This window comes from Ruditapes philippinarum, unplaced genomic scaffold (assembly GCF_026571515.1).
Source record: "Ruditapes philippinarum isolate M1 unplaced genomic scaffold, ASM2657151v2 ctg378_1_1_1_1, whole genome shotgun sequence".
Classification (NCBI taxonomy): Eukaryota; Metazoa; Mollusca; class Bivalvia; order Venerida; family Veneridae; genus Ruditapes; species Ruditapes philippinarum.
The window spans coordinates 169,812-313,990 of NW_026862585.1; the positions used below are offsets into that span (position 1 = coordinate 169,812).

Genomic DNA, 144,179 nt, shown 5'->3' on the forward strand with positions numbered 1-144,179 from the left:
AAAATAAAAGTATTTCTTTCTTTTAAATCGCTAGTTTTAAGCTGTTTTGAGAACTACTTGTTGTTAGGTTTTTCGTGAAACTTCTGTGTCAGAGATTGAATGTCCGCTTTGTATTTACTTATTTTCGATCAGAAAATACAATAAAACAATATTAGAAATCTTCAACCATTCGGGAATTATTTTGCTTGAAAATTAATACGTCTGTCTTTGACCATCTTAACGCAGTGATTTCCCCTGAATTTTTCGGCGTTAGTGTACATATAAAGGGAAGTAACCGCTTCAAAAAAGTTGACTACTTTCGGCATTTGCAATTAACAGCATTAGACTCTGAAATTTCGCTACCATTATTTGTTTGGTCAGACGACCCAAACAAATAAAAATTGTTATTCTGAAACATGCCTATGCTAAATTCATATCATTATTTGTGTACACAAACTTACAAATCTTTTCTTTTCTCATGTCGCCAAACGAAAGCATTTTTTTATCATATTTTAAGATGTGCGTGAAGTTAGCCGGACAGCCGGAGCAGCCAGAACTAATTTTCGTCTACTCCGGCTGTTCTGGCTACTCCGGGTATAGGTGTGTCCGTCGGGAATACACGGGTATTTTGCCGACGGTGAGCCGACAATCGTTCTAGACAGCTCATATCTGGCGAATTCCGGCTGGCCCCTGTGGGGAACAGACTCAATTACGCAGAACCACACATGGTGGGATGGTTAGGGGGTCTGACCGGGTGTCCGCAGGTATAGGTGTGTCCGTCGGGAATACTCTGGTATTTTGCCGACGGTGAGCCGAAAATCGTTCTAGACAGCTCATATCTGGCCGATTCCGGCTGGCCCCTGTGGGGACCAGACTCAATTACGCAGAACTGCACATGGTGGGATGGTTAGGGGGTCTGACCGGGTGTCCGCAGGTATAGGTGTGTCCGTTGGAAATACTCTGGTATTTTGCCGACGGTGAGCCGAAAATCGTTGTAGACAGCTCATATCTGTCCAATTCAGGCTGGCCCCTGTGGGGACCATACTCAATTGCGCAGAACCGCACATGGTGGGATGGTTAGGGGGTCTGACCGGGTGTCCGCGGGTATAGGTGTGTCTGTCGGGAATACTCTGGTATTTTGCCGACGGTGAGCCGAAAATCGTTCTAGACAGCTCATATCTGGCCAATTCCGGCTGGCTCCTGTGGGGACCAGACTCAATTACGCAGAACTGCATATGGTGGGATGGTTAGGGGGTCTGACCGGGTGTCTGCAGGTATAGGTGTTCGTCGGAAATACTCTGGTATTTTGCCGACCACGAGCCGAAAATCGTTCTAGACAGCTCATATCTGGCCAATTCCGGCTGGCCCCTGGTGGGACCAGACTCAATTACGCAGAACTGCACATGGTGGGATGGTTAGGGAGTCTGATCAGGTGTCCGCGGGTATAGGTGTGTCCGTCGGGAATACTCTGGTATTTTGCAAACGGTGAGCCGAAAATCGTTCTAGACAGCTCATATCTGGCCAATTCCGGCTGGCCCCTGTGGGGTCCAGACTTAATTACGCAGAACCGCACATGGTGGGATGGTTAGGGGGTCTGACCGGGTGTCTGCAGGTATAGATGTGTCCGTCGGAAATACTCTGGTATTTTGCCGACGGTGAGCCGAAAATCGTTGTAGACAGCTCATATCTGGCCAATTCCGGCTGGCCCCTGGTGGGACCAGACTCAATTACGCAGAACTGCACATGGTGGGATGGTTAGGGAGTCTGACCAGGTGTCCGCGGGTATAGGTGTGTCCGTCGGGAATACTCTGGTATTTTGCCGACGGTGAGCCAAAAAATCGTTCTAGACAGCTCATATCTGGCCAATTCCGGCTGGCCCCTGGTGGGACCAGACTCAATTACGCAGAACCGCACATGGTAGGATGGTTAGGTGGTCTGACCGGGTGACCGCGGGTATAGGTGTGTCCGTCGGGAATACTCTGGTATTTTGCCGACGGTGAGCCGAAAATCGTTCTAGAATGAGATTAAATTGCAGCCCCTTGAGCAGTTATACAAAACAATAACATTTCATATCGTTTCAGAATCTGTAAAGTAATTATTCATTCAGCGGATGAATCACGTGACGCTTACATATTTCGTTGCCTGCAAGGGCAACAATTTCATTTCATTATTTGCAAGGGGCAAACAATCCTATTTCATTATCAGTTCTGCAAGCTGCGACCTAGCTAAATTCTTATCTGTTAAGGGCAATACACCTACTCAATTGTCTGCAAGCGGCAACAATCCTATTTAATTATCTGCAAAAGACGACACGCCTATTTCGTTATCTGGAATGTTTGACGATAGATTTAGTACGTTATCTCCAAGGGATGACACTCCTATTTCGTTATCATCTAGCGGCATATGAAGCAATATTGATAATATGTAGCATAACAATAATAACATAATAATGTCAGAATTTCAGTTAGATAACAGAATCCTGTAAGATAATATTCAAAATATAGTTTCATTAGTATTTTATTCTTTAATGAGGCCTTTTCTTAATTGTCAGCATACAGTGATATGGGCATTGTTTTCGTTTATCTGAAAATGTCATGTTAATGTCAAATGTTTAGTGATAAGCCACGAAAAAACAACAACATTTGCCAATATATTGTTGGTTGGGCGAGGAAAATGAACCGTATGAACTTAATGTAAATGAACTGAATGGAACTATAATAATAATAATAATAATAATAATAATAATGATGATAATAATAATAATAATAATAATAAAATTATGATGATGATGATGATAAAAATAACAATGATAATAATAATAAGAAGAATAACGGTAACGATAAAACTAATGGTGATAATAACCCTAAATATTAACTACTAAAGTGGATTGGTCTACAATGAGCATATTTTTCATAAGTATTTCAAATATTGATAAAACAATTAAACAGTATTATTTGAATATTCATATTGTTCTTGAAAAAAGAAAGCTGACCGAGTGATTATGTATCCACATTTATATGATAAAATCTAATGTTATTTTTATCGGCTATTATAAATATGAATTCTCGAATTATGTTCGCAAACATAGACATATAATTCTTTCATTGCTGTTACGTATGACACTAAATACTATCTATATAATAATATATGGTCAATTATGGTTAATTCACTTTGAAGTGATATTATATCTATCTAAGTTTATATAGCGATTGAAAAGTTTTAAGTCAAATTCATTTTTCATTTTACCATAATTCATCGCAATTTTTACAATATATTCGCATGTCGAATGAAACTCACATGATCAAAGGAAATTTCTGTAAATATCCATTGAAATTTACCTAATTTCAATTTCAAATATCAACTGTTAGTCAACCCCAATTACAACTGTTAATCTTTTGAAATATATAATCAATTCAGCTCATCATGACAATGAAATTTTGTGAGCAGAATTTTTATTTTTAAAACATTTAAACTAAAGCTAAGCTTCTGTGGGTATAAAGGGTATGAATCCTATGTTCGAACTGACAACCACTAAGATATATTAATTTAACTCACTACAGTGTTGGAGCAATACCTCTAGACGCTATCACGTATAAAAAATATCGCTTTTATGCCGATCCGTACATTTTTCTTTCATGATAGTTTATAAATTTGTGCGGACGGAGAGATGAATTAGACGTATTAAAATGCTTTTAGGCGTTAGTAAAGGCAAAATATTTTAGCATCTGGTCATTCAAACGCCTTGTCTGGTATAAACCGGAATACGGTATTTAGTGTGGGACACCAACACGCTTTTTTAATCTCACTCATGAGATATCTATATATATTGACATATACTATTATCAAGTCATCATAGTAGATATAATGGTTGTACAAAAGACTAGAACAGGAAATGTTTCAGAGACCATTGCTAAGATATTGGACGTTAATAGACAATATCGCTTATGAGCCAGTTTGGAACAAAACATTATCGCTAATTGCACATCAATTTGATATTATCTTCGATATATGGCATAAATTACTTGCTGTAAACATGTGACAGATAATAATTATTTTGCCTGTAAAGTCTCACTATTTCATAATATTGTTACGATTGTTACAGTAAAATGTTTTGGAATGTGTTTAAATATATATTTTGTTTTGTAATTTTGATATTTGCAGTGTATTCACAAGGTATTTATTTATAAATAATATTTGCTTTAAAACAATTGTGTTCGTTTTTAAAGATATACGTTAATTGCAATTTATATATAAAATACAATTAAAATGTTTATACATCAACTTGCTCGCATTGTCCGTAAAACACAGTGATCTTTTTTTATTTTATTCATGACATTTGTAATATCGGTTTAAATAAAAAAATAAATCATTAGATGAAAGATTATGTCAAATTACTTAATATGAAACATTTAACATGTTAAATTGGCAATTCTTTCAGACTGTAACATGGGTGGGTTCACATACAAGGATTCAAAGTACATACTGTCACGTGAACCAAGGACCTTGTACTCGTCAAAGGTAAAATAAAACATGAACGCATGAAATCTAAATAATTTTCAAAAAGATAATGTATTTTAATGCTCTGCTGCGTTTGTACATTTGTCTGTACATAATATTTTCGTTTCAGCCAAATCACGGCTTGTAAAGAACAAGAGCTTCCTCTTTCGGAGGTAAACTATAAATTGCGCTATCTCTCCCTTTGAGTTAGTGCATGTCGCTGAATTTAAGTATCAACAAAGACATTATGTTGTCTTGTTATAAAAATTTTGTAAACTCGAATATCGAAAATCAATGAAAACTATACCATGTACATTTGATTGAAGTTTCAAGCGATGTTAATGTAATGATTTTTTTATCTGTATCCTCAGCGGCGTTTCCCGTTTAGCGAATTTAGCGTTGAAATGGACTGTTTCATCACGATAGAGTTGTAATTAGCTATCCAGAATATTATCGATTACGTTTTAAGTAAATGTTTTGTCTAGAATGTAATTTAAATCTAAATCGAAAAACAAAAAAAAGAATAAAGTAGATTTTGATGAAGGTCTGCTCTACCGCAAATTACCTACACGAAGCCTTCTACGTACCGTCTGCGTGGAAACACGGACCCCGCAGCATTAGCAAGGTCATTTTGAAGAGAAGTTGCTGTCAAAAACAAGACATGCTTAACCGACAAAAAACCAATCCTGCGCTGGTATTGTGACCCTTTGCGGACCTTCATCTTGCCTCCTTACGTGTGTACCATGTAGCCGGACTCCCTCCCAGGCTCTGGTTATGACGGTATGGTGTACACTAAACGCCGCACCAATCTGGCAGAAGGTGTCTCCCTGCTGTACTATCCCTACAGCCCTCCATAACTCTGCTTCTATCAAATGCCGCCTAATGTAAGCATCCGCCATATCGAAGTGACAAATGCAAGAAATATAAGCTGAATGACAATAAGCCAGTTATGTCACTGTATAACAAAGACATATGATTGTATACCCCATCAAAAACATAAACATATTGGAGTTCATGCTTTCCATGCTACCTAGGCGAGTTGTAACGAATTAGTCAACACGGATTCATGTCAGGGGCAAGCCTCGTTACCGTCCAATGGGCGGGTCACCTCAGTACGGATATTCCGATCCGAACCGCAAAATATGACAGATATTATTATTATACTTGTATAAATATAAAAATTAACTCATGGTGCTTAGCAACGTAGCAAAAGGTAAGCAGTATATACGTGTGCATTTAATATGACAGTTATGTTTTTATAATAAATTACCAGGGGATGTGAGTGAGCGGGCATCTTTGCATTCAGCTTTTATACATGGCGCCCGTTCAATAAAGGTACATGCTCGCGTAATTTTATCCGTTAATGTATGCGTTATTTTCCTTAAATTTTCACGTGCGTGCTCAGTTTGTGTGCAAGAATGTTTGATATACATGTATACAATGAGAACGGATGTACAATGTCACATTATTTTAAGTTCCAAACTTCCAAAACAAGTGCAAAGATTTGAGATTTGTTGTTAATTTCTTAAACTATTTGTATCATGATCGTATTTGGTGCACTTTTAATCAATTCTCTGATTACACGTAATTTTTATAACAGATACATTGCGAAACCATTGGAACACGTCTGGTGACAATCGGAACTGTATCGGAATACCATATTCTCCAAGGAAACAGTGAGTTTACACAAACATGCATACATTTTTTTTAAATAATTATTTTTCTTTCCGTAAGCAATTATATACACACATAAACGGGTAGAGTTTCCTTATTACATGCCTTACATGTCACAAATGTGTTCTGTTGTTATATTTCTACCCTTTCCATATCAAGAAATATTCCCTTGTTTCTTTTTGCATAGTTATAAAGCATTTGACTTCTATGGAGATGTGATTTACAAACTTCGTAGGATCATGGGTCATTGTAATTTTTCTGCCGTCTTCACTAAAATTATCAAACGGTTTATTAAAAGAGGTTATGACCCAATTATTATAAGGCATACCGCATGCTTGGTGTTCAACCCTTTTACAGTTTGACGCTACGCTTTCCTCTTTTAATTACATCTGACGGACCAAGTGGGAGACTCTATGATGGACAGTTTAAGATCTAGTTGGTCCTTTGGGACTGAATTGTCTAAATGTTCGTCTTCTGCCTTGCTTCGTCGGGCCATTGTAGGTAATTTTCTTGTTGCTCTGCCTTCCTTTAAGGCATCGAGTACTTTGGTAATGGTCATTAGGGTGTAACTTTTTTTACATATTTACATAATTTTGTATGTGTTTTATTTATTTCGTCTTATGTAACCATGACCATTGTTAGAATTTCACTTGGCGGGGATTAATTTTATACACATTTTCGTGTCATTCAGGAACATATTGGGGCTAAGAGTGAGGTTTGGCGCGCCTAAAACCGGTTTAAACTCGCCAGTGGTTTAACTACCACTGACCGTTCCAAGGCGGTACCCCTTTGTGTTCCTTCACGTGTTTTTCTTGTCTGTATTGTTACTTGTTTTTGGATGTTTACATGTTTTTGTGATGTCTGTCTTGTTGGATTGTCGTTGACGGTAGGTTTTTTTCTCTCCCCCCCCTCTTCCATTTTTAACCCCCCCCCACCTTTTCACCCGTACAGCCCTTTTCCCTTTAATTCTCTTATGGGCCCGTTTTTGTTTATATTATTTCACATTGCGTGTCCCGCTCCTTTCGCCCTTGTGTCCGCTCCGGGTTTTTGTTTGGTGCCTTCTGGGTGTCCTGCTTGGATGTGTCCGGGGGCAGCGTCCTGTGAACGTTGCCTTTGCCTTGTTGATCTTTATTCTTGATATTTTACACGAAAGATGATATTCTGCCACTCTCGTAGACTAGTACTCACTGTCGCCCATTGGGCTTAAAGGGATACAACTTAAATATAAATAAAACAGTCAACTCGAGCGAAACATCATCAGACAAGAGTGGCATATTTGTCAAACTTTCTCTACATAAATTATGTTCTTTTACAGACGTTTGTGAGAAGAAGTTTTGGATAGGATCACCGAATATTTTCAATCCGAAAACCCGATCAGTAATGTCGTCAAGTGCAATTGATCCTGATATCCTGGATAACAAGCCCCTGTGTATCATCTTGAACAAAGGATTGACAGTCACTAATTGCAGTGATAAATATCAATCTATCTGTGAAAAAAGTGTGTATCCTAAATAAAATATAATCTTCGTGTTTTGCAAGTCCACCATTTTATTCTACAAACAGTAAATTACATATGCAGACATTAATATTTGCTGGTTTTTGCCGAAGCAGTGAATTAGATCAATTCAGATTTGTGGCTAGTATTAAAATGTTTTCGAAATAAGTTTACTCATTTATAATTTCAGAGCTACATTGTTTATTGAATGTTAAAAGTTTTTTATTACCTAGTAATGAATAACTTTAAATATATGATGTAACTCCGTATAATGAAACTTTTGCAGATGAAACCCGAAAATCTCTTTGGGTCGAGGAACTGCTCAACTTTTCACTACCTATAGGTAACACATGAACATTTTCGTGTCTCTTTAATTATATTTGTTTGGTTTTACGAAGAATGTCACCCATTTTTGGTCATTTCTCGGGGGCCATTCCACCGCCTGGCTTTTCTGGGGAGCTCAGTTACCGACAAATTATCCTAAATGTTTTCTGAATCAGTGATGAGAGACAACTTACCATTAGACTCAATGCTCGAGATCATTAGTCATGGCAAAATTACGCCTCGGTCGAGGATCGAACCAGCATTCTATGGATTTCAAATCCGATGTTATTCCTTATGAGCTAAGCGGCCTCTTAAAGTAAACTTAAAGAAGATTTAAGAAAATCAAAAAAAATATTTTGTATAAATAAAGGCAGATAAACTGGCAAATAATATGTTTTGGATGAGGCTTTTTTATCAATAATTTGAATTAATGTTGTCAGAATAAAATAGAAATATAAGTAGAAAGATTTGAGATGACACTCTTACAATACACGAAAAGTGGTAAAAGTAGTCAATATATTACCACTTTATGTATCATGTTTTCATCAAATTTCAATACAGAGAAAAGCATACTGAAACAAATTGCATTTACGTCCCAATAAGAAATGATTAGGAAAAAGACTGCATATAAAAGTATTTAGGGTCTTTAGACAATGCAACATCTAGTTTTGTTATCATCGTGTTGAAAAAGGATTACTTCGGTGAATTTTGGATACATATAGACCTAGGATCTGTGCTAAAGACGACAATTTAAGGTTTATCAAGGTAGTAATATCTAGCCAACCTGTACATACTGTTCACTCCTCAGTTTTGAAATACTGCCATTGAATTTTGCACAAGAGCAAAGAGATATTTTAATACCTTTCTTATACTTGTTACAGGTTATGATTTAAACAATGCCATTGCATGTGTTGTCAAAATAGTGGATGATTTTCTAACTTTACTTTCAGATGAAGTGTCGAGGAATTGCGAATACCTACAAAAGAACAAGCAAAAGGAGTATGTGAAATCAAATGTGTCAGTTGAAGACCTATACGATAAGGTCAGGCTTCTCTTACTCAACAAGCTGATTTGCCATTATGACTACTTCATTTGTTGCTGTTAAAATAGAAGAAGAAAAAACAATAAAAAACTATTTTGAAAAGTTATATAATTATGTACATACAATGTCCTCTGTTACTCTGTAAAAATACAGTTTAAAACATTGAACTTCTTTACATTAACTTTTTGATTCTGAATAAATCTGATTTTTAGATCATTTAAGAGATTCATAACAAAGTCATTTCTGATGGATTAAGAAATTATTCCATGTATAATTGAAGATATGACGATTTCAGATAATATACATAAATATAAGGTAAAGTTAGTAGAAAATAAACTAGCTTTATTCATACATTTTTCAGGTGTTTAACTCGTCAGATTATGACCCAGTGAATGTTTTAAAACAACTTAAGAACGCAACATATGCATGTAAAGAAACCAATGAAACATTTCAAGCCGTAAGACTAATAAAGGTCGTGAAAATGATGACAAAACTTGCAGAATTGGATTTAAACAACTCAAAGGCATTGGCAGAAGACAGGCTAAAGGTAAATATGTACCAGCTCTGAAGATATTTTGTACTTATATATTACTTTGAAAACAAAATGATTAAATTGAAATAAATAAAATTTGATATTGAGCTTGTCATATCAAAATATGGCTTGTTATCTCTCATTTATTTGTTGCTATAACAAAAAGACTTAAGATATTTCAAGAAATATAGATTTAACTGCCTACCTAGATACGACTTGTATAAGATACCATAATTATTAATAATTTAATGCAATTACAAGAAATTGAAACCAATTCTTCTTTATTATATCTGCCTTAATTATATATTACTTTGCATTTGTATGTCGGTCGGTTGGTCGGTCCATAGACCAAATGGTTTCCGATCAATAACTGAAGAACGCTTAAGCCTAGAAACTTAAAACTTGGCATGATGATTATCCATGACCAGTATATGATCTCTATTGATTTTGGTGTCAAGGGTTCAAAGGTAAAGGTCACATTGACCTTTCCGGTTAAAATGGTTTTTTATTAATAACTAAAGAATGTTTTAGCCTAGAAACTTCAAACTGGGTATGATAGTTGTTAATGACCAGCAAATGACCTCTATTTATTTTGGAGTCAAGAGGTCAAAGGTTTAGGTCACATTTACCTTGAAGGTACAAACGGGTTCCGATCGATAACTTTATAACCCAGAAGTTGTTGGCCCTCAAACTTCATAGTTGAATTCGACTTCCCAAGTAGATGACCCCTGTTGATTTTGGGGTCAAGTGGTCCAAAGTACTCGTAAAGGTCATATTGACCTTGTAGGTAAAAACTGTTTCCGATCAATTACTTGACAAGACATGTGCCTTTGGGCCTCAAACTTTGTAGGTGCATTGTTCTTAGGAAGTAGTGACCACTTTTGATTTTGGGATCAAGGGGTCACAGGTCAAGGTCACATTGATCTTGTATGTCAAAACGGTTTCCTAACAATAACTGGACAACTCATGGACCTTTGACCTTCAAACTTCACAGAAGCATTGCCTTCGGTCAGAAGATGCCCTCAATGGATTTTGGGGTCAAGGGGTCAGAGGTCAAGATCATATTGACCTTATAGTAGAAAACCGTTTTTGATCAATATTTCAACAACTCATGGGTCATTTACCTTCAATCTTCACAGTTGCATTGATCTTGGCCAATAGATAACCGATATTGATTTAAGGGTCAAAGGTCAAAGTCACATTGACCTTGCCTTGGCCAGTAAATAACCGCTATTGACTTAAGGGTCAAAGGTCAAAGTCACATTGACCTTACACGTAATGACGGTAAATATATGCATATATTATTTGGTAAGATTCGTGATAACTTAATCATAAAATTGCTATACACAACCTTAAAAGTCACAATTACCTAGTGACTAGTCATGACCATTAGATAACCCCTATTGATTTTTTATTCATTAGGTTAAAAGTCAGTTACAATTACTTACCACATGACTAATTGGCTGCTGATAGGGGGCATACATGTTTTATAAACATATCTTGTTTGTATGGATAAAATGGTCAAAAGATCTTCTTTTATGAATTGATAATTAACCAATAGTTCAGTAATGTTAAAATAAGTAACAACTTTAGAAGAAAAGACTCGACGTTTTAGTAAAAAGACTAAACCGTTTATAAATCTTGTTTACGGGAGCCATGCCAAATTTTGCAAGAAACATGACTTTAATTATATTTAAAATCAAAACTTTATTTTGTATCTTTATTATTCATAATTCAACTGTAAAAGAAAACGCATAATGGTTAATAATATTTGACCTTCATGTTTCATTGTTTTATATTGGTTTTTGTATAATTGCATTGCAGCCATATCTGGATATCATGAGTAATCTCGTCGGGGATCATACAATTTACAGTTGGATTGTTACGATAAACCAGGTATCAATGCTTATTTTACGTTTTAAAAGTTTATAAATTTAAGGTCAATATGTTGTTCAACTTAAATCTGTCATATTCGAAACTACTAGCTTGACCAACACGTCAATGCCTCAAGAAGAGAAAAAAGGATATCTTCCTATTTGAAAAATAGTATATGTGAAATCAAATGTGTCAGTTGAAGACCATAATGATAAGCTAAGATAAGTAGAAGATAATATAATACAATTCTAAAAAAGTATATGTACATAAAATGCCCTAGGTTGCTCTGTAAAAAGAAAGTTTAACAAATATTGAGTTTTTTAAAAATTTCATTACATGAACTTTTTAATTCTGAATAAATCATCTGGTTTTTCGATCATTTAATTGATTCACTACAAAGTAATTTCTTAGGGATTAACAAAATATTCCATGTAACATTAAATATACAACGATTTCAAATAATATACATATATTAAACTGAGGCGAAAGAAAAAAATCGAAACTTATTCACACATTTTTTTTCAGGATTTTAATGCGCCAGATAATGCGAACATTTACATTTTTAGTCCGCTTGAGAACGCAATATATGCTTACAAAGAAAATAATGAAACGATACAATATGACATATTAATAAAGATCTTGGACATTTTTGCGACACAGGCAGGTGTGGATTTAAATGCCCAAAATTCCTTGACAAAAGAAAGTCTAAAGGTAAACTTGTGTAACTTCTTTAAAGATTAAACTGTAAATCGTGACATTTAAATATTTAAATATTATTTATAAAATATTAAACAAAACAGGTAAGACCCAAGGCAACTTATATAATTCTTTTTTTATTCGTTAAAACATAGAACAAGTAATATTCTTGATGTCAGTATACAAAGTAAACCAATTATGAATGGCAAATGCAAATGGTTATTTATTTATCTAAATAGTCATTCATAAGAAAAGAAAAAGACAATCTGTGTAAAAATTGGTATTTCTTCGGTTCATGTTTCAATTGACTGATTTCTAAATATAGATATAAGTGTAGTCTTGTTATATCATCTATACTTAGTCTTCTTTTTAGATAAAATGTTGAAAGGTGTAAACATATGAGATATGCCCGATTCATTGTTTTATATTGGTTCTTGTATAATTTTATTGCAGCCATTTCTGGAGATCAGGAGTAATCTCCTAGGGAATCATACAAAAGAAAGTTGGGTTATGATAGTATACCAGGTATCAATGATTTTACGATTTAAAAGAATATAAATTTCAGGTCAATTAAGAAATATTTTGTTCACCTTAAAACTATCACTACTGAAAATACTAGCTTGACCAACATGCCAATGCCTCAAGAAGAGAAATAAGCATATTTTCCTATTGGAAAATAGAGTAAGAATCCATTTTGCATAAACTCCCTTATCATTTATGTATTTTTTGTATATATTTCCTGCTTGACTTATTATAAAGTTATATCACTTTTAGGAATAAAAACTAAGTTATTACATTTTAAAGAATGAACAAGTTTAGTTTTTATCGATATCTACCATTTTGTTGATTATTTTGGTGATGAATAAACTTTTCACATTAACGGTTTTGATACTTTTTGCATTTTTCAGACAGGCAATAGCGGATATGAATTTAGCTATGACTTTAAAAGTATCACGAATGCAGAAGATGAATCTGGCAAGAAAGCTTGTATGTATGTATGTATGTATGTATGTATGTGTGTATGTGTGTGTGTGTGCGTGTGAACTCCTAGTATGATATCTTCTATATAAACGAAAAACATGATAAATTTTATGAATATTCTTTTGTTAAAGAAAAATATAGAAGCTGTTAATAATACTAATTAATAATACGAAAATTATACGAATATTTCTTTCACCTATACTTGATAGCTTATAGTAGGAATAGATTCTAAAGTTTTATGCCATCAAGTCAATGTCACTTCTTTTCTAATATTTCATGTTTTAGTTTTTTTTCTCGAACAACTGGATTTGAAAAACGAAGACAAAGAAATTAATTTCATTTTAGACCATTGGTGTACGCGATGTGTATATTTTTTAAACCACATTGGATACATTTTTTATGTGCACATATAGGCACATTTTTGCAAGCGATGGCAGTATAAGGTATTTGTAAGTGGTGAATATCCAACCAATCCGTAAACACCGTTAACTTATCTGTAATAGAATATTGACAAAAAAAATTGATTTGTTTGTTTCTTTATAGTTTTTTAGTTATTCAGTAGAGTAATTCAATTGAATAATGACATTTTAAATGTTGCAATAAAGTATCATTATATTTTGTCTTTAACATTTCTTTTAATTAAAGTTGCGAAGGATTGTGAGTATCGACCAAGGGATGAACAAATGGAACGTATGAAAACAAATGTGTCAATTGATGATTTGTATTACCAGGTTTGTCCTGATTAACAAAGCAAAATCGTAACCTAAATTTTTCATGTATTATAACTTACGTGCTTTTTGTGTGTGGAGTCGGTAAAATAAGACAACTGAATATCAATAAACATTATGCAGCAAACCGTTTTGTATCCTGTAAAGAGTTTTGTATTACGCTTTGTGAATATTGTAAATCGAAACATGTATATATATTTTAAGAAATAGAACATGTTTAAACTTAGTATAATGATCATATATATTTTCCGATTTGTTAAGTAAAAAACATAACATAATATAACATAACATGACATGACATGACATAGTTCTATTTTAAATGTATTTTCTACTTAGAAAAAATATATATACATACCTAACTTAGTATTATATTTGAAAAACATGAGACAATTTTTTCACATAGATCAATTTCGTATATGTAAAGTCAATGTTTAATATAGTTGGCATTAATTTGATGTTAAGCAGGAACCAAAGTCGTAGAAATTTGTCAATTTAGATCCTCACAAAATGTATGTAAAAATATATTGTTTCATTCATTTTTTTGAGGATCTAAATTGACAAATTTCTATGTCTTTGTTATATATATATTTCAGGTCATTAACTCGTCAGATTATGATAAAGTGTACGTTTTAAATCATCTGAAGAACGCAACAACTGCTTTTAATGAAAATAATGAAACGATACCATCTGACACAATAATAATGACCATGAAAATGATTACAAAACTTGCAGAAGGTGTGGATGTAAATGACCAAAGGTCCTTGACAAAAGAAAGTCTGAAGGTAAACGTGTGTCACTTCTTTAAAGATTAAACTGTGAATCGTGACATCTTAATATTTAAATACTATTTATAAAAGATTAAACAAAACAAACAGGGAAGACCCAAGGCAACGTATATTATACTTATTTCATTCGTTAAAAACATAGAACAATTGATATTACAATGTAAACCAATTAAGAATGGCAAATATTTTCTTTCCATTTTATTTTTATACTTATATCTTTTTTTATCTTTCACTTATTTATCCACATATCATCATTTAGATATGACTAGTTAATTTCTCAGTATATACTATTTACCTCTATGTTATAACAAAAATACTAAATATATTTCCTTAGAGAAATATCCGCTTTAATTATTTATTTTTTATGATATACTACACGAAAGATCTTTTGATGTGATGATAATTTTACGTTTTAAGTATTTCGGTAATTGAAAATGTAAAAACAACTTTTATCACGTTTTAAATAATATGTAATGTTAACCGTTAACACTGATGTATTATTAGTTGTATATGTGTTGTATATGAATATGTATGTGCTGTTCTAAACTTATTATTCGTCTTCATCCTATAAGCTAGAACCCAGCATATATCTGTACAAGAACTTTAATTTGATGTATTGAAACTTGACACTGACCTCGAAACGCAATCATGGTTTACTATCCTAAGTTAAACAGTTAAGACAATTTCTCTTCGACTTTCATACACATTAACAAATTTTGAACAAAATCATTTGTGTTTTCTTATATGTACTAGTCTTTTTAATTAATTATTTATTTACATATACATATGTATGTCTTTCAAAAGATAAAAAGAAAATGGTAATCTGTGTAAAAATCGGTATTTCTTCGATTCCTGTTTCCATTGACTGTTTCTAGCTGTTGATAAAAGTTTAATACTAGATATAGTACTTATTATATCATTTATACTATAGTATTCTTATTAGATAAAATGTTGAGAGGTTTAAACATATGATACATGTCCGATTCACTGTTTTATATTTGTTTTTGTATATTTTATTGCAGCCATATCTGGAGGTCGTGAGTAATATCCTAGGGGATAATACAAAAGAAGGTTGGATTGTTATAATAAACCAGGTATCTATGCTTGTTATAAGGTTCAATCATATAGATAAAAGCTCGATTGTGAAATCGAATAAGCTTATATAAATCGTTTTCAAAATCGCTAACACTAACAAGACTTAAATTATATGCTGTCGTACTAAACAACATATGTTTTCTTTGTAAGAATTCAATAGCAAATCTCAAAGTTAAGAATAATTTTGATCAATTGACCACGAAATCCGTACCATCTATGCAAATTTGTCATATTGTCCTATAAAACCATGATAAGATACTCAACAAAATGAACAGATTAAAAACAACAACATTTATCCGAATCTGTCCTTTTATTTATGTTATTTCTTAACACTTTATTTTCAGACAGGCAGTGGGGCAAATGAATTACTCGATGGCGTTGCAAAATTCATGACAAACTTAAATGAAACAGACGTAGTTGAATCACTAAATAACACATGTATGTATGGTATACTATTTCACAATTATTTCATTAAGATAACTTATCCTTCTATATCTTTTTTGTTTGTCAAATGTAAAATATTGTATACTTCGATTAAAAGGGTGAAGAATAAATCATATTCATCTATACGGATGAAAAATAGCTAAGGTTAACAATGATTTTATTCTTAAGTTAAATAGTCTATACTTTAAATAATCATGTTTTGGTTAGATTGTCGTCGCATTAACACTGTAAACGTTATATGCAGTCTTTCCAGCTTAACTGGCGGAGGAACTTCAGTGCACTTTCGAGCAATTTCTTCAGACACAAACGGGCACCTGAGTAGAACCACTTACGTTGTATAAGCCAGCTAGGTAGCTTCCTCACATAAAGAAATCCAAATTCCCTTTAGGGATTCGCACCTACGGTTGTAAGGGACAAATGGTTTGAAGCTACTCTGCTCAAATAATTCACATTTAGTTGTGAAACACTCATCTTCTATTAATACCGATTAATGTTATTGGTGCAACAAATAAATCAGGGGAAGTGCAGAAACTTATGTTTTGATACGCTTATTTCTCTTATTCTGTTTCAAACAGATGCATTATTTAGTCAAAATAAAATGAGGTATATATCGCAAACATACGTATTCAATAACATGGAAATACTGGTTAAGTGCTTAGTAACTTTTGTAAACTTTTAAATTAAAAGGAAACTTTTTGAAATATTTTTATCGCTTTAGAAGATATGACGTGCATGAGAGGTGCTGTGCTTTCTTTTATCTCATAAAAAGTTAACGTAAGACACTATCTATTGTCATTGTTTAAGTTACTTTAAAAGGCATTCATTTTCCAGAAAGGTTTTACTCATAGCAGCAGCTGTTATACTTTTCTTTGTAACATCTTTTTTTACAGATGTCGCGAAAGCATCAATACGTGATTGCGATAATGGTATTCATTTCCCGAACCATACTGACATGGAATTGCCAGATTGGCTAGCAAAGCCCAAGAACAAGTTATCTCTAAACTGTGACAAAGGTATATATACCTTTTTTACAGTTAAATGAAAAGATAAGTGTTGTCTCGTCATTATGGCTTGTACATCTCGAATTCGCTATTCCTTTCATTATCCGTTTATATCAATATTGACAAATAGGGCATGCTATTTATCAACCACCTAAATAATAACCCATTTTTAAGCCGTTCGGCGTAATAGCGTAGTGGTTAAGCGTTTGTTATAGATGTGTACAGACTCTGGTTCGAATCCTGAAAAAATGCATTTTTCTTTTCTTGTTTGTTTTTAGATATTTTCAAAGAACTAGATTTTAGTTCATCGTGATTTTCATTCATTATAAAACGTATTCGGAAATCCAAAAAGCATGGTAAATTGCAGATTTGCATCCGACCTTTAGAAACTCCGTAACCACTACGCTACTGGGATTTACGTATCCAAATGTAATAAATGAACAATTGCACAATCTATCATATCACAATGACACGATCGATTATTGCAAACCTTGTCGTGTTCATCATTTAAAAAGCTACACGCGCAGCAATACAATGGCAGGAAAGACAATCACGAGAGCACGTGCCGTTGTATAATATGTATGATAAGCGTCACTATTGGCGCCATGCAATGACGGTCTGCAACATATCTGTCATCGCACTAGCACGTGATAATAATGACACAGCCGTATACTTTATACGAAAACACAGATAAGGAAATCCAGATCTTTCGAATCATATGCATCATTTAATTCTACACTTATCAAATCACTCGCTATGCTGACTCGGGCTCTAAATGCGTTCTGTAGCCTCTGAAGCTGTTTATGCACGAGAAAAATGTGTACCAACTAACTAATGACCTCTGGACGGCAATTTACTACTTTCATTTTGGAATAAAGAGGCAAAATGTTCTCTAAATGAGTTGAAAATAAAACTTACCTCGACCACGTACAATATCATTTATGCACCTATATAAATGGCTGTTTGGCTATATTACAAATATATTCGAGTCATCTAACATGTTACCTTAATTATTCATGTATTATAACTTTCGTGCTTTTTGTGTATGGAATCTGTAAAATAAAACAACTGAATATCAATAAACATTATGCAGCAAACCGTTTTGCATCTTGTAAATTGTTTTGTATTACGCTTTGTGAATATTGTAAATCGAAACATGTATATATATTCTGAGAAATGAAACATGTTTACACTTAATATTATGATCATACATTTTCCGATTTGTTAAGTAAAAATACATAACATAACATAACATAACATAGTTCTATTTTATATGTATTTTCTTCTTAGAAAAAAAAGATATACATACGTAACTTAGTATTATATTATAACCAGTCAAGAACTTTTATAATGAATTTTGAATACGACAAACTTCCCTTTTCTTAGAAAACATAAAAGTACTTCATAAATTTACAGCAGTATATAAAGTTTATATAAGCATCACAGTTATCCAATGAAAAACGACGTTACAATTGTGCAATATTACAAATATGTATACACTTCGTTTTATTTAATACGATAATATAGTTAACTATTAGCATCATATAACCCTCTATACTTCACGGATTAAGATCGTATGTTTATTTACAGATTCAAATGCATACGTCGGAATCATATTGAACAACGTCGAATCCAGCTTTCCTTCAACATACGGACCAGAAATGTTAGTTTTTTCTACATACAATTTATCCCACATGTTTTTTTAATTTAATTGGAAAATTAATGTTTTATATAATTATTGTTTTATTCGGCGAACACAAATGTTTACTGTAATTTAAAATGAGCTAAATACATCCCTACCAGACCGATTCCTACATAATTCAAACTGATTGTTACTTTGCAATTGGTTAATAGCATTTTGTTCCCTGATATTTATTACAAATAATAATTGTTGAAAATAGAAATACTTATTAATGGTCAGAGTTACATGAATTTACTCAGTCATATTTATTGTTTTGAAATGAATATATTACTCTATAAATTAGAAGTAAAAGGTATTGTCAAGGTGTCATCTATATATTTAATTTCTTGCATACAGGAACTTGCAACAAGAGTTAAATTCCGGCGTGATTTCATTCTCATTGATACCGAAGCCAGAGGGCAAACTAAAACATCCAATAGAAATAACGTTTCAAACATTAAAGGTTCGTCAAATACATTACGTGTTGCTTTTTTAGTTGTTCGATTTCTGTTCGACTTGTCCCTAACCCACCGTTAACGTATTACTGATATAAAACCAGATTTTCAATTGAAATTTTCAGAAAGAACTTGATAATCCGAAGTGTGTATATTGGAAAAACATTGAAGGGTAAGGCATTTCACAACCAGATAAAACTTATTCTCTATCTTCATCCTTAAATCTCAAAAACAACTTATTTTGTTATATAGAGATTATAAAATTTTGTCATCCGTACAAATCATTTATTATGATCTCAATAAAAACGTCTTAAATATTCTACAATCATTGTCATGCTTTCGTTTTCTTCAGATTTCTATTTTAAGCATGACCATGTTGTTAATAATTGAATTAACAAGTTATCATTTATTAAACACGATAAGAGTCGAACTTATTCCAACGCATGATACATTTGGTTGACATTCTTACTATTTAATATATAGATCGCAGGGATATTGGTCTTCAGAAGGTTGTTGGCTTCACCAATACATAAGGCAAGATGGTGTTATTGTTTGTAAGTGTACTCATCTGACTAGCTTTTCTGTGATGATGAGCCTTTCACCTGACCTGGTATGTTTTCAATTAATTATGAACAATATTGTACCGAAGCTAAAATTAATACATTACTGAAAGATTTGCTTTGTAATTCTGTCGGACAACCGTATATTATTATTGCCTTCTTTGATAGAGTCTCTAACCCTATCAAAATGTTGTGTTTTTGGTCAGTTTCTATAATGATTTGTGTAATGCAAAAAAAACCTAATACATTAATGTCATTAAATCTTTGAATATGTTTGTACAAAATATGGAATATACGTATTTTAGGTTATTCTGGCTTCTCAAACTAGTTATTAAGCTTCACTTAATGTGGTCATATTTTGCCAAACCTAAATGTGAATTAAGAACTATGGAGGTATATCTGTTTCGATGTTCACATAATGCGAACGTCTATTGTAAGAACTGTATAATTTAGGCTTCAGGTCACTACAAGGTGTTGAGTACAATCACCAAGATTGGGCTGACTATCTCAATGGTGTTTATAGCCCTCAATGTGTTTGTCTACATTTTGTTTTGGAGGTGAGCATCAATCTAATAATGTAAATAAAAGTGTTTATATGAGTAAACACGGTAAAAATCTATTATCTATCTTAATAATATTTCATTAATCTAACTGAACTCTGCGTATAGAAAGTTCTTCATAAAACAGTTTCAACAATAATATAATAAAGAAACATATATAGAGCACTCGATGTAAAAGCGGTAATGCACATTTCAAGTATATGTTTTGTATATTTGCATCTGATATGAAATTACTTTGATGTTTTTCCATACCGTATGGGAGCTTAAACACTTTAGAGCATTATTTGCAGCCATACTTTAAATAGGAAGAACCAAATCGTCAATCACTGACAACATCATTTTAGTATATTTTTAAATTAAAAAAAAAGAATATTTAGCAAAGTTACTATGATTTTAGCAATCATGATGAAATATTATTTGTATAAGTTTGCATACTAAAAAACAATAAAATAATATCACTATGTTTTTGAATATTCTTTCAATGAAAACATAAAGTTATTTTGATTTTGTCTTGTTCATACACGTATTTTTTGTTTTGTTTTATTTTAGATACGTAAAGTCAGCGCAATCGATCATGAAAGTGAACCTTTCATGTGTATTATTTTTGGCAAATCTGATATTTTTGATAGGAATAGACAAAACCACCAATGAGGTATTAGTTTACACCTCTGTTTTAGATATATCTATTTTTGTGTATTTTAACAATAAGCCCAAAAAAACCGTTCTGATAACTTATAGAATTGTTTTCGTTAATGTCTTTGAAATATGATAAAAGTGTTGTTTCTGAGAACATAAGTCAACTGTTCGTAGAGAACTTTATGTACAATGACGTCGTTTTATCTTTTACTGCTGATCACAATATAAAATAAATTACCCCAAGAAAGGTTTGTCTGCTTTGACGTAGTTTTCTGAAAACTAAAAAATTTAAAAATAACTAAATTGAGGTATGGGAAATCATCGTAACTAAACAAATTGGTGTACCGTGGTTTGTTTACATACCCTTTATTAAAACGCCGAGATATGCTTCTATATTGTTTATATTTGTAATATCATTACTATAATTGAAATCTATTTCTTTATTATCATATAATAAACATAAATAAACAAACTTATGCAATTGTTTTGTGTAATAGAGGCAGTAAAAAAGCTTTTGGATAAAAGCTTCGTATAACATATAAAATATATCAGCATGGTTTAAAATTCAACACATGTAACACACAGAATAAATAAATTTAACTTGAAACGATGCATTGTTTTTAAAGGTTGTTTGTACAACTGTAGCAGTGCTCCTTCATCTTCTCTACCTAATGGTGTTTTTTGTTATGCTAATCCTTGGCATCGACATGCTCAACAGTGTTTTGAACCCCACTCATCTTGGACACAAAACTGGACGCAACCTGTTGGTTTCTTATGGTAACATATAAAACGTAATATATACATGTACATAAAAAGGAACTAAATTGAGGTCCAAAAAAACCTTAAAAGAACATAACAAATCATTCTAGCATAAATCAACTGGGACATTTTTAAAAATTGCGAAAATATGCAAAGAATGAACTTGAAATTGACTTTTTTTGGGAAAAAAGGTTTAAATGATTGTCATGTTTAGTCTTAAGTCTTTTTTTTATTATAAGATATATGTTTTAGGAATTTTAAACACAAGTTAAATTTTAACGTCAAATGGTACATTTTTAGCAAAAAGATATTTCCTTTACTGTCATGACAAAACTCATCGGTGTCCCTGATAATAATAAAGCTACGGTAGGTATATAAACAGTTACTCTGCTCATGATTTTTTCCTTCACATTGTAAATGAAGGTAAAGGGCTAAAACAAACGATTAATGAATGAAGCGAACATTCAGTTTATATTTTTATGTTAGTGTATGGAACTTTCTTAACGTAACACTATCTCGATATAAGTTTGAATTGGTTTGGGATGTTAAAATCATTTAGATATTTTGATAAATAGCCTAAAAGTTAAAAGTGAAATAGATGCAAAAGAAAACTACTTTGTAAGTTCTGGAAATAAAAGGTAACTGAAGATCAACTGTTAAGAAATGGACGAGCACAACCAAATCGATCCTGCAACATTTTAATTTTTAGCTCGACTATTCGATAAGAATAAGTAGAACTATTGTAGTCACCCGAGCGTCGGCGTCGGTGTCGGCGTAACCAATAATGTTAAAGTTTTTGTTATACCTCAGATATTTTAAAAGTCCATTGACATAAAAAAATTATGGTTTCAAAACTTTGCATACTTATTCACCATCTTGACCCCAACCTGTAGACAGGAGGAGGTAACTGTATCAAGCATTTAAACACAATTATACCCCTTTTTCAACTTAGAAGTTACGTTAAAAATTTTGTAATACCTCAAATATTTTAAAAGTCCATTGACATATGACTTTGAAACTTTGTACACTTGTTCACCATCATGACCCCAACCTGTAGACAGGAGGAGGTAACTGTATCAAGCATTTTGACAGAATTATGCCCCCTTTTTGACTTAGAAGTTACGTTAAAAATTTTGTAATACCTCAAATATTTTAAAAGTCCATTGACATATGACTTTGAAACTTTGTACACTTGTTCACCATCATGACTTCAACCTGTAGACAGGAAGGGGTAACTGTATCAAGCATTTTGACAGAATTATGCCCTTTTTTCAACTTAGAATTTACATTTAGGTTTGCATACCACCTCAGATCTTTTCATATTCTATTGAAACAAATTGAGAGTATAATAGGACTCTCTCAAAGGCCTGTAACTGTAACATGGATTTAACGAACAATTTAATCATTTTGTTATTAGCTTCGAACATTTTACATTATCAAGGCTCTTTTACTATCAAGCACTTAGAATAGTCGAGCGTTGCTGTCCTACCGACAGCTCTTGATATAAATGTTACCGTTTTAACTACTTGATTAAGATTTTTAGACAAGAAACAATTAAATGTGCAGCTTCTATTTAATTCTTCATTAATTTATCAAGCATTTTATAATATCATTTAAGGGATAGCAATGACAGTTGTTGCAGTATCTGTGGGATCCACTCAGCTTAAAGGATACGGCACTGACAAATAGTATGCATATTTCTTTCTTGCGTATCAGACAGTATTATCTTCTGCTTGAAAAACATGCCTTACACTCCTCATTTTTTGTTTATTTTTTTCAATACTGGCTTAAACAGATTTGAATTCAAAGGTAGTATTTATATTCTTTATTCTATTTTTCAAAAGTTAATTGATACATTAATTGAAATATTTGGTAAATATTTATGCTTTTCAGTGGAAAAGTTTTATCAAGTTTTGTGTATGTTGATAAGATAATTATTTTCACTTCAGTTGTTGGCTGTCGACAGAGACTGGGCTAATTTGGGCATTTCTTATACCTGTCATTGTCGTTATAACCGTATGTTTCAATTAAAGTATATTGTTATATTTTTTAAGAATATTTTGAGGCTATCAATAAATTTGAATTCAAAATTAAATGAGTTAACATGAATATTGCTGATTTACTTTGATATATTATATACAAGTTAAAGTTCAACAAAATTGAATACAGTATGAAAAATATCAATTCTTAAAGTGACATTATATAGAGGATATTGTTTGTTTGTGTGTAAAATGGATTTTTTTTCATCTTGGCAACGCCACTCGTGAGAATACTGTTTTTCAAGCTCACGAGATGAAATAAAATTACATCTTAAACAACAATCAAAACAAATTGTCTTTTTATGTTATGCTCAAAAACAATTTAAAATGAAATTTCTTGAATATTAACTTTAATATTCAAATCTGTTACTCCACCGGTAGCCTCAATTTTAGTCCAATTTTGGTCGAATGTCTCATAAATACAGACAGTCTTGAGCTGAATATTAAGTTCGACAATCAACGTTATATGGCGATGATATTAAAAAAATATGAATGATCGCTTGTTTAATGATATTTTCAAAGAATTTACAAACAATTCTAGTAGAAAGAAAAGTCACACCACCCGACCTTATTTCCGTTACTTACGGTGAATTTATATTAGTCAAGGCTTTCTGTTACGCAAGCGACTGCCATTTTTAAACGTTGTGCATTTCACGGGAGGAAAATAATTGTGTTTGATTCATAGGGATGACTGTCATTGCTTTTCAAGTTTTCATATTGCATTACACAGGTATTGCCCGTATGATACTTAAATATGCCCAAATGTCATCAAAAGCAGTTTTGCATGTGGAAGGACCGGAAGTATATGTTTCAATCTCTAAAAATGAAACAAAAATTTAGAGACAATATTTGGTTATTTGCAATTTAAATGAATTGAACTAAGGTTTTTTTTACTTTTTATTACTTTTGGAATTCAAGTTGTTTATCAATTTCACCTTTGCTGTTCTCTAAACAGTCCTGACAATGACAGAATTGTCAAGAAAAAATAAAATTGAGGTACCACATGGGGAAAATCTTAAAAAGGTAGTCTCGTCATTAAAATGTGTGAAATTATATATTGATAATTTTTACTATGAGATTATCAAACATAATTTTCACAGATAACTCAGTAATCCACTGAAAAGCATAAAATAAAAGCTTGTAATAATGAATACTGCAGTATATTTACAGATTAATTTCATAATAGTTGTGGTGGTATTAAATATAATGTTCAACACAATACAGATGGCGAGGAAGACAAGTGCTACTCGAGTTAAGTAAGTTCAGTGGTAACAAAGGCAAAGTTCAAGCCGGCAATAACAGTATTGGATTATCCGAAAAAAAAATCATTTGATTTTTTATCTCAAAAGAAAGAATCAATTCAATGTACATTGATATTCTAACATTTTTTCCCCAGTTTGATTGTTTCGAATATATTTATTCTTTGTCTCCACCCCAAAATCCAATACATGGACAATAATGTCGTGCTCATAACATTGTTTGCATATACTTATTTCATAATTTGCTATGACCAATGATTCCTGACACGTTAAAGGTACACCTATGCATGAAATGACATAAATAGATAAACAGATAATTGTAACATAAGTTATGCATGTATTATAGGTTTAACACTGAAAGTGTAGATAAGATAAAAATGGTACATTTCAAAGTTATTTTCTTTTTGTGTAACTATTTAATAATGACCCTTTTATATAATTTTCACAGTGTAATGTTGAAATTTACAAAAATAAATATTAACATTCTTTCGGAAAGAAAAGAAGAGGTCTTGTCTGATAATGTTTGATTAATTAAATATTTATTCCTAATGATAAACCATATACAAAACATATCAATTCTGATGCTAAAATCCGTAAATGCAAACCCTCAGATTAAAGGGGATACATGCAAGACGTACTAAACTTAACCTACGTTTATGAATCTATACAATGGTTTGTCAAACATCGTATTTAGAATCCATTCTAGAACACGTACGGTAGGTATAAAATGTCTCATTTGACCGGCCTATTATTATTAAAGAGGGTCATTATATTTTCAGGGCTGGAGTAAGAGGTTTCATAGTTTTGTTACCTGTTATGGGACTCACGTGGATATTTGGAATCGTCGCATTTGACTCGAACATGGTTGTCTTTCACTACCTGTTCTCAATACTGAATAGTTTACAAGTTAGTTTTATATGCGTTTTACATTGTGATAACCGTCGTGTGTAAATACTTTGGCCGTTTCAAAATTTTCACATTTTTCATTTTCAATTGTTAAATTCTGCGTACGTCGTTAAGATTGAAAATGTTATAGAAAAACTACAACAATTAGTGAATTTTGATGGTAATATATAAGTATAAAACTGTTGTGATTTTTAATGACAATGCCTCTAGTTTATTCTTATATACAATTGTTAAATTGAACAGTAACAGAAGAAATAGAAAATATTAAACCGACTCCTTTGCCAATAAAAGTGGCAATAAAATAGTACATAACATATTTATTTGTTTTAGTTATATAATGTTTTATTTCTATGATTAAAAATGAACTAACCTTAACTGTTTTTGTCCTTTGTTTATTGATAGAATAAAACAATCTTTCATTTTCCAAAATAAACCCTAGATATAATGTGTTTTTTTTCCAAATAAAATAATACCTTTAAAGTAATATTTTATATCCGGCATGTTATTTTAAGTTGTATATCGTTTCATGTTCTAGGAGTATGAATAATTCTTTAAAAACTTTTTTCAGGGCTTCTTCATATTTATCCTTCACTGTGTGATGAATGAAAAGGTAAACTAACTATTAATGTATTTCCTAATTAAATTATAAAAACGCAATTAAAAACTTACATTTATTTTCACCATTACAAAGTGCCTAATACAACATCCAAACTATATCATTATAAAGAAATGAATATCCTATTTAAAATTTGCCACAGCTCAAGTAAATCAATAAATGTATGTATTATTTCAATTCCAACTTTTATTTCAGATTCGCCAAGCTGTTAAGAAGTTGAGTCCTCAGTGTATTCGACCCACAGTATCTGAAACCAAAACAACTGGAGCTTCTAATGGTCAAAACTGACGTTCAAAAAATGAAAAGTACTCATCAATTTCGATAAGATTACTCGGATAAAATTCAATAATGAAGCAGTCGGCGACTTTCTTGTTCAAAATTCAAATAACTTTTTTTTTTGCTGCAGACATATAGCTGTATGCACATAATTGAAACTATAGTCGTTGTAAAATGTATTGATAAATCAATGTTGTTTGTGAGGTATATGAATGTTTGTTTCATTTAGATTGGAAGAGGTAAAAACATTCCGTTTGAAAGTTGGCAAAAAATTAAATTACAAAATAGTACAGTGAATCAAATCTATGCGAAATGGACGAATGGAAGTGATTAACTATGAAATGAATTAATTTTGCATTGAATACTAGTAGTTCCTCTTTTTTGCTTACAATTGTAATTTGTGTTTACAATTAATGTTGTAAAAGAACTAAATATTTCAGAATATTTTCAAATATAAGACTTTAAAAGAAATTATCAAAATTGTTCCAAAGTCTTTATCTTTAAAATTTTAAACATATAAGCTGACTATACAAGACTAATATAAAAGCTAAATTGATAAATGGTTCGTATAAGTGCGATATTGATAAAAGTCCCTTGAAAGCTACATTGATTTAAGTGCTTATAAATGCTATATTAATAAAATTCAATATAAAGGCTATATTGATTAAAGTCCTTACAAAGGCAATATTAAAAAAGTCTATGTAAAGGCTATATTAATGAAGTTCAATATAAAGAGACCTTACAAAGACAATATTAAAAAAGTCTATATAAAGGCTATATTGATAGGATCACTATGAAGACTATATTGGAAAAAGCCCCTGTAAAGGCTATATTGATAAAAGTCCATATAAAGGCTATATAGATAAGATTAATATAAAAGCTATATTGCAAAAAATCCCATATATCGGCTTTCTTGGTGCAAGTTCTTACAAAGGCTATATTGATGTTGTGTTTATTTTAATTATGTCTAAAGTTTTTATTATATAATTGTCACTAATGTTTTAACTATTTGTTTTATAAAATAATCTATCCAGTATTGGTAGTATTGTCTTGGAAATGATTGTGTTGTAACTATGTTAATAATTTGCACATGACTATGAATTTCCATAAGTTGTGAGGAACGCAGCAGTCATGGGCCAGTCTATAAAAGGTGACGTAACTATATTTGACCGTCTATAATGATAAAGAAACCGTATCTTTTTAAATTGAATTTGTCACATAAACAAACAGCAAACAAGTAATTATGACGGCTTTTCATGTAACAGATACGGGTACGAAAAACATATAGAAAACGTCTGCGTTTGCCGTCCACGTATTAAGGGCTTATGGGGATTAAACTTTAAATGAAAGTTTACCAGATATAGAATTTTATTATTGTCATATAATAAAACAAAGTGTTTCTGTGAATATCAAATCATATTCTTCAGGCAACCTTACTGTTTCCGACTTGACAATGCAGAAACATTTCGGTATAAACTGGAAAAATTATTTTAGTGATATAAACCGATGCCGAAATCATACAAACCAGGTCATTATAGTTTGATATGCGCTTTGTCATCATACAATAACTGTATAAAGACATGTTACAACTTGAAGTTATATCGTTACAGCTGTAAGTTCGTTGGAAAAGATAAAAGTTGTCTCTCTTTTAACTGTGCCTCAGGCGTTCATGTTCATGCATAACCCACCTTGAAATATATTTATCAATCAAAATATGTTAAAATTTTGTTGGGTGTTTTATTCATACAAAAACAAAATTTGTAGTGATCATTTGTTTGTAATGTTTATTGACTGTACTAAATGATGTGTAGCTAGTATATAAGGCATTTTCTTTTCTCCTTTCGCTCAGACATTGAAAATCATCATGTATGATTGTACATTTTTTTGTTTAATATATTGGTTAATCATTTTCGGAAAATAAAATTGCCATTTTTCAATTTTACACAACTATCTTACTTGTATATCTTCCATACATAATAATGAACGTATACAGGATAGTTAAGAATCAAAATTTATAATACAGTATGTAGAAACTTCTGTTACAACAGTGATAGGAATATATTTTATTATAGCCATAGTAAATGACCTGGCCATTTTGAATTTTGTGGTCTCGGAACGCGAAGAAATTATTCAATATTTTGTACATGTTAATAATACCATAGTTTTACGTTGTAATGACACAAAATGAATTTCATGCCAAGATGTGATCATGATCTTGTAAATGTTACTTTCTTGTGACAAATGTTATTTAGCAAATATTATAGAGAGCTAGGTTAAACTTTTATGGCTCACAAAATGATACGATAGAAGATGTACGATGTAAATAAAGTATTTATTTTCATCGGAAACTCATATTAAATATTTCGCTTCAGTTTCTTGTGATAACATTTCAATAGCTGTTTTGGAATGTAAAATGCAACCTTCAAATCCTTATTGGCCTGTTCTAGAGCCCATAAATAATTTATCAATGTGTTCAAACCATTTAAGATATACTGCCAAATACATGGTTCCGATATCTCTACGTTTGCGAGCATATTGGCATTTTATTGTTAAACGTTGTTTGTCTCGTTTTGATATCATATTGTCGCTTGCACTTAGAGAGTGAATTATAATGTTCACATTTATGCTTAAATTTACAAAATTTACCAACAGCTTGCCGAAATAAGGTGGCCGAAATGTGTTGATTGACATTTTTTGCTATCAAGGGGTTAAGCAACAGACCGATTGTGAATAATCGTAAATTTCGTTCACTTTACAAGTAAATGCGAATTTTAAAACCACATCAGAAATATCAGAAAATGTTTAAATAAATGACAGTCAATTTAGCATAGAGATAGAGCAACAGTCTTTAATTGGTATACATGACTTTTTATCATCTGATTGCAAACGTGCCCTGTATTTCAGTACATAATAAGCTCCACCATTTTGCATCAGACTTTGTCCTGGGAAAGTTCATAATATTCTTTGAAATATTACGTTATCAGAACGTTTATGAATATGTTAAGATGACTTAAGATTAGTGCAAAGCAGCAAGTACTTTGCATATAATTTGTTTTGGAATACTAGTAGTACATGAACATTTTCGAGCGTAATCTAGTGATAATGATATATATGTAATGTCATGTGAAGCGGATATATTACAACAAGAGTATTTAAAGGCTGTAAGTACAATACATCTCTGAATAAATGGTAAACGTTATTTTAGAAACTGACAAGACGCTTGAAGTATCTTTTTAAATTTTCTGTATATTTATATATAATGGGATCCTACATATTACTAAACAAAATAATTATGATGATTTTTCGCTGTAACCTTTATTTAAAATGATAAAAAAGAATGGAATTTTACCTAAATAATTGTGGGTTCTTAATACATGTAAACATTCCTTTATCAAACATAAAATTAAACATTTGACTGTAGAAATGCGTCTTTAAAGTAGGGCATTATAAGAGGAAAAAACTCGTGTAAACTACTCAATTTACCAGACATAATGTTTCAAATTTTTTTGAAATCGTGATTTTAGATTAATCTTTAAATAATTAGTAAGGAAACATCGATTATTGAATGGCAAGTTTAAGAAAATGGAAAACCCCACTACCAGTATGACACTAGAAATAGACAAGGCAGCCATGCCTGTTACGAAAAGGCCAATATAGGGGTGTTATTGAAATTAACCCTATTAACTCAAATAACATACTGATTCTTCATGATCCTTAAACGTATGAAATATTTTGATATTCAAATGGAATTCTGTTCTTTGTCATCACGTAGCATGTTGCAAAAGCCATAAAATCTATTTTTATTTACATTTCACCATGAGTGTAAGGCATTTCCTTATCTGTTTTTTTAATTTGCATTTCTTTGTAAAAGACATCAACGAGATACTGTTTGAACTAAATTTAAAATTACTTTTGTCATTAAAAAATGTTACAATTGTCTCGTCGAGATAACGTTGAGAAGAATTAAAAGTAAAACCTATCTAAAATAACCCATTAAGGGCCTCAATATTCGAGCATGCACAGAACAGCTTATTCCCCCGCATGACCAGGTCATGTAATAACTAGGAAACAAAAGGGTTTGTTAGTAAAGAAAGAACTGAATCAACAATATTTATCTAAGAGTGGTTTGTTGTTATTTACTTTGAATAGAAAGTGTATGTGCAATTCAGACCGGATGTTTTTAAATCGAAGCAAAATATAAAGCCTTATTATACAGGAATATATTTTGTCCGGTAAACTGATTGTCCGGTAAATACGAAGGATCCCAGTATCATAAGTAACATAATTTTCATGTAATGGCAATACAGATATAAACAAATTAATGTTGATACTGCACATCAAAGACACCGCCAAATGATGTGAACAGTCACAGGTAATGTACAACATCAGCCTTGAGAATCGCTCTCTATTACCGTTGAATATCCGAAGCACTAATCAATTTTTTCTCCACGGTCTTGGTATGTGCTCGTTGTTTAATAATTACATGAATTAAGTTGCATATTTCTGTGAAAAATTCGAACCTTATGAATAAATTCACAAAGTAAAGCCATGTCTGAAATTTTGAAATGTTTGTCTGTTGCAACAAAGATTGAAAGGTCTGGTCGAAGCAAAATAAATTGGAGAACAAGTAGAATTGAAATGAGTGGTATTAGTAATATAATATCAAGACAAAGACAGGGGTAAAGAAAAAAATATCTCCGTTGCGCCGAGAATATGTTCATTGAAATATTGGTGCAAATTGCATAATGTTTGAATGATTTTGAGGAAGAACTGTTCTGTAATTCTACCAATAGCAAAAATATATCTGAAATATAAAATAATAGTTATGAATTAATCGTTAAATATAATCATTTGTAGTAACGTATTGTTCACTTATTTAAAAAAAGGATAAAAGTACTTGTCAGTGATTAAACGCAATATTGCATACTTGCCTGGAATTCAAGTATAGAACCATTAAATGTAATAAAATTCAGGCAATTGGTAACTCACGGCTCAGAATCCTTCAAAATAACCTATTTCAAATATTAGTTATACATTTTAAAATAAACGTACTTTTTCAATCAGTTAATCTGTTTTGTAACACAAATATTAATTATTTTCATGAATAAGCACACAATCTGCTGTTTTACAAAAAGGAATTCCTTTGCGTACATAGCGCCAAAAAATTTCCGTTGAATATTTAAGTCATACCACTTGTTCCCTGTTCAAATTTGGCTCTTTTTTTTCTAAACGGTTGGTAGAGAATCGCCTCTCTGATTATAGGTCTAGTTAAGGCTTTGTAACTTGCAATTTAATGATTCGTCCTAATTTTGTAAGGAAAAAATATTGATTATATTTGGCCTGGTTTCCTTCCCTCCGTCACAGAAGACTAAATGTTAGTATACAGAGCTTCATATAACCATTGGCGATAATATAGGTGGGGTTGTACTTCAACAGAGGCGGAGCTAATGAAGTGGGTGATACTGATAAAGCCCATTTCATTAGGCATTCGCTTAATTAGCAAGAATCAATATTGACATGATAAATTCATGTTCAAATGAATTAAATGTATTTTATGTTCAACCGCGTCTGAAGTATTTTATCTTCGATTGCGCTCTATGTCTCAGAAAAAATTATATTTTCTATGAACAAGTGAGGTTTAGGGATTCACGTGAAATTGAAGCATTTAAGGCTAAACATTATTGATACATTGATGTGCTAGCGAGGTTGAGCTTCTGATTTATGTACAGGTAAGTTTCAGTTGTTTTTTTATGTTCAAGCGAGATTCAGGATATTTATGTTCAGGTGAGTTTCGGGTATTCAGTGTGCAATTGAGTTTCAGGTATTTATGTTAAAGCGTATTTCTACTCAGGTGCCCGTTCGCACCTGAAATAATGCACGGAAGGGCACCTGAGGTCTTCCTCCACCAGTAAAGCTGGAACGTCGCGATATGACCTATACTGTTTCGATGTGACGTAGAAGCCAATCAAACAAACAAACAAAGCGTCTTTCACTTTTAAAGTAGCAAGTTTCAGGTAAGTATATAAATAAGCGAGTTTCAGGTTTGATATTATCATGAAACATTAACATTAATTGTTTATTTGCTTATTATTAAATTGCAATTTTGATAATAACATTTTTTAAGAGTCGTCCTCATGAAATCACTTTCTTAAAAATATAAATGTCTGTCATTTAAAAGCGTCAAACAATAACCATGTCAAATTTAATGACAAAATATATCACGTTATAAGGAACACATCTTGTTTGGTAATATCATTGGCAATACCATTTGCAAATATCAAAGCGACATTTATAAAACATTCATTAGTGAGTGGCATGTAAGCATACAAGTGAGAGTCTATGTGATCTGGTTATAACTGGTGATATTAATTTATGAATAAAATATTTGCAAATGTCATACAAGACCAATTCATAAATAATGTACAGTAGTTTTTTTTCTTTTGTAAGAACTTTGTTATTACTATTGTAATAGCTGTTTGGTGACATGATAGTATTTCATTAAATAAATATTTTTCCTGACACTTTTGTTTCAATATACAGCCAAATGCAAATTGCAAATGTCAATGCTACAACAATATTGGCTTTTAAATGAGGACTGCTATTTACTTGTTTCCTTTGATCTGGATGACTGCCTGGCATTCTTATCTAGAATCTATGATGCTTGGAAAAATAAAATATTGTATTTGGCGACCTTTTACAAACACTTACTATCCTTACATTGATAAAGATTCAGATGGACCCATCTGCTTTTGAAAGTGAAAATGAAACTGATGATTGTAGAAATGAAATTTTTTTTTCAGAAAATTAAACTGTACGACAATGGCATGTAACTAAATTAATTATATAATACATCTAAATTAAACAAAAATCTACGTATACTTTGGCTTTTGCTATATATTCTATTATCATATATATGTTATGGAGTGATTAATAAATATCGTACAAAACATTTAAAAATCGTATTCCGAATATTTAAATAGAAGTTCACACATTCAAACTATTTAAAAACATGTACGACATTATTAAGTTTTTATTTCAAATGACAAGAATCAGACACGGATGTCTTGTCTTGTCAAATAAAGTTATCATATTGTAAATAATAAACATAAAATTGCACAGAACCATATTATTTCGTTATAAATGGATCCGATGTTTACGAATACAGTAAAGTTATGCATGTAAGAACTTGAGATGAATTGGTCTTTAAATAAAATGAATATTATGTATTGCATTAAGCGAGTTTTTTGGAAGCTTTTAATTTATTCCTAGGATGCATTTAATGCTAGTCCATATTAAATGACAACTCAAACGAATTAAAATATGGTAAGGGTAAAATCTGCGACCCTGTAAAGCTACCCATTGACTTTTTGTTGAAGTCATTATAATTATATTATGTAAAATAACAAGAATAAATATCAACAAGGCAAAGGCAAAGAATATTGAATCATCAATATTAAATGTGACAAAAGCATTTAAGTATTGGTACTATCATATCAAAATAGCTGACGTTACATGATAAATATCTCTCAATAGGAGTAAAATTGTTAATGTTTGACTATGCTTATCACATGACGCCTACACAGACAAATTCCCTGACGTACAAACGCTTAAGAAGTAATGAATAAATGTTAACCGAGAGGTGATTGATCTGTTTACATAATTTGAACCGACGTTATATAACTTTGACAATTTTAATAGATCACTTTTTATGTACAATTGTTTAATTACTTTTAACAAGAAAACTTAATATTGTTGTAGAGGTGGCGGATTAATACTTTTTCAGGTAACTAGATTTTTCATACGTAGTACATGGTTTAACTGTTTTTCTTTCCATAAGTATTTTGCTTTAACCCTTTCCCTCATGAGCATATTGTACAATATGGTCGTTTTCTTTGAAAAACCTCTTGTTACAAGTTCAAACTGCTATGAAACTATGGAAAATGCTTAACTACTTATCAAACTTGGCGTAAATGTTAACTGGTCAATGCCTTTGTAACGACATGCTCAGTCTGAAATTTCCTGTTACCATTGCAACAAGGGCACATCTCAAAATTGCCAAAAATCACTATTTTGCCTTCATTTTTCCATCAAAATTGATTTCAAAGTGCTGCAACTTCTCAATAGATTGAGAGAGAGTCAAAGGCTTTTCAGCGTGAGTTACAAGTTACCTTATAATCGACCTGGGGTCATTTTAAGCCTCTCACAAGTCCAAATTTTTCTTTGCGATGAGGGGGACTGCCGCCCCCTCAAACCCCCCAAATAGAAGGGGGCATATTCCCTTTCTCGCAACCCCCTGATGTACGTTTTGAATGGGGGACGTCGCCAAAAAAGTGCTCACTTTTTCATCAACATTTCTCAAACGAAAACATGTGTTTGGGGCCAGAACAGGACACATTTTTTCACTATTTGATGTCACATGTGTTGTAAGACCCAAACTGTAAGTTTGTACTAGTTTACATAGATAATATCTTAGTAATTTCAAAAGACATTGGGGCCAGAACAGGACACATGTTTTCACTATTTGATGTCACATGTGTTGAAAGGACCAAACTGGAAGTTTGTACTAGTTTAGATAATATCTTAGTAATTTCAAAAGTCATTGAAACTCACCTTTTATATTTCATTGATGTATCAAAATACTCAAGATAAGCACATTTGAATCTCAAACCATCTAAATAAACTTTTGGCAACTTTTTAGGTCACATTTTATCTGAAAAAGGAATTCAGATGGATCCGTCAAATGTAGAAAAAGTAAAGAAACAAAAATCCTACTCCAACATGTAAGAAACAATTACGTGGTTTCGTTGGCCAATTGAATTATTATAGACATTCTGTTAAAGATTTTGGCAAAATATGCTTACCTATAAATACATAACCCATCAAAGAAGTTAATGAAAAATTTCGTTAAATAGATTGGACTCCAAAGTGTCCAAGGGCTTTAGAAACGCTTAAAAGTGCATTAATAGTAAACCCAATTATAAGATTTCCAGATAAGAATAGAGAATTTATACTATCCACAGATTCCAGTGGTTCAGCAATTTCCTACATACTAGGGGAGATGTTGGCAAAAAAGAATATCTTGTTAGTTATTGGGGTAGAGAATAACATGCAGATGAAAAATTGGACATGTCCTCTTGAGATACTTTTTAAATTTGTCTTCTGACGTATTATCTGTGATATGCAGGCTTTATAACCTCTGATCCCCTTTCAAAATTCCATTTTATTTAGTTCCGTCCATTGTTTTCTCGTTTAGGGCACACGCATTTTTTTCTTGGGGACCATATGCCGCTTTTCATGGAATGGCACTTTGAAGTGTCATATTGAAGGTTCCACGATAACCGCCGTATGAACACATCTGCGGATGTTTCAAAATAATACAAATACAAATACAAATACAAGACATTTATATAGCGCAAAAATGTATTAAATATTCGATTGCGCTGTACATTGTTAAGACTATATACACATATGCTTGATCAAGACACTCCCAAACCCAGTATCGATGGCACAGCCAATCTACAACTCTAGTTGAAAAACAGTCCAAACAAGTATGTTTTAAGTTTAGCCTTAAACTGATTTTCATTGGTAATGTCCTTCAGATAGTCTGGCAATGAATTCCACCATTTAGGTCCCACAATGGCCAAGGATCTATCAGCAAGTTTTGAATTTGTTGATGGTATATCAAACCGAATGTGGCTAGATGATGAGGATCTCAGTCTTTTCCTGTACTGACTCTGGCATTTAGTGAACAATTTACGAAGATACAATGGAGCGGTGCCATTTGCAACACGAAACACAGTCACAATAACTTTGTACATGATTCTTGCTCGAATTGGAATTGAAATTCAAAATTGTTCCAGTTCATTTTGTTGAATTCTGCTTAAGCCGGTGCTAAAGGGCAAATAACAAATTAAATTGCAAACAACCGTCCATGAACAGGCTCAATCAAACCGAGTCAGCATTATTTTCAATTGTGTTGTGTTGGACTTTCTTAAGGGATTCTTGCTTTCTCTATTTTTAGCAATTTAAGAAGGGATAAAAACAAATAAAATTATATGATCATAACTTTTCGCATGCCCTCAAAAAAACTTTACACAGATAACCATGCCTTAAAAGTAAATTTAGTAGATGGATAATAGAATTACAGGAATTTGATTATGAAATCATTCATAAGCCAGGCCACAAAAATGCTAATGCAGATGCCATATCCAGAATAGATTATGACCAAATCAAAGAAAGCATACACTGTACTAATGAACAAAAATATAAGCACATTAAACATGTGAAGTCTTCTAAAGATATTGAAGTAGTTTATGACACATTTACTATTCAAAATGATCTATGCAAGAGAGACATGTCACAAATCGGCCACCAAAGAATTTTCTTATCTTGAAAAAGGCTAGATATTTTTATTTGTACAAAAACAATGTATTAGTACAGTTTTCACTATACATGTATAAATAATGGAACTATCAATAAATTTCTCGTCACATTTTAGTAAAACATGATTATAATAATATATTATTATTGTAATTTTTGTCAAGAGAAATCTGTGTTGTTGTTTTCAATCCGTGTTTGGTAAGATTTAATTTACCTGTTGTTTTAAAACTATCTAACCTTATCTGTCACGGTTTAGAGGTGTTCGTTTTTAAGCACATAACATGTGTAAGCGGTCAAACAGTTCAGTCGGTAGAGCCGCGGTACAGTATTCTGAAAGTCCCTGTCAGGCTGCAAATTTTTCTTAACCTGTGTCTGACATAAAGCCCAGAGAACAATCAACATTGCTCTGTAATCCTGAGAAATTTGAGGACAAAGTTGATTTATCAATTGATCCCTTAGATTTACAACTAAAAATAAATTCGGAACAAAAAATTCCTTCCGATTTCTTTTATGTAAAGTCATATATTGGTTTCCTCTCCGGTGTTTTGCAGCATGTCATATTAATGAATGAGAACGGGAACAAATTTCACGCAGCTGGGAAGGCAGTATAAAAGACAAAGGCAGTATATTTAGTAATCTATTACTGTCATTTGTATTTTTCACAGGAAATAACTTATTACTTTGTAGTACTCAATGGATTATAATATACTAAAATTTTTCTGTACATGAATTCGAAAGCCATAAATAGATGACCTTAACATTGTGTAGTTTACTGTATAGAAGAAATAGTAGGTTTGCGAATCAAAAGGTTATTCGTGTTGCGCTGTGGTAATTAGTAACGAACTGGGGAATTTTGCAGGAAAAATGCAACAATGAATTGCACTCAATAAAAATTTAAGTAAGCGAGTTATACGAATTGTTATATCATAGCACATTGAACAAGTATTAGCATTTCCAAAATGTTTGGAATCGCCGTTCAGTCATGAATATAGAAATGGTATTCCTGTCTTGCCTAATACTTTATTGTATGTGGTCAACACATAAAGCCAACAAAAATACTTGATTTACTCTACCATTCCGGTCTTGTAAAAATACTTTGACGCGCTTTTGGTTAGAATGTAGGAGATATTGCCCATTAGAAAAAAATCACAATAACTTGACTCGTAGTACAATAAGTTAGCCTTCATGCGCTGCTTAATGAGTAAGTGCATTCTTGCGTAATTAAAAACAGTTACTTGCTACACACTAAAATTAATGTTTTAGAACATGCCATAAATGGAATTTACGTTATATACTCCGCCGACTGCTTATTGAAGTTCTTTTCTGAAACAGACTATAACTCACATACTATATGCGATAATGATGCAATTACAACACCTCGCCCGGAAGAAAGCATTTATAAAGTTTTTTCTTACAGTGCAAGTTTTGGAAAGTAAACAAAATATACTCTTTTTAAGACTACATCCTTTAATCAGAAATGACATGTAGCAAAAACTATGGCAATTTGTTGTGTTTATCCTGCAAGAGACTAAAGACTGGTACTGAGTTCATACATTAATAGTGATATTTTTCTGTTGAACGAATAAGTAACCCGACAAATCATGGCGGTTGGGCGAGTCAAGCATCCCTCATTGAAGTTTTTGACGTCCATTTTATTATCATGTGATAATATGAACACAGTTTAAGCAGTAGCAAAATAGTAACAAGGCAAAACACCATTTCTTTATCATATTTTGCATTTACTGGGAGTTGTTAAATCAGCAACGGTGTTATTTTAGCCTGTATATGTGCAGGTATTTTTTGCAAGGGGGACGAAATGTATTGATTTTGGTCTCGGAAAATAATAGATTTTGGGTTTCAGTGGTATAAACTTTTTTGACTGTCTCACTATTGCAGATGGGATCATTTCATTGTAAATTTGCATTCTTATGTCATATAATTATGTGCTCTTAAAATGTCCTTTCTTTTTCCAGGTTGTGTAGTTTGGGATCAGAATTATCAGACGTATTGCTTGTAGCACATTGATGGCAGGAACTTGAAGTATACAGTGGAGTGCTACCTCACTCATGAGATATCTGCAAATCTTGACACTCACGTTTTTATCAAAAACTAGTATCAAGTCATTATAGTAGATATAATGGTTGTACAAAAGGCTAGAACAGGAAATTGCTCAAAGAGACCTTTGCTTAGTTATTGTAGTTTGTAGACAATTTCGCTAATGTGCAGGTTTCAAACAAAATGTAATCACTAATTGCACATTGATATCATCTTTATAATATATCATATGAATTAGTTGCTGTAATAGATGTGGCATATAAGAATTATTTTGCCTAAAAACACACACACGCAATTTTAATATATTGTGACAATTGTTCGAGGAAAATGTTTCGGAATTTGTTTAAATATATTCTTTGTTTTGTAATTTTGATATATGCAGTGTATCTACATGGTATTTATTTATAAATTATTCGTTTTCAAAGATATACGTTAACTGCAATTTATATATAAAATACAATAAACAAATTGCGGGTTAGATCAATTTTCTCGCATGTCTTTAAAACAAACTAATATTTATTCTTTATATTCATGACATTTTTGTAATATCGGTACAAATTGATAGCTAAGTAAATTCAATTATAAATTTCTTATTTTACTAAAACAATAACATGTAATTATCTCTCGTAGTATTTTATTCAACTAATATTTTATTACAGATTGCAAAGACGGATGGAAATCCTTTGCAGACTCCTGCTATCACTTGTCCCTTGACAAGAGAGATTGGTCTTCCTCAAAGGTAAAATATATTTATCAAATACTACTAGTACGTAATTTCTTGCTACAATATATATCAAACATTTTTGCAACATTTGTTTAGTATTAATTTCTGATAGTTTTTTTTTATAATTTTGTTAATTAACTGTACTGTAATTGATTCGACGTAAATTGTGAACAATTAAAATATATATAGCTTTGTCATTTCTACATAAAATCCGGCACACACGGATAATAGTTGGCTAAATATGAACATTGTTCACGTTTTATCAGTGTAACTATAAATCTGTATTATATAGATGTACTGCGAATCTGAAGGGTCTGTTTTAGTTCAAGCTGACACTACAGAGGAAATAGATTTCCTAATGACAATGTTATCGGGTAAATATGATTATTTCAAATTTCTTCTAACGCTCCTATTTCACTTAAATATTTAAATTTGTGTTGGTAAAGACTCAACAGTTATTTAATCAGCTCAAGCCGTAGGTAGAACCATTGTTTCAAGCTAAATGTAAACATCACAGATTTGCAAGATATTCAATAATTGATCAAAATAAACATAACAATGATTTTATCGAATTTATTAACATTTGAATAACAAACGAATGAAATGAAAGGTTTTTATTTAAAGTCAGTGTACGTTCGTACGTGTGTATGTAATTCTCTTATATAAAAACTAAACTGATTGTTATATAAGTATTTAAAGTAGCATGATATAACAATCAAAACAGATCAATTAATGTTGGGGTCGTTCGATAACGCCAACATTTGGATTGGTACATGGAACAATACGACAATTGGCAACTTCACGTGGGTTGACGGTTCAACAGTGAAAGAAAGGAGACATGCCAGTGAAAACATAGACGGATGCCCTTCGTTGATAAACGGCAATGAGAAAGACCAATGGTTGGCAGAAACAGCTGAGTGTAGTCGACAATTCTTTCACATTTGTGAGACAAGTAAGCTACTTTTTAAAAAAATCAGTTAATTTTCAAATTGTATTTTTTTATGGTAACATGAATATCATGGAGGTTCTTTAATATGAAAATACCTTGTACCATGTCAAAACACTCTCGGTTTATGCGGACATTTTCCGTTATGATTGATTTAGGACTGGAGTCTTTGCTCAACTGTGATTAAGAAATAATGTGGGAATGGTAATATCTGGTTTGCTATCCATGGCAAGAAATAATTGACCTTAAGTAAGATCGACGATATATCAGGCCAACGAACACACAGAGAAAGACAAAGAATGGCAATACTCAATATTGTACCTAGTTACATAAACGCTAAGTTTGTGCTAGAACATACCAGTTCTGTAGTATAAATAATTAAATATACTAAAAACTTGATGTTTATTATTAACCAATAAGATAACAGAAGGTCCATGGGAAGGACGAAGGCCAGTTTTTTAAGAACGTAACAGGGCTTACGTTAGTAAGTTTCTGTCTACATGATAAATAAGTACTATAAAATTAATAGTAATTACATACACGCATATATCAAACAGTATTCATGAAAATAAAGAATGATTTATATGTAATAATTATATATCTATCATGTCCTAAGTCGGATATACAATTTGGTATACAATGAGCGCGCTATCGTATCTATACTCAAAATCAGAACAGAACAGAACAAAATTTTAACAACATCAAATTAAATACATACAATGTAATGCATGTTATATTCGGTGTACCTGAGACCTTTTCCAATCTACATGTGTCATATTACACTTAATTTAGCAGATAAAACGCAATTAAGACCATTTTTATGAGGTAACGCCGAATTCGTGAATGAAACACTGAATCAACTGCGGTTATCTCATTAAAAATAGCAAACGAAATCTTTTTTAACAAGCTTCATTCTATTGTTATACGACACTTGCAACTTGACAAATGTCTTAGGTAGACAAACTATGAAAAAAATAATGTTTTAAATTTGTTATATGAATATATTTATTTGACGAAACACAAAAGTCACCTTCAAAACGGTAATCAGGTTGTCTTTCTCACGAATGATCAAAAGAAGTTAACATACTTCTGAAAAATTAATTTATGCTGGTTAAAGTATAATGTCGTAGCAGCCGTATGCGCTAACTCATTTCTTTGAATTAGAATAAAATATTTTCGTTCGTTTACTTACTGTGTTATTCGTTTTGTCAATACTGTTGCACAGATTCGGCGTTACTTTTACGTTATTTTCACATTTCTGCGTAATTTGTTATGCACGATGTGATAAGCAAACAGCGTTTAAATATTCCGCAGAGAATAAATAAATCATGTTCTTTCAATTCTTTGCAGATAAAACTGTTAGTCGTTCCGGTTTAGTAAAACCATTAACCAAAAATGATAGCTCAACACAATCGCGTAAGTGTTATGTTTAGAACATTGACATTCCATATAGTACTTATATAATAAATGTCATTTTTCTTCCAGATAATAATCAAGTGAACGTCTTAATGTGTTGTTGCCTTTGCGAGCTTTTCTATTTATCATTAAATAGTTAGAAGAAAAGTATATTGACAAACACGTGTTAAAGTGAAATTATTCGACATTGTACGATATTTAATGGTAATTGACCAGTAATTGAAAGTGAAAAATGTTTAGGATATGATATAAAAATACTAATATTATTAACAAGACTGCTCCGTTGAGCAAAATATTAAGTTGAAAACAATTATGGCAAAATGCTAAGTTAATTTTACTTTTTACATGTGCACTCATCATTTACATTCGGAAAGGCAGAATGTTACTATCATCATTATTATATAGATACTGAACCTGTATTATGAAATTTTATAGTGATTTGATGTGCTGTTGAATTTCTATTTGCCTGTTTGGATTCAAATTTATTTATATTCAAATTCACCACATTATTTATCATGAAAAATATTCATTTTTTTCAGATCAGTATCTTACATGTTTATCTAAGTATTTAGATAGAAGTAATTCAAAATAGTTTGTGACAAAAAATGTCATTTAAGCTCCACTTGTCGAAGGAAGATAGTAGAGCTCTGTCATAACCCTCTCGGTGGCATTAAATCCAAAAAAATAATGACTTCAAACTTGATTTCCATATTTATCGCCAAAAAGGACGCAATTTCACAAAGACAGATAATCGTAAAATTATTTATTTCAAAGTTATGCCCCTTTTACACATTTGCTACCTTTATTGTTAAATCTATCCAGGTACGAGTAATTTACTTCAAACTTGATTTCCGTGTTCATTATCAAAATATGACACCATTGCAGAAGGGGAGACAATCTTAAAATTCATTTAAGCAAACTATGTTCTTTTTTGGACTGAATTCTTTTCTTCTTAGGTCAATATAGTTCTGCTTTTTCTCTCATAAATCATAGATGAAATAACATGTCAAATTACTATACATGTAATACTTAATATGTTAATATAAGCAATTCTTTCAGACTGCAACGAGGGCTGGTTCGCATTCAAGGATTCAAGGTATTTACTGTCACGGGTACCAAGGACCTGGTATTCGTCAAAGGTAATATCAAAAAGGGGAAAGATGTATGTACGGATGAAATCTAGATTTTCTTAAGATAAATAATGTATTTTTAATTCCCAGCAAGGAGAGGGGTCATAAGAGTTGCCCATCCAGTCTGTCTGTCTAGTTGTCCTTCTTTTATAAATCTGTCCATACGTAATATTTTCGTTTTTTTTCACAATAAAATTTAAACTGCTGAAAAATTAAACAGTGCCACACCTTGTACAAAAAGCCACCTTTTTCGTAGGTCTACGATAAATTACTTCGTCACTACTTCAGGGCTAAGACATGCCTCTAAATTTGGAAGAGGTTCAGCAAAAGCTATGTTCTTGGTCATTTTTGAATGTCAAATATAAAAATTCACATGTTGTGTCTAAGGTCAAGAAATTATAAAAAGGTCGTTGAAAGATAAAATATCAACTGCGACAGGGGTTATAGTCGTCTTTACAGATATATCTTTCTAATACTTCGTTATTTGACTTTTTGATATGCATACTTCGCATGTAATTATTATTTTCTCCGATTTCTTTATTTTTCCAATTCATCACCAACTCTTATATTTCCCAAAAGGGTTAATGCACGTGATTGTGAATTGATATCTGCAGAAACACGAGGCCATATTTTAATACGTCAGAGGACGTCTGTGGAGATGTTTGTGTGCAGAAGGGGCATTTTATTGTTATCATTGCATTACAATATACGTATACATATAAAAGATTCCGCATTTTGGCACGCTTTTCATGTGTGCATTGTAATATGACAGATATATTTTTATAATAAAACTAGGACAGTTATGTTTTATAATAAAACAACCGGGGGAGATGGGAGTGGCATCTTTGCATTCAGCTATTTTCGTAATGGTTACTTGCGTAGTCAGTTTTTATGCAAGCATGTTTTGAAATATATAACTTGAACGGAAGCACAATACCACAATTTTAATTAACATACTTCCGAAACAAGTAAAACGATTAATAGACTTATTCATTTTGTTGTTGTGGTTTAACTATTATGATCTCATTTGGGGCACTATATTAAAAAAATCTCGTAATTTTTATAACAGATACATTGCGAAACCATTGGAACACGTCTGGTGACAATAGGAACGTATCGGGAAAAAATTTCAAAGGAATACGTGATTTTCACAAAAATAAAACTTAATTAAATTTTTAATAATTTTTATAAAATTTTTCTTTCATATATTGGAAAAGATTTTTATACAAAAAAAATCAACTTTTATGAAAAAGAAAATCGGTAAAAATAATAAAAATTTTTTGAACCCTTTTTATTTATATTTTTCTGAAAGGGAAAATTTTTTCTTTCGATATACACTTGAATGACTATCAAACAAACACATGGGTATCTTTAGCGGAAAGATTAAGACACAATTGTGTTCATAAAAAAGAACGATTACGTTCTGCTGGCTCCGTGTCAAAAAATAAAAACTCAGAATCAGGATGAAATTATATTGTTTTATTTTTAATTGCTGCATAAAACACACCTTCAGTTTGATTACATTTTGCTTAAATAGTATTGTACCTTTACAACATGTAGAAAGATATATATTTTGGATATAATTTATGAATAGCATTATGAATAGAAATTATACAAGTTACATGAAAAACTTGTTCAAAATAAGGATCAAATTCAGGATAAAGGCCAACAAACACAGTAAACACTGAAGACATATTGTAACATCTGTCTCTGGTCTTGATCCCGATCCTTGAGTCATTAAAACTAGGTGTCTGATGATTTAAAGTTGGAAAGAAAAAAATAATTAGCAGTTGTGTAGCCAATTCTCAGTTATTAGCTTTATAGATAAGTTATTTTAAGTATTAAAAAGGCTTAAATTGTGAATTTATAACTATTTCAATTAAAACCATTAGTCTCTAAATATTTGTTTGTTTGTTGGATTGCAAGTCACAGCGGCACTACAAAGCTCATATGGTGATTTTCCGGCTTTATTTCCTCTTGGAAGAAGATCCAAGGTTCGCCATGCAGGGAACTTGGGTGTTATAGACAGAGAAAAACATGGTTTATTATATAATTTCATCATACTGAATAGAATTTCCTTATAACATGCCTTACATGCTCGAGTTGTTAAGTCACAAATGTGTTTTGACATTATATTTATACCCTTGTTATACAGGAAAATATGCCTTTGTTTTTTCAAGGTTAACGCATTTGACAAAATGTATGAAATAACACGAACAATGATGTGCTCTTGCTGATTGTGTTAAGTAGTACTAACACTCGCCCAGTGGGCTTAAATAAATACAAATTTACACAATCAACCTGAGTGCTACAAACCATCAGATAAGAATGGCACATTTGTCAAATTTCCCCAACATATCTCCTTTTCAGACGTTTGTGAGAAGAATTTTTGGATAGGATCACCGAATGTTTATAATCCGGAAACCCGATCAGTAATGTCATCAAGTGCATTTGATCCTGATATCCCGGCTAACGAGTCCCAGTGTATCATCTTGAACAAAGGATGGGCAATCACTGATTGCAAAGATAAATATCCATCGATCTGTGAAAAAAGTATGTATCGTAAATGAAAATAATTATAGTCTTCGTTTTTGCAAGTCTATCATTCTTTCTAGTTACAAACAATGACTTACTTATACAGAATCAATATTTTCTTTTTGTCGGGAAGAAGAATAACTTTTTGCAGTGAATGAGATCAATATAATAATTTGTGATTAGTAATTAAGTATTTTGCTCGTAATACAGTTATGATTGTAAGGCTAATTTTTAAAAGTAACATTTTTCATTGAATGAAAAAGTTATGGGAAACTTTAAATATGATGTAACTCCGTGTAATGAAAATGTTTTCCAGATGAAACCCAAAAGTATCTTGGGGGCGAGGAACTTCTCAACTTTTCACTACCTATAGGTAAAACTTTTACTTTTCCTCTTTAATTGTTAATTTCGTTGAACGCCGAATTTCACCCGCTTTTGGTCATATCTCGACAACTGGTCCACCAAATGTCATTCCTGAGTAGCTCAGTAAGCGACTTCTTATCCTAAATGATTTCTGAATCATCGATGAGAGACAACTGACCATTGGACTCAATGTCCGAGATCATTTCTGTTTGCGAAATTACGCCTCGGTTGAGGATCGAACAAGCACTCTATGGATTTCAAATCCGAAGCTATGCCTTATGAGCTACGAAGTACCTTAAGGTACACTTATCAAAAGATTAAAGAAAGACGAAATAAGATTTTTTTTTCTAAAGAAGTACAGTTTAACATGCAAATAATTTGTTCGGGATGTGGCTTTCTTCTCAAACATTTGGTCAGAATGAAATGAAAAAAAAATAGAAAGAGATAAGTTGGCAATTATTAAACTTAATAACACACGAAAATAGGTAAAGGTAAAAAAAGTAAATACATTACCATATTATATATCATGTTTTCATCAAATTTCAATGCAGAGAAAAAGAAAAATAAGAAATGATTGGGAAAAACCGAAAGTAAATAACATTCAATGCAGAGAAAAAGAAAAATAAGAAATGATTGGGAAAAACCGAAAGTAAATAACATTTAAGGTATTTAGGAAATGCAGCATTTAGTTATGTAAACACCATATTGGAAAAAGATTTTAGATACATATATATCTAGGTACGGTACGAAAGTCTGGGCTTAAGACGATAATATAAAGGTTTATTAAGGTAGTGAATATCTAGCCAACATACAATTCACTTCTCAGTTTTGAAATATTGGCATCGAAATTTGCTCAAGAGCGAGCGATATTTTAATACCTTTGACCATTACACTTACATAGTAGGCTATGACTAACACAATGCTTTTGAATGAAATGTTCAAATTGTCGATGATTTTGGAATTTACTTTCAGATCAAGTGTCGAGAAATTGCGAGTATCTACAAAAGGATAAGAAAAAGGAGTATGTGAAATCAAATGTGTCATTTGAAGACCTATACGATAAGGTCAGGCTTCTCTTACACAACAAACTAATCTGTTCATTGTGACTACTTTATTTGTGGCAGTTAAAATAGAAAACAATAAAAAACTATTTTTCAAAAAGTTATATTTGTCAATATACAATATCCTCTGTTACTCTGTAAAAATACAGTTTGAAATATTGAACTTTGAATTGCCGATACATTAATTTTTGTTTCTGAATCATTTGATTTTTAGATCATTTAAGAGGTTCATAACAAAGTCATTTCTCATGGATTAAAAAGCATTCCATGTAAAATTGAAGATATGACGTTTTAAATAAATACATAAATATAAGTTTAAGTTACTAGACAATAACCTAGCTTTATTAATACATTTTCAGGTGTTTAACTCGTCAGATTATGACCCAGTGAATGTTTTAAAGCAACTAAAGAATGCAACATATGCATATAAAGCAAACAATGAAACGTTACCATCCGACAGACTAACTAATGTCGTGAAAATGATGTCAAAACTTGCTGAAAGTATGGATTTAAACAACTCAAAGGCATTAACAGAAGACAGTCTGAAGGTAAATATATACCAGCTGCGAAGATATATTGTACAAAACAAAAAATTGAGTCGTGTCACTCTAGTTGGTTTGCGACCTAGTTGGTTTGCGACCAGCATGAATCCAGACCAGCCTGCGCATCCGCGCAGTCTGATCAGGATAGACCAGCCTGCGCATCCGCGCAGTCTGATCAGGATCCATGCTGTTCGCTATCAGTTTCACTACTTGTTATAGGGTTGTAAGCGAACAGCATAGATCCTGATCAGACTGCGCGGAGGCGCAAGCTGGTCTGGATCCATGCTGGTCGCAAACCCATTATGTTGGTTTTGTCATAACACAGCTCATTAATGATTAAATTGAAATTAATAAAATTGAATACAGCAAATCAATTATTTTTTCTGTTTCTTTTTATAATATATCACTCGCTTATTATGCATCACTTATAAATTAAAGCATCAAATATGGCTGGTTATCTCTCATTTATTTGAATGCTATAACAAACAGACTTAAGATATTTCAAGACATAAAGAAATATCTGCCTACCTAGATACTGTATGACTTGTTAAAGATTCCATAATTATTATTGATTTAATGCAATTACAAGAAATTGAATTTTTTTTTTATATTATCTGTATGGATATAATGGTCAAATGATCTTCTTTTATGAACTGATAACTAACGAATAGTTCAGTAATGTTAAGATAGTAATACAAACAAAAACTAGACCTTTTAGTCAAAAGACTAGACCGGTTACAAATCTTGTTTACGGGAGGCATACCAAACTTTTGTAAAAAAGAAACGTGACTTAAGATATATTTTAAAAGCAAAACTTTATTTTATCTATGTTATTGATTATCAAAGAAAACGCATTATGGTAAATAATATGTGACTTTCATGATTCATTGTTTTATATTGCTTGTTATTGCAGCCATATCTGGAGATCATGAATAATCTCTTAGGGGATCATACATTTTACAGTTGGATTGATATAATAAACCAGGTATCAATGCTTGTTTTTCATTTTTAAAAGTATATAAATTTAATGTCAATTAACGAATATTTTGTTCAACGTGAATCTATCATACATGCTTGACCAAGATGACAATTCCTGAAAAAGAGAGATAACGGATATCTTCCTATTGGAAAAAGAGAAGGAATCCGTTTTGCTAAAGACCCTTATCATCTATGTACTTTTCGTATATATTCTTGCATGATTTATTATATATAGTAATATCACTTTTAGCAATCAAAACAAAGTTATTACATTTATCATTTGTTATCGATACATACCCTTTTATTACTTTTGTGATTAATAAACATTTCACACTTACCTTTTTTATACTTTTTGCATTTTCAGACAGGCAAAGGCGCAAATAAAGTAATCGATGGCTTTAAAAGTATCATGAATGCAGAAGATGAATCTGCAAAAAATGCATGTATGTTTTGTTCTTGTTTTTTTGGGGGGTTTTACGTCACATTGACACAGTATAGGTCATATAGCGACGTTCCACCTAAGCATGTATGTATGTATGTATGTATGTATGTGTGTGTGCGTGTGTGTGTGTAAGTGTGTGTGCGTTGGTGCGTGCGTGCGTGCGTGCGTGCGTGTATGTATGTTTGTATGTATGTATGTTATCTTCTAAGTTAACTTCTGTAAAGACCGTTAACTTATCAGTTTTAGAATATTGTCCACGAAATTTTATAGTTTTTTCGTTTCTTCATAGTTATTCATCAGAGTATTAGTTGAATAATGACATTTGAAAGTCGTTATAAAGTTGTAATAAAGTATTATGATATATATGTCTACATATCTAACATTTCTGTTAAAGTTGCGAGGGAATGTGAGTATCGACCAACGGATAAACAAAAGGAACGTTTGAAAACAAATGTGTCAATTGATGCTTTGTATGACCAGGTTTGTCCTCATTAACATAGCAAAATCGTAACCTTAACTATTCTTGTATTATTATTATTTGTGTTTTTATGAATGAAGTCTATACAATGTAAAAGACAATTGGACATATATATAAACATTATGCAGGAAACCGTTTCGTATCTTGTAAAGTATTACGTATTATTGTAAATTGAAAACTGTATATAAATTCTGAGAAATATTATATATTTAAACTTAGTATTATGATAATAATTTTGCGATTTGTTATGTAAATATTGATACATAGTATTATATTGAAAAGTAAACAAAATCTTTGTTTTCAAAAAGATCAATTTCGTATATGTAAAGTCAATGTTTCATTAAAAAAGTTGGCATTAAGTTGATGATCAGCAGGAATAAATGTAATGGAACTTTGTCAATTTTGATCCTCAAAAAATACAAAATAAATAATGATAAAATATATCAGGTAAACACAAGGTGGCGTACTATAAAGGATATCTTTATATATTTCAGTTCATTAACTCGTCAGATTATGATAAAGTGTACGTTTTAAATCAACTAAAGAACGCAACAACTGTTTTTAAAGAAAATAATGAAACGGTACCATCTGAAAGAATAATAATGATCTTGAAAATGATTACAAAACTTGCAGGAGGCGTGGATTTAAATGACCCAAAGTCCTTGACAGATGAAAGTCTAAAGGTAAACGTGAGGTTAAACTGTAAATCGTGACATCTTGATATTTAAATATTCATTCTATAAGCTAGATGGGAAATATTATGAAACAGCATACCTCTGTACAATAAATTTAATTTAATATATTGACCTCTAAACGACTATGGCTTTCAAGTTAAACAATTCAGACAATTTAACTTCAACTTTCAGTCTGAACGAAGACTTTTGTGTTTCAAATACATATTTTTTAATGGTTATTTTGTTTCATTAGGTTGAATAAAAGGCAATCTGTGATGAGAAATTTCTTCAGCTTCTGTTTTAATTTAATGATATTTTAATATATGCATAACTAAAATGTGAATACTAGACCTTGTTATATCATCTATATATAGTCTTGTTTTAAGGTTTAAGCATGTATATGAGATATTTTTGATTCATTGTTTTATATTTGGTTTTTGTACATTTAATTGCAGCCATATCTGGAGATCGTGAGTAATCTCCTAGGGGATCATACAAAAGAAAGTTGGATTGTTATAATAAACCAGGTATATATGCTTTTTAAATCTTAAAGATTCAACTATATAGATAAAAGCTCGATTGTGGAATACATTCATTAGCTTAAATATAAATCTCTTTCGGGATCGCTAACACTAACCAAACTTAAATCACATGCTATCGTATCAAACACAGAAAAAACATATGTTTTCTTTGTAAGAATTCGATAGCAAATCTCAAAGTGAAGAAGTCAAAGTCAAGAAAATTTTTTATCAATTGGACACGAAGTCCGTATCATTTATGCAAATTTGGTTTATTTTCCTATAAAACAATGGAAATATACTCAACAAAAATTAAGAGACAAAAAACAACAATATTTATCCGAATCTGTCCTTTTATTTATGTTATTTCTTCATACTTTATTTTCAGACAGGCAGTGGGGCAAATGAATTACTCGATGGCGTTGAAAAATTCATGACAAACATAAATGAAACAGACATAGTTGAATCAGTAAATAACACATGTATGTATGGTAAACTTACAAACAATTACTTCCATTAGTTTACTTATCTTTCTATACCTTTCTTTTTGTGTAAATGTACGATATTATACATTTTGATTGAAAGGATGAAGAATAAATCATAATCATCTGTACGGGCGAATAAATAACTAAAGTTAACAATGATTTTATTTTAAAGTTAAATATTCTGTACTTCAAATAATCATATTTTAAAATAATTTGGTTTTCGTCACTGTAAACAGTATATGCCGACTTTCCAGCTTTACTGGAGGTGGAACTCAAGTGTCCTTCCTTACATTTTCTTCAGGCACAAACATTCACCTTAGTAGATCCACTAACATTTTGGAAAGTACCACACATGAAAGTATCTAAATTCCCTTGAGGGATTCACACCTATGGTTGTGTGTGTGTGGGGGGGGGAGTAAGTGATTTGAAGTCAAAGACCTTAACCACTCGGCTAAAATAATAAAACACTCATCTTCTGTTAATACCAATTAATGTTGTTGATGCCAGAAATAAATCAGGCGAGGCGCAGAAAATTATGTTCTGATACGGTTACTTCTTTTATTCTGGTTTAAACAATTGTTGTGGTAAATCATAATAAAAACCGGTATATCGTAATTATACGTATTCATTAACATAAAAATAATGTTAAGTGTTAAGTAACTATTGTAAACTTCGCAAATAAAAGGTAACTTTTTTAACGCTTAAGGAGATATTACAGGCATGAGATGTTGTATCGTTTTTTCTCATATAAAGACTGTAACATTTTAATCAAATACATTATCTATTTTTCATTGTTTAAGTTATTTTAAGGGGCCTTCATTCTTTTTCCAGAATGTTTTAACTCACATAAACTGTTGTACTTGTTTTTTTACAGACGTCGTGAAAGCATCATTACGCGATTGCGAAAATGGTATTCATTTTCCGAACCATACTGACATGGCATTGCCAGCTTGGCTAGCAAAGACCAAAAACAAGATTTTTCTAAACTGTGACAAAGGTATGCATACCGTTTTTCAGTTAAATGAAAAAGATAAGTGTTGTTTTTTCATTATGGCTTGTACAGCTCGAGTTCGCTATTCGTTTCATTATTTGTTTATATCAATAGGGTACATGTACCACCTGAACAGTTATTCATTTATGATCCGTCCAGCCTAAAAGCGTAGAGGTACACCGTTTGCTTTGTAAGTGTTCATACTCTGGTTCGAATCCTGAAAAAGGGAGATTTCGTTTCGTTTTTAGGTATTTTCAACGAGCTAGATTTTAGTTCCTTGTGAATTTTATTCATACAGAGCTATTGAGAACATTTAGTTTTACACACATTCGCATACAACAGGTTATGGTAAAGATAACACAGTCGAGATTAATGAGCAATGGACAAATATATATATATTATGTATATATACATTGGTCAATATATATTGGTATATATATATATATACACACAAATGAGCCAAAATTGTTAAAAACGTGGTTTCAAAAATAAAATAAAATTGATAATACAATTCAGTCTGTTCAATGATTGTTTTTGTTAAAAAATCAAATGAATTTAATTTGCATAACCGTTATAAGTTTAACTTTAAATTGTGCAACATTAATAAGTTACAGGTTTAAACAGTTACGTGACACACGTTACGTGATACACTATAAAATAAATTCTAAAACTCGAAAAGTGTGCACATTGCAGATTTGCATCTAAAAAATCATTTTAATAACATGCTCACTACGCTGCTTGTATTAACGTGTCCATATGCACTTTAATTTTTCTATATTGCAATAAAAGTACAAAATGTAATAACTGAACAACTTGCACAACCCATTAAGCCACAACGGTACAATGATTAATGCAATTATTATCGTATTCGACTAATAATATCATCAAGCTACACGCGCAGCAATTCAATGGCAGGAAAGAAAATCACGAGAACACGCACCGTTGTGATTCTTGGAGCCGTATACAAAACGCTTACTGCAATAATGGTCCGCAACAAAATTGCCGAATGACATCGAGCTAGCACGTGAAACGATTACTTTATATGGAAAAAAATAGATAAGGAAATCCAGAACTTTCGAATCATATGCATTATTTAATACAATAATAGATCTTATTAACCTTTATTCGTGCATCAATATATGCAGTCGCTTCCTCACTCATCAAATCACTCCCTTTACTGGCTCGGACTCTAAATGCATTCTGAAGCCTCTGAAGATATTTATGCACGAAATAATTTGTACAATCTAACTATTAACTTCTAGACAGCGATGTTTCTTCTGTCATATTGGAATACTTGGGAAAAAATTCTCTACGATAAAATCTACCTCAAACACGTACAATATCATTTATGCAACTATTTAAATTGTTGATTAGTTATATTGCAAATAACCGTCATCTAACCTGTCAAGAATTTTTTTAATGAATTTACAATACGACAAACTTTTTTTTTTCTCTTTTATTTTTCAATCAAAATATACAAACATTCAAATCATAGTACATGTAATGAATACATAAAAAATAATGTCAATTCAATGTTATCAGATTATGACAAGTATATTTGTATGTTAAGATCTTTTTATAAAAGATTTTGACAGAAGAAAATGAGTGCTAAGAAGAACTGATAGTACTATAAAGTGCATAGTAAGTAAGAAAGAGAGAAAAGAAAGTGTATAAAGAAAGGAAAGATAGATGAAGAATGAGAAGAAAAAAAAGAGAGAGAAAAGATAAAGATTAGTTATGTCCCTATTAAAAGATAGTTGGAAAAAAAATACATTCATAATGATATTTTACAAAGCTAATACTTAGTAAAAAAATATATTTAAAAAAAAATAAATAAATAAATGGAGAAAATATAAGGAATGGACTAAACGGAGATAAGAATTGAAGATCGTTTCCTTTTCTATTTGTATATGCATAAATTATATGTCTAAATTGTGTGGTTTTGGGGTCTGTAAAAGTTAAGTTTCATTGAAATTTGACCATTTTTCTTCAAAATTTTGTAGATTGTCTTGTCTTGTATTAATGATATTTCTTTTTCAATTCTAATCCTGTAAGAGAGAAATGGCATAAATTTTTCAAAAGTGGGTATATTTTTGCTATATTTCATTTTAAATATGAAATATTTACACAGAATTATGATAAAATTTACCGTGTTATGTTTACTTAATATACCGAAACACACCTGTCTTAAGTTAAGAGGTATTTCATAACCTTTAGAGAATAAAAATGTTTGAATTTTGTTCCAGAAAACTTGTGCTAACTGACATTCCCATATTAAATGTTCAATAGATTCTATCTCCATTGAACAAAAATCACACAAATTGCTAGATGATAATTTGCATTTAAAAAGATATTTATTTGTTGGGACTAAACGCATTAAAAATTTGTATTGAAAACTACGAAGATTGGTGTCGATTGTAGACTTAAAAGGTATATTAAATATTGGTTTCCAATCTATTTCATTGTCATTAAATATGTTTTCCCATTTTATGGATGCAGTTGGTTTTTCAACAGTTATTGCATTCATTTGAAGTTGATACAACATCTGATTTGGTGACTTTGTTTTTTTAGTTTTTCTATTAGAAAATCTTCTTTATTCCTATAGAGAAAATGCATTGAAATGTTTTCTTTGAGGCACTTTGGGATAGCTGAGATTATTTGATGATATTTTAAATAATCTTGTGTATCAAGACTTAAAATTTGTTTTGCTAGTTCAAATTTATAAAAGGCTTTTGTACGAAAATCAAAGAGTTGGTCTATATAATTTATACCTTTTTCATGCCATTTTTCCAGGAAATTGTATTTTTGTTGTAATTTTATCTCAGTATTGCTCCATATAATATGTTTTCTAAATTCATTTCCATTTATATCAGAGAACCATGAAATTAAGAAAAATTAAAAAAAATAAGATATCTCTTAGAAATGTATTCGTTTTAAAGATTCTTGAAACATCATGAGAACTAAGATTACATTAAAAAATAAATTTACCACCAAATGGTTTTAATATATTCTCAAAAAGGCTTCTCAGTGTCCATTGCTTTTGAAATCAATCTCTTTACCCAGCAAGCTTTAATTGAAGTTAAAAATGATTTTATATCTGTTAATTTTAATCCTCCTGCATCATAGTTGTTTATAATAGTTTTACGCTTAATTTTATCTGTTTTACCATCCCATAAGAAGTTAAAGATTGCTGTTGTTAATTCTTTAATAGTATGGTCAGGTGGGTTTTCAAGAACTGTAAATGGATAAATTAATTTTGGTAGTGCAAATGTTTTAATTACTGTGACTTTGCCCATCAATGTTAGTTTACGGTGTTGCCACTGTTTTAAGCATGTTTTAAATTCTTGTAGTTTTGGTTCTAAGTTAAGCATATTCATTTTGGAGTCTGTGTAGAAAGTTATGCCAAGTGTTTTCGCATGTTTTGATGTCCAAGTGAAATTCATATTTTCTGCATATTTTAAATTTATTGTTTTGAGGGCTCCAACCTTCAATACAACTGATTTTGATGTATTTAGTTTGAGACCAGATATATTTCCAAATTCATTAATGACTTTAATGAGTTTTTCAAAAGAATGTTTTTGTCCGTTATTTATATATGTTGCATCATCAGCAAATAATGTCTGTTTTATTTCTTTATTATTTATTAGAAATCCCTGAATATCATTATCTTTTGCAATCCTGTTTGTTAAAAGTTGAATACATATGATGAATATGGAAGAAGAAAGGGGACATCCTTGTCTTACTCCCTGTTGAATATGAAAACTTTCTGACATGTGACCATTATTTATAATAACACTATTAATTTTGTTATAGAAGAGTTTAACCCATGAAATAAGAGATTCACCAAACTGAAAATAGTGAAGACATTGAACAATAAAATCATGATTTAAACTATCAAATGCTTTTTGATAATCAGAGAAGAAAAGAAGACCAGACTTGTTATTTTTTTCAATATGTTCTATTATTTCAAATATTAGTCGTACATTTTCTCCTATATAGCGTCCTTTCATAAAACCCGTTTGCTCATGACTAATTATTTTATCTAATACTTTCTTTATTCGAATAGTAATTGCTTTTGTAGCAATTTTATAGTCAATATTTAAAAGACTTATAGGTCGCCAATTTGAAAGTGAAGTTTGGTCTTTACCTTCCTTAGGTATTAAGGTTATTATACTTTGTTTTTGAATTTCTGATAGTTCACCTTTTCTGTAGGCATAATTAATACAGTTCACAAAATATGTTTTTATTTTATTCCAAAATATCTTATAAAATTCTGTAGTAAGTCCATCAGAGCCAGGTGATTTGTTATTTTTCATTTCAAAAAGAGCAGTTTTACATTCATTTTCACTTAAAAAACCTTCACACATTTCTTGTTCTTCATTTGATAATTTATTTGTATTATCATCAAAAAAAGGAATATCTGTTTCTTTCTGTGGAACTTTAGTGTACAATAATTTATAATATTTCACTTCTTCTTGTAAAATCTGTTCAATATCAAAAATTTCTTTACCATTTATAACTAGTTTCTTAATACTTTTTTTCTCAGCATGTCTCTTTTCTAAATTAGCAAAATATTTTGAGTTCTTTTCATTTCCTTCAACATGGATAGCTTTTGATCTTATTAATGAACCATTTATTTTCTTTTCATATAAATTTTCTAATTCATTTTGTTTTATGGATATTCTTTCTAGTAGATCTTTTTCGTCCTTATTATCGGTATTATAATTATTATTATTACTAATTTTATCCAATGTTTGATGTGCCCTATTTAGATCAGCTAATTCTTTAATTAAAGTGTTTTCTAATTGGTTCTCATTTTTTCTTTTATGTGTAGAATATTTTATTGCAGTATTTCTTATTGTTCCTTTGATAAGTTCCCACAGAATATCTGGTGATGCTTCTGAATTTATCATTACTGCCTCATTTATATTTTCATTTAACATCAATTTAAAATCATTGTCTAAGAGAATACTGTTATTAAGTTTAAAATATCCTGGTCCCCTATTACAATTTTCAAGTTTAATATTTAAGGTAACGCACGAGTGGTCAGTTTTAAAGCCTGGTTTGATATTACATTGAGATATTAAATTAGTGAAATACTCAGACACAATAAAATAGTCAAGTCTGCAGTATATTTTTGGTGTGGTATTTGACCGCCATGTATATTGATGTGAGTTTTCATTTAGTTTTCTCCATATATCAATAAGGTTACATTCTTTCATAATATCTTTAAGTTTTTTTCTTGATTTATGGTGCGAACCAAAAAGACCATTTCTTTTATCCTTTGTAGGATCAAGAACTCTATTAAAATCGCCCCCAATTATGAAATTTTTATCATTATTTTCAAGAATATAGTTTTCAAGAAGTTTGAAAAAAGCTTCATCATCTTTATTCGGTCCATATATGTTTATAATTGTTATATCCTGATCTTTATAGTTAAGTTCTAATGCTACAAGACGTCCTTTTACAATTTCTTTAAAGCTGATAACTTCATATGTTTCTTCTATATTAAGAAGGATTGCAACACCTTCACTGTTAGAATTGTTACCACTGAAAAAAGATTCTCCCTTCCAATCAGATTTCCAAAATGAACTTTTATTATCAGGTAGATGAGTTTCTTGTAATAAGTATATTGACGTTCTTAAGGATTTCAGCCATTGAAAGACTTGTTTTCTTTTACTTGCATTTCCTAAACCCCTAACATTCATTGTGGTTATTGTAGATTCCATATATTATTAAAATTATAAATGATATTTTGGATGTTATTAAGAAAGGAAACGATCATTGTTCTTAGTTTATGAAATAAGATAATTTTGTTCATTTATGAAGGTGAAGGCCATAGGGCAAATTAGTATTTAATTTCTAGATTTTTTTATTCTACATGATAGGGTATTGAGTATATGTAATAGTAATATTTCCTAAACAAACTACAGTCAAAACAGGCTTTTATTTAATTGGGAGAAGAAAAGTTGTTGGTCGAGAGATGAAAATAAAGGTAATTGTAAATAAGATTCTTTAATGGAATTAAAAAAAGATTAAATGACTTGAAAGATAAAAAAAATGACAAAATAAATCATTTTAAAAAAGCGACAAAAAACAACAAAAAAAAAAACCAGCAAAAAAAAACCAAAAAAAAAAACCCAACAAATCTTAATGACTTGAAAAATACGCACACAAGAGAGAAAACAAGATTCAACTTCACCTAAATGGTTAAAAAAATTAACCCAAACCATGAATATCCCCCTCCATCCGCAAAAAAACAATCAAAATTATTATTTAAAAAATAATTCAACTGAGAAACTAAGGTAAAGTAAATACAAATATGTATAGTCAACTAGAACTTTTATGCATTATTCTCCTATGTAGGCAAAAATTGTATTTCTCAATTTTTTATGAATTATCACAAGTCCGATATTTACAATAAACATATACATGAAAAGCAAATAAAGCTATTTTGCAGTGTTTACAAAGGTTAGGCAATAATAGTACTGTACTATACATAATATGATATACAATGCATCATGTAGTTATTAATAGGCTGGACAGTTGTTTACATTCTATTTTTAGACAGTTATTCAACAATATAATAAAAAGCATTGACCACTGGCCAATTTTAAAGGTGTATGACTCTTTTACGTTGCATTGTATACTCCATAATTTTTCACTGACATTTTGATATTACTCAGTTTTTTTCTCAAAAAGTTACAGAAACAAAACAAAATAAGAACAAAAAAGCAAAAACAACAAATGTCTAAATAGCTCACATGTTTATTGAATGGAGTTGTTTTTTACGACAAACTTTCTTTTATTTAGAAAACATAAATGTACTTCGTAATTTTACAGTTGTACATGTATATACGTTTATATAAACGTCACAGTTATCCAATTAAAAACAATGTTACAACTGTGCTGTCTAATAAATAAGTATACACTATTTGCAATCAAATACGATAATGTAGTTCACTATTAGCATCATATAACCGTCTATACTACATGGATTAAGTTCGTATGTATATTTACAGATTCAAATTCATACGTCGGAATCATTTTCAACAGCATCGAATCCACCTTTCCTTCAACATACGGACCAGAAATGCTAGTATCATTACATACAATTTATCTTCAAATGTTTTTTTAACAATAAAAAAATAAATGTTTTCTGTAAGGTTTGTTTTATTTCGCAACAACGTAAAAGTTTATTTTTATTAAAAACGATTTCAAGCTAAAAAATAAAAATAAATCCCTGCCAGCCCGAGTCCTACATAATTCAAACCGATTGTTACTTTGCAATTGGTAGGCATTTTATTTTTAATGTACAAATAATGATTGTTGACAATAGAAATACTTATTCATGATCAGTGTTGCTTGATTAAGTCAGTATTATTAATTATGTTTAAATGAATATAAATTATTCTATATATAAGAAGTATAAGTTATTGTCAAGGAGTCATCTATACATATATTTTTGCATACAGGGACTTACAACACGAGTTAAATTCCGCCGTGATTTCATTCTCATTGATACCCAAGCCACTGGGCAAACTAAAACATCCAATTGAAATAACGTTTCAAACATTAAAGGTACGTGTGGCTTTTCCAGTTGTTCGATTTTTATGTTCATAATCCAACGTTGTCGTATAACTGATATAAAACCCTGATTTTCAATTGGTATTTTCAGAAAGAGCTTGATGATCCGAAGTGTGTATATTGGAAAAACATTGAAGGGTAAGGTATTTCACAACCAGATAAAAAATTTATTCTCTATCTTTATCTCCAAAACAACGTATTTTGTCGGGTAGATATGTTGGTAATGAAATTTTGTCATGCGTACAAACTATTTATTATGATTTCCATAAAAACGTCTTAAATATTCTACAATCATTGTTATCGTTTTCTTTATATTTCTATTCTAAGCATGAATTGTTCATAATTTAATTTAATTTTTATCATTGATAAGTCATGATAAGAGGCGATCTATGTCCAACGCATGATACATTTTCGATTTGATATATAGATCGCAGGGATATTGGTCTTCAGAAGGTTGTTGGCTTCACCAATACATGAGGCAAGATGGTGTTATTGTTTGTAAGTGTAATCATCTGACTAGCTTTGCTGTACTGATGAGCCTTTCGCCTGGCCTGGTATGTTTTCAATTAATTATGAACAATTTTGTATCGAAGCTTCTATTAATGTATTACTGATGGATTTGCTTGCTAATCCTGTCGAAAAACCATAAATTATTTTGCCTTCTTAGGTAGACTCTCTAACTCTCAGATTAAAAAATAAAAATGTTGTGTTTTTGGTCAGATTCTGTTTTGATTTGTGTGATGCAAGCACATTTATACATTACAGTCATTAAATCTTTGAATATGTTTGTAAAAAATCTGAAATAAACGTATTCTATGTTATTCTGGCTTCTCAAACTAACTAGGAAATAAACTGCACCAATTATATTGCAACTATTTTGCCTAAAATTTGCCACTAATGCATAAAAAAACAAAAAAAAAAAAAAAATAAAAGAAATATACGTGATCATAAAAAAGATTTTGCATATCGTATTACCGTTTCACTCTGAGTGTTACTTTAATGCGTTAAATACGAGCATTTTAGAAATTAATCCAATTAAATGTGAGTTAAGACTTATGGAGGTATATCTGTTCCAATGTAGCATAATGAGAACGTCATTTGTAACAACTGTATTTTTCTAGGCTTCACATCACTACAAGGTGTTGAGTATCATCACCCAGATCGGGCTGACTATCTCAATGGTGTTTTTAGCCCTGAATGTGTTTATCTTTATCTTATTTTGGAGGTGAGCATCAATCTTATAATGTTTATTCCAGTGCTAAGATGCACAAAAACCGTGACAATTTTTTTTTAACACTGCCGATCATGCACAAGCTCAGTCACGTTTGAAACAAGTTCTGTTCTGATGCTTGGACTTAAACCATCTTATAAATATCTTATTAATCTTATTGAACTCGGCGTATGGAAATTTTTCATTAAAACAGCTTCAACAATATTATAATAAAGGTACATCATATAGATAACTTAATGTGAAAGCAGTAATGCACATTTTGAAGTATAGTTGTTTTTTTTGCATCTGATTAGAAATAAAAATGTTTTTTTTTCATACGGTATGAGACCTAAACCAGTTCTCAATGCATTTATTGCACTCATACAATTAGTAGGAGTGACCAAATAACCAAGCGGTGACTTCAACCTTTTAAGTAAGTTATTTTCAATTCAAACAAGAATATGTTGCAAAGTTACTCGGTCTTTTGCAATCATGATGGAATATTTTATAGTAAGTTTGCATACTCAAAACAATCAAATAATATTAGGATGTTTTCATTGAAAATATAAATAAATGATTTTTAAATAGTTTATTCCGGTTCTGTCTTATTCAAACACTTATTTCTTTGTATTGTTTTAGATACGTAAAGTCAGCGCAATCGATCATGAAACTGAACCTTTCATGTGTATTATTTTTAGCAAATCTGATATTTTTGATAGGAATAGACAAAACCACTAATGAGGTAATAGTTTACACTTCTGTTATAGATATATCTATATATGTCTTTTAACATTATTAAAATAAGCCCAGATAACGTTCTGATAATTTGCAGTATTGCTTTTGTTAATGTTTTTTATAATCTGATTAAAGTGTTGTTTCGTAGCAGTGCTCGTGGAGAACTTAATGTTCAATGACGTCGTTTTATTAGCTCACCTGAGCACAAAGTGCTCAAGGGATAACTCTGCGTCCGTCGTGCGTCCATCAAAAAATGGCGTCAAACTTTTCAAAAAACATCTCCTCCTAAACCACATGGCCAATTGCAAACAAACTTTACAGAAATGATCCTTTGGTGTCACCTTTAAAAATTGTTCAAAGAATGGCAACCGTAATAAAAAACTTTAAATATCTTCTTTAAAAAAAGTCTAAGAGCTAGAGCTTAGATATTTGGCATGAAACATCTTCTAGTGAGTGTCTACCAAGTTTATTCAAATAAAAGCCCTGGGGTCAAAATTGGCCCCGCCCCAGGGGGTCATTAATTTTCCCTGTATGCATATAGTAAAAACTTACAAAATCTTCTTTTAAAGGACCAAAAGAGCTAGAGCTAACATATTTAGCATGAAACATCTTCTAATGAGTGTCTACCAAGTTTGTTCAAATAAAAGCCCTGGGGTCAAAATTGGCCCCGCCCCAGGGGGTCATTGATTTTTCCTATATGCATATAGTAAAAACTTAAAAAATCTTCTTTGAATAAAACCCAAATAGCTAGATTGTTGATATTAAGCATGAAACATGTTCTAATGGATGTCTACCAAATTTGTTCAAATGAAAGCCCTGGGGTCAAAATTGGCCCCGCCCCGGGGGTCATTGATTTTCCTTATGTGTGTATAGCAAAAACTTTAAACTCTTCTTTGAAAAAACTAAAATAGCTAGAGTTTAGATATTAAGCATGAAACATCTTCTAGTAAGAGTCTACAAAGTTTGTTCAAATAAAAACCCTGGGGTCAAAACTGGCCCGCCCTCGGGGTGTCATTGTTTTTAACTATATGTGTATAGTAAAAATTGTAAAAATATTCTTTGAAAAAACCCAATGAGCTCAGAGCTTAGATGTTTAGCATGAAACATCTTCTTATGGGTGTCTACCAAGTTTGTTCAAATAAAAGCCCTTGGACTAAAATTGGCCCTGCCGGGGGGGGGGGAGGCCTATATACAGGTGAGCGACCTCAGGGCCATCATGGCCCTCTTGTCTTTTACTGCTGATCATAATACAAAATAAATCTACCCCAAGAAAGTTTCGTCTGCTTTTGCGTATTTTCCTGAAAACTATAAATATAATAATTGATATCTGGAAAAACATCGTAACTAAACACATAAGTGTACCGTGTTTTTTTACATATGTTTCATTAAAATATTTGTAATATTATTACTTTAACTGAAATCTATTTCCTTATTAGCATATAGTAAAAATAAAACAAACTTATGCAATTGTTAATTTGTTATAGAGGCAGTAGCAAAACGTTTGGATAATTCTTCGTATAATATAACTTAAGATATCTCGGCATTGTCTAAAATTCAACTCATATAATTGATATACGTATTTAACCTGAAACGATGCATTGTTCTTAAAGGTTGTGTGTTCAACTGTAGCAGTGCTCCTTCATCTACTCTACCTAATGGTGTTCTTTGTTATGCTAGTCCTTGGCCTTCATATGCTCAACGGTGTTTTAAATCCCACTTATCTTGGAGACAACACATTGCGCAACCTGTTGGCTTCTTATGGTAACATATAAAACGTAACATAACTATTTAAAGGAGTTCAACTAAGGTCAAAATGCAAAAATATGCAAAAAATGATAAAACTTTACTCAGAATGAACTTCAAATTGATTTTCTTGTGGCGATTCCTTTTAGATAAGAAGATTTAACGAATCTCATTTTAGTCATTTTGTACAAAATATATTTTTAAGGAATGTAGAACTAGTTAGATTTTAACATCAAATAGAACATTTTAGATATTTCCTTTACTGTCATGACAAAAAAAACTCACTCATTGGAGTCCCTTTTTATTTATAGCTACGTAGAAGTATTAAAAATTACTCTCCTCATGATTTATAACTTCACATTGCAAAAGATGGTAAAGGGCTTAAAAATAAACGATAAGTGAAGGAAGCGAATATTTAGTGTATAGAACTTTCTTATCGTAATAAATCACGATATAAGTTTGAATCGGTTTGTGATGTTCAATATTTTAGACATTTTGATGAACAACTTTATAGTTGAATGTTTACTTGATATAAAAACAACCTTGTAAGATCTGGAAATAAAGTAAATACCAACTGGTGCGAAATGGCCAGGAATAATCAAATCCATCTTGCAACATTTCTATTATTTATAGAGGTTGTTTTAAGAACTTGATTAAGATTTTCATACAAGAAACATTTAAATAGAATAGATACATTAATAGATTAATTTAACAAACACTATATAATATCATTTTAGGTACAGCAGTGTTTGTTGTTGCAGTGTCTGTAGGATCCACTCAGCTTAAAGGATACGGCACTGACAAGTAGTATGCATAATGTTCGATATACCATTGTCTCGACAATCTGTATCAGATATCTAATTATTGCCGAGAAAAACCTATTTCTTTCAATTTCATTTAAGGGTGTTCTTGGTTGAAAATATGCAACTTATTTTTCTTCGCCAGTTACTAGTATTATAATTATTTGGACAGCAATTTATAGCTTGACTTCTGAACAGATTATTTCATATTTTTTGTGTTAACCTTTTATGATATCCGGTTATAAACTTTGCATGAAAATTCTATTCAATTTACTTTTATAACAAAAAAGAGAATATGTCTACTATAGCAGACTGTCAACGTCAATAATTTCGAAGTATTGTATGAACATGAAAGTTACACACGCGGTTCCAATGTGTTCAGGGGATCTTAGAGAAAAATAATATAACCCTGGCTTAATCAGTAGTCAAAGTCAAAGTTATTAATCATAAGATTTCTTTTTCTATGCTAAATATATTAAGTTAAACATTACGTATTATATCTGGGAAAGATTCATTTGGTATTTTCGTTAATTATAACGAAACATGCAAACTAATTGTTTCTTAACCAATTAACTTATAATTTCTTGTGAAGTCCAATGGAAGTTTTCATCCATTTTTGTGTATGTTGATAAGATGATTATTTTCACTTCAGTTGTTGGCTGTCGACAGAGACTGGGCTAATTTGGGCATTTCTTATACCTGTCATTGTCATCATAACTGTATGTTTCAATCAAAGTATATTTATATATTCATCAAGAACATTTTAAGCCTATAGATTAATTTGAATTCAATATTAGATAAATGAACATGAACATAGTTGATTTATCATATAAATGTTATTTCTTAGCAAAATAGAAAAGAATATGAAAATTATCAATTCTCAAAATGAAATTATAAGCTTGTAATAATAAAGACTGCAATATATCTATTACAGATTAATTTCACAATTGTTGTGGTGGTATTTAAGATTATGTTCAACACAACCCAGATGACGAGGAAGACCAGTTTCAATCGAGTAAAGTAAGTTAGTTAATTGGTAACAAATGGTAAGTTTAAGCCAGCAACAACAGCATTGGATTATCCGAATAAAAAACAAGGGCAACATTGTCGCAAAATACGTCTGTCACAAAAACTTTTGACAGAGATTTTAGCATTATAGATATGCATATAGGAAATAAGTTCTAGGCAATTTCCGGAGAATATCTGGATTTTTTTTATCATCTCTAGTGACCTTGACCTTGCAAATATTAACATAAATACATGTGTCACACTTGAAGTCATGATAGTTATCATTTGTGTTACAATCCGTCAATAAATGATGACTAAATGCCACCCCCAACACAAACTTTGCCCTCCTAATGTGACCTTAACTTTGGTAGCAAGGACATGGATTTTGTGTGCAATAAGCCTTACAATGGTGAGTAATGGTGAACATTTGTGCCAAATTACATTAAAATCCCCCAATGAATGTAGAAGTTCGGCTTCAAACAAGCATTAATCAATGACCTCTATGTGTGACCTAACCTTTAACACAGGTTCATGCACGTGACACTGTATCTCATAGTGGTGAACATTTATATGAAGTTCCATTAGAATCCCACTATGCGTGGAGGAGATATGCTCTTTATAAAATGTCTTTAGATACCTTGACCTTGCATATATTTACCTAAATTACATGTTTAACAGCAGCAGTCACGATAATGACCAATTGTGTTCCAATCACTAAATAAATGATGACTAAATGATCCGAATACACATTTTCACATTTTATCTGCACTTTGACCCTATTTGTAACCTTAACCATGGTGGCAAGGACCAAAATGTTTACACACGACACCTCACAATGATAAATATCTGTGCCAAGTTATTTTGAAATACCTCTATGCATGTAGAAACTTTGCTGCGAGCAAGCGTTTTTCAAAGACCTCTTAGTGTGTCCTTGACCTTTAACCAAGAGACCTGGTTCATGCGCGCGACACGGTTTCTCATAGTGAAGTTTCATTAATATTCCTTCATGCGTCAGATATGCTCCGGACAAAAATAGGACGCCGCCCGCACAAAAAACAAAAACAACAACAAAGAATACATTTAATTTATGAAAAGAAATAACAGTTTCATTTACATTGATATCCTTACAGTTTTTCTTCCAAAACCGAAATTCATAGTTTGATTGCATATTTGGCATACATTTATTCTTTGACTCATTCAAAATCCAATACCGTCGTGCATGAAACATTGTTTGCATACCTTTATCATAATTCACAATGACCAATGGTTCCTTGTAATGATACACCTATGGCATCAACTCACATAAATAGATAAAGTGATCTGTAGTATAACTTTAGTTATTTGTGTTATGTATAAAATAAGGGGTATAATGAATGTTTCTTGAACAACAATCAGGCTGGCACATTAACTTCCCTTTTATTCCAATACCAGGCACTGCACTTTTTTTCATCATTTTTATAACTTTATGTGAATGGAAACATCGAATACATTATAAAGTTAATGAAAATATTACTACTATAAATTATCAATAAAAAAGCCATTGAGTGCCGGTTTAACAATGTAAGTGTAGATAAAATAAAATTGGTACATTTCACAGTTAATCAATTTGTGTGTGTAACCAATTAACCCTTTCGCTGCCAGAGGGTTATTGTTTTATTGATCACATATTTGCCAGAGGGTTGTCTAAGAAATTACTATATCATTAATTAATATAATTATTATTATTTGTTATTAGTATTATAATAATTATATATGCTTCCAAATCTGTTAGTATAATAATAATTATTGTCGATGGTATAATTTTCTTTATATTTATTATTATTTTTATTATTATTAATTTATTATTATTACTATTATTATTATAGAAACGGCAAAAGCCGTCCATATGGCAAATACGCCGAAAATAACAGGGACGGCATAAGCCGTCCCTATGACAGTGAAAGGGTTAATAACGACCCTTTAATATAATTTCCACAGAGTAATGTTTGAATTTACAAATATAAATATTTACATTCTTCTACAGGTCTTCTCTTATAATGTTTTATTAATTATATATTTAGTCATGATAAACCTTAAGCAAAACATATCAATTCTGATGCTAAAATCCGTTAATGCAACCCCTCAGCCTAAAGGGGATAAATGCAAGACGTACTAAACGTAACCTACGTTTATCAAGCTATACTATGATTTGTAAAACATCGTATTAAGACTCCATTCTAGAAAACGTGCGAACGGTATAACATGTCTCATTTGACCGGCCTGCTATTATTAAAACTGGTCATATATATTTGCAGGGCTGGAGTAAGAGGATTTATAGTGTTGTTACCTGTTATGGGACTCACTTGGATAATTGGAATCTTCGCATTTGACTCGAACATGGTTGTCTTTCACTACCTGTTCTCAATTCTGAATAGTTTACAAGTTAGTTTTATATGCGTTTTAAATTGTGAGTAACGTCGTGTGAACATTTGTCATGTTTATATGTTAAATTCTTCATACGTCAATAAGATTGAAAATCCTTTTAACTACAACAATTCAGTCAATACAGGTAGTGAATTTAGAGGGTACTTTATAAGTATTAATTAAACTGTTGTGATTTTTAATGACAATGCAGGGGTGTCCGTGGCCGATTAGTTAAGGTCGTTGACTTCAAACCACTTGCCCCTCACCGCTGTGGGTTCGAATCCGGACAGGGACTTTGGATTCTTTCATGTGAGGAAGCTATCCAGCTAGCTTACGGGACGTCGGTGGTTCTACTCAGGTGCCCGTTCGTGCCTGAAATAATGCACGGAAGGAGACCTGAGGTCTTCCTCCACCAGTAAAGCTGGAACGTCGCCATATGACCTATACTGTGTCGATGTGACGTAAACCCCCCAAAAAACAACAACAAAAAAACAAAAAACAAAAACAACAAAAAACAAAAACAAAAATGATGACAATGCCTCTAGTTTTATTTTCTTATATACAATTGTTAAATTGAACAGTAATAGGAGAAATAGAAAACATTAAACCGACTCCTTTGGTGATATATGTGACACTCAAATAGTAGATTACATATTTACATGGTATTAGTTCAAGTTACATTATGAACCATTTCTATAATTAAAAATGAACTGACTTTAACTGTCATTTTTTGATAGAATAAACAATCATTCATTTAACAAAATAAACCCAATATATATATTTTAAGTTGTATATTGTTTCGTGTTTTAGGAGTATGAATGAATTTATCTGATCTTTTTCAGGGCTTCTTCATATTTATTCTTCACTGTGTGATGAATGAAAAGGTAAACTATCTTTTAATGTATTCCTTAATCAAATTTTAAAACGCATTTAAAAACTTACATTCATTTTCACCATTACCAGAACTGCATCAGTACTAAGGGTGTTGTATTTAAGTACCAGTACCAGTACTTGCCAAGTTATGCAGTACCATTTGTAGTACCAGTACTAGATTTTAGCTCGGTACTGCAGTGCCAGTAATTTTTTGGGGGAAGTAATTAAGTATCAGTACTATTACCTTCATATATTCATCAAAGTTTGAATAAATACACCAGTGTCAAACTAAATAATTGCCAACATTATTCAGCAAAGAAATAAAAACATTATTTACTTTAAATGTAACATTACTTATTTACAACTTAAATGATTTAACATACTTTTTGCAAGCAATATTTACATCATACATTCATGTGATATCTTATTGTTTAGTAATACAATGCAATCATCTTTCATTTAAAACACAACAGTCTTTTGTTGCTTTTCACACCTTCACACCTGTTTTCAATTTATACCAAAGTAAATAACAACTTTTATGGTGCTAACAAGATCAACTGAAATATGATAATTTAGAATAGAAGCATTTTATTAGTGTTTATCTATTTTGCTCTTTTATACTAGTAAATACAAAGTAATAAAAGATTGTTTTGAGGATATTTTAAAGTTACATTAAATAAATATGTAAAAATATTTTGCCGTCGGCCTAAAAATCAAACATTCTACATTTTCATTAACCTGTTTAACAGTATTGTTGTAAATCTCATCGAATATTGTTCATAAATAAGGATTTTAAAGGGAAAACCCCACGGTAACACTAATGTTCGTATACGAATTTTAACATGCAAATGAAGATTATAATCAGCTTGTGTATGCGCTACGTCACAGTGTTATAGCTGTTATCCGGAACACAACAAATATGAGGTTTTCTTGTGCAAACACATTTTAACCGTTTAACTACACGGTGCACTAGGCCTGAGGTTCAGTAAAAATTAATCATCTCATGAAAAAAGATTAAATTTGTATGAAAACATTCGTTACAATGCAGAAATATACCGTTAAATTAGGACTGCTACCTATAGTCATGTTTGTTGATTCAATATTGATGTACAGATCATCTGAAGGCGGAGTTTCTCATGCATCCGATTTCGCCACAATGAGGTTGTCCATTTTTTATGCTTATGAAACTCATTTTGGTTGTGTGGACACCAAAATAAGATCTGGAGATGATATGAAACCCAATTTATTAATGAAATGTCGCTATTTCTGTTTTTATGAAATTTATTAAATGTAACTTTAAGGTAAAGAGACATTGTGTCTGTTTATTTCAATTTACTTTTTACTTCAAGTCTTTGGTGCTTCTTTTTATGATGAATACTATGTTAACATTTGAAGGAATATTGCAGGAAATTATCTACAGATTTGATAACTTACTTTGTCACAAAAATAAATTAATACATGGAATTTACAGCTTTACTTTATGAGAAAAATTGGTGTCATTTTTATCAAAACCAAAGTACTGCATTGTAATGCAGTAGCAGTTTTACTTTTTAAGACAGTAATGCAGTACCAGTACTAGTAGGAGCAACATTTTGTAAGAGTATTTCAGTATCAGTACCAGTACTTGCAAAATCGCTGCAGTATGTACTGCAGTACCAGTACCAGTAATGCAGCTCTGACCATTACCAAGGGCCTAATTTAACATTATAAAGAAATGAATACCCGTTGTAATATTGGCCGTAGCTCAAGAAGTAAAGCAATCATTTTGACACCTTCAGATATCAGTATTGGTTAAAAATGATGTCTTATCACCGTTAATAAATGTATGTATTATATCAATTCCAACTATTATTTCAGATTCGCCAAGCTGTTGAGAGGTTGAGACCTCAGTGTATTCGATCTACAGTATCTGAAACCAAAACAACTGGAGCTTCTAATAGTCAAAAGAGTCGTTCAAAATGAAAAGTACTCATCAATTTTGATAAGATTACTCGGATTAAATTCAATTATGGGGCAGTCGGGGACATTCTTGTTCAAAATTGAAATAACAATTTTTGCTACAGATATACATGTATAGCTTCATACAATTAATTGAAACAAAAATCGGTGTAAAATATATGGATAAATCATGTACTCATCTAACATTCTGTAATTTCAGGCGAATAATGAATGAGTGACATTGAATAAAACAATATTGTATTGTTTGGAGGACATATGGACTGGAAGAGGTCAACAATAATCGCTTTGAAAGCTGGCATAGATTTAAATTATAAAATAGTATCAAATTTATGTGAAATGGACAAATTGAAGTGTTTTACTATGAACTGAATGAATTTAACATTGAATATTTCCTCTTTTTAGCTTCATTTGTGATATATGTTTACAATAAATGTTGTAAAGGAACTAAATATATCTATTGTAGAATAATTTCAAATATAACACTTGAAAAGAAATTGTCAATTAAAAAATGGCTCAGCCTCCAACGTGTTTAACTCTAAAATATATTTGCTGATTATACAAGCCCATATAAAAGCTATATTGTTAGCAATTCATATAAAGACAATCTTGATTAAAGTCCTTAAAGGATATATTGATAAAAATCCTTATATAGGCAATATTGATAAAAACAATATCAAGGCCATATTGATGTAAGTACCTAAAAGGCCATATTGATAACATTCAATATAAAAACTATATTGATTTTAGTCCTTATAAAGGCAAATTGAATATCGGAAACAGAACATATAAAGACTATATTGATAAAATCAATACAAAGGCGGCTATATTGATAAAAGCCCATCTGAAGGCTATATCGATACAGTCCATATTAAGGATATATATGTACGAAAGTCTTATAAAGGCCATATTTATGTTGTGTACGTTTTCATTATGTCTAAGGTGTTTATTATATAATTGTCACTAGTGTTCAAGTGTTTGTTTTATGAAATAATTTATCCAGTGATTGATAGTATTGTTCTGTTAATGATTATGTTGCATCTATTTTAATAATTATCACATGACTATGAATTATCATACGTTGCGAGGGACGCAGTCACGTGCCAGTCTAGAAACGGTTTCATAACTTAATTCGACCGTTTATAATGATAAAGAAATCGGGTCTTTTTAAATTGAATTTGTCACATAAACAAACAGCAAACAAGTAATGATGGAGACTTTTTGTAACAGATATATAGAAATCGCCTGTATTTGCCGTCGATGTATTTAGGGTTTACGAGGAAAAAAATATAATTCAACTTTGAATAAAAGTTTACCATTGTCATATAATAAAACAAAATAGTTCTGTGAATAACAAATCATATTGCCCTGGCAATCTAAGAGGTTCCCAATTGACAACGTAAAAAATTTTGGTATCAATTTCAAAAATTACATTACTTTTATTAACAGATGCCGAAATCACACAATCCAGGTCATTATAGTTCGATGTGCGCTTTGTCATCATACAATAACTGTAAACTTACTTGTTACAACTTGAAGCTGTAAGTTCGTTTAAAAAATAAACGTTTTCTCTCCTTTAACTGTGCCTCAGGCGTTCATGTTCATGCAAAGCCAATATTGTAATATATTAATCATTCAAAATACGTTAAATGTTGTTTGATGTTTTATTCATACACAAACATAATATTTGTAGTGATTATTTGTTTGTAATGTTTATTGACTGTACTTAATGATATGTAGCTAGTATATTAGGTATTTTCTTTTCTCCTTTCGCTCAGACATTGAAAATTATCATGTATGACTGTACATATTTTTTGTTTAATATGTTGGTTTAACATTTTCGGAAAATAAAATTTGCCTTTTTCAATTTTGCACAACTTTCTTACTTGTTTATTTATCCAAAAAAATGTATACAGGATTGTTAAGAATCAAAATATAAACTATAGTGTGTTGAACTTACTGTTTCAGCAGTGATAGGAATACATTTTATTGGCCCATAGTAAATGACTTGACCATCTTGAATATTCTGTTCTCGGAAGGCCAAGAAATAATAAGATATTTCTAGACTTGTTATTAATACCATCGGTTTTCGTTGAAACGACACAAAAACGTTTCGTTCATTTCATGCCAAGATCTTGTAAATGTTACTTACTTTTGACAAATGTGATTTGGCAAATATTATCACAGAGCTCGAGCAATCTTTCATAGCTCAGAATTACCAAATCTAAAGGATACAATAGATGATGTACGATGTAATTTAGTACTTGCCTGTGTATTTCATCGGAAATTCATATGAAATATTTCGTTGTAGTTCATGCGATCACATTGCAATAGCTTTCTTGGCATGTAAAAAGCTACCTTTAAATCGTTGTTGGCATGTTTGTTGCCCCTAAATAATTCATTAATGTTTTCAAACGATTTTAGATATACTGCCAAATACACAGTTCAGATATCTGCACATTTGAGAGTATATTCTGTTGTTAAATTACTTTTTTTGGTCCCAGATTTCCTTTCTTATATAATATTGTCTCTTGCATTTAGAGAATAAATCAATATATTCACATGATTGGATTTATGCTAACATGCACACATTTGATCTGTTGCGCGCCGAAATGTGTTGGATGACATTTTTCTGTTTAGAAGTGGTTATCATCAAGCGCAAGATAGATTGTGAATAATCGTAAATTTCGTATATGTATGACAATACAATTTGATCCTTTTTTAATTAATCTGCGAATTTGGAAAATTTTGAAGGTTAATTGATTTATTAATGAAGCATAGAGATAGAGTTGTTAATATGTATCCATTACATCAATTTTGCCTACATTTATCATCTTATTACACACATGCCAAGTATTTCATTTCATTATACTCGTATTTAAAAACTCAACGTTTTGAATCCGCTTTTTGTCCTGGAAAAGTTCTTTATATAAGCATTAAGATGACTTTTCTTCTTTTGATCTTCAAAGCCGACTTCCTTGTCTTGAAATTATATTATTCAAAATTTGGCGACATTTTCTGTTAGCAATTCATATCCTTTTATCTCCTAAACTAAAACTTGTCATATAAAAGGATTCAAATATGAAACCTAATTCGTTTAATGCATGGTGGTACTAGAAGACTGACATGGACATTGTAAGATGTTGCCCTTTTCGATTCCATATCTATCCTGTATAAAGCCTTTTAATGATAATAATTGTACAAGACAAGTAATGATTTCCCTTATTATGTCACAAGCTTATACATGTATCAGGATTTTGTACAAATTTCGATTAAAGTCTTCAATTAGTGGAAATATATAAATACTCATGTTTTGGTCATTTTAATCTTGCCCGAGGAACTCACTTGTTAAGAATATTTTAATATACAGTTGACCTTAAAGAGCATTTTGAGATAGTTTATGTTTCAGCAAGGGTCAGGTATTTTATATACAAACGACTCTGAGGATTTTTAGTCTCTTGAGAATGAGGCGTTCTATGTTCAAGGTATTTTTTGTTCAGGCGAGTCTGAAGTATGCTTATTCAAGTGAGATTGAGGTATTAGTATTTAAAATTCAAGCAACTTAAGGGATATAGAGAACACCGTTCTAGTGATTGATAATTATTTTGTTTATTCTATTTCAATATGTATTGATGAGGTGTCTGAAAAACCTGAGGTTGACCGATAAAGCTACATTTAGTAGACATGCGCTTTATTATCAGAAATCAATGTATTGAACTGATAAGTTCATCTTCAAGCGAGATTGAGAGTGAATTAAATGTATTCTATGTCCAATCGTGTTTCAGATATTTTATGTTCAAGTATATTTCAGGTATTCTATGTTTCAGAAAGATTGATGTTTTTGGTATTCTATATTCACGTGAGATTGAGGCATTTTAACTTTAAGCTAGATTGATATATTGATGTTCTAATGAGGTTGACGCATTTATTGCACAAGCGATCGAGGTTCAGGGTTTTTATGTTCAGGATCGCTTAAGGGTTTTGATGTCTAGGCGAGTTTCAGGTACTCTATGTACAATCGAGTTTCAGGTATTTATGTTTAAGCGAGTAAAGCGGGTTATGTTCAAGCTAGTGTCAAGTAGTTTATACAAACAAGTTTCAGGTAAGTTTTCATGTATAAGCGAGGTTCGGGTATTACATTATCATGATACATCAGCAAATTGCCGTAATTGTTTTGACGATAATAATTATAACGTTTATTTAGATACGTCCTCATGAAAATCACTTTCTCAAAAGTGAGAACGTCTGCCTTTTAGAAACGTCAAACAATAATAATGTGTCAGCTTTTTCGAATTTCATGAAAAAAATACAACACATTCTGTTTGACAAATAGCATTTATCTTGGAAATATCATTGGCAAATATCATAGACAAATATCATTGGCAAAGCGATATACATCAAACGTTGATTAGTCAGTGAAATATAAGTGAGAGTATATATGATCTGGATGTAAATGATGATATAAAATCGTGTTTAAAGTACAGTCGACATTGCATTAAGAGACCACTCAAGGGACTGCCAAAAAGTGGTCTCTTAATAAAGTGGTCTCTCAATAGAATTCTGTAAAATTCGAGACTTTTTTATATTTCAAGTCATAGATATAATAACATCTTTTTAAAAAACAAAAAAAAAAACTGTACAATATTATGTATGTATTACAATGTACAGTTTCATAATTACATTTATGCCTTTTTTTAAAACAAAGTCATCAATATGTGTTTGTTTTTGTTTTTAGTAGAAATTTGTGTACAAATGTGATCTACGCTCATAATACTATCAACAGGTCATTTTGACAATGAAACAAAGCATATTGTCTTACATTGTATATTGTTAATATGTTCATACACATCTCCTGCTGAACATACTTTCAAATCATCAGCCAGAGCACAAGATAATTTTTTTCATGCAATGAGTGTTAAACTTCTTGATTTTTTTCCAGCAATTAGTTCTCACACTACCCCGATTTCAAATTCAATAAGGTTTTCAGAGATCTAGGATTTTTTTTTGTCGAAGTGTCATATTTAATGGGGTACTACATGTATTTTATTAAGCATCAGATGAGCACCTACACCATCAGCAATGAAAGGTTCGGTTCTGTAATGTTTAGTCCACTACGCTTCACGATTTTATTTCGACTACAAACGATGATATTTGCTATTTACTCTGACTCAATTCCATGCAAGATTAACTCATTCAATTTATCCGGTGTTAGTTGTCTGTCATTTTTTCGCTCGTTCCGACGTCATTTTCGATCAGATTTTCTGGAAGGGAGGTCACTCTGAGCATATAACAAAACTGTGCAAATGCGGTGATGTGATACGTTATTGCTCTGACAAAATATGTCACAATAAATATTAGATCGGAAAACTGTTTCTTTCTTTCCGATTTTGAAACCATTGCAATTGTTATTCAATTCGTTTTTGAACGACAATTGTTTGTGACAATCGTTTAATAGATACTTTTAGGCCAATGACCATGAAAAATATTTGTTTGTTTGCTTGTACACATCAAGCCTACTCGCTGATTACATAGGTGAAAATGACTGTTGGCACGATTGTTTGTCACGGCCGTTTAATAGATACTTTAACACTAAATTTTGTACATTTGAGCCGACATTTAGTGGCCGCTGGCCGCGATATAAAATCGTCGTTTAATGGAATTACCTTGTATAGTAAAAATCATCGGGAGGGAATATATGCGGCCGCTTAATAAAAAAAGTCGCTTAATAAAGGTGGACGCAAGTACGATGTCGACTGTATTTGCAAAAATTATACATGATAAATTTATAAATAATGTATTTTCTTTCTTTTTGTAAGCATTTTGGTTATAATATTGTAATAGCTGTTTGGCTACGTGATAGTCCTTCATTAATATTTTCCCCCGACAGCTTTCTTTCAATATACAGAAAAATTTACAACAATATGCATTGATATTGGCTTTTAAATGAGGATTGTTATTTTAAACTTGTTTCCTTTGATCTTGATGGCTGACGGTCTATCTTGTCTAGAATCTATGATGCTTTGAGAAGATAAAAGATATCATTTGACTACAGTTTACAGACAATATCTCAAACACTAACTATCCTTACTTTGATAAAGATTCAGACTTTCTAAAATACAATGCATATTCATTAAGCTTCGGTGAAATTCAGAAGCATTTGATTTGCAATTTTCTGTGACTGAAAACTTATAAAGACATCTACAACCACACTTACTAAATAGAATTGTTTTCCTGACAATTTAGATGTGTATACTTATACAACACATAGCACTATTTTTATATGTTATATATCTTAATTACTAAAATACTTCGTTTTCTTTCAAATGTTATTTTATCATATTTATGTTATGGTGAGATTAAAAGTTCGTGTACGAACGATTCAAAGAATCGCATTCCGAAAATTTAATTGTAGGATCACACTTTCAAACATATTCTAAAGACATGCACGACTTTTTTAAATGTTTTGTTTTTCAAATGACAAGAATCAGACAAGGATTGCTACATCATCTTGTCAAATTAAGTTATCAAATTGTAAATAATACACATTAAGTTCCACAATGACCATACTATTTCGCTATAAATGGGCACAGTGTTTACGAGTACAATAAAAGATGAACTATTTTGGGTACATAAAACCTAATCGAGCCTTAGTTCTCGTACAATGTGCGTTTGTGGAACAACAAACAAACAAATTTTCTCTATTTTTATATATGCTTAAAAACAAGTAAAAACGGATTTCCATAATATTAACTTTAATATTAAAATCTGTTTTCCCCACTGGTAGCCTCTATTAGTCGAATTTCTCATGAAATACAAGAAGTCTTGGGCCGAAAAATAAGTTTCACAATCAACGTTAAATGGCGGTGATATTACTTATTTCATTAAAAAAATACGAATGATCGCTTGATTTAATAATAAAAACAAACAATTCTAGTAGAAGAAAAAGTAACACCATCCGACCTTATTTTCGTTACTTACTGCGAATTTATATTAGACCTTGCATTGTGAAATGTAAGCGGTCGCCATTTTAAAGGTTGTGTATTTCATGCGAGGAAAATAATTGTGATTGATTCAGAGGGATATCATTTGGATTTGTTAGTCATACATCTTTTTAGAAGAAACAAAACTTATTTGAGGATTGATAAAAATAATAAATAAGTGTTGACGGATGTGTAAACATTCAAAAAGCGGCTAAAAATTATTGGAAAACATGGAATTGTTGAAAGGCTACCTTACGAACGCTAGGTTGTTCACTTATTCTTTGGGCTGATGGCTGCCATTGCTTGCCAAGTTTTCATATTGCATTAGGCAGTTATTGCTTGTAGGATACTTAAATATGCCCAAATGTCATCAAGAGCTGTTTTGCATGTGGGGAAATTTGTATTTTTTCAGACTGTAAAAACGAAACAAAAACATTAGAGACGATATTTGGTGTTTTCCTTTTTTATTTCTTTTGAAATTCAAGTTATTTATCAAGTTTAGCTTAGCGTTTCTCTAAACAGCCCTGACAATGTCAGAATTCTCAGCAAAAATAAAATTGAGATACCACATTGGGAAAAACTTAAAAAAGTAGTTTCGTCATTGAAAAGTGTGAAATTATGTTTTGATAATTTTCACGATGAAATTATCAAATATAATTTTCACAGAAAGATAAGTAATCCACTGAAAAACATAAAATAAAATTTATGTAAGATATTTTATAACATAGAATGATAAAGCAAAATAAAAAGTGGAAAAGGGCTAAAGATTCATCATCTGACGCAACGATGTAATGTTACCTATTGATTTTACCTCATATTGATGAAGTCAATGTGTGTTATATGAAAGTGACAAAAGAAAGTTAGCATAAGTAACATCATATCTTATTAAAATTAAATATTTTTCTTGGAAATTTAGGTGTACATTCCTATGTAACATGGCAATATGTAAGGTAACTTAATTAATTATGTAACATATCTTAATTAAATATTATATATATATTATGGTACGATTAAATAACATTTCATATCAGAAACATTTAAAGAATCGAATTCCGAAGATTTAATTAGAAGTTCACACATTTAACCTATTCCATTTTAAACACATGTCCTCCATTTTATTTTTATGTTTTAAATGGCAAACAATCAGGCAAGGGGTGAGACATTATCTTGTCAAATAATTTTTATAATACAAAATGTTTATAATACACAGAATGTGCCACAGTGACTATATTATTTTGCTATAAATGGGCACAGTGTTGACGAATACAATAAAGTTTTAAGAACTTGAGATGAATAGTTCTTTCATATAACTTTAAACTATAAGATGAGTCTTAGACATTGTATTACTTGAGCTTTTTGGAAGCTTTTCATTAGTCATAGGATGCATTTAATGCTACTCTATGTTAAATAATAACTAATGTGAGGTATTTTTAGTATTTTATAAAGCAAAATAAAATGTAGTTAGTGTTCAAAATTCTTTGTTTGGCACGACGATGTAACTCTATCCATTGACTTTTTGAAGAAGTCATTATGCGTAACATTAAAAGTGAAAAAAGTAATAAGTATTGGTACTATCATATCAAAATTACCGACGTTATGTCATAAATATATCTCAAAAGAAGCAGAATTGTGAATGTATGATAATGTTTGTCACATCAAGCCTACACAGAAAGATTTCATGAAATACAAACGCTTCAAAACTAACCGAGAGTTGATTGGTCTGTTAACATTATTCAGAGTGACAAAAGGTTAACAAGCTCAGCTGATACCGATGTTATATAACTATGACAATATGAATAGATAACATAGTTTAATGACCTTTTATCTAGAAACTATAATATTGTTGTGTAGGTGATGGTTGTTTTTGTCTCGTCTGACCTTTACGTGTATCGAACAGACTGAGGTAAACAACATAGGATAGGATAATAAACACACATTGTTTGTCATTATATCAACCTATGGCAAAGTAGAATGAATAATAAAATGCATTACCATGTACTAAGTACAGAATAAAGTATTGTATAAAATGTTACTGTATAATGTTAATTATATAATGAAGCATAGCATTGTATCCATTTTTTTAAACACTGCATTTGTTGCTTCCTTTTATATCTAAATGAATAAGTTCATGAAGTTCTTTTCATCTGTGGAGGTTTTTGTAACTTACAACATATCAATTTCAATGAATGAAAATCCATTTAAATGATTTGAATTCCATGAATAATCTGATTGACAAATAATTGAAGTGACATTATGGTCATATTATTTTTTGCTGTCACTGCCAGTACATTGTATTATATTTCAAAAGATTGACTATTGTTTTTGTGATTGACTAATAATTGATAATGAAAATGATATATGACACAATATAAACCCTACCAAAGTTATAGAAAAACTTCCCACTCTTTGTTACCGAAACATTCTGAACGATTGTTTAAACGTAATTTCTTTTGGTTACGTGAATTATTGATGTTTCATAGTAAAATATGATATTGAACATAATTAGGGCAAAATGTCAAGAACGTTTTACTTTTAGCTTTTCACTGAAATTGCTGCTGTCAACGTATTTTTCAATGGTATTTACAAAGCAATGAGAACATTTTCTTGATTAGATAGAATATTGCGTGTATCGCTTGAAATGACTTGCAAACTTTGAAATCGCTCTGACCAGCATCTTTAACTGATAGGATATGATTTACTATGTTTTTGCTACATCGCAATTTATGACTTTTATGGGTAACAGAAGACAGAAGTCACAGTTCTGATAAGAAGTACGTCGATTTATGATAAGATATAAAACATTTCTTTAATTAACTTTTTCGTTATTGTCTATTTATAAACACTTATACTTATGTTATTTATATTATGGAAATTTGTAAATTGTGAGAGTTGCTTTGTATACTTATATATTTAATTATAATGCATGTAATGTGTATGAAAGTAGAATATACAATCAAACAAATATGAAAATATTTGTACACTCGTTTTTGCTTTTAATTTGACTTGTACTCGTATATGAAAGTAAACATGCTTCTATATAAAAGAAAAAAACACTTTGAAAAGTCACCAAATAATATAATTAACATCGATTTCTTTATTGCTTAAATGTAAAATGGTAATCAAAATCACGTCGAGCATCATTTAATTTTAACCTTATCAACATTTCGTTTTCATGTTGGTTTGCTGATGAGGTTTAAGAAAGATTTAGATACTACGAATTCATTTACATATAATATGTCACTATCAAAGAGGGAACTGGAACTGATGTTCGCAGTCCTATGTAAATATGTTTTATTCTGTAATAGAAATACTCGGAGTTTTTCAACAAAACAACTAATATTAATCATCCTACATAGGCCTCTGTATATCGGACTTAAATATTATATTGGTCCAATAAATAAGAAAAGTAGAATTAATTTATCTGGAACGTTTAACACGGCTGATTACTCTTCTATTTAGTGTTGGTAGATGAGATGAGAATGAATCACCGGCCAGAATATATGTGATTCATTTTTACCAGTTTATTGTGCTTATAGTCATGTTAGTGAGAAGAGAACAAAGAGACGTTTAATGCTGTAGTGACCTTATTATATGTAAAATAACAGGTTAGATTTTCGTAGTGCTAAACAACGCGATATACGAAATGAGCTAAATAATTAATTTATATTATATTTTGTTCTAAAGCAATTTATTATCTGCTGTATAAAAATGTAATATCGAAACATGTATTTCACAAAACATCTATATAATCATTAACCATGTGCACGTTCGAGCCTGAAATAATGCAGGGAAGGGCACCCGCGGTCTTACGCCACCAGCAAAACTGGAAAGTCGTCATATGACCTATACTGTGTTGGTGAGACGTAAAAACCCAACAAATTATGTCATAACACTGTCTTCAACATTTGATGCATACAATACATTTATGACGAAACGTTTAATTTGTAAACGTTTAAATCTAATCTTTTGAGAATGACTCTTTGTAAATCTTAATCTTAACATAATTTGTTCGAATTGTGGTTAATTACTGCCGTTTTGATGTAAGGTTGTTAGATAACTGATTTAGAATTACATTTCCATTTACTCTTAATAGCCCATAGAGAGTCACAAAACATCTCAAAGATCGGCTTACCAAATTAAGTAACAGTCTGGGAGCTATTTCTGCTCAAAATGCACCAGTTCAATCTAGCGGACTTTGGATACTCATTCATTTAATAAAATAGAACTTTCAAATTAGAACGGTAACGTAGGTAATTCGATTCTCAGGAATAAAGTTAATATACGGCAAATTGCTGCGTACCGAGTTAATTGACGTCAAAAATTTTCTTGTGTATACTTCGGGACAATTTTACGAATATAGCTTTTCAATTTATAAGTTAATGCATACTTTGTCTAAAGACGAACTTCGAGTGTTAAGAACCAAATTTGGAAAGAAATAATTGGAAAGCACATGAAAAGAACAAGAACAAAACAAAACAAAAAAACAAAAAAAAACAAAAAAAGAAAACGGACACTTTTGTGACACGACAACGTTTGTCTTAATTTGTTAGTAATCATTACGTATTTCACTATATTGTACACGTTCATTGTAAATATGGCTGATTAACCAGTAATTTTGCCACCTTTTAACGGTTTGTTAATTACGTGTTTTACCTGTTATCAGCAACTGTTAATTTGTAAAGGATGGCCTGTTTATTTGGGCTTAACGACATATTAATATATTAATCATACAAAAATGAGATAATCATAGGGATAAGTGTATAGAAAATGACTTAGACTACCAGTTACTTTCTTTTACGTAATCGGTCGAAAATGTTTAATCGGACTGGATCAACAGTGAATTTAAAATAAAGCACCCTTCCTGTACAAAGATTAAGAATATTTTATTCTAATGTGTCTGGTGTGGCTTATTCGTCACCGAAGACGAACTAGTTTATGACGGTTTAGAAAAGGTAGTGCTGGGGATACATAAAGACAAGATGTGATACTATGAAGACAATTATGTTCGGTATTGTCCAATTTGATTTCCATTCAAATAATATAACAGTAATGTTGTTCATAATAGAATGTTTAAATAGCATTAAGCCTAATGGTCGATGATTTTATACTTTTCAAACAAACGAATTTTATTTTTTATCCTCGTATACGGGACTGGAAGTCCCTTAAATTTGATTTAAAATTTATAACATCCCGAAATTGCCACCGAAATTTCTTAACAGAATTATAGTGTATTCCATTTTACTATTCTTATACACTCCTAAGCTTGTAAATAGCATTCGATTCGTCATGTTTCCGTTTTAACAGTGACAATTTTGCATTTCAGGTTGTAAATTCTCTCTATACCCCTGTCAATATAACTCTATAAAGTTTAATCCTAAAGAATGAATCAGTCCTAATTCATGAATGTACGAATTATCATCAAGTTCTATATAAATACTAACTAAGTTAAGCATTTTTATTTAGCACAGATGTTATAAATTAGACACGTGTCCGGCAACTGTTACAAAACTTTTAAATTGCATCATTATTATCTTGTTTATACTTTTTTTTGTTTTCCGGCAGATGAACTTTAGGTTATGATTTCAATGAATTTAAACCACTAGCCCTTTTATACATTAAGCTCTGATATCTTATAGAATGCATATTCAATTGCTTAAAAAACACAAAAACAACAACAACAACAAAATAATAATAATAATAATAATGGGGTTTTTATAATTATTGAGTTACTCTTGACTACTATGAGGGAATTTAGAAGGTTAAACAAGTTTTATTAAATATACAAAAATATTCATACCTAATGAACTGTTGGAATTTATATATTTAAGGACTTATAAAATAAATCACAAACTTGAGGCGAAATACCGTTTTTTTAATATTGATATAAAATAGAATTATCAATCTAGCTGAAAAGCGGTGTCATGTCACGAAAAGCAGTACCTGAAAATATAGTCAAACAGGACGGCAATAAGACACAAGTCGGAAACCGAACTAAAACAGGTGAAAGCTCTGTGGTGTCGGGAACTGAGTACCAATGGCTGCATGTAAAGTTTAGATTTGGACGGGATTTAATGGAAGTAAAGAAAAAATAAGGGATGCTTCAAATTGCAGGGAAGTTTGAAATACTTTCGGACACTGAAGAAGGCAAAACACATGGCATGACTAACCATATAAGAATGTACCTCACAGCTCAGGCAAGACATACAGAATGGAATATGGAGAGGTAGTCAAGTAACAGAGTTAAGAGTAGAGTTCAGAGTAGAGTTTAAATCAGCTTTAGGTGCAACACACCTCACTTTAAACCTTTACATATTCCAAGAAAACATCATTTACAGAAAAATATACTTCAAAAGTTTAACGATTGTCTTGGTGCTACATGTATTCCCTTCGCAGACATGGTGTTGCCTGTACAAAAATATTTTTATGAAATTAAGAAACATAATTATGTCTGTTTTATTGATGTAAGTCATTTGTGTAATTTTTAGCATGTAAATACTATAATTAACCAGTATGCATTCCCTCCAACAAAGGAACGTTAAGGGTTATAATAGTACTCAATTTCCATAGTACTCCATTTTGTAAGAATTGACGTACACTCAAATATACGAAACCTCGGATTATTGTAGAAATTGTAGAAAGTCATATGCGAGCCGGCATCTTTGTAACTAGAGCTGCTGTGGAACGGCATTTCCTTATCATGTGCCATATTATAAAAAAAATAATTCAAAGAAATCACAACTTGATTGTACAAATAATTGAGCGTGGCATTTGGGCAAACAACTTGAACCACTAGAGAAACAATAAAAAATATTTTCATAACCTCGGGCAACACTTTACGGGTTACAACAAAAAACAAATATTTTTTAAAAGAAAAAACTTGTTTTTCGGGATCAAATTGCTCTTTTTATTGTCTTTTACAATTTTTACATAAATTTTAACCCTTTTATAGCATTGGGCCGAATGGTCATTTAGTTTTTACGTCCGTAAAAAACCAAACAAAAAAAAAACAACTGAGTTTTCAAAGTTTAGAAACGGATTACTTATGTACATAACGAATGACTGTAAAAAGAAGTTCATGATAAATCACAACAAAAGCTACCTGCAATGCCGGAGAATCAAATCCAGGTCGCCCGTCTCATAAATCAACGTCTAACTGGATTGTTTCTCAAAGGATTGTTTTCGTACTGTCTTATTCTGCGTCTCATAAAACGTTGTATCAATAATCAAAGGCGGATAAGTATTTGAGGTATCTGCACTTGAAACATTTTAGAAGGGAACATTAGAAGTAAATTTGACATATTCAATTTGATAAAGAGATCTTTCAACACCAATAATCTTCAATGAGGAATATTACACTGACTTAGCAAAGATCATATTTCCATTTTGTGTGCTGACAAATCTGTCCTATGGGGGCAATAAAGTCATTCTAACGCAGAGAGTTATCTTTCTTCCCAGGTTATTCACATTTGGTCAGCTCTTTCAATACAACTAATGGGGAGGGAGACAGTATTGATGAGTATATCGAATGACTATAAGGAACGCATTCAAAACTATAATGTCGGTCTTTTCTAGACATCTTCTTATGGTAAAGCTTACAAATGTATCTAATTGTTGCTGTACCATTGTGTTACATATCATTATGTGTGTATGTGTGCGTGTGTGTATTCGAGTGCGTGCGTGCGCGCGCGCGCGCGTGCTTGTATGTGTGTTTTACCTCCATTTTACTAAGGGAACATGAGCTATTTTCATAAACAACACGTCGGCATCGGAGTTGGTATTGGCCAAGTTTTTGTTTATCCACAATGAACTGGCAGACATTGAATGAACAGTACAATATAGGCAGTGAAAATATGTTTTAATCATAAATTCCTTCGGATTCACAATATGAACGCGAAGGTTTATGCCAATTCATAAGATGAATAAGTTTCATTTCATTTTCAACTTTTTCCTCTGTAACCCTCTACGGAGAGTACAAGAAACTAGTTATTACACTCTTCTGTTTACCCACTTTACTATAACTTTCCGATGAAAAACTCTCTTATTCAAACTTTCAAAATTATATGTGTCAAACTGTTCGAATAAAAAATTGCTGTGAGTACCAAATAGTCACAAGTGTACTTAGGAAAACATAAATGATTAAGTTTATTACAACTGTTATATCGTATCCTTACCGTTCAGTATATGCTATTGATTGATATATATAGTTATAAATAATTATGATGAATGTATTTCCAATTTTGTTGTATGCATTTTAAAATATATATCAAAATTGCCAACCGTCTGGGAAATAACACAATATGAGCAAAATAAATTAAAATCGATACATAATTTGAAATAAATATAAAAAAATTGAATGTTTTGGTAAATACGTAAATTGAAAAGCAATATAGATATAATTCTATAAATGTCAGTTCTTCTTTGCAGAATATTTCTCAAGAAATTCATTATTTATCTCAGACAATTGACATATTCTATTATCTTTAAAAAAAAAACTGCGAACGATTCAATAAAGTAAGCAGTTTTGCAGAAGGATAGTTCTTGTTACCAAAGAACGAGAACTGACACTATGTAAATACATATTCCAAAGAATATTAATATGAATGAGTTACTAGATTATTTAAGTAAATTAATGAATTATTGAATCTTTTTGAAAACATTGACTTAGACTTAAGAGAAAATAAATTTCTAATTACCTCCAATTATTAACGTTAAATGAAAATATGGTAACATCTTTACAAATAATGCTTTTTGGAACTTACAATATTGGTAAATCTTCATGTGAGCATTATATTTATGATATAAAACCATAAAAAATTGAGATAAATGATCTTTAAATAGAACTATTTAATAGCTTGACAACCTGGATAAAGGTAGAATTGCACAGAAAAACTGCCTTTGATTGTAAATACTTTGAGTTGCAACATCATAAAGGATTGAAGCTTACTCTATAATCGGCTCTCTGTACCGTATTAAGTGTTGTTAAATGCTGTTAAATGTAATTATATGGCACTTTTCTTCCCTCCTTACGGAAGCTTTATGCCAGTTGAACATACCGCGTGCTGTTTAAATGCTGTTAAATGTCATACTTGAGCGATTTTCTTTCCTTCTAAGGCAGCTTTATGCCAGTTGCACATTATATATCATTTAATGATTAACCTGTCCGTGCTCTGTCTTTGCCCTGTCCTGTTTTTGTTTGGGGTCCGCCTGGGCTCCTTGCCACTGGTTTTGTTGGTGGGTCATATGGTGGTTGCGATCATTGAACGCCGCCTTTCCTTGTTGATCTTGTTTATCATATTTTAGTTATTTTTAGCCGACTCATTTCTTTACATAACAACCTAAATTACTATTCCTGTTTAAAATACCGTAAATTGTTTTACACGTACCAGCCAAGAAAGCAACGTTCTATGGGATAAATTTTCACTTCAGTGTTGTTATATTTTTCTGGTCCTTCGGGATCATTGATGCCAGCACTATTAAGCGTTGATAATTGAGTACCGCTCAAGCCGGTGCTAGGGGGCGTTAGGGATGTTGCACGTTTTCATTATACTCAATCAAACCGAGTCTGCAGTTCTCTTGTAATTTTGTTGTGACTCATGCTTCTGAGGGATCACTTTTTTCCAGATTTTTATACTTCACAACAGCAGGTGTCAAGTGCTGTGTGGCAGCTGTAAAAAGTTGCCCCGTACTTCACTTCAGTGTTGTTATATTTTTCTGGTCCTTCGGGATCATTGATGCGAGCACTATTAAGCGTTGAGAATTGAGTACCGCTCAAAAGCCGGTGCTAGGGGGCGTGAGGGATGTTGCACGTATTCCTTATCCCTCATGTACAGACTCAGTCAAACCGAGTCTGCAGTTCTCTTGTAATTTTGTTGTGATTAATGCTTCTGAGGGATTACGTTTTTCCAGATTTTGATTAGTTATTGAATATTTATTACCTAGACACTGTTACTTGAATAATGTTGAATCACCCTTAGGATATGTTGCCTGCTTTTAAATTTGTCTTTTGACGTCTTATCTGTGATACGCAGGCTTCATAACCTCTGATCCCCTTTCAAAATTCTATTTTATTTAGTTCCGCCCATTGTTTTCTCGTTTAGGGCACACGTTTTTTTTTTTAATTGGGGACCATACGCCGCTTTTCATGGAATGGCACGGAAGTGTCACATTGAAGGTTCCATGATAACCGCCGTATGAACACATCTGCGGATGTTTCTAAATTCAAAATTTTACTATTTCATGTTTGAATGTTGAATTCTGCTTAAGCCGGTGCTAGGGGGCGTGGACGGTAACTTGCACTTTCCAGTACCGTCCATGAACAGGCTCAATCAAACCGAGCCTGCAACATTTTCAATTTTGCCGTGTTGGGCTGTCTTTAGGGATTCCGTATTTATCTATTTTATTGTTTTAAAGCAGTTAGCAAAGTAACTGTTCTTCACATTTACCCGTCCAGGAACAATGTGTAATTTGATGGCTAAATTCCAGAAAAATGAACAATGCAGTAGTGTATGAACGTGTATTGTTTAAGACTAATTAAGAAGTCAAACGCTAATAATGTTATAAAGTACCACAATGGTATGGTACAGTTATCGATATTGTCTGACAAATACAGTAATATGTAATATTGAACATAAAAAAGTATTCGTATGCAAAAGTGTACCCTTTCATTTTAAATATCGAATTCTGCTTAAGCCGGTGCTAGGGGTGTGGACGGTAACTTGCACTATCCAGTACCGTCCATGAAGAGGCTCAATCAAACCGAACAACATTTTCAATTTTGCCGTTTTGTGCTTTTTTAAGGGATTTCTATTTCTGTCTAGTACTTTTATCTAGTTCGTGTTGAATTGATATAACTATGTTTTAAGTAACCGATTCTTAATTTCTTTCTTTTTCAAGTTTGCCTTACACTGTCTTTAGTGAGTCATAAACGATTTCATATTAGTTTAGAAAATTATGTATCAACTCGGGAGCGACTTTATCACTAAATGCTTCACAATCAATGAGATGGGCTTTAAATACTCATTAGTTTATGAACAAGATATAGCAAGTTATTTAAGTCTATTGCCGACTGGTGCAATTTGGAGATACTTAACCCGTTCATATCCAGTGACACAGGAATGTGCAAATAATGCTAAAATAACACTAAATCTTTGCCATGCTATGGCCAAAAAAAAATAACACGGTAAGTAAAATTTACCGAAATATTTAAACGTAAACCAAATTTGAAAAAAATGAATATTGGCATTCTACTTTAACCAGCTTATCTTTCCAGGAATTTGTCTTTTAAAGATCATCTGTGCGAATGACGACGCATCTATCGTTTTAAGGCATCTTTTTAGTTGCGTCGATATTAAAAAGTACACTAAAGCCTTTAATAGATAAATACAGAATCCCTAAAGAAAGCCCAACACGGCAAAATTGAAAATGTTGCAGGCTCGGTTTGATTGAGCCTGTTCATGGACGGTATTGGAAAGTGCAAGTTACCGTCCACGCCCTCTAGCACCGGCTTAAGCAGAATTCAACATTTAAATATGAAATAGTAAAATTTTGAATTTAGAAACATCCGCAGATGTGTTCATACGGCGGTTATCATGGAACCTTCAATGTGACACTTCCGTGCCATTCCATGAAAAGCGGCGTATGGTCCTTAGTTTTTCTTCACATTTGGTAAACCTTAGACATTTGCCGAACTGTTCGTGCCATGTTATACTAGAAGGAAGCAGATAGTAGTTTGGCAAATGTCTCAGATACACCGCATATCAAAAAACATATTGTAATATATACGCTATAGTATTTAAGATATTGTCTGCATGGTCTACAGTCTCACGAATGATTTGAAAAAAATAAACACTTTCATGGAAATATTTTGATGAGGGTTAAAATATAAGGTCTTAGCAACCATACGCGCTTATTCATTTCTGTCGTTATAATTTATTGTACAGTAATTATAAAAATATTCGTGCATTTACTTTTCGTGGTGCTCGTTTCGACCATATAATTGCACTATTCTGCGTTGTCTTTGCCCAATCCCTGTGTTACTTGCACATTTCTGCGTAACTGGATATACACGATCTACAAGTTCATCTTCTAACGAGTACAAAATTTGTGACAAAACAGAAGAAAAGAAACTTTGCAACAGAACAAGCATAATTGCAGAATGGTTGTTGGAATAACACGTGTGTATTTATGTTAACTTTCCCCTATTACAGATTTTAATACTTCATAATAGCGTCTGTAAGAACTAGCCCCGTACTTGGCTCTTCAGTGTTCAATAAATAACATAACAGCACTTATAAGATAACATGGACTTACAGTTTTGAATGGTGTTACTATGTGAAACATTAAATATAAAGTCATATACATTTATGTTCATCCTATACATTGATGCCTTCCGAAAACTGAAAAAGTTTTCTTATAGATGTATTTACAGTATATCGTTGTTTGATCACTCCAGACTAGCCGTTGAGTCTAGTCTAGACTAGAGTGATTTATTGAATATATAAAATATACAAGTAAACAATATACAAACAGACGAACAGTATTTTCCTCGGGATAATAGTTTTACTGTTACAAGTATATGTGTTGTTTACATATTTTCACCCCTCACTATTTTTGTTATGCTAATTTCACATAGGACAATGGGAGTTATTCTTACTGTTATGTCAAGTTTACCATGTGACTAATAATTTTTTACATTAAAAATCTGAAATATATTTACCTATAGAAACAGTGCCACAATGAAGTATTTGTTCCGGATAATAAAATGAATAACACAAATGTTTGTGATTAACTGCAAAAATAACACCTCTCGTTAAAATACTGAAATCCTCTGCTTTTTTTCCTCGGGATGATATTTTTACTGATACTCACTAACCTTATAATCAAACCTTGTTATTTATATACAATTACCCGGAATTTGTCAGGACCTAGATATTACTCGTTTAAGACCAACGCATGAACCTTTCAAGAGATATAATTCGCCGTCTGTTGTAATCGGACACAAATGTGAGATACAAGATCCGATATCACATTATAGTAGATAATAAAATTGTCTACAACAAAATATTATTTTTCATCATAAAATATTCATACTAAATTACTTATAGCTTTATCATTTTTTTCTTTCAGGCAATATTTTATATTCATTTGAAACATTTCTTAAGTCTTTATTAATATTTGAAATACCTCTGAAAAATGTGCCAATTGTAGACCGGAATTACTATAGCTATAATTACTACACAAAATTAAGAGAATCAAAATGTGTTGTACTTATGCATATATGGCGAATGATTTCGTTTTTGGAAATTGTAACAGGACACCAAAAATAAAAAATGGTGTTTTTAGAAATATAAAAGTCAAGCAATCTCAAGGACAAATGAGCCTTTAGGTTTTTAGTCTGTCCTGGTTATGAATATTATCAAACTTTTATGTACTTTTCATTTCATCTAAAGAACATATCTGATACAATTGCTAATTCAAAATTGATCAACAAACTCATCAATTTAAAACAAAGATACAAACAGTCCATGGAGATTTGTATTGTTAATTAGATAACTACTTGTGTTTAAACAGTGTTTCAGAATGATGTGCTTGTGTTCCTACGAGAATGCTATTATCTGTAATATCTGCTTTAACTAATTCTGTGTTATCATCAATAATATAAAATTAATTCGGTATTGGTGCAAAAACAATAATTACACGAGTTTTATCCAAAATTCCACGAAATGAATAATTATACAATTAACTGCTTAAGCCTTAATATCGGTTGTCTAAAGGATATCAAATCGTTTCATTCTAACCATGATATAAAACTTTAAAATTTGTGATCATTACTATTAAAATTTGCCTCTCTATAAAAAGATAGTCCTCCTAGATCATTGCAAACTGTTTGCAAAGTGACAAAATGAAAGAAACGAACATAAACATTTCAAATTGTTTAATTTGTTGTAAGCGACTTTGGATATGCCGACTGTTTCACAATACTTTTACTTAAAGTACAAACATTTATAGAATACAAATGTAACGTCAAAAGATAAGCGTTATCATCTTCATTTCCAACAGCATTAACAACATAAACATATGTAATACAAAAATCTTATTAACTTGGCGCAACTTCATATCTTACAATTAGTTAGATATTAAAATTAGAATTTTCTTCACTCATTATCGTCGGCTGTCCTAGCGCTGAATGACCACGTTGTACATTATACCCGAGAAACTCGTGCGCTGCACAGCGCCACCTATTGCAAACAATTACAACGAAACAGGGGGAAATAATTATCTTCTATTCACTGCGTTCAAACGCAGAAAATTATATTAACGGTGATAGTTTTACTCTATATTCTAACCAAAAATATCGCATGCGATTGAAGCAACACCATGTTTTATATTCCTTTTTAAAATGTTGAAATAATCAAAAGACAATATGCGTCAATATAAACAAGAAAAAAAACCAATGGAATTAAAAAATATACAATGTATCGACGAAAGGAGTCATGTGACCTGTAGGATGTAAACATTTCTACTGCCCAGCATTTATTTAGGTTAAATCGTGCTATAAATTCCTTAGCAGTCAACAAAAATATGGTGTTTTACTGACAATGTTTTGCATGAAATCCTTTAATAGAACAGACACTACAAAAAGTATATTATTATTAAACTTTAAAAAATAAATGATAATACATTTATAAACATCAGAGTAATTGCTTGTCAGCTGAAGCTACATAAAATCAATTAATTTTGTTACTTTATTAAAAGAGATTGTAGTGTAATAATAAGTATCTTCTGTCAATACCCACTACATAATAGCATAATGTATGTGTATTGGAAGTCTTGTAAAAGTTAAATATGAACAATTTAATATGGTTACTTTTAAATTAAACCATTTTATCTTTAGAAAAAACCAGTGGATTATGACCTACAACGTTATTAACATTATTAGAATTTACTCAGGGCATTTCCCGAAAATAGATTTATTGACTACAAAGTAAACAGGAAACTTGCAGCATCTGCAATTACTATCAGTGTTCCTCAGGACAACATTTTCTAAGGAAAGATTATATAAAAACTGAGGAGACCAACAAAGCATCATCTGAGGGAGGGGATAGAGTGCATGCCAAGATGCAAATTGACTTCAGTAGTACGCATTCTGTTTTAAAAGAAATATTTATTAGCTTTAACTAGACTAAATCTGAAATACAGGTTTTAAAATAATTATTGTTCTTTCCTTTCCAGTCCTTCAACTACTTGTACTCTTATATACAGTATATATGATACATGAATTTATCAAAAAATGTTTTACTTACACTTTTGTAATAGAAACTTGGATTAATTAATCAATTATTTGGCTTTCAGATTTAAAAGTTTACAATCAACCCCTACAAAAATTTTTTTTTTATCAAATTTCTTTCTTTCAGATTTTCAAAAAACATGCATAATGAATTTTACAAGCAATATCTGAAAGGTATGTTGATGATTAAATGTAAAGAACTAAAAGAGTATGCCAGTTTCCCTTGTCACTTATTATTGTTATAACAAGAGCTGTCACAGGAGACAGCGAAGCTCGACTAATAAAATACTGGACGCAGTAAGGAAGACAAAACTATGAAAAAAAATCAATTATGTATAATTATGTATTAAGTTATAGTAAAAAAATAACATTGTTAACATAAATTCCAAGATCAAGGGGAATAATTCTGGAAATAGTCACACTAGAGTTATGAACCTTGTCACACAACATGTGTGTAATGATAAGAAATATATATTTGAAGTTTGAAGTAGACTCCTTAAAAAGTAAAGAAGTTATAATTTTTCTTAAAGAAAATCCTAAGTTCAAAGAAAGATAAATCTGTTAATATTGTTTCAAGAGTTATGAACCTTGTCACATAAAATGTAATTGATGATAAGGAATAAGTATTTGAAGTTTGAGGTAGATACCTTTAAAACTAAAAAAGTTATAGTAAAAATAACAATATTCAAATAAAATAATCTATGTTTACGGGGAGATAATTCTTGCAATATTGGTGTTAGAGTTATGAACATAGTCACAAAACATGTACTTAATGATAAGGTACATATATTTGAAGTATGAAGTTGATGCCTTTAGAAATAAATAAGTAACCGTAAAAAATAATATTTTTTATTGAACATTCTATGTTCAAGGGGCGATAAATATGAAAATATTGGTGCTAGAGTTATGAACCTTGTCACATATGATATGGTTGATGATAAGAACATATATTTGAAGTTTGAAGTTGATACCTTAAGAAATGACAAAGTTATGGTGAAAATATTTTATTGCACCAAAACTTTAATCTGAAATCTGGACGCGGACGCCGATGCCATCGCTGACGCCGGGGCGAGTAGGACAGCTCTCTATGTACTTCGTATAGTCGAGCTAATAAGTACTTTGATCAAATATAACCATTATATTAGGCATGTAATACATGTAGTTTGTGTCCTTTTCAGATAAAGTTGGCTGTTTCTTGTGAACAACATAAATCATTATTTTAAAATGTATATACCTGCACATATAATGTATATGTCTGTAACTATCTCGATATTTCATTTCTAAAATACATGCATGGTTTTAAATTATTTGTATATTTTATATAAATAACCTCAAAAAGGATGTATCATTAAACCTGTTTTGTACATGCTACTGTTGTCTATCATAACATCTTTTTGTATGAAAGATGCAAGATCTACTTACTCAATGTGATATAACAATGAATGTTGGCAAGATCTTTCTTGGAAAAATACTTAAACATGTTTGATTTGGTTAACTTTGACTATGTCATAAATTGAGAGGCATTCCGTGTATTTTTCCTACATTCATGCCATAGTCGTGATTTTTCTACGTATTGTCTTCACTTCTTCACTTCACACTTTAAAACTAACAAGCAAAAGCTTCTTGTACTTTTTTAGTAACGAATTTCAAGTGAAAGATAATAAGCCTTTTCTTTTCCATTTACTAAAAAAAAAGAAAAGAAAAAGGTTGTGTTTTTGGTCTAAAGGCATAACAATAATTACAACCTGGAAATAGACTTGTTATGTTATCTGATACTTGAGCTTATCAGTAATTAATGTGGTCAAGATGTGTGTATTCCTTCATTCTCTATAGTTACAAAAGCAGCCGTGTGAATGTTTTCCTTCTATAGTCACCTGACGGGCTTGTCGATACAGTGTATAGAACCTTTTAAATGCATCATATTACTATACTAGTATTTACTAAAACATTTGATTACTAACGTGTTTTGGTCTGTGTTAACACACCAATTATAATAACATAGGTCATATCGTTCCGACAGCTATAAGTTTTAAGCTGAAATTGTGTTTGCAAAATCTGAAAAGACGAGTTTATCAAAATGAGTTTGCTAAATTTCAGAATACATGTTTATTTCTTTGAAGTGATCGGTTAGCATTGCTGACGGAAGTGAGACAGAAACTCTTTAAGTGAATTTACTCGATAACAATCTGTGAGGAACCTGTTTAAGATCATAATATTAAAAGCGAAAATGATTGGCGTGATATAGGCATTACAAATTATACAAAACGGAAAGTCGTCTCTTGTAAAAAGGCTGACTATGTGAGATGTTACCAAATCGAAAACGGAGAAAAACTACTTGATTATAACGGTTTAAAAGAGATTACGATTACGATGGAGATACACCAAGACAAATGTTTATCTTTCGAAGAAGTTTGTTAAAAGCGACGTTATCCCAATTTTATTTAAATTCGGACTAATAGCAGGTTTTAAATTACTATATGGTATTAATAAACCAATTCGGGGGTTAGCATTAAATACATTAAAGTAAAAACAAAATGTATGCTGTGATAGTAGTAGTAATTCGTTTGCTCGGTTCACACAAACAGGAAGTTGAATACGTTTATTTCAATTAAAACCCAGAATGTTTTTCTTCTTTTTGACATGTACAAACGAGACACATCATTTTTATACAGTTTTTACTTATACATATTTAATACTCTTTGTTCTTGCATTAACACAGGAAGACGAACGTGGAACAAGTTAAAGACTGAGACTGGAAAACCTTCTTGCATAACAGTAAAAGTTTGATTCTGTTATCATTTTTGCGTTTCCTAAATTGTTTGAAATGCATTAAATTTGCGGGATTTATGTCATTTGACAGTTCTGCTGTGATTATGAAATTTACAGGGTCGTCATTAGGTCTTACAATATTCAATAATTGCTACCATGTGTCGTGTATATCAAAACATGAAATAAGGACGCCTGCTCATGCCATTTTATCCGTTAATGCATTGTTCTTTCTTTGTGTACCACTGCTTGCGCAGTATTAATGTAAAAATGGTACAGTGGCTCATTATCAACAATGCTTGCTCAAGTTCTCTTACCTTACCATGAACAATATAGTATATTGAAACGCATTACTGAATACTTATCAGAAGTTCTTTATCTTTAACATATTATAATGATTAACATTAAACACATGTGCACATACTTTATTCACGTTTTTTTTATGAATAACGCCAACAATTTTTTGTAGGTGCAATTTGTACTGCATTCGGTCTGTCTCCAGTAGTTTTTCACTATAATTCTCATTTCTTTTAATGTCAGATGCTGGGTTTCTTTTTTCTTTGCAGATTTGTGGAATATTAATGACATCGGAATCAAATGAGCTTCTCCGTATTTTAGAGATTAAGAGGGATTCTATCGAGAAATTACATCACATACTATTATTAAAATTAATGACAAATTTTTCAGGAAAAAAACAAATAAAGTTTCCTTACGTAAAATCAGAATTGGAAGAAAAAAGTACAAGTGATCATGTTAAAAGACAAAGAAACAGTAATACAATATAAAACGGTTGTTGAAGAAAAGAAACATAAAGTAATTGATGTAAAAGATGATTAAAATATAATCAATACAAATAAATTTATTCCAATTAGTTCGTCAGATATCAATGCATTACGTTTTTCGTATTTAGTTATGCAAATAAAGACAAAAATGCAACATACACCTATCAATTCACCGTGCTTAACACCCTGAAGTGCACTGCGCAAATAAATGTGGCTTTTTAATTCTCTACGATGTATCGTACCAAAGGGAAATTAACAGGCAAATGTTTTGTCATTGATCTTATTTTTAAATAAGGCATTAAGAACAGAGAAACATTTAAGTAAGGATATTATTATTGCAATCATATCATTTGACAATAGCTCGTAAATTCAAAACTTACATTGTTTCACATTACACACCTACATGTACCAGCATTGAATAAAAACACGTTAATTCTCTTAGTGCTTCATGACTTGAAACTACTTTATTATAGTTCATTGTATGTTGCTAGGACCGGTGCTTGCGTTTCATTAATATCCGTATAAAAACTTGGTCATAACTTATAGATAAGTACATATAAGTCATCTATTCAACGGAAAATGACAATGGTATTGTTAGAGCATTCTGAAGCTAGAAATGTCATTAACTATTTGATAACATTTCAAGAAATGTAACAATTCACTGGTGTTTTTTTATGATTGTTAATATGAACATTATGCAAAAATACGATATTTTGTATTAAGTTTATTTTAGTCTCTGATGACAATTGATCATCAAACTCTTCAATATTCAAAGGTTTGATATAATTAGTCCAAAAGACTTTTGTTGTTAATTAGAAAATAAACAATATTCAGATAATGCAACCGTATCCAAAAATTGACAACATTATTAACTGTATTCCAAATGTGACATGAAATTAATTGTTTTTACAATAAGAGAAAAACAATGTTTATTATAACAATTCCGTATGGTGTGTTTTTAAATATATATATCAATCAAGGATTATTATTATAAGACCTAATCTAAAGGACATATAAAACAAACAATTTGTATCATAGTTTAACTCTTCCGAAGATAGACATATAGCTTCTTGGAGAAAAATAAGTAGACCAAAAACATCTGCTTTAACTCGGAGAGATATGAAGGCTGCGTTCTTCATTGAAATTTATGTTATTTTAAAGTAAAATATCACCCGTAGGCCTAAAAAATACGCCCTTTTGGTTGTTATTGCATTACATACATGCAAAATTATATACAAATGGTAAGTATATAAGGAAAGCAAATGTGTTAAGCAACAAACTCGTACAATATTAGATCAATCCAAGGTGTAATTCAATTGTTTGATGGGCCATTGTCAGGCGCATATCTAAAGACCTAAATCGGCCGTTATAATAAGAAAATATATATAATATTGCTTAAACTTATATGTTGATATTTGAATTATACCTAAAAATACAAGTTTTATTTTAGTTGGTAGAAACATATATATAGTAAGATGAAGAAGAAATATGTTAATAAAAGTACTGAATAACACTGTAAAAAAGTTCTCCGTCATATCGTTCTAAAATTGCTTTATATTCAGTGCGATAAATGAATTTGACGTTTAAAAGCATTTCAAGATAGTTTGTCTTCAAGCGAGGGTCACGCACTTTACATTCTATGTTCAAGTGAAAATGAGGCATTCTATGTTCAAATAAGAATGAGGAATTTTATGTTTAAGAAAGTTTGAGGTATTTCATGTTCAAGCGGGTTCCTAGTATTTTATGTTCAAATAAGTTTCAGGTATTTTAAATTCAGGCACGCCTGAAGTAGGTTTTGTTAAAATGAGATTGAGGGATTAGTATTTAATGTTGAAGCAAGTATGAGATATAGAGAATACTTTGCTAGTGTCTGATATTTTTTCTATTTTCTCTATTTCAATGTATTGATAATGTGTCATATAAAGCTGAAGTTGACTTTTAAGAAGGTAAATTATCAAGCATTTTATTAGCAGAAATCAATGTGCGAGTTTCAGGTATATAATGTTCAAGGTAATATCAGGTTCTTTGGTACAATAAATTTCAGGTAAGTATATGTATAAGCGAGTTTCAGGTATAACATTATCCTGATACATCAACAAATTGCCGTTATTTTATTGACGATTTTTATTATTACGTTTATTCAGATTCGTCTTTTTGAAAATCACTTTCTTAAAATTGAATATGTCTGCCTTTTAGAAACGTCAAACAATAGTCATGTGTCAGTTTTGTCGAATCTTATGACAAAATACATCGCATTATAAGGAACACTTTCTATTTGACAAATATCATTCATTTTGGAAATATCTTTCGTAAATATCACTGGCAAATATCATTGGCAAATATCAAAGCGATATTCATCAAACGTTGTTAAGTGAGTGAAATATAAGTGAGAGTCTATGTGATCTGGATATTATTGATGATATAAAGTCGTGAATAAAGTATTTGCCAATATCATACATGATAAATTCATTAATAATGTATTTTTTTTCTTTGTGTAAGAACTTTGTTATCCTATTGTTATAGCTGTTTGGCTACAAGATAGTCTCTCATTCATATTTTTCCCGACAACTTTGTTTTAATATACAGCCAAATGTTACTTGCAAATGTCAGTCCTACAACAATATGCATTGATATTGTCTTGTAAATGAGGATTGTTATTTTATACTTGTTTCCTTTGATCTGTATGGCTGATTGTCTATCTTGTCTAGAATCTATGATGCTTCGAAAAGATAAAAGATATCATTTGGCGGCAGTTTACAGACAATTTTTCAAACACTAACTATCCTTACTTTGATAAAGATTCAGATCGATCCATCTGACTTTCTAAAATATATTCATTAAGCTTCGGGCAAATCAAGACGCATTTGAATTGCGATTTTATGTGACTGAAAACTTATAAAGACATCTACAACCACACTTACTAAATAGAATTGTTTTATGATAAATGATGATAGTACACAGCTACAAACACACTTACTCACTAAATGAAATATTTTCTTCTTGGAAATTTTGTTTATATTTCTATAAACATGGCAATATGTCATGTAACTTAATTAATTAGGTAACATATCTTAATTAAATATTATATATGTTATGGTGAGATATATAAATAGTTCATATTCGAAATTTAATTAGTTCACACATTCACATGTACACCATTTTAATTATTTTTATCTTAAATGACAAAAATCAGGCAAAAGGTGAGACATCTTGTCAAATTAAGTCATCAAAATGTAAATGACACACAGAAATTCCACAGTGACCATGTTATAGCGCTATAAATAGACACAGTGTTTACGAATACAATGAAGTTTTCAGAACTTGAGATGAAAAGCTCTTTCATATAACTAAAAAATATGAGGTAAGTCATAGACATTGTATTACGCGAGCTTGTTGATTACAGAAGCTTTTCATTAGTCATATGATGTATTTAATGCTACTCTATGTTAAATAATAACTAATATAAGATGTTATATAAAGCAAAATAAAATGTGGTAAGGGTTCAAAATCCTTCATTTAACGCGACAATGTTACTCTACCCGTTGACTTTTTGATGAAGTCATTATGTGTAATATAAAAAGTGACAAAAGTAATAAGTATTGGTACTATTATATCAAAACAACTGACTTTATGTGATAAATATATCTCAAAAGAAGCAAACTTGTTAATGCATGATATTTGTCACATCAAGCCTACACAGAAATATTTCATGAAATACAAACGCTTAAGAACTAACCGAAAGTTGGTGGATCTGTTTACGTAATTTAGAGAGACAAAAGGTAAACAAGCTCAGCAAATACCGATGTTATATAACTATGACAATATAAATAGATGACTTTGTATGTATGTCCAATAGTTTAATGACCTTATAACTAGAAAACACAGTATTGTTGTAGAGGGGACTGATGTTTTTGTCTCGTCTGACCTTAACGAGTATCGAACAGAGGTGACTGAGGTGAACAACTTGATAGGATAATAAACAGACATTGTTTGTACTAATATCATCATATGGCTAAGTACAATGAATAATAAGATGCATTACCATGTACTAAGTACATGATAGAATATTGTATAAAATGTTGTATTATAACGTTAACTATATTATGAAGCATGTAATTGTATCCATGTTGGGGCGTCCGTGGCCAAGTTGTTAAGGTCGTTGACTTGAAACTGCCCCTCATCGCTGAGGGTTCGTATCTCGAGAGGGACTTTGGATTCTTTCAAGTGAGGGAGCTATCCAGCTAGCTAACGGAACGTCGGTGGTTCTACTCGGGTGCCCGATAATATCTTATGGTAACGTGAATTATTGATTTTTTTTTCATAGTAAAATATGAATTGAACATAATAAAGGCAAAATGTCAAGAACGTTTTAGTTTTACCATTACACTGACCATTTACACTTTGATGGGTATATTGTCACTCTAATTATTTTACGAATATCATAAATACTTCTGATTTTATGAAATTAAAATCCGTCCAGTTTTCAAACAGACTTGAACAATTGTCCTGTGAGGCATAACTCATATCTGCTGTCAACGTCATTTTCAATGGTATTTACAAATAAATTGGGAAAAAACTTGATTAAATAGAATATATAGCTTTTATCTCCTTAAATGACATTGCATACTTTGAACTCGATCTGACCAACATCTTCTACTGATATGCTATGATTAATTATTGGGGTTTTTTTTGCTTTACTGCAACAAATGACATTAAATGTACTTTTGTTATGTATAACATGGAAATGTCTGATATTTACAGTTTTTCGATATGCATCGGAATAAAATGAGAAATTTCCGCAAGGTTACTGTGACCTAACGGTTGTTACATTTCTTTTGACACAGATATAAGCCCCCCTATTACCGCACCCGCTTAAGTGTAGCTAGTAGGACAGCTTGATACAGGTAGAAATTACTACATGTATATTAGTATCAAATTTCAGCATAACCGAGATATGGTCTACTTTTTTTCACTTTTAATAATTTTCTATTTTATATTGTGCAGCGATCTATTCCAGGATAAAAACAAACCGAGCGCGCAACTGTTCTACCTGCAACCAACGGATCTACTTGCAACAAGGTAACAGGTGTGTTTATAATTTAAGTCAATATTTATTAAATAAAACGTTACAGTATAGTATGCTCAATTTTGATATTTGAAAATATCGATCATTGCTTCAGTCTCTTTGAAAATATAAAATAAACTTGTTTTGATTTCAATCAAAGCTGGTATGTTTTGTTTTAAACTCTATATACTAGGTCCACATTATGAATATAAAGTAACCGTTATAGTACCATTAAAAAACTGGCAGTATTTTTAAACTACGAGAACCATCTTTTCTTGATTTGTTACAGAGAATGCAATTTCCAATACATAGTTTGTACATTCTTTCTTTCAAATTAAGACATATTGAATAAGAATTTCAAATATTTCAATACGTTTCCGCAATAAAATATTTTACTCAAAGATGAGCATAATATATCTTAAATAAGTCACCAGTAACATAATCGATATCGATTTCTGTTTTCCTTTTGAAGATATTGCATAATGGTAACCAGAATCTCGCGGATTATCATTTAATTTAAGCCTGATCAATATTTCGTTTCAATGTTGGTATGCAAGATTTAGACTTTTACATTTATCATATCATTATCAAAGAGGGAACTGGAAATGTTGTTTGCAGTCCTATGTAAATACGTTATATTCTGAAATAGAAATACTCGGAGTCATTCAATGTAACAAATCCAAATTATATTTATCCTTCTACTTAGGGTTCTATATGTTGGACTTAAAAATATTGGTCCAGTAAATGAGAAAAGTAGAATTAATTTATACGGAATGTTTAACATGGCTGATTACACTTCTATTGACACTATAAATCACCGGCCAGAATATATGTGATTCATTTTAAACATTTTATTCTGCTTAAAATCATGTTAGTGAGAAGAGATCGTTTAATGCTATAGTGACCTTATTGTATGTAAAATGACGGGTTTGATTTTTGTACTGCTAAACAACGCGATTTCCGAAATAAGCTAAAGAATTATTTTATATTATATTTTGTTCTAAAACAATTTATTATCTGCTGTATAAAATAATGTAATATCGGAACATGTATCTCACAAAACATCCATATAATTATCATCCAGGTGCCCGCGCGTGCCTGAAATAGTGCAGGGAAGGGCACCTGCTGTCTTACGCCACCAGGAAAACTTGAAAGTCCCCATATGACTTTTACTGTGTTGGTGCAACGTAACAACCCAACAAAAATTATGTCATTACACTATCTTCAACCTTTTATGCATACAATACCTTTATATGACAAAACATTTAATTTGTAAACGTTTAAATCTAATCTTTTGAGAATGACTCTTTGTAAATCTTAATCTTATTTAATAATATAATTTCTTGCGGTTGCTTACTGCCGCTTTGATGTAAGGCTGTTAGATAAAAGATTTGTAATTACATTTCCATTTACTCTTAATTGCCCAAAGAGAATCACAAAACATCTCAAAGATCGGCTTAGAAAATTAAGTAACCGTCTGGGAGCTATTTCTTCACTAAATGCAGCAGCTCAATCTAGCCAACTTCGGAAACTCAATCATTTAATGGAATAGAACTAACAAATTTGATTGGTAACCGTGGTAATAAACGACCAATTGCTGTCTGTTGAGTTATTTTGCGTCAAAAACCCGCTTGCATATACTTCGAAACAATTTTACGAATATAGCTTTTAAATTTTATAAATTTAAAGACATACTATTTAGCAACCAAATTTGGAAAGAAATTTTTTTGGAAACAAATGAGTTGTAACAATCAACCCAAAGAAGATTTTTCCCCTGAAAGTGAAAGCGTTTGGAGATGACACCTTTCGTTTTAAGTTTTTAATAACCATGACGTACTGCACTTTCTTACACACCTTTTATGCAAATATGGCTGGTCAAACGGTTTTTTTGCCACACTTTTGTGTTTTTTTTATTACGATTATTTTACTGGTTATCATCAACTGTAAAGCAACACTAGTTTATGTGGGTTTAACGACATATCAATACATTGGTCGTATCAAGCCGAATGTTTAAAATGAAATAATCATAGGAGATAAGTGTATAAAAAATGAGTTATGTCTTAGACTTTCAGTTTATTTCTTTTACGTAATCGGTCGGGGTTTTGAATTGGACTGAAGCAGAACTGAGTTTGCGCGATAAAATCTTTCACGACCCACTGCAAGGTCATGCTAAAAAGAAATGCTTGACAGTGAAATATTCATTGTAAGCTATTTAAAGATCCTGTATGTTGAGATCAAATAGGTAAAATATGATAAACAAGATCGACAAGGAAAGGCGGCGTTCAATGAACGCAGCCCCACCCGACCCAGCAACAAGCGCCAGTGGCAAGAAGCCCAGGAGGACCCCAAGGAAAAATAGGACAGGACATAAGGCAGAGCACGGGCAGGCAAACCACTACATAAGAATAAATAATTAGTAACTGATAGGGAACTAAAAGAAAACAAATAAATGATTTAATATTAGGCCCATAAAGTCAAAAGGCACAGGGGAAGGGGACACCACACTAAGTGAAATTATATATATGTACATGATTATGCAAATAAAACTTTTTTCAAACATCGAAGAATGTGTAAAATATGTACTGCAAATATTTGTGCATATTATATGTAATAATTAAATTATATGCATTCATTTCTTATTGTAAAATTTGACTTAATTTAATTACCTCCCTTTATTTACATGAAACGTTAAATTCGGTAATATCTTTATAAATAATGCTTTTTGGAACCTACAATTTTGATTAATCTTAATTTGAGCATCATATTGTTATTTAAAACCATAATACATTGTGTTACAGGATCTTTAATATAGAGCATCCTTCCTGTACAAAGATTGTGACTGTTTTATCAAGTCTGACAAATTCAATACAAAAGGTGAATAACTAGATTATTACGGTTAAGAAGAGTCAGTGATGATGAAGACAAGGGTTGATACCATGAAGATAAATACGGCAGTGTCTTATTTGATTTCCATCCAGATAATATTACAGTAGTTCTCTCATAGAAGGTTTAAATAGCATTAAGCCTACTGGTTGATCATTTAAGGATTTTTAACGCATCTATTTTTACATTTCCTCGAATACAGTGCTTGGAGTCCATCTTATTTGATTAACTATTTAAAAACATCCTTAAATTACCATATGAATTTCTTAACCATTATATTATAGTGTTTTCTATTTGATTATTTCTATACATAAACGCTTGTAAATAGCACTCGCTTCGTAATGTTTGCCTTTTTACAGTGACATAATTATTTGCATTTCACCTAAAGAATATTTTTTTGTTAACTTCCAAAATCCTTCATAATCATCTTTCAATATAACTCTAGAAAGTTTAATGTTGAAGAATCAATATCAGTCCTTATTCATTTATAATTAAGTTCTATAAACACTCACTATATTTAGCTTTTTGTATTGAGCACATATGTTATGAAAATTAGACACGTGTCCAACAACTGGTAAAAAACATTTAAATTGCATCATTATAATTTAATTCATACTTTTTTTAATTTCAGGCAGATTCACTTTAGATAATGATGTAAATGGATTTAAATCAATAGCCCAGTTTAATCATTCAGCTCTAATATCTTACATAATGTATATTCAATTGCACAAAAAAGAAGAAATAATGTGGTTCTTATAATTACTGAATTACTTTTTACTACTAAGATGGATTTTAGAAGGTTATACAGGTTTTACTAGTACAAGAATATACACATGCAATGAACTGTTGGGATTCATATATTCAAGAAATTATAAGCAAAGAATAATTTCTTGTGGCGAAATGCCGAATTTTGAAATTAAAATAGAAAGATATCAAATAGTATTATCATTATGGCAGTAACGATTAACGGTGTCACGTGTCGAAAAAAGGAGTCCACGATGATATGCAGTCAAACAGGACCGCAAGATAGGCACCCAGTTGGAAACCGAACTGAAACGGGTGTAAACTCTGTGGTGTTTGTAAGAGCATCAAAGGCTGAATCTAAACCTGTTATTGGTCGGGATTTAATGGAAGAGAAGAAAATGAGGATTGTTGGCAAATTGCAGGGAAGTTTAAAACGTTTAATGTAGACGACCATTGACGACGGCAAAACACATGGCAAGACATGTAAACTGACCATCTCACAGCTCATGTAACTGTATACATACAAGGCATACAGTATGGAGTACGGAAGGGCACCGCCCTAAAACGCCAAGTAACAATAAATTTTTTGTAGAATTTAAACACTTACATTTTTCAAGAACACATGATTTACAGAAAAGTGTACTTTGAACGTTTAACGATTGTCATGGTGACAAGTATCCTTTCTGAGCAGACACGGTGCTGCATGTATAAAAAATTGCCAAAACAAATTGAAATCGGTACATAATTTGGAATAAATTTAAACATAATTGAATGTTTTGGTGAATACCAATCTTAAATTGACAGTTCTCTTTACAGAATATTTCTCAAGAGATTAGTTTTTTATCTCAGACAACTAACATATTCCATAATTTAAATAAAATCAAACTGCCCACGATTTTAGAAACTGAACAGTTTTGTTATGGGTTAGTTCTTGATACCAAACAAAATTAAAGGCGCATATTTATTATCATAAAAAGATATTAACATTAAATGATGGTTGCTAGACAAAGCCTGTGTTTTTATCAATATTTGAACGCTGAACGCTGAAGATATATTTCACAATGAAAATTCTGTCTTTATTTTTGATTTCTGTCGGAATATAAAAGCATATCATTGATATATCAAAAGTAGAACAGACTGTTTTGAACAAGGGTTATAAAATTTAAAAAATAACCGAAGGTTTTTCTTTTTATATCGGAATTAGTCTCTTAATTTTTTTAACATCAAAATGATGTATGCTCTATTTATATTATTTGTTTATTCTTTTAAAATTATTTAGTCATTATGCAAACACAGTTGTTTGGCTACAGACTTGCGGTCTGATTATGAGAAATGACTCTTTGTAAATTTTGTGAAATATCGTTCAAGTGAAAGCAAGTTTTTTGTTATCCCAATATTAACTAAGCTAACAATCTTAAATAGCTTGACAACCTGTAGAGAGGTAGAATTGCACTGAAATCAGCCTTTGCTTGTACCCACTCTGTGTTGCAACATCATAAAGGATTGTAGCTTAATCAATTATCGTCTCTATACTGTATCAAGTGTGCTGTTTAAATGTTACACGTACCGTGTGAATCATATAACTTAGTCATTTAAGGGCGACTCATTTCTTTCCGTTTTACATAAAAGCCGTTTAGTAACTTAATTTTATCTAACCACTCATTTATTGTTAACAAGCATTTCTGAAAGTAACTGTTCTTCACTTTAAACAACCCAGGAACAATGTGTAATATTGATGGCAAAAGTCTATCAAGTCTAAAAAGGCATTGAGTTATTGTTTAAGACTGACTAAGAATGCATATGTTCATAATGTTAGAAAGTACCACAAATGTTATAATGGTACAGTTTTTAATATGGTGTGACAAGTACAGTAATGTGTACTATTAGATATAAAAAGTATTTGACTTCTTCCAATTCAATTTACCCTTTATAGCTAAATTTAAAAGAGAAAGATCGCCCCGTACATGCAATTAGAGATTTTATATTTCCGATCCTTGAAGATCGTTCAACACGTCATAACTGTTGTGTTTATGATCATTTGAGTTACTTGTATTTGTGTTTTACATAGTTGGGTGGATCCAGAATTCCTTACTTAAATAATGTTTAATCACGCTTAAACTATGTTGCCTGCTTTTTAAATTTGTCTTTTGACAGCTTACCTTCTACTACCTCGGGACCATACGCCGCTTTTCATGAAAAAGCACTAACGTGTCACATTGAAGTGTCCATGAAAATTACATCTGCGTATGTCTCAAAATTCAAAACTTTCTTGTTAAATGTAGAATACTGTTTAAGCCAGTGTTAGGGGGAATCGACGGTGACTTGAACTTTCCAGTACCGTCCACGAACAAGTTTATTCAACCTTGCCTGCACTATTTTATTTTTAGTGTTTGGACTGTCTTTAGGGATTCTATTTCTCTCTATTTATAGCTTGTTCGTGTTGAATTGATATAACTGTGTATTTTGTAACCAATTCTTAATTATTTCCTATTTCAAGTTTGTCTTACACTGTCTTAAGAGAGTCATAAACAATTTCATATCAGGTTAGTAAATTATGTATCCGCCTGGGAACGACTTTATAACTAAATGCTTCACAATCATTGAGATTGGCTTCAAATACTCATTAGATTTATGAACAAAATGTAGCAAATTATTTAAGTTTGTTCCGACTGGCACAATTCGGAGATACGAAACCCGTGCATATTCAGTAACGTAGGATCGTGCAAATAACGCAAAAGTAACGCCGAATGTTTGCAAAGCTATTGCCAAAACAAGTTACACGGTAAGTTAACGTACAAAAATATTTTAACGTAAACCAAATTTAAAGAAATGAATATTGACATTCTACTTTGACCAGCTTACATATATTTCCAAGACTTTGTTTACTTGTTAGGGTTATTCGTGAGAATGACTACCTAACAATCGTTTTGAATGTGTCTTTTAAGCGTCAGTGTTATGAATAAGCACACCAACAACTACTTTAAAACTTTATTTTTCATTCAACTTTGGTATACCTATGACATTTGTCAAACTTTTAGTGTCATGTTTTACAATTAGGAAATAGATAGAATATGATTAATGTACTTTCGAGGAGGTAACTAGCGTTGCTTTGATGCATCATTCAAGATTCCTATATTATCTCGTAAAAATCGTCTCAGTCGCAACATTTTATCTGCTAATTTTAGTATACTAATATGAACCAAGTTATTTTGCAAATGTCTCGGGTCCTCAAACATCAAAAAATCATATTTATAATAAACACGCTATCATATTTAAAAATATCGACGAATCACAAGAGTCGCATCCAATACATAATTATGGTTAATGGTTAAAATATAATTTCTTAGCAACCGTATGCAATAATTCATTTCTTTTATTATGATTGAATGTACTGTAATTATAAAAAATATTGGTTCATTTACTAATGTGGTGCTCGTTTCAACCATATAATTACAATATTCTGCGTTAGTTTTGCACAATCCCTGCGTTATTTGCACATTTCTGCGTTACTGGATATACACGGTGTACAAGTTTATGAACAAAATTTGTCATAAGCGTTGTACATTAATGATCATCCTATAATTCATTTGTAGAAATTTGTAGAACACTTACATTTAAATTTTCGCCGCCGTAGCTTTCTGAAATACGGACAAGATGTGGTATAAGAGAATGATACGTTTCTGTCTTTATCCTATATCTTAAAAGTTTGGAACTTAACTCATTAGTTTGTTATTATGATTGTGTTAAGAATATCTGTCAAAATGTCTCATCAGTTAGTGATTTTGACACGAAAAATGGCTCGTTGTATTTTTGAGTTACATTGTAAAAAGGAACATTTTCATGACTCTATTTAGGAAGTATTTTATCTAACTTACGTTTAGATATATGTCAACCAAAATGACAGTTTTTTTAAATTTAAATACGTTGCAGTATAAAGGTGTGTTATTAAAACAAAATAAACGAAACCTGTTAAATGAAATCACGCTTCATTTCAGATAAAAGGCATAAAATGACACAATAACTGACAGAAAGGTGACACTAACTAAATGAAAGTACATAAAATAATTTGTTCAGATATTTATATTTGCAAGTTGCATAAGGATTACCTCAAAACAAAAATAAAAGAAAAAATGTTTATTATATCTGTAATAAATAAAAAGCCATTTGTTCTAAAATATCAACAAAATCTAAAGAAATATTTCAATATAAAATAATGCTTGAAGGGAAAAGGTTGATAAGGTTCCACTTTGGTATAAACATTTTATGATGAATAACAATTTGTTATAGAACATTTAATTGTCTGCTATATCACTATAATGTAATTATATCGGATCATGTATCTCGCATTTGTGTCCGGTTACAACATTAAAGCTCTTGAGAAGTGGATTTATGAGAGGTGCCCCCCTATGACTAAGAAAATTTCAAAACATGCAGTTGAAACATTCGTTCCACAGACATAAACAATTTTTTGATGATCGTTTTAAAATATAAGTGTCTATCATGTTTCACGTCGTTAATTTAAATCTCAAACTACATAAGCTGGATCAATTAACTAAGAATCTATTCAAGAAAATAAAGATGTTTTTAAAGATTTTACCATCAGGCATATTACTTCTGTAATTAACCATTTACATAGTGTAAGATAAGACATATAAAAGAATATAAATATGTGATTTGTAAAAATAAATAGAAACTCCTTGAAAAAGTGGGGTTTAACACCTCGAAACGTTGGAGATAGAAATATTTTACGTTTTATCCATGTGTATATATGGGCCGCTGACTTTATATCTTAATTAACTTTTGATCTTTCCGAAAAATCTACCCTATAAAAACGTGATATGTATATAGATAATCACGGAGCAATGTCATATTATGCCTTTATGTAATATCATTAAAAATTTAGAATTTTATAGCAGTTATAGTTTTTAAGTAAGATTTCACTGTCTAAGCTGCGAGTATACAAATAAGAAACAAATGATATTGTTTTGCAAAATGGGAAATTTTCTAACACATTTTGCCTAACACGAAATTGTGTTCTTATTTGTGTCATACTTAAAGACAATATTCAAATACGCATTTTTCTCTCAGAGCAGTAATGCATTTCTGTGGAAATTTAACTGAGTGTTGCTTTGTTTAGAACGAATAAATGTTCAGACCATAATGCACATAATAAAACGTTATTTTTAAACAAGGTAAATTAAATAGAGAAAAAAGGAATATTCTCTAAAAACGCGCAAAACTGCAAAATTAAAAACTTTAAGGGTCTGTTTGATTGTGTCTGTTCATGGACCGAATTGGTATCTTCAAGCTACCTTCCAAGCACCAACCCTAACACCGGCTCAAGCAGAATTAAATATTTAAACATGCAAACGGTGACATTTTGAATTTAGATAATAATGTAGATTTGTTCATATGGCCGATATAACCTTCAATGTGACACTTTCGTGTCCCCAAGCAAGAGTGTGTGTGTCCTTAACGACTAAAAAATGAGTTAAACTAAATAATATCAGAGGTTATGAAGTCGGCATATCACAGTTCAGACCTCAAAAGACAAATTTGAATAACAGGCATCATATCTTTAGGGTGATTATAAAGTTTTGAAGTAGGACTGATGGAACCACCCCTTTAAAAAAGATGAAATAAAAGAACTAAATGGCGTGTAGTCCTTTACTTGGTTATACGGGTCAACAATATTAGTATCATGTCCAATAAGTTCATAAAAGGAAATGTCCCTTGAAGTGCAATATCTGTTAAATGGAACTGTCGTTTAAAACTAGCTGACTCTGGAATGACTGTAACTTTAAATCTTAAAAAAGACGAAAACTTTATTTGTTATATTTAAAGAAGGACGAAAACAGCAATGACTTTGAAATAATATGTTATAAAATTAGAATATGTAAACAAGATGGCATTCTTACTTGAATTAAAGTAAAGTATATTTTGTACTAACGATACAAAATCAAGAGAATCAAAATGTGGTTCAGTTGTATTGCCGATGATTTCGTTTTTGTAAATTGTAAAAGGACACCAAAAATAAAAGGGTGTTTTTTTAGAAATATAAAATAAAGCAATCTCAAGAACAAATGGGCCTTTAATTTTAAATCTGTTGTTGTAGTCTGGCCTAGTTATGAATATTTGCAGAGTACAATGTACTTTGCATTTCATTTAAATGACATATCTGATATAATTGCTAATTGAAAATTGATCAACCAAAACTCATTTATTTAAAGCAAAGACACAATCAGTCCATGGAGATTTGTACTGGTAATTAGATAAGTACTTGTGTTTATACAGTGTTTCACAATTAATTTGCTTGTGTTCCTAAAGGACAATTATTATCAATTATTATCTATATCTATATCTGCTTTAATTTATTCTGTGTAACCATTATGCTTCCCGATCTATAATATAAAACTAAACCAGTATTGGTGCAAAAATAATACATAAGCTTTATACGTTATTGCGTTAAATAAATAATTATACAATTCATTGCTTTAGTCTTAATGTCGGGTGTCAAAAGAATATAAAATAATTTCATTCTTACCATGATATAGAAACCTTGTGATCATTACTTTAGAATGTTGCCTAACTATAAAAAGATAGTCCTTGATATTTATCAAGCGGTAATAATTTTACTTTATATTCTTACAACAAAATATCGCTAGGATTGAAACAACAGCATGTTTTATATATTCCTTTTTAAAAATGATGAAATAATCTATTGAAGTGTGAAGATAATTAAGAAGAAATGAGATGATAAATGTATTACATTATAAATAAATCATATAGCTTTACAAAAATATTTCATAAGTCTGTGTGAACACAACCATTAAAATAACAAGGGTCATATTGTACCGACAACTATAATTTTTTTCTCAAGAAAAGTTTTGTAAGAAAATGCAAATATACATCTCATTAATTTTATGAATCTTTTGTTTTTGTTAAATTTCAGAATACAAGATTTTTTCTTTGAGGTAATAGGCGAGCATTGTTGATTGAACCGATACAGAACGACCTTTAAGCGAGTTTTCTCTATAAAATCTTCCAGGAACCTGTGAAAGATCATGGTATGAAAAGCGAGATTGATTTACGTGAAATAGTCATTACAAATTAAACAAAACGGAAAATCGTCTCTTGTAAAAAGCTGACATTGTGAGACGTTATGTTACCAAATCGACATTGGAGAAACACTATTTGATTATGACGGTTAAACAGAGATTACGATGGTCATGCACCAAGACAAATGCTTATCTTAAAAAATTGTTAAAAACGACGTTGTCCCAATTTCGAACCTTACCATGAACAATATAATATATGCAATACTGAATACTTATCAGAAGTTCTTTATCTTATGTCATCACCCTCTGAATATAGGTTAATGTGATACAAATGTACATTTTACATTGGATTAGCATTTGTTCCCAACAAATTACACAGATTTCCATTACAAGCATGTGCACACACAAAGCTTTATTCACTGTACTGCATTCGATCAGCCTATAGTATTTTTCACGATATTTCTCATTTCTTTTAATGTCAGATGCTGGATTTCGTTTTCTTTGCAGATATGTGGAATATTAATGACATTGGAATCAACTGAGCTTCTCAGTATTTTAGAGATTAGGTGGAATGCCATCGAGAAATTACATCACATACATTTATCAATTTAATGACAAATCTTTCAGGAATAAATAAATAAAGGTTCCGTACGTCAAATCAAAACTGGAACAAAAAAGTGAAAGTGATCATGTTAAACGAAAAAGAAACAGTAATTCAATTCAATGTAAAACGATTGTTGAAGAAATGAAACATAAAATTACCATAAATACAAGATGATAAAAATATTGTCCAATGCAAATAAATTTATTCCAATTAGTTTGTCAGAGATAAATTAATTATGTTTTTCTTATTTTGTAATGCAAATGAAGACAAAAATGCAACCTTAATCTATCAATCAACCATGCTAAACACCATGAAATGCACTGTGCAAAACATATGTTGTGTACATTCTCTACGATGTATGGTATCAAAGGGAAAATTACTTGCGTAACTCAGAGACAAATGTTTTGTTATTGATCTTATTTTTAAATAAGGAATTAAAAAACAGAAACATGAAATTAAGGCTATTATGTCTGCAATCATATCATTTTACAACAGCTCGTGATTTCCAAACTACAATGTACATTGTTTCACATTACACATCTACATGTACACTGTACCAGCATTGAATAAAGAATACCTTATTACGCTTAGTTTTTCATAATTTGAAACTTCTTTATTATAGTTCATTTGTTGTTGCAGACACATGTACTTGCATTTCATTAATATCCGTATAAGTACTTGGTTATAACTTATATAGATAAGTAGATTATAAACCATTTATATAACTGAAAAGTGGTATTGTTAGACCATTCTGAAGCTAGAACTGTCATTAATCATTTGATAACAGTTCCAAGAAATGTAACAATTCACTTGGGTTTTCATAATTGCTAATATGAACGTGATTATGCAAAAATGCGATCTTTAATATCTAGTTTATGTTAGTCTTTGATGACAATTGATTATCAAACTCTTCAATATTCAAAGTTTAGTCCCAAAAGACTTTTGTTGTGAATTAGAAAATTAAGAATGTTCCGATAATGCAACCGTATCTAAGAAATGAAAACAGTATCTGATTTAATTACTTTCAATGAGTTGATGGTGTTCCAAATGTGACATGAAATAATGAAAGAATGATTTATATACCTAGATAACGACGGAACCATATTCATATTAGGAAATGCTTCAATTCTTTATTTCACGTAATATTAGTTAATGCTTTATTTTTTTATTTCACGTGATTTGTTTGAAATACAAGATTATTTGTTTTTTGTTTTATTTGACATCCTTGAAAACCAATTTGTAGTCTACCAGCAAAAACAAGGAAAAGAAAGAATGACAATACAAGACCGAATACTTCTGTTGAAGAGAACACACGAATTTAAAAAGAAAATAAGAGAAAATAAATATAATGAGGTAAAAGCTTTCACAAATACAAAAATGAAGCACTTAACAATAGGTGACTTCATTCGGTTATTTCGATGGCATCACTGTCATAACGTTTGTATGGCATTGTAAATCGTAATTAACAAGCTCACCTTCTTTTTCAAAAATGTCGGTGTCGTATGCATTTTTATTTCAATTATGTGTAAATGTGTTGGGAAGTTGTTTAAAGTAAAACATCTTTTAACTTAAACCGTTTACCTAGATTAACTTTTATTCGAAAAAGCATTTTTTAACATAAAAAATGAAAGCAAACTGTGCAAAAAAAACTATCAATGTCAGAAAAAATCCACAGAGATGCATGCATTTATTTTTATGGTTTGGCAAACATTTGAAATGAACTTATGAATTTTAGTCAAACCTGATCTTACATCTTTTCCTATGATAGTATGAACATTGCCAATAGAAAAGATACTTGCTGAAGCAGTCGAATCCTTATTTCCTTTCCTATTAATTTGTATCCATTACTTCAATTTTGATTACATTTACGTGCCCTGTATTTCTTTTCCTATTATTATCATGATAAGCCTAACGCTTTTTTGTCTGGCGAAGTCCTTCATAGTAGCATTAAGATTGCACTTCGTCTTTACTTATACTTATAAGTCGTTTGAAATATTTGTTTTTAGTTTCATACTTTTCATGTAATGGCAATAGAGATATAAATGATTTTGTATTCGTTTATGCAAGGACAAACACTGAACCGGTAAACTCATTCTGATTTCGGTTAACGATTGTGTTAATTTTGCAGTTTATTATGTTTTGACAAGTTTTTGGTATTTTATATTCAAACGAGCTTCATGCATTTTATGTTTAAGGGGGTTTCCGGTATTTTGTTCAAGCTTAATTGAAATATTCATGTTCAACCATCATTTTGGCATTTTATGTTCAAGCAAGTTTCAGGTATCTTACATTCGAGTCAGTTTACAATATTTTATGTTCCATTGTGATAAATGAATTAGACGTTTAAAAGCGTTTGAAGATAGTTTGTCTTCAAGCGAGGGTCACGCATTTTACATACAAATGAGTTTGAGTTCAAGTAATGATGAGGTATTTTATGTTTAAGAGCGTTTGAGGTATTTCATGATCAAACGGGTTCCTAGTATTTTATGTTCAAATAAGTTTCATGTACGCCTGAAGTAGGTTTTGTTAAAATGAGATTGAGGTATTAGTATTTAATGTCCAAGCAAGTTTGAGATATAGAGAATACCATGCTAGTGTCTGATATTTTTTCTATTCATTTTATTTCAATATGTATTGATATGGTGTCTGATAAAGCGGAAGTTGACTGATAAAGCAAATTCATCAAGCATCCCTTTTAATTAGTAGAAATCAATGTGCAAGTTTCAGTTTTATAATGTAAAAGGTAGTGTTAGGTACTTTTATACAATTAAATTTCAGGTAAGTATATGTATAAGCGAGTTTCAGGTATAACATTATCAATTAACAAATTGCCGTAATTTTATTTACGATTTGATAATAACGTTTATTAAGATTCGTCTTCATGAAAATTACTTTCTTAAAATTGAAAACGTCTGCATTGTAGGAACGTCAAACAATAGTCAGCTTTCTCGACTTTTATGACAAAAAACATCACATTATAAGGAACAATTTCTGTTTGACAAACATCATTCATTTTGAAAATATCATTGGCAAATATCTTTGGCAAATATCAATGGCAAATATCAAAGCCATATCTGTAATACATTGTTTAGTCAGTGAAATATAAGTGGGAGTCGGTATGATCAGAATAGTATCGAAGATATAAAATCGTGAATAAAGTATTTGCCAATATCATATATGATTAATTCATAAATAATGTTTTTTTTTCTTTTTGTAAGACCTTTGTTATACTATTGTTATAGCTATTTGGCTACAAGACTTTATTTCATTTTACAGCCAAATGCAAATTGCGAATGTCAATCCTACAATAATATGCATTGACATTGGCTTTTAAATGATTGTTTGTTTTGGGTTTAACGTCACATCGACACAGTATAGGTCATATCGCGACGTTCCAGCTTAACTGGTGGAGGAAGACCTCAGGTGCCCTTCCGTGCATTATTTCAAGCACGAACGGGCACCTGAGTAGAACCACCGACGTTCCGTAAGCTAGCTGGATAGCTTCCTCACATGAAAGAATCCAAAGTCCCTGTCGGGATTCGAACCCACAGCGGTGAGGGGCAAGTGATTTGAAGTCAGCGACCTTAACCACTCGGCCACGGACGCCCCACGGCTTTTAAATGAGGATTGTTATTTTATACTTGTTTCTTTTGATCTGGATGGCTGACTGTCTGTCTTGTCTAGAATATATGATGCTTTGAAAAGATAAAAGATATCATTTGGCGACAGTTTACAGACAATATCTCAAACACTAACTATCTTTACTTTGATAAAGATTCAGATGGATCCATCTGACTTTCTAAAATATTTATTAAGCTTCGAGCAAATCCAGACGTATTTGATAGGCGATTTTCTGTGATTTTAATATATGATAAATGATGATAGTAGACATCTACAAACACATTTACTCGCCAAATAAAATATTTTTCTTGGTAATGTATGTTTATATTCCTATACAACATGACAATATGTCATGTAACTTAATTAATTATGTAACATATCTTGATTAAATATTATATATGTTATGGTGAGATTAAAAATAGTTCATATTCCAAACATTAAAGAATCGCATTCCGAAAATTTAATTAGTTCACACATTTAACCTATTTTAAACACATGTATACCAATTTTTTTTTTTTATTTTAAATGACAAACTTCAGGCAAGGGGCAGGACATCATCTTGTGAAATGAAGTTATCAAATATAAATGATTTATAGAAAGTTCCACAGTGACCATATTATTTCGCTATAAATGGACATAATGTTTACGAATACAATAAAGTTTTGGAACTTGAGAGGAACTGTTCTTAGTACATAAAAACCTAAATTTTTAATCGAGTAAAACGTGAGTATGTGGCAAGCTTTAAGTAATTTAATGTTACTCTATAGTAAACGATAAATGATGTAAAATATTTGTAACATGGAATGATAATGCGAAATAAAACGTGGAAAAGGGTTAAAAATTTATCATCTGACACAACGATTGACTTTACCTCGTTTTGATGAAGTCAATATGTGCTATATGAAAGTGACAAAACAAGTAAGTATTGGTACTTTCATATCAAAATAACGGACATTATGTGATAAATATCTCTCAAATGCATCAGAATGCCTAATATATGACTATGTTTGTCACATCATGCCTGCACAGCATTAGTCCTGAAGTACAAATGCTTTAGAACTAATAAATAAATTATGACCGAAAGTTGATTGATCTGTTTACATAATTTAGTGTGACAAAAGGTAAACAAATGCAGCAAATACCGATGTTATATAACTATGGAAATTTAAATAGATCACTTTTTATGTCCAATCGTACAATGACCTTTTAACTAGATAACTTAATATTGTTGTAGAGGGGGCTGATGTTTTCGTCTCGTCTGACCTTTACCAGTACCGTACAGAGGTGAACAACTTGATACGATAATAAACACACATTGTTTGTAATTATATCAACCTATAGCAAAGTAGGAAGAATAATAAGATGTATTATCATGTACTAAGTACTGGATAAAGTATTGTATAAAATGTTATATTATAACGCTGACCACGTAATGAATAATATTTTCATATCCATGTTATTTAAAACACTGCAAATGTTGCTTCCCTTATCTAAATAAATAAATTCATTTAACGCATAAAAGACGTTCTTCTCATCTGCCTAAATAAGAGGCTCTTGTAACTTACAACTTACCAATTTCAATGAATTAAAAAGGCCTTTAAATGATTAAAATCCGGAAACAAAGTGATCCCTCGGAAGAATTAATCACAACAATATTACAAGAGAATTGCAGACTCGGTTTGATTGAGTCTGTACATGAGGGATAATGAATATGTGCAACATCCCTCACGCCCCCTATCACCGGCTTGAGCGGTACCCAATTCTCAACACTTAATAGTGCTGGCATCAATGATCCCGAAGGACCAGAAAAATATAACAACACTGAAGTGAAGTACGGGGCAACTTTTTACAGCTGCCACACAGCACTTGACACCTGCTGTTGTGAAGTATAAAAATCCGGAAACAAAGTGATCCCTCGGAAGCATTAATCACAACAATATTACAAGAGAATTGCAGACTCGGTTTAATTGAGTCTGTACATGAGGGATAATGAATATGTGCAACATCCCTCACGCCCCCTAGCACCGGCTTGAGCGGTACTCAATTCTCAACACTTAATAGTGCTGGCATCAATGATCCCGAAGGACCAGGGAAATATAACATTGACTATTTATAAGATTGACTTTTATTATGGAAACTAGCCAATAATTGATAATGAAGTATTTGTATGATAGAATATTATACCTACAAAAGTATAAAACCTAAAAAAAAGACTTCCCATTAATCGTGACCGATACGTTTTAAACGATTAAAGAAAATTCCTTTGCTTACGTAAGTTGTTGATTATTTTCTTACATAGAAAAATATTAAATTAAACATTAATATGGCAACAGTCAAGGACGTTTTTGTTGTACCCTTTTTACCGACTTTTTACACTTGGATGGGTAATTGGGTATAATGTCACTGTTTAATAGTCTACAATGATCATAAATTGTTCGGATAATACGAAATTAATATCCGTCCAGTATTTGAATGTTCTGTGAGAAGACGCCGTATGTTGGCAAAACTCATATTCGCTATCAACGCCATTTTCAATGATATTTACAAAGCAATGGGAAATTACTTGATTAAATAGAATATATCAAGACATTGCACACTTTGAACTCGCTCTGACCAGCATCTTTTACTGATAGGATATGATTTACTGTGTTTTTGCTATATCACAAATTATGACTTTTATCGGTAACAAAAAAACAGAAAATATGATAAACAAGATCAACAAGATCAACAAGGAAAGGCGGCATTCAATGAAGTCACATTTCTACAGATATATTCCTTTTTTTGAATATACTACTGTATGTTACCTTCTGACGATAAACACAACATATATTTTAAAATAATTTCAATTATTATGAACTTGTGTAAGAAAGTAGACTTTACCATCAAATAAATATGAAAATATTTGTATACCTATTGCTTTTAATTTGGCGTGAATATGAAAGTAAACGTGCTTCTTAGTAAACACGCCTTTGAAGTGTTTGTTTTAAAGGATATCAAGCGATATTTCTGATGCAAAAAGTATACTTCCGAAATGCTTGTATGAAATAAATATGGTAAATGTTTGCCTTAAAAGCGAATGGCGCATGCACAATATCATTGCTAACCGGGTAAAACCTTACTTAAAATAGCAAAATGATATACTGCTTCACAGTATCTTTGGAAATATAAAATAAACATGTTTGATTTCAATCAAAGCGGGTATCTTATATTTTAAACTTTACACACTATAGGTCCACATTATGAATATATAGTCACCGTTATAGTATCATTAAAAACAGGCAGTTTCTTTAAAAAAAGGACCAATTCTTTTAATGCAGTTTCCCATACATAGTTTGTACATTCTTTCATTCAAATTAGACATATTGAGTATTGAGAGTTGAATTTCAAATATTTCAATACATTTCCGCTGTAAAGTATTTAACTCAAAGATGAGCATAATATTTCTCTTTAAAATAAATCACCAATAACATTATCAATATCGATTTCTTCTTTCTTATGAAATATAATGTATAATGGAAATTAGAATATCACCGACTATCATTTAATTTTAGCCTTAGCAACATTTCGTTTTAAATGTTGCTGCGCTGATGAGGTTGAAGTAAGATTTAGATTGTTCGAATTCGTTTACATATAACAAATCACTAGAACTGGAAGAGGGAACTGGAAATTATGTTCGCAGTTCTGTGTTATACGTTATATTCTGTAATAGAAATACTCGGGAGTCTTTCAATATAAAAATTAATATTTATTATCCTACATAGACCTCTATATGTCGGACTAAAATATCATATTGGTTCAGTAAATATAAAAACTTAGAATTAATTTATCTGGAATGTTTAATATGGCCGATTACACTAGATGAGATGAGAATGCATCAACGGCCAGAATATATGTGATTTATTTTAATCATTTTATTGTGCTTAAAGTTATGTTAGTGAAAACCTAACAAAACGACGTTTAATGTTGAGGTAAATTTACTGATGTAAAATGTCAAATAAAGGATATGATTTGCGTATTGCTTAATAACGCGATTTCCGGAATGAGCTAAAGAAGTAATTATATCATATTTTGTTCTAGAAAATGTTTTTATCTGCTGAATAAAATAATGTTATATTGGAACATGTTTATCACAAAACATCCATTTATAATTCTTTCGTGGTTTGTTCATATAAATGATGCAAAATATTATCAACGTAATTATGTATTGTTTTACAGACCTTCCATTATAAAACACTTCACTTTTAAAGCGTGGAGGTACTCATGTACATTATTGTTTAATAACATATTTTTATTTCGTTAAGGTTATCATATACAAAGCAACGATCGAAAATACAATTCTTATAATTCCACAACAAACAACGAAAATATTTCATTCGTTTCTCACACGTTACTCATGTTCTCTACTATTAAAAAACTCAGTTAAACATAAATTATGATTTCGCAAATGCGACATTTGTTTAAAGAAAATATAAACATATGTTTTGTCATTCAGGTATATGGAAATTATTCTATTTCAAAATTTAAACAATAATGTTGTGTACAACCGGTATCAGATATTTAGCATAATACAGTATGAAGGCAAAAAAGAAAAAAAACTCATTTGTCTCAGTAAACAATTCGTCCGAGTGGTTCGAACCACTTACACCTTGCGTCTGTTGGTTTGAATCTCGACAGAGACTTTGCATTCTTTGATGTAAGGTAGCGATCCAGCTAGCTGACTCTACCAAGGTGCCCGTTCGAGCCTGAAATTATGCAGGGAAGAGCATCCGAGGACTTACCCAAACAGTAAAAGATAAAAGTCGCAATATTACCTGTACTGTGTTTGTGCGACGTAAAACCCAACAAAAAAATGATGCCATAACACTGTCTTCAAAATTTCGTGTATACACTACCTTTATATGATAAAACGTTTATTTTGTAAAGTTAAATGTTTTGAGGGTGACTCTTTGTAAATCTTTATGTTGATCTAATTGACTTGTAGGATTGTGAATACTTACTGTCGTTTCGATGTAAGGCTGTTAGATAAATGATTTGTAATTACATTTCCATTTACTCAACATTGCCTCAAGAGAGACACAAAACATCTCACAGATCGGCTTACCAAATTAAGTAACCGTCTTGGAACTATTTCTGCACTAAATGCAGCAGTTCATTCTTGCGAACTTTGGATGCTCGTTCATTTAATGGAATAGAACTATCGAATTTGATTGGGAACCGAAGAAAGTTGATAAACGACCAATTGCTGCATGCTGCGTTATTTGCGTCAAAAACCTGCTTGCATATACTTCGAAACAATTTTACGAATATAGCTTTTATAATTTATTTTATAAATTTAAAGTCATACTATTTAGCAACCAAATTTGGAAAGAAGTAATTTGGAAACACACGAGTTATAACAATTAACCCGAAAAAGTTATTTTTTCGCTGAAAATGAAGGCGTTTGGAGATGATATCCTTTGTTTTTTTTTAAGTTTTTAAAGACCATGAAGTACTGCACTTTCTTACACACCTTTTATTCAAATATGGCTGGTTAAACGGTATTTTTGCAACACTTTTGTGGTTTGTTGATTGCGATTATTTTATCGGTTATCAGCAACTGTGAATCGGCAAAGCATCACTTGTTCATTTGGGTTTAACGGCATATCAATACATTTGTCGTATTAAGCCAAATGTTTAAAACAAAATAATCATCGAAGATCAGTGTAAAGAATGAGTTCAGTGTTAGAATACCAGTTTATGTCTTTTACGTAATAGGTCGGGGTTTTGAATTGAGCTGAAGCAAAACTGAGTTCACGCGATACAATCTCTCACAAACCACTGCAAGGTCATACTAAAAAAGGAATGCTCCACAATGACATATTCATTGTTAGCTATTTAAAATAGAGCATTCTTTCTGTACAAAGATTGAAACTGTTTTATTAGTATGTGTCTATTTTGACCAATTTGACACAAAATGTGACTAACTAGATTATGACGGACAAGACGAGTTAGTGATAGTGATAACTGCCTCCGTGGTCGAGGGGTTAGAGTCGATGACTTCTAATCCAGTTCCCTCTCTGGCGTGGGTTTGATCCCCGGGAGATGCTTTGGTAGTTTAGCGCGGAGGAAGGTAGTCTAGTACTGGTGTAACTCTCCGGGAACGATGGTTAGGAAACTACCCGCCTATATGACTGAGATACTGTTGGGAAAAGGCATAAAATGAATCAAACATGAAACAATATTGATTGTGATACATAAAGACAAGGGTTGATACCATGGAGATAAATACGGTAGTGTCTTATTTGATTTTCATTCAGATAATATTAGAGTAGTTCATTCATTGAAGATTAAAATAACATTACACCTACTGGTTGACCATTTAAGGATTTTTAAGCCAACACATATATTTTTAAATTTCCTCAATACGGAGCTTGGAGTCCATTTTAATTTGATTAACTATTTAACACGTCCTTAAATTGCCATATGAATTTCTTAACAATTATAGTATAACGCTTGTAAATAGCACTCGCTACGTAATGTTTGCCTTTTTACAGTGACATATTTGCATTTCAATTAAAGAATAATTTCTCGTAAATTTCCAAAATCCCTCATAATCATATTTCAATATCATTCTAGCAAGTTTAATGCTGAAAAATCAATCAGTCCTTCTTCATGTAAAATCAAGTTCTATAAACACTCACTATATTTAGCGTTTTGTAATGAGCACAGATGTTATGAAAATGAGACACGTGTCCAACAACAGTTACAAAACATTTAAATTGCATCATTATAATCTCATTCATACTTTTATAGTTTCAGGCAGATGTGCTTTAGATAATGATATAAATGGATTTAAATCAACAGCCCTGTTTAATCATTCAGCTCTAATATCTGACATAATGCATATTTAATTGCACAAAAAAAGAAGTAATGTGGTTCTTATAATTATTGAGTTACTTTTAAATACAAAGATCGATTTTAGAAGGTTATACAAGTTTTATTAATACAAGAATATACACACGCAATGAACTGTTGGAATTCATATATTCAAGAAATTATTAGCAAAGAATTGTTTCTTTTGGCGAAATGCTGAATTTTAAATTAAAATAAAAAGACTCAAAATAGTATAATCATTATGGCATTATCGATTAACGGAGTCACGTCTCGGAAAAAACAGTCAAACAGGACCGCAAGATAGACACCCAATTTGAAACCGAACCGAATATCACGGTAGTGTTGTGAAAAGCATCAAAGGCTGAATTTAAACCTTATATTGGTCGCGTTTTAATAGAAGGGAAGAAAATTAGGATTGGTGGCTCATTGTCAGGAAGTTTGAAGTGTTTACAGTAGACGATCATTGATGAAGGCAAAACACATGGAAAACATGTAAACTGACCATCTAAGAAATTTACCTCACAGTTCATGTAAGTGTAAAGGCATACAAAATGGAATACGGAGGGGCATAGACTTAGAGTGCAATGTAACAATTATATTTTAGTAAAGTTCAAACACTTACAATTTTCCAGAACACATGATTTACAGAAAAGTGTACTTTGAAAGTTTAACGATTGTCATGGTGACAAATATCCTTTCTGAGCAGACACAGTGTGAAATGATATTTTCATTAAATTAAGAAACATTTGATATTTGATTCTATTCATTCAATTGATAAAGAAATCATTCAACGCCAATAATTATAAATTGGGAATATTACATTGTATTACACTGATTCAGCAACGATCATATTTCCATTTTGTGTGCTGATAAATCTGTCCTGCGGGAGCAATAAAGTTATTGTAGAAAGTTATCTTTCGACCCAGGTCATTCACATTTGGTAAGCTCTTTCAATACAACTTATGGAGAGTGAGATAGTACTGATGAGAATATCAAATAACTATTCAGAGATTAATACACATGTACAAGAAACGCATTCCGAAACACAATATTGTTAATATAAGTTTTGTCAGACAACTCTTTATGCTAAAGCATGTGTATGTATTTTAACGTTGCTGTACCATTGTTTTACATATCATTATATTTGTACATATAAAAATTTAGTTTGTTATTTACAATTTTATTTAATTGGGTTAAACTGTCGCATCTTCACTTTAAAATACACATGTCATTCAAAGAAGAACTGAATGATTTAAATTTAAAACATCTATGGCCAGCCAGTCATGTTTTGAATGGGAGCTTAAACGGAGAGAACTGCGGTACCGTGGTTTGAAAATTGATGGCCCTTTTTGGCTTCAGTAGAATTTATTTCAACAGTATATGACATCACTACAGTTTCAACAGACGACCTTTACTTGTCAGAATATAAAATTATCAGTTTTACTGGTAAATATGGGGTAAATTTAAGAAGAATTTCTAACACACATAGGCAGCTTTGGATTTTCTTATCAATGACAGAAATTTATTTGAAATGTTTTGTTTGTTTGTTTCATTTTACGCCTTTTCCCAACAGTATTTCAGTCATATAGGCGGGTAGTTTCCTAACCATCGTTAATGGAGAGTTATACCAGTGCAAGACTACCTTCCGCCGTGCTAAACTACCAAATCATCTCCCGGGGATAAAACCATTTGAAATAAAACTATTTCTAAGAATTTCTATATCAATTAAAAAAGAAGCACTTCTACGTTCACTTTAATGATGGCAACAGTCGATTGGTGGCGTTCAGTGTGTAAAGAAACACATTTTCTGATTACAACGGAACGGGCAAGGATGCAATACCTGCGGGGAATACTATTAATAAAATGAACAGTTGAATATAGACAGTGAAAATTTTAATTCCTGATTACTCCTGATCTTAAAAATGAACTTGAAGATTTTTGTAAGTTCTCAAACTGAATAAATTTCATTTCATCGTTTGTTTTTAATTTTAACTGTTTAACTCTCTACCTGGAAAGAAGGCACCTTATTCCCATACTCTTCTGTGTACCCTCTGTACTTCATTTTTATACAAAATTTGATAGTTGTAATGTGTCAAATGTTTAGAATATCAAATTGTCATAAGTATGAATAACTAAGGAAAAAATAAAATCATAAGTTTACTAAAATTGTTATATTATATCCTGACAGTACAATATATGCAGTTAATTGACTAATATAGCTATAATGTATATTTGAAGACTGTATTTCTCATTTTTCTATATGGATTTGAAAGTACTGAATATATCAAAGTTGTCAACCGTCTTGGAAATAACACAATATGAGCAAAACAAATTGAAATCGATACATTATTTGAAATAAATCTAAACATAATTGAATGTTTTGGTAAATACCAGTCTTAAATTGAAAACCAATCAAGATATAATTCAATATTGGCAGTTTCTCTTTGCAGAATATTTCTCAAAAGACTCGTTATTTATCTCAGACAACTGACATATTCTATTATCTACAAACGAACGAACTGCAGACGATTCAATAAAGTGAACAGATTTGCAGAAAGTAAGTTCTTAATTCCAAATGAAATTAAAAGCACATATTTGTTATGTATATATTAACAAAAACAAAAACAAATCATACAAAAATATTGACGTTAAATGATGGTTGCTAGACAAAACTTGTGTAGAAATGTTAAGACATTTCATTGATGTATAAATAGAAGAACACACTGTGAAAGAACAAAGGTTACAAAATTTTGAAAACTAACATAAGGTTTTTCTTTTTAAAATTCGTCTCTTAATTATTTTTACATCAAAATGAAGTATGCTCTATTTATATTATTTGTTTAAAATGTTTTTGTCATTATGCATGCACAAATGTTTACCTACAGACATGTGATCTAAGAACTGACACTTTGTAAAGACACATTTCAAAGGATATATTCAAAATTCTACATTGAATGAATGAATACTAGAATTAATGAATGAATTAATGAACCAATAAATGTTGTGATAGCAAGGATTTTAATCGCTAACTGTCTTAACAACCTTTATAGAGGTAGGATTAAAATTAAAAACTGCCCATGGCTGTAATAAATACTTTGTGTTGCAACATCATAAAGGAGTGTAGGCTACTCAATAATCGGCTCTCTATACTGAATTAAGTGTGCTGTTTAAATGCTGTTTAAATGAAATTCTATGACGCCTTTCCTTCTAAAGCAGCTTTATGTCAGTTGCACATATCGTGAATCATAAAACTTTAAGGCGACTCATTTCTTTCCGTTTTACATAAAAGCCTTAATTTCTTTTCCTGTTTAAAAGGAACTATACAGTGAATTATCAACACGTAAAAAGTCATAGAAAGCAATGTTTTATTCGCCATATTTACACTTTAAGTAGTTATTGAATTTATTGTTCTAAAAGCAACTGTTCTGTATTTTAAATCACCAAAAACAAGTCAAAAAATTAGGGAATAAGTTAAATGAACAATGCATTCAGTTTATAAAATATTCATTATGACCTATTTTGTTAATATCATTTATTAACCTTTTATAGATAACCTTCAAAGAAGTGAAAAGTCACCCCTTACATGCAATCAGAGATGTTATATTTCCAATCATTGACGATCGTTCAACACGACATTATTGTTGTTTAAAGTACTTTTGCTTCGTCATAGTTGTGATTCCAGTATTCCTTACATTATAAGAAATGTTGATTAGCCTTTAATCCTGCTTTTTTATTTGTCTTATGACAGCTTATCTGTTATATGAAGGATTCATAATATCTGATGCACTTTCGAATGCCATTGAAGGTTTCATGACAACGCTGCATTAATACATCTAAGGATGTCTCAAAATTAAATTTATCACGTTCAATGTTGAAACTAATTAACCCAGTGCAAGGGAACTTGCACTTTCCTGTACAAACTTTCCTCAATCAAACCGAACCTACGTCATGTTCAATAATACCGTTTTTGTCTTTCTTTGATTATCATATTACTCTCTATTTCAGCTTCCTCGTGTTAAATTGATATAACTGTGTAATTAGTAACCGATTCTTAATACCTTTCTATTCCCAGTTTCCATTACACTGTCTTTAGGGAGACATGAACGATTGATATCAGTTCAGCAAATAATGAATCCGCCTGCTTCAGAATCATTGAGATGGGCTTTAAATACTTATTAGATTTATGAACAAGATATAGCAAATTATTTAAGACTGCCGACTGGCACAATTCGGAAATACTTAACCCGTGCATATCCAGTAACACAGAAATATGCAAATGATGCAAAAGTAACGCGAATTCTTGACATGCTATGGCTGAAACGAATAACACGGTTAGTAAATGTACCACAATATTTTCAAACCAATTTTTATGAAATGAATATTGACATATATTTTCAGGAATGTTGTTACTTTTAAAGATTACTCGTGAGAATGTCGATCTGACTATCGTTTTGAATGCATCTTTTGAGTTTCGTCTACTCGTATATTTTTAAGTGCACTTACGCCTTAAAAACTTTATTTATTTTCTCAAATTTGGAATACTTTTGACATTTGCCAAACCTTTAGTACAATGTTATACTAGAAGGAATATGGTTAATGTACTTTTGATTAAGTTACTAGCTTTGCTTTGATTATTCGACATTTCCCCTTGAAAATAGTCTCAGTCACATTTTATCTGTTAATTTAAGTATATGTCATGCGATGACATACATTGTTTTATTAAATTGTGTAAAATACATGCATGTTCATATTTCAAGTACTTTTGAATTGTAAAACCTTTTTATTTTAGCTTTACAACGATGCAGTATACAAATGTAAGTTCCATTTTCAAAATATCTAAAATGTGTATGTGTTTCAAGTTATACAGTAACAGTTATGATAAAATGTAATTGACTTTACAGAAAAACGATTAAGTCATATATATTTAAGTACACCCTATAAACATTTAGTACGGAATACAAACGAGTTGTAAAAGGAAAATTGTTGAAAAGAAATTAAAAAGCTCATACCGAAAAAGCCTTGTTCCGTTGAATAGAGCGGGGTTCAAATATTGAGAATAAGAAAGTTAAAACAAACATTTGTTGTAAATGATTCTTGAAGCTTTGAGACAAGTCTATTAAATAAAGTTTCACTACTGAAAAATATTTCTGTTCGCGAAAATTAGGTGAAATGCAGCATACCTTTAGACTTATTTTGTCTATTTAAAGCTTTTTATTCCCCATATTATAATAACACGAAGTAAGTATTTTCTTTGTTCAGCATTAAGCATTAAACCGAGCCAAAGACCACCCAAATTAAAGACCATTCTATTCAATAAATGCCAACATTACACAACACCGTAATGCTTAAACAGGAGATAAGGAACACTTGTCTAAAAGAACATGCATCTTTTGTGTGGACTTGGTCACAGGGTTGACAGTAATATTATCTAGTTTATTTTCTTAACATATTTTTAATCATGAAGATTTAATTTTACTCGTATATGTGAGTTTTCAATCAAACCGAGTCTGCAATTCTTATGTTATTTTGTTGAGATTAATGCTTCCGAGGGATCACTTTGTTTCCAGAATTTTGTACTTCACAACAGCAGGTGTCAAGTGCCGTGTGGCAGCTGTAAAAAGTTGCCCCGTACTTCACTTCAGTGTTGCTATATTTTCTGGTCCTTCGGGATCATTGATGCCAACACTATAAAGTGTTGAGAATTGAGTACCGCTCAAGCCGGTGCTAGGGGCGTGAGGGATGTTGCACGTATTCATTATCCCTCATGTACAGACTCAATCAAACCGAGTCTGCAATTCTTATGTTATTTTGTTGTGATTAATGCTTCCGAGGAATCACTTTGTTTCCGGAATTTCATAACTTTGCGGATATAATCAAATATTATGGCCATTTTCTGTCCAGACTAGACCTTAAGCCATTGATCTGAAATATGATTTTGTCAAAATAGAAGCAGATGTTGTTTTTCAATAACATATAAGCAAATATACATTTTTCAAACTCAACCTTAACGGCTTCTATATGGTCAATTTTGAGTTCCATTGCTTCTGTATGAATAAACGACTGTTTCTATCTCAATATAAACAAGATAATATCATGGACGAGGAGCAAAAAATAAATGACGGATGTCTTACAGATTTACAAGTTAGTAAACAGCTTTGTTTTACGGAACAATTTAATAATGCCATGTGTTCAGTTGATATTAGTCTATAGTTAATCGAAAACGAAAAAAAGACAAAGGCAAATTTGATATATCTGTGAATAAGATATGTAAAATTCAACGTTGCTTCATGCGTTACTTTGGTAGGCAGTTGGTAGTTGGATATCCGAATAACCAACTACCTTCTAGCTAGTTATTCGTAATTCCTAACTATTTAACAGCTGGTAGTTTGTAATTCATTCCACTATCACCAGCATGAAATGTTATATAACACATCATACACTTTTAAAGACAGTATAAAGGAGGGGATCTATTAGGTTATTCGCGCGAATCCAAAACTGTCTACTAGAAGGTAGTTGGTTATTTTAACATGTAACATTTATTTTTTAAAAGATAAAAAAAAAAAGAAAATATTTTTTTCAGAAAAAAAAGTAAAAAATATGACAAGATGGATCAATTCTACCAAATGGTATCACATCTTCTCCATACATCGGCCAGAGGACTCAGTTGGCTGTTGGTGTGAATCGCCAACTACCAACTAGAAGGTAGTTAGTAATTCGAACATTGCATGTTTTTCCCTCAAAACAGAAAGATTTTTCTGAAATAAATATAACGGATATATAACAAGAAAGATGTGTGTTTACAACATTGAAACACCCTGTTTCGCTATGTCCACCAGGACACCCAATTGGGTATTCACGCGAATACTCAAATACATACTAGAAGATAGTTGATATTTCTCTTGCATATATTCCTCTAAAAAATTTTTTTTCTGAAACATATGTTATGCTTTTATAACATAACATACGTTTTCATGATGATGGAAACATCCCCTTCACCATAAATCAACTAGGGGGCTCAATTGGTTATCAGCGTTAATTAATCCAAACTACCTTTACATGGTAGTTTGTAATTCGGTTATTGCATAATCATATTCCTCTAAAAACAGAAAATATTTGTTTCTTAAACAAATGTTACGGTTAAATAACGAGATATGTGTTTTCTATGATATAGTGCGTGTAACACTCCTTGCATCATAAAGCTCATAACTGAGCTGTAATTTTTTTTATATCAAACATGTAAAATAGATAAATACAGAATCCCTAAAGAAAGCCCAACACGGCAAAATTGATAATGTTGCAGGCTCGGTTTGATTGAGCCTGTTCATGGACGGTACTGGAAAGTGCAAGTTACCGTCCACGCCCCCTAGCACCGGCTTAAGCAGAATTCAACATTTAAACATGATATAGTAAAAATTTGAAAAGACGTATGGTTTTGTTGTTTTGCAGCTTCGGCAAATAATGTGTTTAAAGATGTATGGCTTGTGATTGTCGATTGATGTAACAACTATTTTTTGATTTTATAAACCTGTCAATTGCATACTAATTATACGGTCAATGCACACATAATATTAATCTCTAATAGTTTTTTATGATGTTCCATAATGATAGATAGATAGATAGTTTATTCATATTAGACGTGTACAAAATGCACATGGTCACAAAATACATACATTCAAATATAATTAAACATCACGTAATCATCAAAGTTAACATAATTTAGTAGCAAAGTGTCATACAATGATAAAACTACATCTTTGGACTGCATTAACAAAACATGTAGAATGAAAAGAAATAAAGTAATATTACTAACAAGATAACATTTTTAAAATTATGTCTGAAGATTCGGTTGATTTAATTCCCTGCGTTTAAATGCTTGTGCTATAAAATTTCCCAAATTTAACAAGACTTTTTTCTTTTTAGAACTTAATAAATCAATAAATTTGTATATTATTTAACAATGTGTGCATCGCCCAGAGTGCTTTGCCTTTTAGACATTTTATATTTAAAGCGAAAGTACCAGTGTAATTCAACGTTATTCCCAAATACATGTAATTGAAATCTTCAACAATTTCTAACTGTTCATCATTATAAATGAAATGTTCATTTCTTTTAACTGGCCCTCGTTTCCTAAAAACAACAACTTTGGTTTTTGCAGTGTTTACCTCTAACCCCCATTTTTCACAATATTCGCGTAAAGAATTCAGTCTCGATTGTAAATCTTCTACAGAATCGCCACATATTATTACCATATCATCCGCAAACAACAAAATTACAAGACAAATTTCATTAATGGTTAGGCCAGTTGTATTATCTTGCTGCAAAATCGATTCGATGTCTCCAATAAATAAGGAAAAAAATGTCGGCGAATTTGTCTGCCCCTGACGTAAGCCAACCGCGATTTCAACAAAATCAGTAAATTCATTATTATATTTTATACTAGACTTTACAATATTGTACATGCTTCTAAACATTGTTAAAATTTTACCATTTAATCCTTTTTTGTACAGTTTAAACCACAACGCGTCACGGTTCACCGAATCAAATGCTTTTTTCAGATCAACGAAAGCACAATACAGACGTTTTTTGTCGTTCAAGCTTTGCTCTATTATTTGCTCATAATGTACTCAGTAGGATGTGTTTTAATTTAATTTGTATCTGCGAAGTTATTGTACTAAACGTTACAGCCCCCTGGTTTATAATTTCTAAGTGTCCTACTTGTTGTAAGATCGAGACCTCGTAGGTCCCATGTTTATTTATTTATATTTTCACCATTATTGAAGCTATAATTGTTATTATGTTGCTCGTTTTGTTTAAATATGTTTTGCGCTTATTTTGGTAAAGTCTGTACTCATTAAATAACATAGTTTAAGGATTTATATTCAAAATAAATTCGAATAAAAATCAGTAAATGCCATTTTAATGCCATAAAACAGAATACAAATCGACACAAAACAGTGTTTCTCATGTTACTCAATATCTGTGTAGACAATTATGCAAGCACTTGGCCATTTTCATTAAAATATACAGCAAAAATAATGAGAAGGTCTAAAACAATGACAACAGTAGGGATCGAACCACATATCTCTCCCATATGAGGCAAACGTCTGAGCTATTGCAGCTGTAACGACGGTCTTTACCTTAAGCTGGCGTGAGCTACAAAAATTGCCTGGTATGAAGTTACAAAACGAGATTGAATTAAAAATAAACTATTTTTATAAACTAAGAAGAGTCGCCCTCGAGATTTTTCAAGATTTTTCTCTAAAGTGCCTACTTTTCTTGTGAAAGCAAATTTTGATTTCTCTATGGTAAATCTCTGTTGTTTGTTTTCCGTAGCCATTGCCGAAGTACTGTTCATTTGAAGATGAACGGGAGAAAGCACGTGTTATGTTTCTAAAATATACATGAGGTTCTCGGGGTCGTTTCATGATAATTTTACAAAGCTGGATCTACAAGATGTAACAGTTTAGTTGCAATGCATGATGTAAAACTTTAAAAAATGAAAAAAGCAACAAGAACACCAAGTCACATGAATGAATTGCACTTACTTTTAAGCTGAATAGAATTCCTATGAATTTCGAAAAAGATCTTTATAAACGTCACAACAAATTCGCATTCTGAAGATTCCTTCAACGCCAAGTTCTATCCAGTTCCGTAGATCCCATTTTTTTACTTCAAATCTCCTGAATGACACGACTCCTACAATACTGTAATGATGATCCATATTTTTTAATTTGTGAATCCGTCTCATTATCTAATATGATAAACAAGATCAACAAGGAAATGCGGCGTTCAATGAACGCAACCCCCATATGACCCAGCAACAAGAACCAATGGGAAGGAGCCCAGGCGGACCCCAAACATAAAAAGGACAGGACAAAGACAGGTTAATCATTAAATGATAAATAATGTGTAACTGATTAGGAAGTCAAAGAAAATAATTATAGGCCCACAAAGGAGAAGGGGACAGGAGACCGGGGGAAGGGGGGGGTAATCAAACAAAGAAACAAAAACTAGAGGCAAAGGGGAAGATACTTACCGTAGACGAGAAAACAACAAGGGACACACGCAAAAGTGTCACCAAAACAGTATGAAACAACATAGACATACATCTGAGGAACACAGTGGGGCGCCACCTTGGAACGGTCAGCAGCATAATAATGACTGCTGGGGAGTTTAAACCGGTTAATGGTGCACCAAACCTCGCTCTTAGCCCCACCATGTTCCTATAAACGAGACAGTGTAAATAAAATGAATCCCCGCCAAGTGAAATTCTAACGGTTGTCATGGTTACAAAAGGTTAAATAAGTAAAACACTAAAATGATCATGTAGAAACATATAAAAGTAAACCCAATGACCATAATAAAAGTACTCAATGTCCTAAAGTAAGACAGAGCAACAAGAAAATCACCTACAAGGGCCCGACGAAGCAAGGCAGAAGACGAACAATAAGACAATTACGAATTATCAATCATAGAGTGTCCCACTTGGTCCGTCAGATGCAATCAAAAGAGGAAAGCGCAGTGTCCAACTGTAAAAGGGTTGAACACTAAACATGCAGTATGTCTTAAAATAGTAGGGTCATAACCTCTTTTAATAAAACGTTTAATGATTTTGGTTTAAACATATTTTATTCTTTCTCACATAAGCATATTTACATACATGATATTTACAATCAAAACAAGAAAAGGATTAGACTGGAAGCAACCTAATGCTTATTGAAGTCTTTTCCCAATGTACAATAAATATATGTGCGAAATAAGGCGAAATAAATTGTCGTTTGTTGACTTAAAAGGTTGATGTGTTACAACTTGCATCGAAAATGAATAAATAAATATAAGATATATCAATTATTTAAAGAAAAGCAAAATAAGACTAATAATGATAATAGTTTGATAAGTTCAGATAGAAAGAAGAATGAGATAGAAAAAGAAGGAGAAAAAAAAAACAACAGAAAAAATGACCTGTGATTTAACCCTTAATGATAGTTGAAAATTATTGGAGAGTCAAAGCGATTCGATTTTTCAATATATTTATGAACTGCAAGGAATATTTTCTCATTATCTGAGTCTGTAAGTGTCGTGTTACCAAACAGGATGGTTTTTAGTGAAACATGACAGTATATGCTTATACAGTTTATCAACTGAGGTCTTATGTTTTTATAAAGAGGACAGTCGAGAAAAAAATGACGAGTTGTTTCCCTTTGTCCACAGACGCAAAGAGGCGAAGGTATGATATTCTTAGAAAAAAGGTCTTCAGCCAAAGAGCTACAGTTGGTCCTCAGACGTGTGTGGAAAATCTGGAGTTTTCTTTTGCCATAGTAAAAATATTTCGGTGGCTTTTGAATGTTAGGAGATATACTCTTTTTAAATGACGATAATGTTGGAGAGTTGCGAACGTCACTTTGAAGACTGTTAAAGGCTCGAGTTGTGGATGGCAAGAAGGAATTATAATATAGCGTGGTACGAGCTCTAGGAGCCCTGTAATAGTTTTGATTTCGTAAGTTATATGATTGTTCATTGGTGGAAACTTGAAGCATTTCAGAAAGATAAGGAGGGGCAAGATTTTTGGTCATTTTATAAAAAAGAACAAGTTTGTGTTGGTTACGACGAGATTCAAGGGATTCCCACCCTACCTCGGACATAAGTTTGGAAATTGAGACAAGTTTGGTTGCACCCGTTACAATACGAGCTGCCTCGTACTGAACCTTTTCGATTGTTTCCTTCTCTTGAGATGTACAGTTATCAAAGTTAATATCACCGTATTCTAAAAGAGGACGAATGAAAGACATATAAATTTTTTCCAGTGAATGACGATCAAGGATAAATTTCAACTTTCGCATTACATTGATACGCTTGTAGGCTTTCTCAATTATATAGTTTATATGAATATTCCATCTGAGATCAGAAGAGAAAAATACACCAAGATGTTTATGATGAGTAACTTCTTGAATAGTCTCACCATTCATCTCTAAGGGCGGATGGACTTGGTTGCCAGTTTTTCGAGTCAAGATAAGAGATTCTGTTTTTTTCGGGTTGAACTTTACCAACCAGGTTTTGGCCCAGTCGGAGATAGTAGAGAGATCAGAGTTAAGAGTGGTAGCAGCAGAGGTAGGATCATCTACAATTAGATATAGACTCGTGTCATCAGCAAATAGGCGAATATTAGCTTGTATATCGATAACAATGTCGTTTATATACGTTAAGAACAAAAGAGGTCCCAAAATAGATCCTTGAGGTACTCCTGCTTTAACAGTGCTCCATTTAGAATGTGCGCCAGGTATAACAACGCATTGCCTGCGGCCATGGAGATAGGATGAGAACCATGAAAGCAAGTTTCCATTGATGCCCATACATTTAAGTTTAAACAATAGGCCTTTATGCCACACCCTGTCGAATGCTTTACTAACATCACAGAATACGGCACGAACTTCCTTTCCTGCGTCAATTGCTTCAGTAAAGAAATTGTACAGATATGTTAGCTGGTTAGTTGTTGAGTCACCAGGTATGAAGCCTGACTGCAAATGTGTTAGAATGTTGTTGGAGTGGAGGTAGTTGAAGGTTTGTTTGCTTTCTTTTATGAAAACAATTCTTTCGAAAACTTTACCAATTATACCGTCTGGACCTGCTGCTTTACCTAATGGTAGGTGTTTTAGGACAAGTGAAATTTCATCGGGTGTTATAGAAAAGGATTCCATATTTGATGTACAAGGTTCATTTTGCTGGAAAATCGCAGCAGTTTGCTCTGGTTCATTTAAAAGTGTTTGGTCAATAAAAAAGTCATTCAGTATGTCTGCTTTTGTCTTTTCGTCTTCAGCTAAAATATCACCATTTTGCAGAGGAGGAATAGAGGAAGAGGAAACAGGGTTTTATAAATGATTTCAGGCAGGACCACCATGATTTTTGTGTTTTGGCGGTGATGTCTTAAGATTATTTGGCAAGATTTTGTATATGATTTGCTTTAGAAATGTTTATTTTTTGATACAATATTGTTGCGAAGTGTCCTAAATTGCAACCAATCGTGTTCTGTGTTGGTGCGTTTGGCTTTTTTTGTAATATCTACGTCTTTGTCTGATAAGTATTTTTAAATTAGGAGGAAACCAGGGTGGGTCATTTGGTCTAATGGTTACGTTTCTGTTAGGAATACTTATTTTTGATATATCTATTATGGCTTCTGTGATTTTGTGTGCGTATATATCTATGCTTTGGTCTTTAAAATTGGTGCCAATTTGTTGAAGCTGCAAGTTCTCTAAGTTGTTGATAGTTTGCCTTTGTCAAACAGCCATATATGCCTTGTATAAGTGTGAGTATTTGGTTTATTAAAATTATCAGGCCAAAAACAGGACAGTGATAGCGGACAGGTTGGTCTAGACAAGGCTCACCAACACCAACAGTGTATATGAATAAAGGATTCGATGTGAGAATAATATCAATTAGTGAGTTGGAGCTTTCAGTAAAGTGGGTTATCTCTGAAATAAGTTGAGTAAGAGAAAGTTGCTGACTAAGTGAGATTAATTTTCTAGAGGCAGTAGAATTAAGCATGTTAATGTTGAAGTCTCCCGTGATTATGATGTTTGGTATACCGGAATCAACAGCAAGATTAATGGAATCTTCGATTAAGGAGTGTTGTAGAGTAGAAGTGTTAGGTGGGCGGTAGTAAGTACCATAGAGAAAGCGTTTTGTCTTGCTAACAATTTCAACCCAAATGCACTCAACTCCTTGAATTTCCAAGTCATGACGACGCAAATAACGATAGTAGCTTTTTACATACAACAGCACTCCTCCGTGACTGCCCCCTACCGATCTTTCCTTTCTGGTTCATGAAAGCCTTCAAAGATTAAATCACTGTTTGGTGTAGAACTATCTAGCCATGTTTCAGAGAAAGAGAGGATATCAAAGTCCTTAAATTCGGCAAAGAGCGTATCTAGTTTTATGTTTAATGCTCTGAACATTGTAGTGCATAAAAGAAAAATAAGAGGAAATATCTGTCAAGGCTATGCTGGATTTGGAAGAAAGGGAACTACTTGAATTTGATCTAGAAACGTCTGGTCCAGGATTAGGATGCACATCACCAGAAAGGCATATCAAACACATGAGAAATCCTAAGAGTGAACATTGGATGCTTATTAGCAGAGACAATATAACATATGAGAATGTGACATTTCTGTGGTGAATTGCAGACATAGGATGTGTGCGTTTGAATCTGAATGCACAGTTTAATATTTCGTTCTGATGAGTGAGTAGAGATTGCATTATCGACATGGAAGATAGTATTGATACGTGTAGGTATATAAGAACTATAAATATTACATAGAATCGCCAATGTGAGTTAAGTTTGAAAGAATTTATGATGACTGGTTTGGCCAATGGTTTCATCTTCGTGTTATACCTTGTTCAAAACACATACAAGACACACCAGTCATCACAGAAAGTTCATTTATGTAAATAATGGACAGTGAAATAACTATCGAGAGTAAAGGATAAATCAAGTCGGTCTTTGAGAATGATTTTAGTAAAAACAGCAGAAAAATTACCATGCCCATTATCTTACGAAGTTTGTAAATCACATCGCCATAAAAACCAGGCTGGCTAATCATTTGCCGAAGAAGAGTTTTTAAACCACTTTTGAATTTAGAAATTAAATCAAAGTTACGATTGTAAAATTTAGTAAAATATTTCCGTAATTTATGATAGCGGTAGCCCTGTTTCAGAAGCTTGCTGGTAATAAAAATATTCCGCTCGTTGAAATCCTTTACGTTGCTACAAGCTCTAGCGCATCTAATTAACTGAGAAACATAAACCACGTAAGATGTTGCATGGAGTACGTTTCCATCTAAATGTGGATAATTAACTATACAAAAGTCAAAGTCATCTCTTTTATCGTAGATTTTCGTGTGAATAGAATTGTTGTTGATAGTAATATGAAGATCCAACTTTTATTAAGTTGTAGTTCATGCGGATAAATGTCAGACACCATTTGATCAAAATAAGGATAATCTAAATTAAAAATATCATCAAGGTATCTGGAAGTACTATTAAATGCGACTACAACATCTTGTTGTTTCTCTTCAGAGAGACTCAACATAAAGTCTCTTTCATAGCAGTACAAAAACAAATCGGCGACCAGGGGTGCACAATTAGTACCCATAGGAATTCCTATGATCTGTTTAAATAGGGTATTACCAAACCTGACATAAATGTTGTCTAAAAGAAAAGAGAGTGCTCTACAAACTTCGTCACAGGTCCACAAAGTATACTGTTTAACAATACCGTTAGTAAAAAAAAGCTTTGTTAGAATTACATGCTAGACAGGTAACTTTTACCCGTGCAAAAGTTTTCTGAATTAGGGAAATTAGTTTATTATTGATTAATTTATGTGGCAAAGTTGTATAAAGTGTAGAAAAATCGTATGTACTGACAGTTGAATCTTGAAAGTTATTAATTTTGAATTTATCCAAGATTTCACCAGAATTTTTAATTGACCAAAAAAGATGTTTGCCCGTGTTTTCATAGACTTTATCACAATATCTAATTACATGTATTTTTATGGCAGTCAAACAAGACGTCAATAAAATAGAAAGTTTACTTGTAGTGCAAGATGTAGAATTAGCAATAAATCTTGCTTTGTACGTTTTTTTATTTAATTTAGGAATCCAATACATAATAGGAAGTTTGAGTTCTTTTTCATTAATTTGGACTTTAAGATTGGAAATATTAGTAATATGATTGTTTACAATGTCTTTTTCGGAGGCAGAGGTTTCAGAATACGCATTAGTGCTATTTAGTTCCTTATGCAAAACGTTAATGTATGGATTCGTCAAACAATTATGATATTATTAGCCGCCTTGTCCGCTGGCACCAAAACAAATTTTGAATGAAAAGCTAGAATATCTTTTTTCAGATGTCTTAAAGTAAGTCTTGGTTTAGGTGGCAAAAGATGTTCATTTCCACGATAAAAATTAATACGTGAATCAATCATTTTAAACATGCTACGTTTCCATGTAACTAGAGCATTACTATCCGCATTTTCACGGCGACACCATTTGACCGAAAAATCCTCTATAGATTTAGCAATGTCAACACGACAAGCATTAAACTCAATCTCAGAAGGTATATTCTTATAAAACAGTGTTCAATTTGTGGAGTTATCTGGGTTAGCAAATGAAATATGTAAGTGAAACACATCATAATTCAGTTTGTTCAAAATCCGTATTTCAAGAATGGCCCATCAATTTTACTTGTCAACATCACAATATTTACATTCTTGACGAAAAAAAAATATTACGTCAACAACAATTTACGAAATATATGACGTAAACAAAAAAGCCTCGTGCTTTTTATGGACGATTCCATGTGCGGCATTGACAGAGGGCGGTTAGGCATATGTAGCCTCATACATATAATTTTAAGCGTTGAGATAAATTTGTCAAATTGTATTTAAAATAATTTTTGTATACCCAGATTTTGCAAATTAACTGTTAAAATTACACCTTCAATTCATATAAAACTTTTGATAACATTTAAATAATTTTAAACAGTCTTAATGAAATGAATTTCATGACAGTGCAATACTTCTAACATTATTCGTTTTTATTAAATATGCTTTTAAACTATTTTATATATTTCTCAGAAATGATTTTCCTACATATTATCTCGTTATTCCGGACATCAGTAAATCCTAGACTTTAAGCTACAAAATATACAATACGCGGTATTTTTCTCCCGCAAAAAATATGCTATTGTTTTTTCACTGAATCTTTTCAAATTTTAGGAAGGCTAAACTTATTTAGGACGTCACTCGGTGTTTTTCTTTGACTCAATATCCCCTTCATTTTAACATAATGATTATATGTAACACTTTGAATCTACAAAAAGACACTTATTGTCGCTTGTTGAATGCTCCAATTCATCCATATTCTAAGTAATATCAAATCATTGCCGATATTTCTGGATATTTTGTTAAATTTTGGGACCTGTATTTACGAGCTTAAAGTGTATAGGTCTACGTTTGATTTCTCAAACTAGAAAGCATGATAATTATTATAATCTTATAATTTACATTTCCTCGAACGCGAGTTTTTTTTATACTGAATCAGTTCTCCTTTTTTATATATTTCTTGTCAAATTTGCATAAAAATATTGTATTTGTTGGCGATTTCTTGTGAAAGTTGAAACCTACGGAAAGTTTCGAACATCGCACCCGAAATAAGAAGGGTAACATATTTTTGTATCCCATAGAACCTGGTAAATTTAATTATTTTTGAATAGACGAGATACATACTAATAGACAGAATTCTATGGAACAAAATTAATGCATTTATTCTATCTTGCTTGATGACATTGGAACTTGCATTATGCTTAATTCCATCTTGCTTGATGACATTGGAACTTGCATTATGATTGATTCCATCTTGCTTGATGACATTGGAACTAGCATTATGCTTAATTCCATCTTGCTACATGACATTAGAACTTGCATTATGATTGATTCCATCTTGCTTTATGATATTTAAACGTTGCATTATTCTGGATTCCATTTTTCATTATTTCATTCAAACATTTCATAGTGACCAATTCTTTCATTGAGTGATAACTATTAAACTGGAACAAGCCATTTTGAATACTAAAATGTTAACGTCATATACCTTTATGTATAAGCTACCTTTCTTCATGCTCTATACAAACTATTTACGGTTTAGTTTTTTTTCTGTATTACTTTTATGTAGAAGTCAATTAAAATTGACTTTTTTTTGTTCCCTGATGGATTTTGTTAAAATGTGACTTATTTGATTTATAGCTCGCATGGCGTGATTACTATAAGCTTTCGCTTATATCCATTATTCAGTGTTTATGCTTAATAAAGCTCGGTGTCTGAGGCTTTGTGGATTATGTTTGATCATCTTACATTATGATAAACAATTTAAACAATGTCTAGCGATTTGTGAACTGTTAAGGGGCGAGAACTCTGTTATCGATATCAACGGATTTTTTCCGTGATTCGCCTATCATCGGAATTTTCCGTACATGTATATATTACGGAATACCGTTAGGGCCATCGTGGTTATACGTTAAAATACAGAGGGCGACAATGCTATAAATACGTACCAAGCACTTAATACATAAATTGCAGTGGAAAGAATATAAATACAAGTAGTAAGGATTATGCAATATAAATTTATTCATGTATATGTATACAGTCTAATAGAAAAAATATGCTCGTAAACAGTTATTCAATAAGGCAGTTATACGTACATTGGCGGATTCAGGCCTTGGCTTAAGGGCTGCACCTACCCCCTAAGATACGTTGATGAACTGGGATGGAATATATACGTGTAAGTTTCATGCAATAGTGGTCATAGTGTACTCCCTTATCAAAACATTTATTGCTGTCATCCAGTTGTTAAGCACCTGCCCAGGTACTGCGATTGCAAAGGTCTTTATCTAATGACTTGGACATTAAAAGCAAAACTTATTAATTGGCCTTTTAACTTAATAAATGTCTCAGAGTCACTATTAGTGGCGAATAGGTATGTAACACATTAAAATATACATGTATAATAAGGAAAGAAAAAAGTTGTTTATTTTTGTGACATGTGCATAGTCAATTATAAATGTTAGGCATATGTGTGTCCGATTATAGATCAGACATCCCGCACACACCACCACATTCACATACATTTGTGCTTAAAGATATACTATGCACATCTTTCAGTTATATATTTTTATCACAGAAATTTATTGACTTCTATAAAATTCTTACTAAATATGTTTTATTTAAATAAAAACACATACACGTAATTTATAGGAATCTGCTTTCCTTATTACGGGTCAAGTAAAGTTGTGCCTGTCTTTTAAAGAAACTTCCATATATATTTTTGTAATAGCACTATACATGAATATTCATACTGCCCACTTACAGTGTAAAGGATTTAAAGCACAATGTTTGTGTGAAGCCAAATTATATTTATTTTATTTTACAAAAAAAAATCAAGTTTGTACTGTACTAAGTCGTGGCCACGAGTTTCTAAGTGACATGTGTGTGTTTTTATTTATCTCGTGCGCACGAGATACTGTGTCGTGTCCACGAGCTACTAAGTCGTGGCCACGAGATAGTTAAGTCGTGGGAACGAGATACTATATCGTAGCCACGAGATACTATGTCACGGTCACGAGTTACTAAGTCGTTTAAGTCGTGGGAACGAGATAACTAAGTGGTGCAGACGAGATAATTAAATAAGATTACACCATGATTTTTTAAACTTAGAAAATTTCTGTTTAAAGATTTATGTGAAACATTAATCTTTGAAAATACTGAAGTGTTCACTTTGAACTTAATACATGTCATTAGGATCATAAGGCCTATAAATCAGACATTTATTTTGACTAAGTTATAGCCCTTTGTTGGGACAATTCTGTGATAGAATTGGTCATTTTGTACGTACAAAGGCCTCTTAACATTGTTTATACCATAACTTGAGAGGGACTTAGTCCTGGGTTATTTTATTGGGAAGGGACACTGCCCATGGACAATAAATATCCTATAAGGATGTTTGAGGTCACAGGTCAGATAAACATGACACTTCATGTAGATGACACCTAATAATTTTTAGGTAATTTGGTCAGAAATCAGGGTCACAATGACGCTAAATCTTTGACCAATCAATAACTTGTATAAATGGCACTTTTACGGGCAAGTGAAGTAGGGGCATCCTTGTTAGGAAAATTCATATAAAGAGGGTAATTTGATTGGTTATTTATCTCGTTCGCAAGACTTAACTTTCTCCTGGCCACGACTAAACTTTCTCGTGGCCACGACATAGTAACTTGTTCCAACGACTTATTTATCTCGTGGCCACGACTTAGTATCTCGTGGCCACGACTAAGTCATATCGTTACCACGACTTAATTATCTCGTGGCTACGACTTAGTAACTCGTGGCCACAACATAGTATCTCGTTACCACGACTTAACTATCTCGTGGCCACGACTTACTTATCTCGTTCCCACGACTTAATTATCTCGTGGCCACGACTGAGTAACTCGTGGCCACAACATAGTATCTCGTTCCCACGACTTAACTATCTCGTGGCCACGACTTAGTAACCCGTGGCCACGACACAACATCTCGTGCACACGGGATAAATAAAAACAGACACATGTCACCTTTCTGCCACCTTAAGTTTGATAAAATTCAATTTCACTTATCTCACACGCTCAAAAGAAGTGTAAACAATTGTATAAGAGGTGACTTGCCACTTGTAGGATGAGTTATAAGAGACATATATAGCTTTTTTTCCACATGCTGGCGGAATCTTCAAAAACACGCACTTTTCGTCTGTCGCATCGTGTTCTCTTGTTTTTCAGTAAATTTACATGTCAGTCCCCAACTATCACTGTTCTGTATACGCCCCTATATAAAGTGGACGTAACTTTGTTTACTCCACGTGCCAAAATACGGGATCATCCGGAAAATAACGGGATGTACCGACAAAGCGACATAATATGAACACAAATTATTGCAACTCGCATTAGGGGGCAGGGGACCTAAAAATGAACAATTTTGTATTTCAGTGTGACCAGAAACACAATTCC

The 144,179-nt window shown here is 31.4% G+C and overlaps 5 protein-coding genes across 6 annotated transcripts; all 5 read left to right on the forward strand.

Annotated features, from left to right (window-relative positions):
- Nucleotides 1-4,063: 4,063 nt before the first annotated feature.
- On the forward strand, nucleotides 4,064-13,550 carry LOC132719487 (uncharacterized). The gene is made up of 11 exons (XM_060703257.1): nucleotides 4,064-4,152; nucleotides 4,418-4,497; nucleotides 6,077-6,152; nucleotides 7,466-7,648; nucleotides 7,932-7,988; nucleotides 8,920-9,011; nucleotides 9,373-9,558; nucleotides 11,368-11,439; nucleotides 11,944-12,129; nucleotides 12,568-12,639; nucleotides 13,023-13,550. Exons 1-11 carry the CDS (start codon nucleotides 4,086-4,088, stop codon nucleotides 13,155-13,157), a joined length of 1,206 nt encoding a protein of 401 aa, XP_060559240.1. The 5' UTR covers nucleotides 4,064-4,085; the 3' UTR covers nucleotides 13,158-13,550.
- Nucleotides 13,551-13,662: 112 nt separating this feature from the next.
- LOC132719486 (adhesion G protein-coupled receptor E3-like) lies at nucleotides 13,663-23,891 on the forward strand. The gene is made up of 14 exons (XM_060703256.1): nucleotides 13,663-13,826; nucleotides 14,417-14,605; nucleotides 15,631-15,702; nucleotides 16,048-16,141; nucleotides 17,038-17,160; nucleotides 18,739-18,811; nucleotides 19,187-19,292; nucleotides 19,410-19,456; nucleotides 19,768-19,894; nucleotides 20,298-20,401; nucleotides 20,954-21,056; nucleotides 21,667-21,817; nucleotides 23,418-23,487; nucleotides 23,749-23,891. The coding sequence occupies exons 1-14, from the start codon at nucleotides 13,779-13,781 to the stop codon at nucleotides 23,828-23,830; spliced, it is 1,389 nt and encodes a 462-aa protein (XP_060559239.1). The 5' UTR covers nucleotides 13,663-13,778; the 3' UTR covers nucleotides 23,831-23,891.
- A 550-nt stretch (nucleotides 23,892-24,441) lies between these two features.
- On the forward strand, nucleotides 24,442-72,787 carry LOC132719498 (adhesion G-protein coupled receptor D1-like). 2 transcript variants are annotated; one of them, XM_060703267.1, is made up of 4 exons: nucleotides 24,442-25,094; nucleotides 25,877-26,003; nucleotides 68,942-68,983; nucleotides 70,830-72,787. In XM_060703267.1, exons 1-4 carry the CDS (start codon nucleotides 24,985-24,987, stop codon nucleotides 70,932-70,934), a joined length of 384 nt encoding a protein of 127 aa, XP_060559250.1. In that variant the 5' UTR covers nucleotides 24,442-24,984; the 3' UTR covers nucleotides 70,935-72,787. The 2 variants fall into 2 exon arrangements, with proteins under 2 accessions (XP_060559250.1, XP_060559251.1); XM_060703268.1 differs by lacking the exons at nucleotides 68,942-68,983; nucleotides 70,830-72,787 and adding exons at nucleotides 26,572-26,613; nucleotides 26,815-28,277 and having other exon boundaries at nucleotides 24,449-25,094.
- LOC132719485 (uncharacterized) lies at nucleotides 39,584-59,751 on the forward strand. The gene is made up of 20 exons (XM_060703255.1): nucleotides 39,584-39,724; nucleotides 39,990-40,069; nucleotides 40,347-40,428; nucleotides 40,779-41,006; nucleotides 42,351-42,416; nucleotides 43,476-43,555; nucleotides 44,616-44,687; nucleotides 45,702-45,726; nucleotides 45,917-46,099; nucleotides 46,398-46,454; nucleotides 47,417-47,508; nucleotides 47,865-48,053; nucleotides 48,961-49,032; nucleotides 49,390-49,468; nucleotides 49,862-49,947; nucleotides 50,440-50,628; nucleotides 51,075-51,146; nucleotides 51,526-51,619; nucleotides 52,497-52,619; nucleotides 59,636-59,751. The coding sequence occupies exons 1-20, from the start codon at nucleotides 39,658-39,660 to the stop codon at nucleotides 59,749-59,751; spliced, it is 2,052 nt and encodes a 683-aa protein (XP_060559238.1). The 5' UTR covers nucleotides 39,584-39,657.
- Nucleotides 59,848-68,921, forward strand: LOC132719489 (adhesion G protein-coupled receptor L4-like). Its single transcript, XM_060703258.1, has 11 exons — nucleotides 59,848-60,194; nucleotides 60,292-60,338; nucleotides 60,628-60,754; nucleotides 61,322-61,425; nucleotides 62,050-62,152; nucleotides 63,756-63,906; nucleotides 64,626-64,695; nucleotides 65,341-65,407; nucleotides 65,623-65,708; nucleotides 67,991-68,117; nucleotides 68,910-68,921. Exons 3-11 carry the CDS (start codon nucleotides 60,674-60,676, stop codon nucleotides 68,919-68,921), a joined length of 801 nt encoding a protein of 266 aa, XP_060559241.1. The 5' UTR covers nucleotides 59,848-60,194; nucleotides 60,292-60,338; nucleotides 60,628-60,673.
- Nucleotides 72,788-144,179: the final 71,392 nt, after the last annotated feature.

What these genes read in the sequence shown, in the direction of transcription:
- LOC132719487 (XM_060703257.1), top strand. Translation starts at nt 4,086, where the DNA reads ATGTTTTGGAATGTGTTTAAATATATATTTTGTTTTGTAATTTTGATA. An exon ending in ATTTGCAGTGTATTCACAAG is followed by an intron (nt 4,153 to 4,417) that starts GTATTTATTTAT and finishes CAATTCTTTCAG; the next exon opens with ACTGTAACATGGGTGGGTTC. An exon ending in TGGCAGAAGACAGGCTAAAG is followed by an intron (nt 9,559 to 11,367) that starts GTAAATATGTAC and finishes ATTGCATTGCAG; the next exon opens with CCATATCTGGATATCATGAG.
- LOC132719486 (XM_060703256.1), top strand. Translation starts at nt 13,779, where the DNA reads ATGGAACGTATGAAAACAAATGTGTCAATTGATGATTTGTATTACCAG. An exon ending in GGATTGTTATAATAAACCAG is followed by an intron (nt 15,703 to 16,047) that starts GTATCTATGCTT and finishes CTTTATTTTCAG; the next exon opens with ACAGGCAGTGGGGCAAATGA. An exon ending in TCAACATACGGACCAGAAAT is followed by an intron (nt 18,812 to 19,186) that starts GTTAGTTTTTTC and finishes TCTTGCATACAG; the next exon opens with GAACTTGCAACAAGAGTTAA.
- LOC132719498 (XM_060703267.1), top strand. Translation starts at nt 24,985, where the DNA reads ATGAATACTGCAGTATATTTACAGATTAATTTCATAATAGTTGTGGTG. An exon ending in ACAAGTGCTACTCGAGTTAA is followed by an intron (nt 25,095 to 25,876) that starts GTAAGTTCAGTG and finishes TTATATTTTCAG; the next exon opens with GGCTGGAGTAAGAGGTTTCA. An exon ending in ACTGTGTGATGAATGAAAAG is followed by an intron (nt 68,984 to 70,829) that starts GTAAACTATCTT and finishes CTATTATTTCAG; the next exon opens with ATTCGCCAAGCTGTTGAGAG.
- LOC132719485 (XM_060703255.1), top strand. Translation starts at nt 39,658, where the DNA reads ATGTTTCGGAATTTGTTTAAATATATTCTTTGTTTTGTAATTTTGATA. An exon ending in TAACAGAAGACAGTCTGAAG is followed by an intron (nt 48,054 to 48,960) that starts GTAAATATATAC and finishes TTGTTATTGCAG; the next exon opens with CCATATCTGGAGATCATGAA. An exon ending in TGACAGATGAAAGTCTAAAG is followed by an intron (nt 50,629 to 51,074) that starts GTAAACGTGAGG and finishes ATTTAATTGCAG; the next exon opens with CCATATCTGGAGATCGTGAG.
- LOC132719489 (XM_060703258.1), top strand. Translation starts at nt 60,674, where the DNA reads ATGAGGCAAGATGGTGTTATTGTTTGTAAGTGTAATCATCTGACTAGC. An exon ending in TAGACAAAACCACTAATGAG is followed by an intron (nt 62,153 to 63,755) that starts GTAATAGTTTAC and finishes TTGTTCTTAAAG; the next exon opens with GTTGTGTGTTCAACTGTAGC. An exon ending in CTGTCATTGTCATCATAACT is followed by an intron (nt 65,408 to 65,622) that starts GTATGTTTCAAT and finishes TATCTATTACAG; the next exon opens with ATTAATTTCACAATTGTTGT.